General features: G+C 51.3%; 4 protein-coding genes and 1 long non-coding RNA gene across 8 annotated transcripts; 3 read left to right on the top strand and 2 right to left on the bottom strand.

Moving 5' to 3' along the window:
• The first annotated feature begins 18,779 nt into the window (after nt 1-18,779).
• On the top strand, nt 18,780-22,136 carry LOC144736528 (uncharacterized). The gene is made up of 3 exons (XR_013588770.1): nt 18,780-19,710; nt 20,582-20,669; nt 21,824-22,136. It is a non-coding gene; the product is annotated as an uncharacterized LOC144736528 (long non-coding RNA).
• Nucleotides 21,484-41,915, bottom strand: LOC144736527 (alpha-N-acetylgalactosaminide alpha-2,6-sialyltransferase 5-like). Its single transcript, XM_078619076.1, has 6 exons — nt 41,785-41,915; nt 33,006-33,218; nt 32,458-32,658; nt 31,692-31,912; nt 27,777-27,884; nt 21,484-23,208 (listed from the first exon to the last, which is right to left on the bottom strand). The coding sequence occupies exons 1-6, from the start codon at nt 41,833-41,835 to the stop codon at nt 23,019-23,021; spliced, it is 984 nt and encodes a 327-aa protein (XP_078475202.1). The 5' UTR covers nt 41,836-41,915; the 3' UTR covers nt 21,484-23,018.
• A 13,391-nt stretch (nt 41,916-55,306) lies between these two features.
• On the top strand, nt 55,307-84,526 carry WHRN (whirlin). The gene is made up of 13 exons (XM_078619099.1): nt 55,307-55,873; nt 58,103-58,220; nt 61,767-62,003; nt 64,088-64,372; nt 64,881-65,009; nt 67,308-67,517; nt 68,475-68,699; nt 70,119-70,316; nt 73,706-73,813; nt 74,935-76,114; nt 77,583-77,707; nt 80,947-81,279; nt 81,571-84,526. Exons 1-13 carry the CDS (start codon nt 55,443-55,445, stop codon nt 81,751-81,753), a joined length of 3,762 nt encoding a protein of 1,253 aa, XP_078475225.1. The 5' UTR covers nt 55,307-55,442; the 3' UTR covers nt 81,754-84,526.
• Nucleotides 84,371-96,386, bottom strand: LOC144736601 (uncharacterized). 4 transcript variants are annotated; one of them, XR_013588782.1, is made up of 6 exons: nt 95,259-96,386; nt 91,979-92,183; nt 89,059-89,609; nt 88,177-88,846; nt 87,445-87,768; nt 84,371-86,464 (listed from the first exon to the last, which is right to left on the bottom strand). XR_013588782.1 is itself a non-coding variant. In XM_078619166.1 (5 exons), the coding sequence occupies exons 2-5, from the start codon at nt 92,126-92,128 to the stop codon at nt 87,538-87,540; spliced, it is 1,602 nt and encodes a 533-aa protein (XP_078475292.1). In that variant the 5' UTR covers nt 92,129-92,183; nt 94,368-94,968; the 3' UTR covers nt 84,371-87,537. The 4 variants fall into 4 exon arrangements, 1 of the variants encoding a protein (XP_078475292.1); XR_013588781.1 differs by lacking the exon at nt 95,259-96,386 and adding an exon at nt 94,368-94,968 and having other exon boundaries at nt 87,421-87,768; XR_013588779.1 differs by lacking the exon at nt 95,259-96,386 and adding an exon at nt 94,368-94,968.
• Nucleotides 94,237-111,851, top strand: C61H9orf78 (chromosome 61 C9orf78 homolog). The gene is made up of 9 exons (XM_078619167.1): nt 94,237-95,519; nt 98,533-98,592; nt 99,810-99,861; nt 101,101-101,171; nt 101,789-101,875; nt 104,311-104,508; nt 106,312-106,448; nt 107,690-107,791; nt 108,746-111,851. Exons 1-9 carry the CDS (start codon nt 95,449-95,451, stop codon nt 108,838-108,840), a joined length of 873 nt encoding a protein of 290 aa, XP_078475293.1. The 5' UTR covers nt 94,237-95,448; the 3' UTR covers nt 108,841-111,851.
• Nucleotides 111,852-112,319: the final 468 nt, after the last annotated feature.

Here is a 112,319-nt window from a genome sequence, read left to right as displayed (position 1 = left end):
AAATAAGTATCTGGTGTTACGTGTACACGTCAGCACTGGGGAGACAAAGTCGGCCGGGCGTGGTGCTGGCCACCAACTCCCCCTTGTGCACCGTGCCGACCTTCGTAGGTGCTGCTTCTCGCTGATGTCACTTGCAACCCAATAGATTGTTGAAGGCTACACACGGAGGGGGGCAGGCGCGGGGGGCGGGTGGAGTTTTTCGTCTTTGTTCCGTGTACACAAAGACCTGCAGGGCGGGGCTTGAGTGAGAAGGGACACTCATTAAACGCATGCACGTTTGAAAGGCCTGGAATTTACCAATGTTTATTACGTGCGGGGAGCGGTGGCGCAGCGGTTAGCGCTACGCTGCGCTCCGAACTTCGGCGAACCGAGGTTCGTTTCCGGCTCACGGCCAACATCGGTGACAAGTATCCGAACCGGTCTTGGGCCTCCTCTAGGTCGACTCAGCCTCAAGTGGGTAGCTGGTGTGGTCAGTAAACATTGCCACTGGGGAGACAAAGGCGGCCGGGCGTGGTGTTGGCCACTCGTGTCTCCTGCCGGCCTTCATAGGTGCTCGCTAACAGCACTTGCGCCAATAGTCTGTTAAGGCTATACGGGGGATCTTTGTCTTTTTGGTAGTGGTGGTGGTGGTGTTGGAAATGGGTGTGGAATGGCAATGGTGCAGTGAGTGTTACCTGGTGCGGTGTGTACACCTAAAACGATGTTTTGTTTATTTTGTTTTAACCAGGTAAGGCCCACTGAGCTGTTATCTCTTCTTTATTTCAGAAGCGACCTGCCCACAAATGGTAAGCTCAACGAAGTGGCTTATCTATCATCAGCACTTGAAAATCCATAGCAGCCGAACTCTCCAAACGCGTCGCGATGTTGATTCTAAATGTGGAGGTGGGGGTAAAACCGGAGGACCCGGAGAAAAATCCACGCGACCACGGTGAGTAGAGAGAGAGAGAAACACGCAAACTCCACATATACAGCAGGCGTCAGGGTCGGGATCGAACCCACAACTTCCTGTATACCAGGCGAGGTAGTTAACATCTCCTAGCCACCGTGATGATGAGAGAGACACACATTCTATTATTTAATTTAATTTATTATTTTATCTTTAGACGTGACTTAACCGAAAGAAACAAATAATAAAAAAAACTCCACATACACAGCAGGCGTCAGGGTCGGGATCGAACCCACGACCTCCTGTATACCAGGCGAGGTAGTTAACATCTCCTAGCCACCGTGATGATGAGAGAGACACACAAACTCCACATACACAGCAGGCGTCAGGGTCGGGATCGAACCCACGACCTCCTGTATACCAGGCGAGGTAGTTAACATCTCCTAGCTACCGCGGCGCCCCTCATCGTCAGCCATAGGAAGACAAAGGCGGTCCTGGCACGAGTGATGTGGCCCAGGCCAGCCTCGTGAAGGAGGCTGGCCTGGTCTCTGGAGTTCCCCCCCCACAACCCCCCCCCTACCCCCTTCCCACCCCCATACCACCCCACAACCCCCCCCTACGCCCCCCACAACCCCCCACTACCCCCTCCCCACCCCCCACCCCCCCTACCCCGACCCCTACCGCCCCACCCCACCCACACAACCCCCCTTCCCCCCCTTCCCCCACATCCCCCCACAACCCCCTACCCCCCACAAGCCCCCCACACAACCCCCCTATCCCACCCCCCACAAGCCCCCCTACCCCCCCCCCACTACCCCCCTCCCCACCCCCCATCCCCCACCCCCCTACCCCACCCCCTTACCCCCCACTCCCATCCGCTTCAACAAATCCACCTCGAAGCCCGGCGACACGGGAACACCTTCGTCTTAGCACGTGTGCGCAGTAACAACCTTGTCCCTGAACATTCGTATATTTCGAGCATGGGCGGAGTTTACGGGGGGGGGGGCACGGGGGAGGGAACGGGGAGGGGGCATTGCCCCCTCCCCGCTCCCCCCAAAACTGGACACCTTTATTAATTTATTCCCAGTAGTTTACAAGCAAGATCTAAAATTAATTGTTTAATTCAATGTAACCCCCCCCCCCCCGATTCCTAATGTGATAGACAAAGCGAACCTCTGCCCCTCCCCCCAATATAGAAGCCAAACTCCGCGTGTGATTCCGAGTGGGATCGTTTGTAATCGTTGACCAAGGGGCCGTCCATAAATGACGTCACGCACCTAGGGGGGGGGGGTCAGACATTTGTGACGACATGTGAAGAGGGAGGAGGGGGTTTGAGAAATGTGACGTCACATCAAAATGCGCAACTTTAAATAAATATAGACAACACGTTCTACTTAATTAAATAGACTTTTTAATAAATGTTCTCTCCTACAACGTCAGAGTGCAGCGCCACATTAAATACGCACTACAATGACAATAGTTTAAAGCGATTTGAAGCATGTTTTTTTCTTGGGCGGGGGGGGGCAGAGCTTTGTGACGTCATATTTGAGGGGGGGGGGTCTGACTTTTTGTGACGCCGTGTGACGATGGGGGGGGGGGGCGGTAAAAAATCGTCCAAAATCGCGTGACGTCATTTATGGACGGCCCCCAAGGCATGGTGTCCTCTCTCTCTCTTCCCACACGTGCGTCTCTCGTGCGGAGTCATAGATCACCGTGCATACAGGAACCCCTGGGCAGGCGTTGTAGAAGTAAACCTGATTCGAAGCAGGAATTACTCTTTGGTTCGTTCGGTAAAGTCACGTGGAAAATAAATTCAATTACATAATAATAGACGTTTCGATTGCAACACAAGCAACCATCGTCAGGTACAAATGAATGAGAAAGCAAACATAGTCAACTTGGAAATATAACGCAATGGAAGAACGTCATCAACCAGGTGGGGTGTTGACTGTTGTATTGGCCGATTCTCTGTGTTGTATTGCGTTATATTTCCAAGTTTACTATGTTTGTTTTCTCATTCATTTGTACCTGATGATGGTTGCTTGTGTTGCAATCGAAACGTCGTATTCTATTATTTAATTTATTTTCTACGTGACTTTACCGAAAGAACTTTTAATCGGGGGGGGGGGTTAGATCGCGTAAATGTAGAATGTGTCGTGACACCCGCCACCACCCGACGCGACCAACCATTGAAGGTGGTGTCACGTAAATAAAACACAGCGAATTCGTTACTAGTACAGCACCACCGGTGGCGTGTTGGAGAGTAAACCCACATACACGACACTGCACACGAGTACACTACTTGAACTGTAAATGCTGTAGTGGGTTTGCTCTCCAACACACAACCGGTGGTGTGTGTTGGACTTCAATTGCTCATCTTACATCTACCAATCGAAGACGATTCATTCTCAGGAGGCGAAGAAATTCAGCCAACGTGAGTGGCAAACCGAGATTCGAGAGAATGAGTGTGTGTGTGTAATGCATCGCGCTGCATTGTGCGTTCATGAACTGGAGACCCTCAATAAACTCATGACACTTGAGAAACTGGCTGGATCAAAGCTCAGTCTGTGTGTGTCTGTGGGTGTAGGCCTGCGTCGACTCAGCCTCAAATGAGTACCTGGTGCGGTGTGTAAACATCGCCACTAGGGAGACAAAGGCGGTCGGGCGTGGTGCTGGCCACCCACCCCCTCGTGTACCGTTGCGGCCTTCATAGGTGCTCGCTAACAGCCACCTCACCTGGTATACAGGAGGTCGTGGGTTCGATCCCGACCCTGACGCCTGCTATATATTTGGAATTTGCGTGTCTCTCTCTCATCATCACGGGGGCTAGGAGATGTTAACCACCTCGCCTGGTATACAGGAGGCCGTGGGTTCGATCCCGACCCTGACGCCTGCTGCTGTGTCTCTCTTTCCCCGTGGTCGCGTGGATTTTTCTCCGGGTCCTACGGTTTTCCCCTCCACGTTAAGAATCAACATCACGCGTTTAGAGTGTTTGGCTGCCATACATTTCCCCGTGATAAGCCACTTCGTTGAGCTATCATTTGTGGCCAGGTCGCCTCTGAAACACATTCCTGCGGAGGGAGCGGGTAGGAACGTTGGGTTGCTCGGTCAATGGCCAGGGTCAACGGCGGCGTGGTGTATTCTGCAAATATGCCCGACTGTGAGGGCGGGCACAAGCCGGCGTGAGTAGGTTAAACGTTGAGTTTTATAAGGGCACCACGGGGTGACCAGCCCCTCCCCACCCAGCCCCACCCAGCTCCACCCTCCCCACCCAGCCCCTCTCCACCCTCCCCACCCAGCCCCTCCCCACCCTCCCCTCTCCACCCAGCCCCACCCTCCCCTCCCCACCCAGCCCCTCCCTCCCCACCCAGCCCCTCCCTGCAGGACGGACGGACACAATAATCCCCTGTGGGCTGGTGTAACCAGGAGTTTCCTACCAGTAAAATAATTCCATAGCTCAGTGGGCCTATCCTGGAAAAAAAAATAGTTTCTAGTTTTAAGAATATAGTTTTTTTTCGACGTCTGATTCTGCGTGTAAGTCTTATGAGTCTACGTGACTGTAGGCGTCTCTGCGCGAGACTGTATCTCTGTAAATCCATGGGCCTCGATGTAAGTCGTTGGGTACTTTTTGGTTCTTTCGGTAAAGTCACGTAGGTGAGAATATTTTATTGTTTATTTTTAGTATTTTGTTTATTATTATTTATATTTTCACATACGGGACTTTACCGAAAGAACCAAAGAGTATGAATTCTTGCAGTGACGAAAACTTCAAATCTATAATTAAGTCGTTTGGTCTCTATGCCAGTCTGTGTATGTGCGTCTCTGAATCTCTGTGTGATTCTACGGATCTCTCTGCAAGACGTTGAGCACCCAGGTTTAATCACAACTCAGTCTATGCGAGTCTACGAGTCTCTGTGCGAGTCATTGGGTGACCGGGCCTGAACGACCGTCAATCCTCACGCGCGCCTCCGATGAGCGCGGTTGGCTGCGTACGGTGCGAAAGAAGTTCAAAACAAAGACAAAGGTCCCCCGCATAGCCTCAACAGGCAAGTTCAACACGCATGCATACACGCAGTGCCCGGATTTTAATCGCGGTTGGCTGGTTAGTTGAACAGGTTGAAACTGATTTTCTAACAAAGATGCTCTCGGCAATTCTGGCATGATCTGTGACACGGCCATGATGTGCCCACCAAAGACAAAGATCCCCCGTGTAGCCTTAACATACTGTAGGGGCAAGTGTTGTTAGCACCTATGAAGGCGGGAACGGCACAAGAGTGGGTGGGTGACCAGCACCACGCCCGGCCGCCTTTGTCTCCCCAGCGGGCCATGGTTACTGCACACCGCGGCAGGTGCTGAGTTGAGGCTGAGTCGTGATGTATCCACCACGTTCCGCCCACCGCATCCACTTCACGTCGGGCTCCCCACGATGTGTGACGATAATCCCGTCGCCGCTGCTCCAGACCAGCCCCATGATTTCCAGTGTGCTCTAGTTATTGATTTATATTATTTTGTTCTTTCAGTAAAGTCACGTAGATAGGAAAATAACAATAAAAAAGTGAATTAAATAATAATAATAATAAAATAATAATAAAAACAATAAAACTACTAATGTAGACTGTAGCCTGATTCTTATTTATGTTGGGGGTAAGGGGACAATTCTTTTACGGTTCAGCACAACTGTGGTTATTAATTAACTTTTATTTTTATTTTTTTACACCGCATGTCCCCCGTGGTTTTACAGGCGTCGTACAGTGAACTGGCGCGGGTAAATACACCGAGTCGATGATTTTAGACCACCCTCGCTGCCCTTCGTGGTGCTGGGCAAGGATTTTTTTTTCCGACGGTTTTTTTTTCATTCAACGGTTTTTTTTCATTCAACGGGTTTTTTTTCATTCAACGGTTTTATTTTTTTCATTCAACGGGTTTTTTTTTCATTCAACGGGTTTTTTTTCATTCAACGGATATTTTTTCATTCAATGGTTTTTTTTTCATTCAACGGGTTTTTTTCATTCAACGGTTTTATTTATTTTATACAACTGTTTAAATATTTTCATTCAACGGGTTTTTTTTCATTCAACGGGTTTTTTTTCATTCAACGGTTTCATTTTTTTTCATTCAACGGTTTTATTTTTTTTCATTCATCGGTTTTTTCATTCAACGCTTTTATTTTGTTCAACGGTTTTATTTTTTTCAACGGTTTTATTTAACTTCACTTGTGTGAAATCTTGTAATCAAAGTTATTCAACGGTTTTATTTAACTTCGCTTGTGTTTGTCGTGATCAAATCTTGTAATCAAAAGTTAGTCTACTTCCTGTTGTCCAATCAATTCCCATGCATCAATTAATCAATGAATTGGCTCCTTTAAAGCAATTCACATTTTGTATGGGTGCCTTATTTCAGACGCGCTTCTGCCCTAGGAGTCGGAATGGGTTAAATCGCCACTCGTTGCGAGTTTGGATGAAATCCCGCAGATTTGCCTCCTACTCCTCCTGCTGTCTCCTCCTTATTCTTCTCCGGGTGATGAGACGCAGCTGCTGGAGAGTGAAGACGCTCTCCCCAAACTCGTGCGCCCGGCGACAATGAGAGTCACAAGAGAGCCGGTCTCGCGCGCACAAAGACAAAGATCCCCCGTGTAGCCTTAACAGACTGTTGGGGCAAGTGCTGTTAGCGAGCACCTATGAAGGCCGGCACGGCACACGAGGGGGCGGGTTTCCAGCACCACGCCCGGCCGCCTTTGTCTCCCCAGTGTCGATGTTTACACACCGCACCCGGTACTCATTTGAGGCTGAGTCGACCTAATGGAGGCCCAGGACCGGTTCAGATAATCGTCACCGGTGTTGGCCGTGAGCGGGAATCGAACCCGGGTCGTCAGGTTCGTAGCGCAGTGTAGCGCTAACCACTCCACTACCACTCCACACACAAAGTCAAAGGTCACTCCCCCGTATAGTCTTCACAGACTGTTGGGGCAAGTGCTGTTAGCGAGCACCTGTGAAGGCCGGTACGGCACACGAGGGGGAGGGTGGCCAGCACCACGCCCGGCCGCCTTTGTCTCCCCAGTTCTTGTATTTTTTACACAGCCCACCAGGTAAAGACACACTACCACACACACTACCGACACGCACACACACACAGACTAACAGCACCACGCGCCAACGACAGCCGACGAGCGAAGCTCACAACAACGAGCGGAGCTCCGGGGGGGCAGCTAAAACGGCAGCGCGAGGTGGCACGGGTGATGGCGCACAAATTCGGCCAGTCGTCTCAGTCAGCCAAACCAAGACATCCGCCTCTGTCCCGTGACTCAAGGCGCACCTAGCCTGGCACAAACCCCGCGGTGACGAGCTGTCATTGCCTCCGAGTGTACGAGCTCCACCGCTCCGCTGCTGTTGCTCCAATCGGAACTCTGCGCCGTGGCCAATAAAACTGACGCTTTTATTTGCGCACGCAAATAACTCATCGGGCAGGAATTTACGGCGCCGTTTGTAAAGGCGTCGTTCTATTATTTTTTTGTTTATATTATAATTAAACACCGCTTTGAGATGTGGCTCCATAAAAAAAAAGTGAAATAAAAAATATACGCGCTGCAAATGCACGCGCACGCTTTCTCGTCGGCGAAGGCGCAGCACCTGCACTTGCGTGCCCTCGCCGCTGCTGGAATAATAGAGGGGCGATGTTGGTGGCTACGACGCTGCTGTTGTTGCTGCTGCTGCTGCACGTGGCGTGGCCTCTAATCCAGCACGTGTCGAGTCAGCAGCAGCGGTCGCGAGGGTTGGTGGATGACCGCACACAGATCCCCCCTCCCTCCATGACCGTGGGCGTCGAGAAGGAGCCGTACCCACCTTCAAGTTCATGTTAATTTATTAGGTATAGCACTGTGAGCCATTCGGCTCTTGAATCGAGTGCAACAAAGAAAAAACAAAAACATGAACAAGAAAACATCTTAAAGTGACTATGCGCAAACAGAAAATCCAAGAAAAGACAGCAAAATATTGCAGAAAAAGCACCGTACACCAACACTGTGTGCAAAAATCCCAGTGGGATGCAAGTCAAACAACAACCTTGACTCGCCGGATAGAAGGCGGTACAACACACGTGTGGACTCCACCTGTTTCCATCTGCATGGGGGTGGGGGATAGAGTGTTTCACCCTCGCACGCGTGGGGGTTTTTTTCCGGGTACTCCGGTTTTCTCCGACCTCTTTGAGTTCGTTGTCCTTCCCCCTCCAACCCACAACCTCCAATTAGCACGGTTAGCTACGTACGGTGGGAAAGAAGTTCAACAGACACACATACATTCATATATATGTATAGAACCGCTGAGCTTGGATGGGAAATTTTCCGTCAAAAGGAGGAGGCGCCAGGAGGAGGAGGAACCACAGACTAAGAGCGGTAAGACAGCAGCTGCAGCAACAGCAGCAGTCGCAACAACAGCAGCAGCAGCAACAGTAGCAACAACAGCAACAGCAGCAGCAGTAGCAACAGTAGCAACAACAGCAGCAGTAGCAACAACAGCAGCTGCAGCAATAGCTGCAGCAACAGCAGCAGTAGCAACAACAACAGCAGCAGTAGCAACAACAACAGCAGCAACAGCAACAACAGCAGCAGCAACAACAACAGCAACAACAGCAGCAGCAACAGTAGCAACAAAGGCAACATCAGCAACAACATCAGCAACAGCAGCAACAGCAGCAGTAGCAGCAGCAGTAGCAGCAATAACAACAACAGCAGAAACAGCAGCAGTAGCAGCAACAACAACAACAGCAGCAACAGCAGCAACAGCAACAGTAGCAGCAATAACAACAACAGCAGCTGCAACAACAACAGCAGCAACAGCAACAGTAGCAGCAATAACAACAACAACAGCAGCAACAAACAGCAGCAGCCACGCGGCGGTGAGCAGCCGGTGCCAAATCCCCTTCTGCACCCCCCCCCCAACCCAAGCTCTGCGATCCTCTGCGTGTGAAGTTGTTCTCGAGTTTCGTCGGCTAATCTGAAATCGAGTTCGTACGTGGGCCATGAATGCCGCGTTACGTGACACTTGCGCTCCGAGGCTGTTAAAGTTGGCAACTCTTTTCAGTTTCTCTCCACGGCAGCGCACGTTTGTAATAACGACGCGAGGGAGGGATGGTTTTTGCGGTGAGTGCTTTAATTAAATCAGAAGTTAACATTGTCAAATAAATAATAACGACGACGACGATGATGATCATAGCAAGAATGCGCATGTTCCCATCGCTACGATCGCAGAGGTCCCTCAACCCTCTCCCGTCGAATCCGCAGGTCCAGGCGTGCCCTGGCAAGGCTCAAGGGGTGGCGACACACGCTGCGACTGAGCACGATCGTGAAGCGTGCGTTTACGATGGGCATCATCAGCGTGGGTGGCAGCAGCAGCAGCGGCAATGGCATCAAGCTGACGCCTTCCAGCAAGAAGGGGGTGCCCGGGTTCGAATCCCGACTCGGGGCGTCTTTCTGTGCGGAGTTTGTGTGTTCTCGCCCCGTTCTACAGTGAGTGTGAGTGTGTGAGAAAGAGTCGGTGAGAGTCGGTGAGAGTGTGTGTGAGTGTTTGTGTGTGTGTGAGTATGTGTGAATGTGTGTGAGTGAAAGAGTGAGTGTATATGTCAGTGAATCGTCTCTGGGCCTCCCCTAGGTCGACTTAGCCTCAAATGAATTCAAGGTGCGGTGTGTAAACATCGCCACTGGGGAGACAGAGGCGACCGGACGTGGTGCTGGCCACACACCCCCTCGTGTGCCCTGCCGGCCTTCATAGGTGCTCGCTAACAGCGCTTGTCCCAACAGTCTGCTAAGGCTACACGGGGGATATTTGTCCTGTGTGGAGTTTGCATGTTCTCTCTCTCTCTCTCCCCTCTTCTGCATTGAGCTTCCTCCGTGTCCTCTAATGTCCTCCAATGTGATCCCACATGTACAATCGACACACTCATCATGAATTGGCTCCAAGCATCTTAACGATAAAAACCAAATGTAGCCGCAGCAGCAGCGGCAGGACCCTCCCGAAAATTCATTGCGACGTCTCTGCGTCCGTGCCTTTCTTTGATGAACAAACAAAGTATTTTAATAATGATTATGAACAAACAAAGTATTTTAATAATGATTATGATTATCATTTTGAAAACACCGCAGGCGAAGATCACAGCGTTCCACTTCCACCACCGACGCAATCATTAAAATTCGAGCACTCCCGGCGTTGAGTTTGAATTTGTTTAGAGGCGCCAATGGAAACGTGGGTTCAACAACAACAACAGCAGCGAAAATGTGAGATTGAAAGTGGTGAAGGCGCAATCGCCCAGCAAAACTGTGGTCGCCACTGTAGCTCGGAGATGTTAACTCCCTCGCCTGGTATGCAGGAGGTCGGTGATTCCATGCCGACACTGACGACTGATTAGAGATTTGCAGTGTGTGTGCGTGTCTCGCTCTCTAAACAAATGTACAAGTCCCCCGTAGCCAAACGCTGCGGTGACCTTCAGTGGAGGTTGGCACACTGCACGTTGCCATCGGCCGTGTGGCTCCGCCGAATCTCGCCAGGGGTAACAGACTTGTGCATTTCCTGCGGTGCCAGGGAGGATCTGCCCCACGAGTACTTACGCTGCCAGCGGCTCAAACCAATGTTTCGCCTTTTGGGGGACATCTTTAGGAAACTGGGGGTGCCCTTCTACAACAGCAGCAGCTTCGTATATGGGGTGGTGCCTTGCCTGGCTAACAAGCGCCATGACCTCGCCAACTTCGCCCGTGCTCAGGCGAACATGGCGGTGTACAGAACGAGGAAAAAGATGCTGGAAGGTGACACTGACGGCTGCTCTGTGCTTCCAGTGTTCAGGGGCCTGCTCAAGGCACGGCTCCGGCTGGAGCACGCATACCACACACATGCCGGTGACGTGCACGTCTTCTTCAAACGCTGGGGGGCCGGACAAGCCCTCTGTACCAGCGTGGACGGCACCCTCGTGTTCACCTTCTGAAGCACTCGCTCGTCACCGTGGCGTGCGCGATGACCACCACAACCACGTGGCTTTTCTTTCGTGTTGTGCGCGATGCATTTAGCGCCACAGCGTGTGGATTTATAGCGTTTGTTTTATGTGTTTGCTGGTGACTTTGTGTATTTCATATCGGAATAGCCTCCAGTGCTGTTGCTGCTGGCGACAATAAAAGTCTCCGTGGTGGCGCGTTTTTTTTCTCCAGGTGTCGCCACGCGGGTTTTCATGCCGCCATATTTAGAATAAACATCGCACGCCCAGAGTTGTTTTGGCTGCCGTAAATGTCCACACGACGACGACGATGATGAACCACTTCGGTTGAGCTATCGTTTGGGTCGCTTCTGAAAAAGAGCTACTCCAAAGCTCAGCTGGGGGCCTTACACCTGGTCACATAAAATCAGTTGATCGTTGATTTTTTTTAGTTTTTAGCCTGCTCACTCTGGATCCATATTTTGTTTGTCGCAGGTATATTTGGCCTGCGCGTCCACGCCGCCTTTGAGGAGCCTCGACGCCTTTTGGAGGAGGCGTGGAGATCGATGTACCCGGCAACCTTCACTCTGCACCGCACGCGACATGACAATCAACTCCCTGCAGCGAGACACATTCACACCGCTGCTGGGAGCTCAGAGCACGTGGAGGTGGGAGGCGGGGGAGGTGGTATAAGAAACTCGCCTCCCCCTCCCAAGTGTTTCAGCTGCCGCGCCAGGAGATGGAGTCGAACCGGAGAACTCGAGGTCGCAAGTCCGGTGCCGTGTCAACCGTGACGAGGCCTCGGCAAGGTAAGGTAAAAGGTAAAAGCAACGAGCCTACCTTTACCCTACCTATTACCCTTACCCCATACAAATTACCCGATTACACATGAAAAAGGTTTATAACATGTAAATGGTAGGTAGAGCGCTTTATTAATCTAAATACATATATATAAAAGGGAAATTTGTGAATATGTGCGTCTGTTCGAAATGTTTAGCATACTTCCCAACATGCAACAAACTTGAAATTTGGCATGTGGGAAGCTTACAGACTGTACACAATGCAAAAAATATAAAAATAGACTTTGTATTTTGTGGAGGGGGGGGGGAGCACAATAATGGATATATTTTGCACGGCAAGTGAGCGGTGACGTCACATCCGTGATGTCACCCGCATGCGGCAGCGTCACGCAGTTTATCTGCTGACGTCACGCATCTCCCCCACCCTCTGCGTAGGCTGTGTATTAATCCAAAACAAGAATCCAAGTCTCGGGCGAAGCCGGGTAGTAAAGCTAGTATAGAATATTTCGATGATTCCAATTTTAAATGGAGGCCACGGACTGCGCCACGGAACTTTTAGCGAGCGGTAAACAAGGTGTTTACCTTGCCGAGGCCTAACTGTGACGCCGCTACTGTGTTGAGCAACCCACACGTTTGACACGGGAAGGCTTTCGTGACATCCGTGTTACGATTCACGATTTATTGTAAAATCCCAATTGCGCGTGCGCGCATGTGTGTGTGGTGTACACACACACACATGTAGCGTTGGTGTAGTGGTTAGCGCGCTGTACTACGAACCTGGCGACCCGGGTTCGATTCCCGCAAGCGGCCAACACCGGCGACGATTATCTGAACCGGTCCTGGGCCTCCCCTAAGTCGACTCAGCCTCAAATGAGTACCTGGTGCGGTGTGTAAACATCGCCACTGGGGAGAGAAAGGCGGTCGGCTGGCGGGGTGCTGGCAACCCCACCCACTCGCGTGCCGTGCAGGCCTTCACAGGTGCTACTCAGCTAACAGCACTTGCCCCGACAGTCTGTGAAGGCTATACGAGGGATCTTTGTCTTTGTGTGTGTCGTGCACCCCTTCCACCACCCGACGCGAACATCTCGTACAATTTCATCGCCGTCAAACCACTGGACACCATCTCTTCAGGTGTTCATTCTAAATCTACGCCTCTATGTAAGGAACGAGACAGGTGGACTTCTCCACAAATCTGGCTGTCGCCTGATGAAGCTGGTTGTAATTACTGGCGAAACGTCGTACTCAGATTGTAAATGTTGTGGCTTGGCTCTCCAACACACAACCTGTGTGTGCTGGACTAGTATACTACACTATACACTACACTACTATACACTACTATACACTGCACTATACACTATTATACACTACACTATACACTACTATACACTACTATATACTACACTACTATACACTACACGATACACTACACTACTATATAATACACTATACACTACACTACTATACACTACACTATACACTACACTATACACTACACTACTATACACTACACTACTATACACTACACTACTATACACTACACTATACACTACACTACTATATACTACACTACTATACACTACACTATACACTACACTACTATATACTACACTACTATACTATACACTACTATACACTACACTATTATACACTACACTATACACTACACTACTATACACTACACTCTACACTATACACTACACTATACACTACACTATACACTACTAAACACTACACTATACACTACACTATACACTACACTATACACTACACTATACACTAGTGCTGTACTAGTGACGAATTGGCCACGTTCTGTTACGTGACAACCCTTACTAGTTGGTTGTGTCGAGTGGTGGCGGGTTCTAACGACACATTATTATACTTACGCGATCTAACCTAAAAAAAAAAACTCTCTTATGCACTGGACACCTGATGGCAGGGAGCCGGGAGACAGGATTCGTGTAACGCTGTTAGGAAACTTTAATATCGCCACACGCGTACAGACCCACGTGGTTGAACAACCGTACGTACGGAGGCGCATACATTCAAATGCATACAAAAAGTAATCTGTATCGTAGACTATATATTTATATATCTCCATATATGACGACAACAACAACAAAAACACATTCTTCTGCCTACGTTGCTTCGTCTTCAGGGATGACATTCGAAACGCGACTGTTTAGCACGTGGCTATGGAACAGCTGAACCCATCGCGGGCCGCGAGTCCAGCGGTTTCTTAAACTTTTACTGTGACCTTGCCCCCCTCTGGTTCTGAATCATGAAAAAAATAAACATGTTACAATGGTAATTATGAAATAAACTCCTTAAAAAAAGTTGTTTTTTTAAACAACGGTTTTATTAACAACTTCTTAAATACGTAAATGACGCTGCGCGCCTGCTCCCACATCAACGCTTACTTGAATTATTGATTACTTTATGAATGAATCTTCAATGTACAACTTTTGTTTGTGTGGAGTGGGGGTGCCCGTAACTCGTTGACACGGAGCAGGCGCGTCTGAGACACGTGGGGCCTGAGACGTCACGTGGTGCCCGAGACGTCACGTGGTGCCCGAGACGTCACGTGTCGCCCGAAACGTCACGTGGTGCCAGAGGCAACACGTGGCGCCTGCTTCTTGGGCGAGGCGATTTGAGAGTTTAGGGACCGTGGCGTTTTTGACTTACCCATATCAATATTTCATTATTAAGCCGTACATACAAAATGTTAATTGCTATAAAAGAGCCAATTAATTGATTAATTGATACAGGCATGTATTGTCACCAGATCTGAGTACGTGTGCAACATTTGGAATTCGTTGGACAACGGGAAGTAGACTAAATCTTGATTACAAGATTTGACCACGACAAACATAGGAGTCAAGTTAAGTAAAACCGTTGAAATAAGAATGGGTTTAACCCTTTCTGGCAATAAAACAGGAGTTGTGTTAAGGTGTTTAAACACCAAATAGACACCTTTTGTAAACAATCAAGTTAGCGCATTAACCACACACACACGGTAGTTGTGGTGATCATGGTGTAGGACCAATCAACAATATTCTGCTTGCCTTGAAGCAATGCTGCTGAGATCACGTACTCCCAGAAGGCCGTGCGTGTGGCCAATGGGTTTCGTAAGAAAGACTCTTTTTTATACCTTATACATAGAGGGAGACTGATTATTACGTGTGAACGACGCAGGATCGTGATAGGTGGAGGGTGGGTGGCTTGTGGGTGAGGCATTCATCCAGCAGTGGATTTATCATGGCTGACGATGGTGGTGGTGGTGGTTAGTGCGCTGCGAACGGAAATAACAGCGATTGCCCCTTGAAAGTGAAGGACGGAGAGTGTCCAGCGATTTGGAGGAATTCGTAAGAGAATGAAACGGCAACAACAAAAAGTCGATGAAAACATCCAAACAAAGTCCGAATCATTCGGGTTAAGAATAATAACAGATGCAGATGAGGCTGGTTAAAACAACAAGTCGGAGAAACTCCAGGGAGATCTGGGGGGGGGGGGGGGGGTGGAATGTCAAGACAAATTTGAGAAATACGTCGCGAACGATCGAGAGATGAGAGAATTCGATTTTTAAAAATAATCCAGGGAAATATGGTGAACATTTTTTTTACAAAATCCACTTTAAATCTGGTGGAAAGTCAAGATGATCTGGGGAGAGTTGAGAAAATCCCCAAAATAAGGTGGGCGGGGCGAAAAAAATTGACGAATCTGTAAAAAAATAAGAGAAAGTGTTTTATTTTATTTTTATTTTACTTTTATTAATTTAAATTTTTTTACCTACGTGACTTTACCGAAAAAACCTAAGAATATGAATCCTTGCAGTCACGAAAGCTTCAAATTTAGAATTAATGCCCTCTACGGGGAGGAATTCCACCTATCTGTTAGAGTTTTTAACAGACAACGAGACAAGAAGTCACAGCTTCTCGAGACGCTGGCCTTCCTCAAGAGATGCCGAGATAACAAGGTAATACCCATCGCTTTCACACTCACATCTGCTGCTGTGTCCTCACCGAACTCTAACTTGGAATTTATCTTACTTGATACAGCTATCGTGCTGTGACGGTTACACCTTCAGACGGAAGCTTGTGTTGCCTCCGAAACGTCGTGATTTTTATTTTATTTTTATTAATTAAAAATGTTAGATTTTTTACCTACGTGATTTTACCGAAAAAACCAACACGGGCCCCCAACTTCACTCACGAGGGGGCGCGCAACGCCGACGGCCTCCTGGCGACGAGGCCACCCGGGAGACGCGGGCCCCGAGTGGTGGAGTGAGCAGCCTCACCGAGGCTCCCTGGAGTGAGCCACGGCTCGGCTCAACGCTTCAAGACGCCGGCTCAAGTGGAGCCGTGGCTCAACGCCGTGCGCTTAAACTTGAGCCGGCTCTGAGATCATCTCAGGGTAATCCCTTGAGCTGAGCCGAGAGCCACGCCTGAGCCGCTCACTCCTGATCAGTGGTGTAGTGACTACATTATCAGTGGCGTAGTAACTATATTATCAATGGCGTAGTAACTACATCATCAGTGGTGTAGTGACTACATTATCAGTGGTGTAGTGACGACATTATCAGTGCCGTAGTAACTATATTATCAGTGGCGTAGTGACTACATTATCAGTGGTGTAGTAACTACATTATCAGTGGTGTAGTAACTATATTATCAGTGGCGTAGTAACTACATTATCAGTGGTGTAGTGACTACATTATCAGTGGTGTAGTGACTATATTATCAGTGGTGTAGTAACTACATTATCAGTGGTGTAGTAACTACATTATCAGTGGTGTAGTAACTATATTATCAGTGGCGTAGTAACTACATTATCAGTGGTGTAGTAACTACATTATCAGTGGTGTAGTAACTACATTCTCAGTGGTGTAGTGACTATATTATTAGTGGTGTAGTAACTATATTATCAGTGGTGTAGTAACTACATTATCAGTGGTGTAGTAACTACATTATCAGTGGTGTAGTGACTACATTATCAGTGACGTAGTAACTACATTATCAGTGGTGTAGTAACTACATTATCAGTGGTGTAGTAACTACATTATCAGTGGCGTAGTAACATTATCAGTGGCGTAGTAACTACATTATCAGTGGTGTAGTAACTACATTATCAGTGTTGTAGTAACTACATTATCAGTGGTGTAGTGACTACATTATCAGTGGCGTAGTGACTACATTATCAGTGGGGCACCAGAGATCTGTTTTCAACTCGTATCTTTGGGCAACACGGGGAGCGAAGGGGGAGAGGGGTGGGGAGGCAATGCACCTCCTTGCCTGCTGATGAGTGATGATGTCTATTGACAGTGATGCTGATGAGGTCTGTTGACGGTGATGCTGATGAGTGACGAGGTCTGTTGACGGTGATGATGTTTGATGCTGATGAGTGATAAGGTCGATCGACGATGATGATTGATGGTGACTGATGGTCGATGATTGATTGATCACGATGGTTGATGATGATTACCGTTTGATAATTGATGAAGATGATTGATGACGGTGGTGGTTGACGTATCATTGATAACGGATGATAATGACAAAGTGCCATTGTTGATTGATAATTGGTGGATGATGGTGATTGATGTCAACAACAATTACTGGTTGATAATTGTGCAGATTATGATGGTGATCATCATTAATGATGGTGATGCCCATGCTCACGACCACATCCACTTCACCAACCTCACATACTCGCGTGGTGAAGTATGGTCAACACGCACCACCACCCCCCAATCACATTTATCCCCCCCCCCCCCCCGTCTATTTAAGATGGAAACAAGGAGGATTTCTCCAAAACTCCTGCAGCTGTCCCGCCTGATGATGCTGGTCGTTGCAATTACCGGTGAAACGTCATCAGGCACTCGAATTGTAAACGTTCCAGTGGGGTTTACTCTCCACCACACAACCGGTTAGCGCTGAACTAGTAACGACTCGGCCACGTGTTGTTGACGTGACAAACCCCTTACTAGTTGGATGCGTGTCGGTTGGTGGTGGTGGCGAGTTTCATGACACATTCATGTTTACGCCACCTAACCCCCTTTAAAAAATGTCTCTATTATGAACCAATCGTATTTGTGCAAATGTGCCGCGTGGTCCTGAAAAGCATCGCTGCAAATTTGCCGAGTGCATCTCCCTGTAAGCAAATTCAGTTGAACGCATCCGAGTTGCAAGCAACTGATTACAATCAACCGATCGCAACCAGTCGCGGAGGCATCCGCATACAGTGTGCAATTCGGTTGCACACAACCAATTTGTGCAGTTGCTCACAAACAATCGCAGAGGTGTCCACACGCAAGCGATACAGTTGCACGCCACCCTTTGCAGAGACGTCCACGCGTGAGACAGAGTCGGTTGCAAGCAACCAAATTGCAAGCAATTGAGAGCAACTGCTTACAGAGTCGTCCACGTACAAGCGAGTCCGTATCTTGTGTGCACGTGTGTACACGCGCGCGCGTCTGTGCTAGTTTAGTCTAAATATGCCAGATAACAGCATGCAACATTTTACGACCAAATCATCAATTGACCAGCATTTTAGCAATCCGTGCAAAGTTCTTATTGACCTTAATTAATCAATCAATTCCACACACCCCTATTCCTGCAAACTCAGACAAGCTATTGCAAACTGCTCAATACAATCTGTAATACATTCCTTCAGGAGATTAAGAGTACAAATTTCAGAGTCCATAAAACGGCATTTGGGAGATATATTATGTGTATAAAATTATATTATTATCTATTTTTTTTTATTGCCAGAGCGAGCAGCTCAAGATCGCAAGGTTGCGAGTTCAAACCCCGGTTGGGAAGCTAAATCACAGCCCATCATCCCTCGCGGGTCGATAAAGTAAGGACCACTCTGTGAGAAGTCAAACAGCGATTTGTCCCCCAGACCCATCCGCCCCCGCCATAGGAACGTGGAATGTCCCCCAACTAGCTTAGGGCTGTCGATTGTAAATAAGTGCCAATCATGCCTCGAATGCTCAATGCTCATTATGCGCGAGGCAAACTCTTCCGAGTATTAACCAGGGCAGCCGCCGGGCGGGGTTTGAACCGCGAACCTCTGCTGCTGCTGCTGCTGCTGCTTCGACAAGGAGCGGCAGAACGCGTCACCGCTCGATCCCCGCGTGACCCCATCGCGTGCAGCAGGGGGTGGTAGTGGGAGGGGGGGTGACGAAAGAAGACGTTCCCAGCGCGAAACGTCGGACGCTTCGTCCGCGGAGAGCACCACGCAAGTTGTGACGTCCTCGGCCCGTGTCCTCCCGGCTCTCTCAAAATATATCCTCTATGAAAACTACATCCGTCAGTCACTTTAAAAGGTCTGCCTCTTTAATCTCTTGTTCCAAAATACACATCTCTCTCTAGTATATATCGTATCATAATATATCTTTAGTCGTAGCAACAACAACAATAATCTTCCTGTGTTTTAATCCAAGCGAGTAGAAATAATGCACTTTCGGCGTGGGACTGTTCAGACCCGCGGTGGCAGAGTTCGTCAGCGCTGAACCATGACCCTGACCCTAACCCTGAACCTAATCCTGACCCTAACCCTGAACCTAATCCTGACCCTAACCCTATCCCTGACCCTAACCCTGACCCTGACCCTAGCCCTGACATTAACTGTAACCTCAACCCTGACCCTGACTCTAACCCCAACCCTAAACCTGACCCTAACCATGACCCTAACCCAAACCCTGACCCTGACTCTAACCCAAACCCTGACCCTAACCCTGACCCTAACTCTGACCCTGACCCTAACCCTAACCCATGCGCGATACGAACATCGCAACTCTGCACACACACCGTGCGTGGGTGCCAGGGGCTCGTCGCAAGCTAAAGCAGGCTTGAGCCTGGGTAGAAGTGCTCGCATGGGCGATGACCACACCGTGCACAAACAGCAGTCCGTGGCAGCGGCGGTGGCGGTGGTGGCTACGCTACACGTGGCTGCCTGTGATCCAGCGCTGTGGACGCAGCAGCAGCGAGGGTTGGTGGATCACGCGCAGATTTTGTGTGAAACTCCCTTCCCGTGGGGCGTCGAGGAGGAACCGCATTCACCTGGCATCACCAGGTGAACGGCGATACAGTAAAACAAAACATGTATGGGCTCCACCTGATTCAGCTGTGCGGGATAGAGTGTTTCCCCCTCGCTGCCTTAGCGTGGCTTTTCTCCGCGCACGCTCTCGGTTTCCTCCCGCACGTGAACACTCAACCATTGGCCCATGACACCTTGACACGTGGAGAATCGCAGAACTTAGGCGATCGTTGGTAGCGACGGCTCCTCACCACCGCGTGGCTGCTGCTGCCTTCCCGCTTCTCGTCTGTGATTCCTCCCCCTGGCGCCTCCTCTGAGTCGTCCTCTCTCGCTCCGAGTCGTCCCCTCTCTCTCGGAGTCGTCCCCTCTCTCTCTCTGAATCGTCCTCTCTCTCTGAGTCGTCCCCTCTCTCTCTCTCTGAATCGTCCTCTCTCTCGGAGTCGTCCCTCCTCTCTTTCTCTCTGAGTCGTCCTCTCTCTCTCTGAGTCGTCCCTCCTCTCTTTCTCTCTGAGTCGTCCCCCCTCTCTCTGAGTCGTCCCTCCTCTCTTTCACTCTGAGTCGTCCTCTCGCTCTCTGAGTCGTCCCTCCTCTCTCTCTCTCTCTCTCTGAGTCGTCCTCTCTCTCTCTGGGTTGTCCCCTCTCTCTCTCTCTCTGAGTCGTCCCCTCTCTCTCTCTTTGAGTCGTCCTCTCTCTCTGAGTCGTCCCCTCTCTCTCTGAGTCGTCCCCTTTCTCTCTTCTCTGTACGAGAGCGATGAGCTGATACCGGTGGTGGTGGTGCGGCGTTACGAGTTAACTTTTGCTCTTATTATACCGTACTTCTATGCTACCTGCGTCTGTGCTACCCGCCTTCACCAATCGGCAATGACCGGCGTGGTGAAGTATTGTTAAATAACCCCCCCCCCCCCAGACCCGCACGGCGTGGGAAGGTGTTCGTCCAGCAGTCGACTCAAGAAGGATCTGGCTGGACATGTTCACCTGCAGACCTCTCACCGATGGTTTGAACCTTGTTGCTGTACTGCACTGGACACGGCCCCCCTTGGACATCACGGAGTTACCTTGAGAGTCCCTTCCTCAAGTGACCACTTTAAGACACACTTAAGACTAAATGACAACAACAACAACATACTGTAGCAGGTAATGACAGCAGCGACCCGGCCACAAATGATAGCTCAACGAAGGGGCTCATCGTCACGTGGACACTCACAGCAGGAGCCAAATCTTGATTTGAAGCTTTCGTGACCGCAGGAATCCATACTCTTTGGTTCTTTCGGTAAAGTCACCTCGTTAGAAATAAAATATAATACAACAAATCACGACGTTTCGATCGCAACACAAGCGGTCGTCATCATTAGCCTGGCTAATCATCATCAGCCTGGCTAATGATGACGACCGCTTGTGTTGCGATCGAAACGTCGTGATTTGTTTCATTTCATTTTATTTCTAAGCACGTGACTTTACCGAAAGAACCAAAGAGTATGGAGCCAAATATTCTGAATGCACGTCGATTCTTTACTTGCGGCTGCACTGCGCTACGAGACTAGCGGGAGGACGACCCAAGTTCGATTGCCGCTCACGGCCAACATCGATGACGAATACCTGGACCGGGCCTGGGCCTCCTCTAGGTCGACTCAGTCTTTTAAAAAAAGTGTTACCTGGTGCGGTGCATAACACTGGTCAACAAAAAATATATAATTCTGGCCTGGACTTTTGCAGCTGTTTTAGACTAATTTTAGGGTGCTGATTCCAAATCTGATCTCAGATTTGCTCTATCACATCTCATTTTTATGCTATCGGCATACCCCATTTTCATTGATTTTACCCGAAATTAACTCTGTCACTTATGATTGCAAGTTGTTGCGAGTCAGTGACTGCTTTAGTGTTAAAATATGGTGCTGTATTTTTAGGATAGTCTGTTTATAATATAATTTTATGTAGATATCCACATTTATTTAATATTTTTCTTCTGCAGTTTTTATTGAAAATGCAATATTGATATCTCAAAAACCTGATGTGATAGACAAAAACTGATGCCAGATTTTGAATCAGCACCCCAAAATTACATTAAAACCGTTGGAATACCTTATGCCAGAAAAAGTGTGTTGACCAGTGTAATCTAAACTAAAAGTTTCGTTTGTTTTTGTTTTACCAGGTAAGGTCCCATTGAGCTGTCAAGCAGCGATCCGGCCACAAGCTCAACGAAGTGGCTTATCATCACGTGGACATTCATAGCAGGAGCCAAATACTTTATCAACGCAAGTTAATTCTATTTGTTTATGAAGAGAAAAATCCACGCGGCCACCACGGGGAGTGAGACACGCAAACTCCAAATATACAGGAGGCATCGTCAGGGTCGGGATCGAACCCACGACCTCCTGAAACGTCAATCACCTGGCGGTCAAACCGATATTTGTTTAGTTCTCTAAGCCGTAATTTGGCAAAATAAAGCGCAAAACCAAATTTCATTTGATGCCTTTTTTGTGCAGTCATTTGTGGCCGGTCTGAGACCATCAACTCACTCACAACGCAGTCTGTGTGAGCCTATGGGTCTCCATGTGAGTCTCTATCGTTCACTCGCGTTTGAAAAATATCATCGGTCTGAGACAATCAAACTCACTCATTTCCCTTAAGAACCCGGCGTAATCACAACTCGGTCTGTGTGAGACTATGGGTCTCCATGTGAGGCCTTATCTTTCACTGGCGTTTCAAAAATATAGTCGGTCTGAGACCATCAAACTCAGTTACTTCTCTTCAGAACCCGGCTTAATCACAACTCAGTCTGTGTGAGTCTATGGGTCTCCATGTGAGCCTCTATCTTTCACTGGCGCTTCAAAAATATCGTTGGAACTGACTGTTTTTTGGCACACTCACCGCGTGTGTGAGAGGGCGGTGACACAACGGTTAGCGTTGGTTGGTCTTGGTGGGTCCCGGTGGGTTCTTGTGGGTGCTGGTAGGTCCTGGTGGGTTCTGGGGGTTTCTGGAAGGTCCCGGTGGGTCCTGGAACGTCCTGGTGGGTTCTGGTGGGTGTTGGTGGGTTTTGGTAGGTTTTGGTGGGGCTAGGTGGGTCCACGTGGGTGTGGGTGGGTCTCGGTGGGTTCTGGTGGGGTTTCCGGTGGATTCTGGTAGGTTCTAGTGAGTCTGCGTGGGTCTTGATGGCTGTTGGTGGGTCTAGTTGGGTCCTGGTGTGTCTAGGTGGGTTCTGATGGGTTCTGGTAGGTTCTGGTGAGCTTAGCTGGGTCTTGATGGGTTTGGTGGGTCTGGGTGGGTCCTGCTGGGTCCTGGTGGGTCTAGGTGGGTCTAGGTAGGTAAAAGTGGGTCCAGAAGAGTCCTGGGTGGGTGCCCCCACGTCACTCGTGCCAGGCCGGGTGCGAGAAGGTGATGTTGTAGGCCCTGGCCCAGCGGCCGAACACCCGCTTCTCGGTGAGGAAGCGGTGGTGGCTCCCGCGGCGCCCGCGCTCATGCCAGATGTACATGGAGCACTCATCGGCGCCCGCCGGCTCGTAGTAGTGGTACGGCACGCGCCGGTGCGCGGGGGACCTGGCACCACGTGCGCAGAGAGGGCATCAGTCATCGTCATTGTCGTCATTGCCGAAGCCATCATCGTCATCGTTGTCGTCGTCATCGTCGTCATTGCCGAAGCCATCGTCGTCATCGTTGTCATCGTTGTCGTCGTCATTGTCGAAGCCATCGTCGTCATCGTTGTCGTCGTCATCGTCGTCATTGCCGAAGCCATCGTCGTCATCATTGTCATCGTCATTGTCGTCATTGCCGAAGCCATCATCGTCATCGTTGTTATCGTCATTGTCGTCATTGTCGAAGCCATCATCGTCATCGTTGTCATCGTCATCGTCGTCATTGCCGAAGAAGCCGTCATCGTTGTCGTCGTCATTGTCGTCATTGCCGAAGCCATCATCGTTGTCATCATCGTCATTGTCGACGACATCATCGTCTTTGTCATTAACATCCTCGCCGTCGTCATCATCGTAATTGTTGTTGTTGTCATCGTCATACTCTTAGGTTTTTTCGGTAAAGTCACGTGGGCAAAAAAAATGAAAATAACTCAATTAAATCACGACGTTTCGGAAGCAACGCAAGAGAGCTATTCAAGACACGTGTTTTTTTTATAGGGTGCTGGGCAGGGAGGAGTCAATGAGTCGGGAGGGGGGGAGAGATAACCATCTCGGTGCTTGTACACTGCATGTACGGTGCTTGTACACTGCATATACGGTGCTTGTACAATGCAAGTACGGTGCTTGTACTCTGCATGTTCGGTGCTTGTACACTGCAAGTATGGTGCTTGTACTCTGCATGTTCGGTGCTTGTACACTGCAAGTACGGTGCTTGTACTCTGCATGTACGGTGCTTGTACACTGCATGTACGGTGCTTGTACACTGCATGTACGGTGCTTGTACACTGCAAGTACGGTGCTTGTACTCTGCATGTTCGGTGCTTGTACACTGCATGTACGGTGCTTGTACACTGCAAGTACGGTGCTTGTACACTGCATGTACGGTGCTTGTACTCTGCATGTACGGTGTTTGTACACTGCAAGTACGGTGTTTGTACACTGCAAGTACGGTGTTTGTACACTGCATGTACGGTGCTTGTACACTGCAAGTACGGTGCTTGTACACTGCATGTTCGGTGCTTGTACACTGCAAGTACGGTGCTTGTACTCTGCATGTTCGGTGCTTGTACACTGCATGTACGGTGCTTGTACACTGCAAGTACGGTGCTTGTACTCTGCATGTTCGGTGCTTGTACACTGCATGTACGGTGCTTGTACACTGCAAGTACGGTGCTTGTACTCTGCATGTTCGGTGCTTGTACACTGCAAGTACGGTGCTTGTACACTGCATGTTCGGTGCTTGTACACTGCAAGTACGGTGCTTGTACTCTGCATGTTCGGTGCTTGTACACTGCATGTACGGTGCTTGTACACTGCAAGTACGGTGCTTGTACTCTGCATGTTCGGTGCTTGTACACTGCAAGTACGGTGCTTGTACTCTGCATGTACGGTGCTTGTACACTGCAAGTACGGTGCTTGTACACTGCAAGTACGGTGTTTGTACACTGCAAGTATGGTGCTTGTACTCTGCATGTACGGTGCTTGTACTCTGCATGTACGGTGTTTGTACACTGCAAGTACGGTGTTTGTACACTGCAAGTACGGTGTTTGTACACTGCATGTACGGTGCTTGTACACTGCAAGTACGGTGCTTGTACACTGCATGTACGGTGTTTGTACACTGCATGTACGGTGCTTGTACACTGCATGTACGGTTTTGTATACTGCATGTACGGTGTTTGTACACTGCAAGTACGGTGTTTGTACACTGCATGTACGGTTTTGTATACTGCATGTACGGTGTTTGTACACTGCATGTACGGTGCTTGTACACTGCATGTACGGTTTTGTATACTGCATGTACGGTGTTTGTACACTGCATGTACGGTTTTGTATACTGCATGTACGGTGCTTGTACACTGCATGTACGGTGTTTGTACACTGCATGTACGGTTTTGTATACTGCATGTACGGTGTTTGTACACTGCATGGACGGTGTTTGTACACTGCATGGACGGTGTTTGTACACTGCATGTACGGTGTTTGTACACTGCATGTACGGTGCTTGTACACTGCAAGTACAGTGTTTGTACACTGTAAGTACGTTGCTTGTATACTGCAAGTACGGTGCTTGTACACTGCATGTACGGTGTTTGTACACTGCATGTACGGTGCTTGTACACTGCATGTACGGTGTTTGTACACTGCATGTACGGTGCTTGTACACTGCATGTACGGTGCTTGTACACTGCATGTACGGTGTTTGTACACTGCATGTACGGTGCTTGTACACTGCATATACGGTGTTTGTACACTGCATGTACGGTGCTTGTACACTGCATATACGGTGTTTGTACACTGCATGTACGGTGCTTGTACACTGCATGTACGGTGTTTGTACACTGCATGTACGGTGCTTGTACACTGCATGTACGGTGCTTGTACACTGCATGTACGGTGTTTGTACTCTGCATGTACGGTGTTTGTACACTGCATGTACGGTGCTTGTACACTGCATGTACGGTGTTTGTACACTGCATGTACGGTGCTTGTACACTGCAAGTACGGTGCTTGTACACTGCATGTACGGTGTTTGTACACTGCATGTACGGTGTTTGTACACTGCATGTACGGTGCTTGTACACTGCATGTACGGTGCTTGTACACTGCATGTACGGTGTTTGTACACTGCATGTACGGTGTTTGTACACTGCATGTACGGTGTTTGTACACTGCATGTACGGTGCTTGTACACTGCATGTACGGTGTTTGTACACTGCATGTACGGTGTTTGTACACTGCATGTACGGTGTTTGTACACTGCATGTACGGTGCTTGTACACTGCATATACGGTGCTTGTACACTGCATGTACGATGCTTGTACAATGCATGTAAGGTGCCTGGACGCTGAATGGCGAATGGGAATGAAACACTGTTGTAAATCAGACTTTTTTCTAAGTGATGGTGGTGTATCAGGCTGGACATGACTGTAAAATTATAAGAATCAATATGGATATGATTATGAGAGTAAATATAAACTGGCTGTTTAGCACCATTGGAACCTCATTTGCCAGTAAAAAATATGATAATTGGTTTTTTTCCCTTCTATCTGGCAACAAAACTGACACCTTTTTTTTACAAGGAGTCATGTTTGCATAGACCACAATACCTGCAGCCATAATGCACAAAAGACAGCTGCCTCGGGCGTGGACCAATCAACTTCAAGGACAGTGCATATATCATCAGAGTTATGTTTTTTGTTTGCATTATGGCTGCAGGTATTGTGGTCTATGCAAACATGACTCCTTGTAAAAAAATGCGTCAGTTTTGTTGCCAGATAGAAGGGTAAAAAAACAATTATCATGGCTGTTTAGCAGTAAACTGCATGGCAGCTAAAGTTTAAACTTGGTTAATAACATCCCTCTTCAGGTGGGGACTACGAAGCGTAAGCACAACAGCTGAAGTGTGTCTAAGAGGTGGCTTTGACGAGGAGTTACATCTTTTTTACATGGTTAATAACCGTACATGCAGTGTACAAGTGTAATAGAGTTCACGACTCTTGGACGCCGGAGTTGGAGGCACACGGGTTTATTCACACAGCACAGTTGTGGCATACAACACTAGAGGGGGTGTCGGCCCCCTCACCCGGCTAGCTGGGGATACACGCGCTAGCTACTTCCTAGCCTGCCTCCTAGTCCTCCTCTAACGGGCTAGGGGAGGCTATCTGGCCCGACACAGGTAAGTCGGGCCCGGTACCCTGAGTCCCAGACCAGCGCTGACAAGAGCACCGGCTCTGGATCTCGGGACCACGCCGCTGGCTCGGTCCTGTTCGGCCCTGATAAGGACGGCGAACCAGGGGAGTCCAGGGCTCTAGCTAAGACGTCTTCAGTCTTCACTGGTTAGCTTAACAAGAACCCCGAGCCCTCCGCTACATCCCCTTTTATACCCAACCCCCCGCTGAGGGGTGGGGCCCCGGGGGATCATAACTCCGAATCAGCCCCCCCGGGGTACCTGGCGCGGACGTCGTAGAGAGCACCTCCCCGTGCACTCACGTAGCCCCGCCCACTGTGTTTGTTTGCCATAAGCTGCCATGCATAACGGGCTCTCTCTCTAACACCCCTACACAAGCACCGAGATGGTTATCTCCCCCCCCACCGACTCATTGGCTCCTCCCTGCCCAGCACCCAATATAAAAAAACACACGTGTCTTGAATAGCTTTCTTCACACGCTACAGTAATTTTACTGGAGCAGTTACACCTGCTGACGGAGGCTTGTGTTGCTTCCGAAACGTCGTGATTTAATTTAGTTATTTTCATTTATTATTATTTTATTTTATTATTATTTTTTCACCTACGTGACTTTACCGAAAAAACCTAAGAGTATGAATCCTTGCAGTCACGAAAGCTTCAAATCTAGAATCGTCATCCTCATCGGCGTCATCATCATTGGTGTATCGTGGGGGGCTGTGTTGCGTGGTGTATTGTAGGGGGGGGGCGGCTGTGTTGGGTGATGGAGTGGGGGGCCACTGGCTCACTTGCAGTAGCTGGGGGGCACCATCCCATACACGTGCAGGCGGTCGCACACGTCCAGAGAGATACCCATCGTGAACCAGCCAGTGCTCAGCCAGGACTGCGATGACTTCCTGTAGGCACAAAGACAAAGATCCCCCGTGTAGCCTTAACGGACTGTTGGGGCAAGTGCTGTTAGCGAGCACCTATGAAGGTCGGCCCGGCACACGAGGGGGTGGGTGGCCAGCACCACGCCCGGTTGCATTTGTCTCCCCAGTGACGATGTTTACACACCGCACCAGGTACTCATTTGAGGCTGAGTCGACCTAGGAGAGACCCAGGACCGGTTCAGATATTTGTCGCCGGTGTTGGCCGTGAGCGGGAATCGTACTCGGCTCACCGAGTTCATAGCGCAGCGCTCTAACCGCTACACCACCGCTCCCCACCCTGTGGGCACAAAAAGATAAAAGATAAATGTCCCCAGTGTAGCCTTAACAGACTGTTGGGGCAAGTGGCTGTTAGCGAGCAGCACCTATGTAGACCGGCAGTGCCGGATTATCCTAGTAACAAAAGTAGCTACATATGCTACGGGCCACGCACTTTGAAGGGCCCCGCGTTAAATGCTTTCAAGCTATCAATTCCGGTTCAGTGGTTCTGCACTTGCTCTATTAGTATAGTACTATACTGCCTTCAACTTTCATGAACGACTGGGTGTTTACGGTTAGCGATTTGTCGTTTTATCTGGCTGTGTAGCAAATGAAAAAATACAAATACTTTAACATGCAAGTAAAACAATTGTTGTAATATTTAAGTTTTTATTTAGGGATCCTTTAGAGCATATGCTACAGATCTCGCACTAGCTTAATCCGGCACTGCCTGTGGACACACGCACAACGCCACACGCATGTATTCACAATCGTATACGGGATGCACATGAGCCTTGTGTGTACTTGCACACACACACACACGTGTGTAGGTACACGTGTGTTTGCAAGTACATATCTGTGCATGTAGCCTTTTCACAGAGCGTTGGGGAGCTGGTGGCTGTTATCTCGTCCAGACCCACGGTTTAACCCCCTATTGCTGGTTTTTGCACACTTGTGTAGGTGACGGTAAATTGATCACTACGGCGCCTAGCGCCAAGTGCCGTTGATACAGGCGCAGAGGCTAACACACCATGCAGTACCACTCAGTGGGCCACTAGAGGCATTGTACTGGATGCTAGCAGGAGGAAAGCTGATGAGTCCTACCGACAAAGTGGCCGTCCATAAATGACGTCACGCGATTTTGGCCGATTTTTGACCCACCCCCTCCCCCCCTCGTCACACGGCGTCACAAAAAGTCAGACCCCCCTCAAATATGACGTCATAAAACTCTGCCCCCCCCCCCCAAAACCATACATCGATTTTGAAAATAAAACATGCTTCAAATCACTTTCAACTATTGTCATTGTAGTGCGTATTTAATGTGGCGCTGCACTCTGATGCTGTAGGAGAAAACATTTATTAAAAAGTAGGCGTTGGAAAGCTGAAATTTAGCAGAAATTCACTTGAAAATATTCAACGTCTAACTAAAACTGCAGATGTTCACAATATTATATTGAAATTCTCTTATAATTACAAAATATTAAATGTAATTATAACTATAAAAAAATACTTTAAACTTTGTAGTAAAACGAAGCAAAATGGAGAGTACAATTATAACAATCACAAATTCATTCCACAGAATGACAAGCCCTGCTAGAATCATTAGAATCAAAATGTTTAATAACAAAAAATGTTTAATAACAATCTTTTAAAACCTTTACAAAATGTATGCTTCTCCATTCTCGCATGGAGAAGCAAAATGCTCCTTCATGGAATAAATAAAAGGTGACCTTAGTAAATTTAAATAATCAAATAGTTCATAATGAAAATGTATAAAAATTTGTGTTGTTATAACAATTCTATTTAATTATTATTTATTTAAAGTTGCGCATTTTGATGTGACGTCACATTTCTCAAACTCCCCCTCCCCCCCTCGTCACACATCGTCACAAATGTCTGACCCCCTCCCCCCCCCCCCCCCCCTAGGTGCGTGACGTCATTTATGGACGGCCCCAAAGTAGGGGATTGCAGCGTCCACCAACGCCGCAGGGTATCACCACAGAGTGCGCCACTGGGAGAGTGCGATAGGGGGGCGGCTGGTGCTAGGGGTCATGTGAGGACGAGTCACCCCGACACCGGGATAAGCACGTGATGGTCCGGGGTGAGTAATGTGGGCCAAAAGTGAACGAGGGGGCACGGGGGGAGTAGCTGAGAAAGTCTAGAGACTTCCCGAAAGAGGCGTGGTTATGGGCGGAGCCAGAAAAGAAACAGGTGCGGTGTAGCCTGGAACCATCGGGAATATTCTGGACGTAGGGCGCGGCCGAGGGTGGAGCCAGGCCGCGCCGAGAGAGATAAAAGGGAAGCCCCGATCACAGATCCGGGCTGTCTGCAGGTGAAGTGGAACCCAAGTGCTAAGTCTTCGTCCCTGTCTTCGACATCGTGGGTCAGGCGGCCCGATTATAGTTATCCCGTATGAAAGAGAAATATGTGTCTTGTGGTCCTATGCGTAACAAGAGTGAGAATGGATGTATTTAGTCACGTGTGTAACGATGTTGCATGAAGTGTAGAATAAACGTTGTTGCCTCCTAAATAGTGTCTCTGAATGACTCACTAAAATTGCACCAGAAATTAATTTAAATCAGAATCAGAATATTGATTAATACTGAAGTAATCCGATGAGCTTTACAACTCTTTTTTTAACAGATCTCCAGTAAGAACGTTACAACAACAAACACAATGCAGTTTAAGACGTAGGCTTTTGCAACCAATATCATCCATAATAGAGGTTTTTGGATTAGATCGCGTAAATATATGTGTCGGTAAAACCCGACGCAACATTGTTGTGGCTTGACTCTCCAACACACAACCAGTGTGTGCTGTACTAGTGACGAATTGGCTACGTTCTGTTTACGTGACAACCCTTACTGGTTGGCTGTGTCGGGTGGTGGCGGGTTTTAATGACACATTTATATATTAATGCGATCTAACCCAAAAACCTGTATTATAAACACATAGCAAAACCACGATAGGAGTGCAAAGTAGAATAAAGGTAACTATATCACCAAAACACATACACATTAAACTAAACCATCCCCATCCTACCAGGCAAAGCCCCCTGAGGTATTCACTTATTTGTCAAAAGTGACCTGGCCACAAATGATAGCTCAACAACAAAGTGGGCATGTATAGCAGCAAAATTACCTGAATGGTTTCAACGCATGTTTCTAAATGTCGAAAGGATCCAGAGAAAAAATCCACACGACCATGGGGAGAGCATGCGTACAGCAGGTGTCAGGGTCGGGGGGTAGGGGCGGGGTTAGTGGGGGTAGCGGTTCGGTGGCTTCACCCCGAAGACCAGAATCTGTGTAGGCTCTCTCCGTCCCTTCTTCTTCAGAGGCGGCCTCGCTCTGTTGAGGCCCCACCACTGACACGGGGTGGGGCTGCTGTGGCTCTGGGTGGGCTTCGTGGTAAGGGGGGGGGGAGGAAGTGGGGGGGATGGGGGATGAGGTGGGTGGGAGAAGGTGCGGGGGGAGAGAAGGTGGGGGTGGGGAGGTGTGGAGGAGGAGACGGTGGGGGGGAGGTGGGTAGGGAGGATGTGGGAGGGAGGAGGTGGGGGGGTTGGGGGTGGGGAGGAGGAGGTGGTGGGGGAGGAGGAGGTGGGGGGTGAGGAGGAGGGGGAGGTGGGGGGAGCGATCATGCGTAGCAGTGGGTGGGGGTGTATATAGAAGTTTGAGGCGACTGCAAAAACCCGAATCCCTCCTTTAGAGTGACAATATGATAACCACAACAACAACAAGACCACCACCAACAACCACCAACCAACCAATCATCATCATCAGACCGTCGCCCGCTCACCTGTCCTTGCCCGTCTCGTGCCTGAAGAGCTCGTCGAAGGTGCGCATCTTGCGGGGCGTCACGATGTGGGCCCGCAGGCGAGGCACGGCCCTGGCGAGCCGCCGCAGGAGGCCGAACGTGGGGCCCTTGCCGCCGGGTCGCATGCGGTCCGAGGGGCCCCAGAAAACCACCACGGCGCCGGGGTGCGTCGCGTTGCCGGGCCAGAGCAAGTGGCCGTGGTGCTGCCGTGGGGGGGGGGGGGTGGGTGGCGGGGGGGGGGGGGTAGTGGTAATAATAGTAAGAATAGTAGTAATAGTAGTAGTAGTAAAATAATAGTAGTAATAGTAGTAGCAAAATAATAGTAGTAATAGTAAAATAATAGTAGTAATAATAGTAGTAATAGTAAAATAATAGTAGTAATAGTAGTAGTAAAATAATAGTAGTAATAGTAGTAGTAATAGTAAAATAATAGTAGTAATAGTAGTAGTAGTAAAATAATAGTAGTAATAGTAGTAATAGTAGTAGTAATAGTAATAGTAAAATAATGTAGTAATAGTAAATTAATAGTAATAGTAGTAGTAATAGTAATAGTAAAATAATAGTAGTAATAGTAAAATAATAGTAATAGTAGTAGTAATAGTAGTAGTAATAGTAAATTAATAGTAGTAATAGTAGTAGTGGGGGTACGCGAGACCGCTCCCCGTGACAGCACGTGGACGAGATGACCTCCACGTCACAAACCCCAGCCCCTCCCCAGCCCCTCCCCCTCCCCACCCCGCCCACCCACCTTGACGAGGTGAGCCACGCTGGAGTGAGCCACCACGCGCAGGGTGGTGCGCGAGCCGACGTCGCCCTCGTAGCCGCGCGTGGGGGCGTCGTTCATGCGGATGACGCACTCGGTGCTGTCCACCGCAGGGCCCAGGCCCGCCCCCAGGAGGTGGCCCGAGCTCGTGATGAGGGCGCAGTCGCCACAGCGCATGCGCAGCGGCTGTGATAGGCGAGCGGCGGGGGTGGGTTGGGTTGCGGGGGGTGGGTTGGGGGGGTTGTGGGGGTTGGGGGTGGGTTGGTTTGGGGGGGGGGGGGTTGGGGGGGGAATTGGTAGGGGGCCAACGAGTTCCGAGGTCGATGGCATCATCATCAGCATCGTCAGCAGCAGCATAAATATCATCAGCATCATCGCAATCAATATCATCAGCAGCAGCATCAGCAGCCTCGTCATCATCATCAGCAGCAATATCCGCAGCCTCATCAGCAGCAGTATCAGCAGCCTCGTCATCGTCATCATCGGACAAAAAAACAACCTCACAACCCATGGTAACGTGGAGTGGGCCGCACCTGCTGCCCGTGGATGGAGGCGTACCCCGGCAGGATGTAGACTCCGCGGGGGTCCATGCCCCTCTCCCCGTGGGGGGACGCCGGGCGGGAGAGGGGACCCGCGGGGTGGCCCCCCACGGTCATCAAGTCCTCCTGGAGGAGCAGGGAGCCGTAGAGGAGCAGGGCCGCCACCATCCCGCAAGCAGCCACGCACAGCAGCAGCGGCACCCCCGTCTGTGTGTGGGGGGGGTAGAAGGGCATTCATTCATTCGTTCATTCGTTGTTCGTCGTTCAATTCGTGGGTTAGGCCACGTGGCGTCCCCGTTCGAGGTTTGTGTCGTCAAGGCCACCACATGGCGCGGTCCGGGCGTAAATGAAATGGAATCGCCACGTGGTCAAAGGCACCACGCAAGCGACGTTCGACGCGTCGATTGTGCGTGGGTCGGTGGGTGGGGTGAGTGGGAGTGTGGGGTAGGAGAGTGAGTGAATCCGTGGGTGAGAGAGTGAGTGTTGTGGTAGGATGGTGAGTGGGTGGTTAGGTGAGCGGGAGCGTGTAGTAGGAGGGTGGATGTGCGGGTGAGTGTCGTTGTAGGCTGGTGAGTGGGTGGATGAGTGGAAGGGCGACTATTGCGGTCAATCGGTAAGTTGCAGGATGAGTGGTGTGGTCGGAGGGAGAGTGGGAGGGTGAGTGAGTGGGTGGGAAGGTGAGTGGGTAGGTCAATGAGTGAGTGAGTGTCGCGGTGGGAGGGTGAGTGAGTGAGTGGGAAAGCGAGTGGGTAGGTGAATGCGAGGGTGAGTTTGTGGTTGTGGGTTTGAGTGGAAGAGTGAGTGTGTGAATGGGAAGGCGAGTGGGTAAGTGAATGAGTTGAGTGAATGTAAAAAAACACTGCCCGTTGACGGCAAATGCCCAATCCAACAGCGAGGGGGCTGTGGAAAAGAGTGGTATAGAAAAACACCCAACGGATGACAGAGCTCACGCGAGACGGCAGTGGACCCCGCTCCAACTCCGGCTACTGCCACGGAGACTGAGCCTCAGCCAGCCACCCAGCCGTCATTGACAGCCGGACCTCTAAAGAGAAAATTTACGGAGGAGACAGCTTCATTATCTCCAGAGTCAAGTGGGGATGAGCTCAATCCTTTTAAAGATCACCCAGAGTTGGAGTCGGACATCGCACCCACGCCTGGGGGGGAGATGCGGAGAGCACTGGTGGCAAAGTCGGGGATCTTCGCCATCTCAGATGCCCCTAGAGGTGGGACACGCACAGAGAAGAAGCCCCCGTGCAGGAACCAAGACCAGGCGCAGGACGCCTGCAGAAAATCAGGAGCTTGAAACAGAAGCGGGGGGAAACGCAATCTGTGGAGTGGCAAAGGAAACAGGTGAAGAGGGTCGCACTTCAGACCTCGACGACGCGCCCAGTGAAGTGGCCGACGGCTCCCAGGAAACGCGAGCAGCCGAGAACACGGAGGGGCCCAAACAGGACCCCACTGTATTTCGATGTAAAGCTTTCGTGACTGCAGGGATTCATATTCTTGATTCTTTCGGTAAAGTCACGTAGAAGGGAAATAATACAATAATAAAAATAAAACATAAAATAAAAATTATCACGCTGTCAGGACGCTGTCATTACGACAGCTCTGTTCATCACCTGAGGACGGCTGATTGTATTGTGGCCGAAACGTCGTGAGAATTTTATTTTACTATGTTTTATTATTTTATTATTTCCCTTCTACGTATAGGACCCCACTGACCAAACTACGGTGGGTGACCTGGGCGAGGACAATGGAAGGCCGTCCATGGAGGAGCCAGCGGCATCACCCAATGAAGCAAACGACAGAGGATAGCACAATGACAGAGAATCCTCAAAGCCTCGGGGCTGAGGAGGGAAGCTAAAGAAGAGGAGATGGAAGAAGACCTCGGCACAGGACGTGGGGTGAGCCTGACATCTGCTGAGCTGACTGAAGTGGCACCAATATTCTCACAGTCGGAGCTATGGAACTATTTAGATGCAGTTGCATGGCTCGGAAGAAAGAGTGACTGCAGCTCTGTCAAGGTGGCAAAATGTGGAGGCATTTATAGCCTCCCTACTCCATGTTGAACAGGGCTTCGAGAGACAGGGAAAATAATCATCTGGAAAAGAAAGGAAAAGGATCAGGTACTTCCTGACCCAAACAACTGCTTGGAAAGTGAACATACCTGGCAACAAGACCTCTAAAAGCTTTTGGTTTTGGGACTAGCTCCATAGGATTAATTAGGTTGCTCTACAACATGGCCCAGTGTCTAGTCAAAGTTATTGGTGGACTAATTGCTCCTATAGACTTCAGAAGAGGTATCAGGCAAGGCTGTCCTATGTCAGGACAGCTCTACACCCTCGTCGTGGAGACTTTTCTGCGTCTACTTCGACGCCGACTCACCGGATTGACTCTAAAGGAGCCCAGTATGAGAGCGACTCTCACAGCGTATGCCGATGACATTCTCCTCTTTTTACGAATCTTTGATGACATCGAACGGCTGCACGAGTGCCAAGATGTCTTCTCCCGTGTGTCCTCCTCCATGATGAACTGGGAAGTTGGACGAAGCTCAGTTCCCTGAGTTGACCAAAACAATAACGTGGAGCAAAGAGTTTCTTCATCACCTCGGCGTGCTCCTGGGACCTGGAGATAAACCGTTGCAGAATATCTTGATTTGAAGCTTTCGTCACTGCAGGAATCCATACTCTTTGGTTCTTTCGGTAGGTAGAAAAAAAATATATATATTATTTTTTATACCTACATGACTTTACCGAAAGAACCAAAGAGTACGTTGCAGAATAATTGGGATTTCTTGGAATAGAAGGTGAGGAAACGACTGGAGCCTTGGGGTCACCTGTGCAAATCTCTCACGTTCAGAGGAAAAACCCCTGGTGGTCAACCAGTTGATTGCATCCACCTTGTAGCACCGCTTCTTTTCCCTCACTCCACCCGCATACCTGATAGCCAAACTTCAGAGAATGATAGCTGCCTTCTTCTGGTCACATAGGAAGCACCGTGTGGCTGCTGGTATCTTGGGCCTTACCACTGCGGGAGGGTGGGCAAGGTCCGGTGTGTGTACGGGGCCAGCTCTCTACATTTCGTCTACAAGCCGTACAGAGGTTTCTCTACACGGCCCCATCACCCATGTGGTGTTCCACATGATCTCCTTTTTTCTAAATAACCTGGGGGCCTTCAGTGCAGCAAGCAGCTCTTCTTCATGGGCATTACGGGTATTCCACTCATGCAGATTCCCCACTTCTACAGGAGTATCCTTCCTACATACCTGGGGTTTCCTTGTCACTGCTCGACTGAATAAACCTCGGTCAGCATCAGAATTAGCCACTGTTGCGGAACCCCAACATGGCACTCCCCTCTCTTGTGGGCCCTCCCATGGAGAAACACGCGGTAAACGCACGTCTCACGAGGGTGGGCGAATTGGTGAAACCAGGCACGGAGGGACAGTGGCTTCTCCCTACCGAGATAGCTGCAATGGCCGGAATGCACTCCGTGAGACTTGCTGCAAAGCTTGTGAAGTGCGAAGGTCTTTCTCAACAACAGTGTGGAGAGCGTCTGCTGTGAGTGCTGGTGACGAGTCAGCCGGCAGTGGCCCAGTGCCACCAAAACTGAATGTCGACCTAGCAAGGAAGCACACTCAACTCTCTTCTTCACAGCAGCACTGGGGGCACACCTCCGGGAATGACCAGGATGGGTGCTTCTCAAATATAGACCGGGTGGAAGCTGTATGCCCAAATGGTCAAATTCCACCATCAACAAATAATAATGTCATGCAAAGCCTACGCTTGGAGGGAGATGATGCCGTGCAGTGATCGCGTGAGGCCTCATTCGGAGCTGTTTTACTCCAATCCATCGTACACACGCCAAGGTGATCTGAGCTGGAGCATTGCCCTTGGGATTGTGACCACACAAACACATTTCTGGCCCTTTTCACAGAGACAAATCCAAAACGCGTAATTTGCGGTGAGCTCGAAACAGTGGCGGATCAATACGTGCACTGCAAAAGCCTAAGCCGCTACGAAATATTCTACTGAAATTCAATCTTAATTTCTCCCCTACAATTCTTATTTTTGGATATAGGGGGAACGAGGGTACCATTGATATAGAGGGGTTGACAAACTTCATCACGAACAACGCCAAACTGGCCATCTATAGGGACAGAAAATGCGCAACTGAAGTAAGTGGCTTCCCCAGCCACTGCCGCATCTTCAAGGCCCTCTTTCTGCCAAAATTTGGCTGGAATTTCCTTACGCTCAGTTGACGGAGGGTGTCGCATCTTTATCGATGCGTTGGACTACCGAGGGTGCTTTGTGTAATGTGACGAATGCAGTGGATCTGGTAATGGGTTTTTTGAGGGTGAGTTTGTATTGTTGGTGTCTATGAACACAGTAACATACAATGGGACTTATGTTACACGGGAAACCCGCGTTATATCTTTGATTTAAAAAAGGGGGCACATAAGCAAACAAAAAAAATACAAAAAAACGACATGATGAACGAAGCAAAGTGCCGAAAAACCGAGCATCTTTCTATTCTGATCGTTAAAAAAAGGAGGGAGGGAGATGATGGGGTAGTGAGAGGGAGCGAGAGTGACTCTGTGATGTGGTCAGGCTGTCTGGGAAGAGAGGGATATTGGAAAAGCTTTTAAAATTAATTAATTACTCTCTTCCCCCGAGAGAAGACCCCACGCACTCCTCGGTCCCCATAGGATCCATTAATAGTCCGTGAGCCACGTGGTCTGTTGGTCCAACTTAGGGTGGCAAAACGCTTCTCATATCCACCTTGGGCCGCGTCCACCATGGGCATTGTCCAACTGTAGTAGCTACATATGTAGCAGCTACATATGTAGCAGCTACATATGTAGTAGCTACATATGTCGCAGCTACGGGCCCCGCACTTTCAAGGGCCCCACGCGAAATGCTTCCGAGCTATAAATTCCGATTCAGTCTGGTTGTTATTCGACATTGTCCATCACTCGACAGTACCCTTCTTTGATGAGAATAGTTTTTTCCACTTTTTTCTGGCAACAAAACTGAAACCTTTTTACGAGGAATCATGTCTGCATTAACCACACAATTGAATGCATTCAGAATGCATTCTGACCACAAGTATTGTGGTGAATGCAGACATGATCCCTCGTAAAAAGGTTTCAGTTTTGTTGCCAGAAAAAAGGGGAAAACTCTATTCTTATATTTTGGTACTGGCAAATGGAGGTCTCATGAAGTACCCTTCTTTGATAACAATAAAAACAAGATTCTCGTCACAAGCAGCCACCACGCAGATCTTTTGCTGTCACGGAGATTTTGCGAGGTCGTGATACGACGCTTCCATAAAGGCGTCGGTAGAATTTGCTCACCCCCAAGGGGAAGAGGAGGAGGAGAGGGGAGGGTTACCGATAATCCACCTTTTGGCCAATGACTCAAGGAATATTGTGGCCGGTTGGTGATCAGGAGGTGGAAAATGGGGGGCCCTGGGGGGCGTGAGGGGATGAGAGGGGGAGAGGGGTCGTGCCCTGTGAACGATAAGCGATGCGCAATCTTGTTTTTAATCAACGTAAAAAAATACTCAAAAAGAGCTCACCACGTGCGTTGATGCCGATACATGAGGTACGTACGCACGTCAAATTTCTTTCGCACCGCACGTTCAAGTTTCATTTATTAGGTGTAGCCCTGTGAGCCATGCGGCTCTTGAGTCGGGTGCAACCGCAACAAACGAAATATGAACAGAGAACATCTTAAAGCGATGGAGCGCAACAGAAACATCCTGGATAAACCAGCAAATCTTCCAGAAAAAAACCCACCGTATTACAACGCTGTGTGCAAAAATCCCAGTGCTATGCAAGTCAAACAACAACAACCATGAGACAATTTAGATTCAAGCTATCAGGCCAACTCCGCACTTCCGCAAGAAACATGGCTTAACCATATGTTTTCGAAATCACCAAAATAAAGCTATAAAATATAATGTAACAACAGTAATCATAGGAATTACTCTTTGGTTATTTCGGTAAAGTCACGTATAAAGAGGAAATAATATTTTCTCTTTATACGTGAAAATAATATTTTCTCTTTATACGTGACTTTATCGAAAGAACCAAAGAGTAATTCCTGCAGTCACGAAAGCTCCAATTTAAGTTTAATCATAGGAACTTTGATTCAAATTTGACAATAAACGATACACACAACATGTACGATCAAACCAGCAGCCATATCCGGCAGCCAACCGTAGCCAATCGGAGGCTAACCCACATATCTCGCAGGCGACGTTTCGGGCAAGGGCCCTTCTTCAGAGCACGTTGAGCGACGTGGCCACCACTATGCAGCAGGCTCCTGCCCTCCCTGTCGAGGTATCCGATGCCATCCGACACCAGCCCGGCACCTGCCGACGTGCCAACTGCTATGCGTGTGGATTATTCACCATCTCTCTCTCACTTTCCCAAAAAAGGAATTCCGATCGGGCTACATTGCATCCTGACTTGCGTTGAGACCCATAGACAAATACTAATAATAATGCAATTTGTTACGCGCGCAAATTTGCGGACGGAATTGCCGCAACTCAGAAACGCGGAGCCAAGCTCAGAGTCACTCGAAAGGCAGGTGGTAGAGGTTCTAGAGGTGAGCTTTTAAGTGTCTCTTGAAGGAGACGATGGAAGCGATGCTGCAAATGTGCAGAGGGATGGCGTTCCAGACGCGGACCCATAGATTAACGCACATACCTAGAGACTCGCGTAAGAAAAAATAACCACTTACCTACTGAGCGAACCACAGGCTAACACAGGCCATAGACTTCAATCGAAGGCCATCGACTAACACAGGCCATAGATTTAGAGACCCATGGACAAACACACAGACCCATCGACTAACGCAGAAACCTACAGACTCACGTCAATTTTTTTTATTTTTAAACCTACTTAGCGAATCATAGACTAACAGAGGCCATAGACTTCCATCGAAAGCTATAGACTAGCACAGGACATAGATTAAGAGATCCGTGGACTAACACAGAGACCCATAAACTAATTTTTAAAAACTATATTTCTACGTAGCAACCCATATACTAACATAGGGGCCATAGACGACTACACAGACGCATAGACTGACTAGTAACCCATAGAATAACACAGAGGCCCATCAGCTAATACAGAGCACCATATATTCACGTAAAACCCCATACACAAACACAGAGGCCATGGAATTACATAGAGACTCATAGACCCACATACAGACCCATGGACTCACACGGAAACCCATAGACTAATATAGAGACCCATAGACGCACAGACGGACTTAAATACTTACATAGAAACCCATAGACTCAACACAGAGACGGATCGACTAACATAGAGACCCATAGACTCACACGGAGACGCATAGACTCACATAGAGACCCATAGACTCACATGGAGCCCCATAGACTCACACATGGGTCCCATAGACTCAAATAGACACCCATAGACTCACAGAGGGACCCATAGACTCACATAGAGATCCATAGACTATTACGGAGATGCATGGACTCATATAGATACCCATAGACTCATATAGAGACTCACACAGATACCCATAGACTCACATAAAACCCATATACTTACTCATTAACAAATCGGCGTATGTACACAGACACATGTATATATATACACACACATACGCAGAGTTAGATACGCACACACACTGACAACTAGCTAGTCAAATAGACACTTACACAGGCATAAACACAATCACATACACAGCTAAACATATATACACAGCCACACATATTATGCCTATATAGGAACACACATGAACACACATTGTTATCTATGCAAGCACAGACATACACACATATAGGCATATATACACAATAAAACACATACACAGTCACATACATGTACATAGCCATATGATGTACATAATTACACAAACAAAAACAAATATCCCCCGTGTAGCCTTAACAGACTGTTGGGGCAAGTGCTGTTAGCGAGCAGCGCCTATGAAGGCCGGCACGGCACACGAGACGGTTGGTGGCCAGCACCGCCCCCGACCGCCTTTGTCTCCCCTCTGGCGAAGTTTAAAAACGACACAATTTACTCATTTGAGGCTGAGTCTACCTAGGGGAAGCCCAGGACGGGTTAAGATAATCGCTCTCACTAGTGGTGCCCGTGAGCATACGTAAAGCCATAAACTGTACGTAACTACATACATATATACACATACATACACAGACACACACACACGCATTGATACATTGATATAAAAGACAAAGACACACATAGAGAGGCATATACACAATGACACAAAGACAAAGATCCCCTGTATAGCCTGAACAGACTGTAGGGGCAAGTGCTGTTAGCGAGCACCTATGAAGGCCGGCACGGCACACGAGGGGTGGGTGGCCAACACCACGCCCGACCGCCTTTGTCTCCCCAGTGGCGATGTTTACACATCGCACCAGGTACTCATTTGAGGCTGAGTCGACCTAGGGGAGGCCCAGGACCGGTTCAGATAATCGTCACCGGTGTTGGCCGTGAGCGGGAATCGAACCCGGGTCGCCAGGCTTACACAGCCACACATACACAAATACACAATGACAGACACACAGTCACTCAAACATAAGGGCATATACACAAACACACACATACAGGCACACATGCATTGTAGGCATATACACACTCGCATTGACACAGCCACACAGTATATGCAAAGGCACAATGAAACACACGCACACATTGGCACGGGAACGTCACACATTGAACACGACTCGCGACACGACAGCAGAGGCAATGGAAATAGCCGCTCACCAAATTCATGGCTCCACTTTGTCTACCGAAATCAAGCGTCTCCGATTGCATCGATGTGATGATATCTGTGTATTTAATTAATAATTAATAAACGATGTGATTTCCATAATCCTTAACATGAATTGCTAATGCAATAGGCCGAAATAATCCAGCGTGTATTTTCTTTGAAACGACTGATGATGATGATGATCGTTGTTCCGATGATGAAGATGATGATGACGGTGGTGGAGGTTACGTGATCATACGATCAGCTGCTGCGGGATTTCCTCTCGATTGTGCCTTGCACACAGGCACCACCACCATCATCATCATCCTCACAGAATTCCCCCCCCCTCTCTCTCTCAGAGCTCACAATGGTACAGCCTGACGGCCTTAATGCACGCGCGCGCAGATGTCCACGTACACCCCAATCAAAGGCAAAGGTCCCCCGTATAGCCTTCAAAGGACTGTTTGGGGCAAGTGCTGCTTGCGAGCAACTACGAAGGCCGGTACGGTGCACGAGGTGGTAGTGTGGCGAGGGCAAGGCGCGGCCGTGTTTGTCTCCCCAGTGGCGATGTTTTGCACGTGAACGCACACGCGCTTGTGTGAGCGAATAGACAGACAGACATACGCACAAATGTGTGCAGACACATGCCCTATCGTGTATACACACAAAACACGCGTACCACACATGTACGCATAACATGTATGTGATCTTGAGATGCATATATACACACGGACAGACAAACAGACACACGTGCACAAAGACAAAGATACTCTGTATAGCCTTTAACAGACTGTTGAGGCAAGTGCTGTTTGCGAGCACCTATTAAGGCCGAAACGACACACGAGGGTGTAGCCAGCGCCACGCCCGGCCGCCTTTGTCTCCCTAGTGGCGATGTTCACACACCACACCAGGTACTCATTTAAGGTTGAGTCGACCTAGGGGAGGCCCAGGACCGGTTCGGATTTTCGTCACTGATGTTGGCCGTGAGCGAGAATAGAACTCCGAGTCGCCGGGTTCGTAGCGCAGCGCGCTAATCACTGCGCCACCGCTCCCACACAGTGCCGGATTATCCTAATAGCACAAGTAGCTACATATGTAGCAGCTACATGTGTAGCAGCTACATGTGTAGCAGCTACATGTGTAGCAGCTACATGTATACCAGCTACATGTGTAGCAGCTACATGTGTTTACGAGTCTTTACCGAAAGACCCAAAGAATAAGAACGTGGACAATTCGTTACCAGTGTAGTGGCATAGTATAGTAGCATAGCGCTGGCTGCTGGCAGGAAAGGGGATCTGTGGCGTACGGCAGCCCTGACGTCAGCAGGCCACGTGACACACCAGAGGGGGATCTAGGGGAAAGGTCACAGAAGGGGCACACCAAGAACCCGCTGGTAGGTTCCAGAAAGGGGGCGTGGCCTGAGGCGGAGCGAGGCCACGTGACAGTATAAGAGGGGCCCCTGTAGGGGACCTCGGGGCTGTCGTTGGAGTGGGATCCCAGTCGTGCTGCTGAAGTCCATCATCGTCATTCTTCTCGTCGTCTTCACCGTCCTTCTCCTCGTCCTCTTCATATTCACCATCTCAGGCTCCACCAATCAGGCAGCCTACCAACTGTCCTGACTGAGTAGCGTCACCGACAATAGACGGACTAATTGTTAAGAGTGTTAAACCCGATGGTGCTTGTTAATAAACAAGTGCCTCCAAGTTTTATCGTCTCCGAGGTAGGCACTGCACTAGTACAGCACACCGGTGTGTTGGAGAGCAAATCCACAACATTTACAATCTGAGTACGACGGTTCGCCAGAAATTACAACTAGCTTCATCAGGCGATAGCCAGATTTGTGGCTCAGATTTGTAAATGTTGTGGATTTGCTCTCCAACGCACAACCGGTGTGTGCTGTATCAGTGTAACGACTCGACGACAAGCTATATGAAGAACCACTTTTATTTGAAGACTTCCACAATAAGGGACCCGAGGCTTCGTGACTGTCGTCGAGTTTGTATCTTCCTCTGAACCTCCCCACTCCTCGTGCTCTCCCCTTATATCTCCCTCAGCCTCCCCCTTTCTCGAACGTTCCCTCACCCCTCATTTCCCTCAGCCAATCGCTGTCCTTGCCCTCTAACGGATCCAAACCGCCGCCTCTGGGTTTTCTCCTTCAAAACTTTCCCGCCAATCCACTTCAAAAGCCCCGCCTCCTGACCAATCCCTGTGGAGGCCTCTTTCCTCCAATCGGTTTATTTATTTTTTGAATAGCCGTTAGGCTGCATATTGTTTTGGGGTAATTTCCGGCGATTACACAAGTAACGAATTGGCCACATTCTGTTTACGTGACAAACCTTACAAATTGGCTGTGTCGGGTGGTGGCGGGTTTAACGACACATTTATATTTACGCGATCTGACCCAACCCCCAATGCCGTTACATTATTATTGAGCTGAATCTGCCCCATGACTTCCAATCACCCGGTGCCAGCGTTACGACGCATTCGGGCATTGAATGTCACCCAGTGAGGTGACGACTCCAATCCTCGAAGGTGGTGGCACTTTCGCCAACGCCAAGGACAGTAGGCCAGTAGCAGGTAACTGGCTCATCGGCCTTGGCCCCTGCATCCATCACTGCATAGAGGTTCATCTTCAGCAGTGGCCATAGGTGACCCCCACACCAACAACCATCACCGCCGCCATGATTGCCCTCGCCTGCTGTTGATTGGGCAAGCGAGCAAACGAGAGGGTGGGACTCACCACCACTCAGTCATCACCTCACACTCACCACCACCTCTCACTCACCACCTCTCCTCACCACCCCTCCTCACCACCTCTCCTCACCACCTCTCCTCACCACCCCTCCTCACCACCTCTCACTCACCACCCCTCCTCACCACCCCTCCTCACCACCTCTCACACTCACCACCTCTCCTCACCACCTCTCACCACCTCTCCTCACCACCTCTCCTCACCATTTCTCCTCACCACCCCTCCTCACCACCCCTCCTCACCACCTCTCACTCACCACTTCTCCTCACCACCTTTCCTCACCACCCCTCCTCACCACCTCTCCTCACCACCTCTCCTCACCACCTCTCCTCACCACCTCTCCTCACCACCTCCCCTCACCACATCTCCTCACCACCTCTCCTCACCACCCCTCCTCACCATTTCTCCTCACCACCCCTCCTCACCACCTCTCCTCACCACCCCTCCTCACCACCTCTCCTCACCACCTCTCCTCACCACGTCTCCTCACCACCTCTCCTCACCACCTCTCACCACCACCTCTCCTCACCACCTCTGCTCACCACTTCTCCTCACCACACCTCCTCACCACCTCTCCTCAGCACCTCTCCTCACCACCCCTCCTCACCACCTCTCACTCACCACTTCTCCTCACCACCTTTCCTCACCACCCCTCCTCACCACCTCTGCTCACCACCTCTCCTCACCACCTCTCCTCACCACCTCTCCTCACCACCCCTCCTCACCACCTCTCCTCACCACCTCTCCTCACCACCTCTCCTCACCACATCTCCTCACCACCTATCTTCACCATCTCTCACCACCACCTCTCCTCACCACCTCTCCTCACCACCTCTCCTCACCACCTTTCCTCACCACCCCTCCTCACCACCCCTCCTCACCACCCCTCCTCACCACCTCTTCTCACCACCCCTCCTCCCACCTCTCCTCACCACCCCTCCTCACCACCCCTCCTCACCACCTCTCCTCACCACCTCTCACCACCACCTCTCACCACCACCTCTCACCACCACCTCTCACCACCGCACACCCTGCATGTATTGTGAAGGGCCACACTCTCTGCCGTTGGCCACAGACAAAGGCAAAGCCTGCCCCTGTAGCCTCACAGGGATGCTGGGCAATGTGCTGCGAGCAAACACCGATTCACACCGGCACGGTGTGTGGGGGAGGTTCTGCGTCGGGGCACCACACCCAGCCACCTTTGTCTCCCCGAAGCATTGCTGTTGTTGTTGTTAACACCGCACCATTACAGGTGCTCATCTTCGGGCTGAATCGATCTATTGACAGAGGCTCTTGACCTTGACTGCAGCCTTGCACCCCTCTGCTTCTCAATCGCTAAAAACACGAAGACTGTGAACACATACGTAGGGCTTGATGAAGCAAAGTAAGTTGTAACTTCATGTGCCCGTCCTTAATTTGTGATTTCGATTATTGATCTTTAAAAAAAAATCTGGCCGTGTCTCGCACCTCCCCCAGAAAGGGCATCTCATTGCACTACCGCTCCCCACACGCACACAAAAACAAAGACAAATATCCCCCGTGTAGCCTGTAGCAGACTGTAGGGGCAAGTGCTGTTAGCGAGCACCTATAAAGGCCGGCACGGCACACGTGGGGGTGGGTGGCTAGCACCATGCCCGGCCGCCTTTGTCTCCCTAGTGGCAATGTTTAGACACCGCACCAGGTACTCATTTGAGGCTGAGTCAACCTAGGGGAGGCCCAGGAACGGTTCAGATAATCGTCACTGGGTGTTGGCCGTGAGCGGAAATTGAACTCGGGTCGCCAGGTTCGTAGCGCAGCGCGCTAACCGTTACACCACCGCTCCCCACTTTACACACAAACACACACACATATATAGACACACATAATGCCTTCACACACACACACAGTGACACACATCATCGCAGCAAATCGATTTTCGCAATTAAATTACCGTCATATGAAATAATGGATCATTGTGTGCATATGCAGGGCACCCCCAGGGGATGCAGCGTGCATCTCCCAGGTTAACAACCACTGATCCAGGGGAAGCCCAGGACCGGGTCAGATCATTGCGACTGATGTGGGTCGTGAGCTTGGAGGAATCAAACTCGGTTCGCCGGGTTCACAGCGCAATGTGGCTTTAAACGCCACAACACATCCTCAACAATCAAAGACAAAGCAAAAATCCCTAGTATAGCCTGAGCAGATTTTTGGGGCAGTGCCATTAGCGAGCACCTATATAAGTCGAGCACGGACACGAAGAGGTGGGTGGCCAGCACCACGCCCGGCCGCCTTTGTCTCCCTAGTGTCAATGTTTTAGACACTGCACTAGGTACTAATTTGAGGCTGAGTCGACCTAGGGGAGGTCCCATGACCAGTTCAGATAATCGTCACTGGTATTGGTGGCGTGAGCGGGAATCGAACTCGGGACAGCGCGGGTTCGTAGTGCAGCGTAGCGCTAACCACTGCACCACCGCCCCCCACCCCCCACCCCCGCCACACACACAACACTATCAAGACAAAGGTCCCCCGTATAGACTGTTGGGGCAAGTGCTATTAGCGAGCACCTATGAAGGCCGGCACGGCCCACAAGGGGGTGGGTGGTCAGCACCACGCCCGGCCGCCTTTGTCTCCCCAGTGACGATGTTTACACACCGTACCAGGTATTCATTTGAGGCTGAGTCGACCTAGGGGAGGCACCAGATCGGTTCAGATAATCGTCACCGGTGTTGGCCGTGAGCGGGAACCGATCTCGGGTCGCCGGGTTCGTAGCGCAGCGCGCTAACGCTACACTACCGCTCCCCACGACACACGCACACACACATATATATAGACACACATAATGCATTTACACACACACACAGAGACACACATCATCCCAGCAAATCGATTTTCGCAATTAAATTACCGTCAGATGAAATAATGGATCATTTTGTGCATTTGCGTTAAGCGGATATTTGGTAGCTCAATTCGATCCCAACAACAAAAAAATGTTTTCCGAACCACGTACGAACCACGTACGAATCACGTACGAACCACACACGCTGTTGAGGTGCAAGCCCCCAAGCTGGGCTGCACACTACCGGCAGCACGGCTACAGATTGGTAAATCTATCTGTGCGGGGCTTCGCCTTTTATCCGTTCATCGTGTGCGAGGCGGGGTTGTATCTGGACTCTCCGCTCTCCCTTCCGACGTGAAGTTCAAACGAACGCCTTCAACATCACGGGACCTCCCTTGCCAGTATCAAAATAAAAGAAAATGGTTTTAACCTTTCTGGCAATAAAACATGTATACGGCCATGGCATGTGTTTTTGTTTGCCTGTTCACCACAAGTATGTGTGGTTCATGCGGATATGATTCCTTGCAAAAGGTTTCAGTTTGGTGTTTTAACATCTGAACACCGCCTGTTTTATTTCCAGAAAGGGTTAAAACGGCTTCTTGTATTTTGATGCTGTCAAGGGAGGGCCCATGATGTAGCTGCTCACCCCGAGCTCTCAATGTCCCGACAGTGGCATTATCTTTGTGCTGTTCGCCTTGTGGCGTCCTCTGGTCTGACACTGTTTGAGACCGGGCTCTAAAGAAAGCTGTCTCTGCTGTGGACCAATCAGTTTCAAAGACAATGCATCATCATACACTACCAGAGCGTGTTTTTGTTTGCATGTTCACCACCAACATGTGTGGTTAATGCAGACATGATGCCTTGCAAAAAAGTTCCTGTCTGGTATTTGAACATCTTAACACCTCCTGTTGTCATCATTAGACCTCCTTTTCCAGTACTATAATATAATAGGGTTTTTCCCCTTTTTCTGGCAACAAAACTGAAACCTTTTTACAAGGATTCATGTCTTCATTAACCACAATACTTGCAGTCAAAATGCAAACAGAAACACACTATGATAATATATAATGTATTGTCCTTGAAACTGCAAGTATTGTGGTTAATGCAGACATGAATCCTTGTAAAAAGGTTTCAGTTTTGTTGCCAGAAAAAGGGGGAAAACCCTATTATTATATTTTTGTACTGGCAAAGGAGGTCTAATGATGTAGATGCTCACCCCGAGCCCTCATTACTTTGATAGTGCATTGTCTTTGAGCTGTACGCCTTTTGGCGTCCTCTGGTCGAGCACCAATTGGGTCGAGGCTCAAAAGAAAGCCGTCCCTTGGTGTGGACCAATCAGTTTCAAGGCCAATGCATATATTATCAGAGTGTTTTTTGTTTGCATTTTGACTCCAAGTGTTGTGGTTAATGCAGACATGAATCCTTGTAAAAAGGTTTCAATTTTGTTGCCAGAAAAAAGGGGAAACCCCCTATTATTACCTCCTTTTGTATTGCCAGAAATGGTAAAACCCGATTCTTAAACGCCTTCCACCGTGCAAATTTCACGGCCGAAATACCCCTCAGAATGTAGCAACATGCAGGGGGGGGGGGGGACGTACGAGTCTTGGGGACTCGGTGAAGCTTTCCGAGATGAGCCAGAAAAATGTGTTACTCAACACAACGCGTTCTTCAATAACACCGTGACCTACAAAGGTCGCGCAAATTATCATCGGTGGCATTTCAGGCAAACGGGGCCCATCCTCGTCCCACTTCTACAAGTGCGGACTCCGCACGCACAGCCGCCTTTGTCTCCCCGAGTGGCGATGTTCACTACACACCGCACCAGGTACTCATTTGAGGCCGAGTCGACCTAGGGGTGAGGGGGACCGGTTCAGATCATCGTCACTGGGTGTTGGTGGCCGTGAGCGGGAGTCGAACTCGGGTCGCCGGGTTTACGTAGCGCAGTGCAGCACTACCTGCCACTCCACTGCTCCCCCCTCCCCACGCACACACAAAGACAAAGATCCCCCGTATAACCTTAACAGACTGTAGGGGCAAGTGTTGTTAGCAAGTAGCATTTATGGAGGCCAGCACGGCACACGAGGGGGTGGGTGGCCAGCACCACGCTCGGCCGCCTTTGTCTCCCCCAGTGGCGAAGTTCACTACACACCGCACCATGTGTCATTTGGCGCCGAGTCGACCTAGGGGAGGCCCACGACACGGTTCAGATAATCGTCACTGATGTTGGTGGCCGTGAGCGAGAATCTAACCCGGGTCTCCAGGTTCGGAGCGCAATGTAGCGCTAACCGCTGCGCCACCGCTCCCCACGTGTACACGCTGCCCACACACAGATACAAAGGCAAAGATCACCCAAATAGCCTGTAACGGACTTTTGGGGCAAGTGCTGTTAGCGAGCACCTATGAAGGCCAGCACTGTGGCACACGAGGACGTGGGTGGCCAGCAACCACGCCCGGCCGCCTTTGTCTCCCTAAGTGGCGATGTTTTACACACCGCACCAGGTTACCCGTTTGAGGCTGAGTCAACCTAGGGGAGGTCCAGCACCGGTTCGGATTTTCGTCAATTCATGTTGGCCGTGAGCGAGAATCTAAACCGGGTCTCCGGGTTACTAGGGCAGTGCAGCGCTAATCGCTGCACCACCACTCCCCCGCATGTACACACTCCCCCACAGACACACACACAGAGACACACCCGGAGACACACACGAGAGAAATGAGGATTCACTCAGAGCAGCAGAGTGTAGAGACGGAAACGAGGGAATGTTGCGGTCTTGAGTTGAGGAAAATGTGCAGTTCCTTTGATGTTCGTTAGGGGCCGATCTTCGATTCACTCCGTGCGTTCGATAGCCCGGGATGGTGAGGACTCAAGCGAGCCAGGATAGAGCCTTTAACATTGAATTCTATGGGAGTCTTTAATATTGAAGCCTATGGGAGCCTTTAACATTGAATTCTATGGGAGTCTTTAACATTGAAGCCTATGGGAGCCTTTAACATTGAAGGGGAGCCTTTAACATTGAAGTCTATGGGATACTTTAACATTGGAGTCTATGTGAGACTTTAACATTGGAGTCTATGGGAGTCGTTAACATTGAAGTCTATGGGAGCCTTTAACATTGAAGTCTATGGGAGCCTTTAACATTGAAGTCTATGGGCGACTTTAACATTGAAGTCTATGGGAGCCTTTAACATTGAAGTCTATGGGAGCCTTTAACATTGAAGTCTATGGGAGCCTTTAACATTGAAGTCTATGGGAGCCTTCAACGTTGAAGTCTATGGGAGCCTTTAACATTGAAGTCTATGGGAGCCGTTAACGTTGAAGTCTATGGGAGCCTTTAACATTGAAGTCTATGGGAGGCTTTGTCATTGAAGTCTATGGGAGCCTTTAGCATGGAAGTCTATGGGAGTCTTTAACATTGAAGTCTATGGGAACCTTTAACATTGAAGTCTATGGGAGCCTTTAACATTGAAGTCTATGGGAGCCTTCAACATTGAAGTCTATGGGAGGCTGTGTCATTGAAGTCTATGGGAGCCTTTAACATTGAAGTCTATGGGAGCCTTTAACATTAAAGTCTATGGGAGCCTTTAACATTGACGTCTATGGGAGGCTTTGTCATTGAAGTCTATGGGAGCCTTTAGCATGGAAGTCTATGGGAGTTTTTAACATTGAAGTCTATGGGAACCTTTAACATTGAAGTCTATGGGAGCCTTTAACATTGAAGTCTATGGGAGCCTTCAACATTGAAGTCTATGGGAGGCTGTGTCATTGAAGTCTATGGGAGCCTTTAACATTGAAGTCTATGGGAGCCTTTAACATTAAAGTCTATGGGAGCCTTTAACATTGACGTCTATGGGAGGCTTTGTCATTGAAGTCTATGGGAGCCTTTAGCATGGAAGTCTATGGGAGTCTTTAACATTGAAGTCTATGGGAACCTTTAACATTGAAGTCTATGGGAGCCTTTAACATTGAAGTCTATGGGAGCCTTCAACATTGAAGTCTATGGGAGGCTGTGTCATTGAAGTCTATGGGAGCCTTTAACATTGCAGTCTATGGGAGCCTTTAACATTAAAGTCTATGGCAGTCATCTTCTTGGTTCTTTCGGTAAAGTCACGTCGAAGGGAAGTAATAAAATAATAAAAATAAAACGTAATAAAATAATTCTCACGACGTTTCGGCCACAATGCAAGCAGCCGTCCTCAGGTGAAAACCAGGTCTGTCGGGGAGACAGCGTCTGGTTTTCACCTGAGGACGGCTGCTTGTGTTGTGGCCGAAACGTCGTGAGAATTATTTTATTATGTTTTATTTTTATTATTTTATTACTTCCCTTCTCCGTGACTTTACCGAAAGAACCAAGAAGATGAATCCCTGCAGTCACGAAAGCTTTAAATCGAAATCTATGAGAGTGTTAAACATAAAATCTATGGGAGCCTTAACATTGAAGTCTATGGGAGGCTTTATTGAAGTCTATGGGAGCCTTTAACATAGACTTTTATTTTATTTTTATGATATTTTTTTATTTTTTACATATTTTGTTTTATTTATTTTTATTATTTTATTATTTCTCTTCTACGTGTCTTTACCGAAAGAACCAATAATATGAATCCCTGCAGTCATGAAAGCTTTAAATCGAAATCTATGGGAGCCTTTAACATTCAAATATATGGGAGGGATTGTAAGCGGGACCCCTGGGAGGGATTGTAAGTGGGACCCCTGGGAGGGATTGCAAGTGAGACCCCTGGGAGGGATTGTAAGTGAGACCCCTGGGAGGGATTGCAAGTGAGACCCCTGGGAGGGATTGTAAGTGAGACCCCTGGGAGGGATTGTAAGTGGGACCCCTGGGAGGGATTGCAAGTGAGACCCCTGGGAGGGATTGCAAGTGAGACCCCTGGGAGGGATTGTAAGTGAGACCCCTGGGAGGGATTGCAAGTGAGACCCCTGGGAGGGATTGTAAGCGGGACCCTGGGAGGGATTGTAAGTGGGACCCCTGGGAGGGATTGTAAGTGGCACCGTTGGGAGGGATTGTAAGTGGGACCCCTGGGAGGGATTGCAAGTGGGACCCCTGGGAGGGATTGTAAGTGGGACCCCTGGGAGGGATTGTAAGTGAGACCCCTGGGAGGGATTGCAAGTGAGACCCCTGAGAGGGATTGTAAGTGAGACCCCTGGGAGGGATTGTAAGTGGGACCCCTGGGAGGGATTGCAAGTGAGACCCCTGGGAGGGATTGCAAGTGAGACCCCTGGGAGGGATTGTAAGTGAGACCCCTGGGAGGGATTGCAAGTGAGACCCCTGGGAGGGATTGTAAGCAGGACCCTGGGAGGGATTGTAAGTGGGACCCCTGGGAGGGATTGTAAGTGGCACCGTTGGGAGGGATTGTAAGTGGGACCCCTGGGATGGATTGCAAGTGGGACCCCTGGGAGGGATTGTAAGTGGCACCGTTGGGAGGGATTGTAAGTGGGACCCGTGGGAGGGATTGTAAGTGGGACCCCTGGGAGGGATTGTAAGTGGGATTCCTTGGGAGGGATTGTAAGTGGGACCCCTGGGAGGGATTGTAAGTGGGATTCCTTGGGAGGGATTGTAAGTGGGACCCCTGGGAGGGATTGTAAGTGGGACCCCTTGGGAGGGATTGTAAGTGGGATTCCTTGGGAGGGATTGTAAGTGGGACCCCTTGGGAGGGATTGTAAGTGGGACCCCTGGGAGGGATTGTAAGTTGGGCCCCTGGGAGGGATTGTAAGTGGGGCCCCTGGGAGGGATTGTAAGTGGGGCCCCTGGGAGGGATTGTAAGTGGGACCCCTGGGAGGGATTGTAAGTGGGACCCCTTGGGAGGGATTGTAAGTGGGACCCCTTGGGAGGGATTGTAAGTGGGACCCCAGGGAGGGATTGTAAGTGGGACCCCTGGGAGGGATTGTAAGTGGGACCCCTTGGGAGGGATTGTAAGTGGGACCCCTTGGGAGGGATTGTAAGTGGGACCCCTTGGGAGGGATTGTAAGTGGGACCCCTGGGAGGGATTGTAAGTGGGGCCCCTTGGGAGGGATTGTAAGTGGGGCCCCTGGGAGGGATTGTAAGTGGGACCCCTTGGTAGCGATTGTAAGTGGGGCCCCTGGGAGGGATTGCAAGTGGGGCCCCTTGGTAGGGATTGTAAGTGGCACCGTTGGGAGGGATTGTAAGTGGGACCCCTGGAGGGATTGCAAGTGGGACCCCTGGGAGGGATTGTAAGTGGCACCGTTGGGAGGGATTGTAAGTGGGACCCCTGGGAGGGATTGTAAGTGGGACCCGTGGGAGGGATTGTAAGTGGGACCCCTGGGAGGGATTGTAAGTGGGATTCCTTGGGAGGGATTGTAAGTGGGACCCCTGGGAGGGATTGTAAGTGGGATACCAGAGAGGGATTGTAAGTGGGACCCCTGGGAGGGATTGTAAGTGGGGCCCCTGGGAGGGATTGTAAGTGGGACCCCTGGGAGGGATTGTAAGTGGGATTCCTTGGTAGGGATTGTAAGTGGGACCCCTGGGAGGGATTGTAAGTGGGATTCCTTGGGAGGGATTGTAAGTGGGACCCCAGGGAGGGATTGTAAGTGGGACCCCTGGGAGGGATTGTAAGTGGGACCCTGGAGTGGGATTGCAAGTGACCCTCCCCCTCCGCGTCATTCAGCCCTCCCACCCAACCCCGACCTCCTTGCCTTGATCTCCTCCTTCCCCCACCCCCTCTTCCCCGATGCCCCTCCCCTCCATCCCACCCCTCCCCGTTGTCAAGAGACTCCACCACTGCAGCCGCTGGCGGCGCTGTCCCTGGTGCTGAATTTGAGCGGCGCGCGCGCTGGCAGGGTGGGGGCAGGGTGGGTGCAGGGTGGGTACAGGGTGGGTACAGGGTGGGTGCAGGGTGGGTGCCGGGTGGGTGCAGGGTGGGGTAGGGTGGGTGCAGGGTGGGTGCAGGGTGGGGGCAGGGTGGGTGCAGGGTGGGGGCAGGGTGGGGGCAGAGTGGGGGCAGGGTGGGTGCAGGGTGGGGGCAGGGTGGGTGCAGGGTGGGGGCAGGGTGGGGGCAGAGTGGGGGCAGGGTGGGTGCAGAGTGGGGGCAGGGTGGGTGCAGGGTGGGTGCAGAGTGGGGGCAGGGTGGGTGAAGGGTGGGTGCAGAGTGGGTGCAGGGTGGGGGCAGGGTGGGGGCAGAGTGGGGGCAGGGTGGGTGCAGGGTGGGGGCAGGTTGGGTGCAGGGTGGGTGCAGGGTGTCGGCAGGGTGGGTGCAGGGTGGGGGCAGGGTGGGTGCAGGGTGGGTGCAGAGTGGGGGCAGGGTGGGTGCAGGGTGTCGGCAGGGTGGGTGCAGGGTGGGGGCAGGGTGGGTGCAGGGTGGGTGCAGGTTGGGTGTAGGGTGGGGGCAGGGTGGGGGCAGGGTGGGTGCAGGTTGGGTGCAGGGTGGGTGCAGGCTGGATGCAGGGTGGGTGCAGGGTGGGGGCAGGGTTGGGTGCAGGGTGGGTGCAGGGTGGGTGCAGGGTGGGGGGAGGAGTAGGAGGATCAAGAAGGAAGAGGGGCATCGGCGAGGCAGGGGTGGGTGGGTGGGTGGTGGGAGCAGCAGGGAGGGGTACGGGGCCCGTGGCCGAGGCTTCTAGAGGCTCTCCGCGCTCGGCAGCAACAAGTGGCGATGCGGCGGTGAGCACGGGGGGGGGGGGTGGGGAGGCGACGAAGGGAGGGAGAGACGGAGCGAGAGAGAGACAGCAAACATCGAACCCGATGCCTCTCTCTCTCGGCCGTCAGAGGGCTCAGTCGTCCTCCGACGACTAACAACGACTAACAACAACGACGACTAACAACGGCCGCCATTCGTCAATTAGTCGGCGGGCGACGCGAGCACGCCGCTGGTGCCAGGCTAGGTTCACTCGCTTCGACAGGGCGGCAATAATAACACGAGACAGCGCGAGTCGTGCTTGGCGTGCGGGGGACGGAGGGGGTGGTGGAGGTGGTGAAGTTGGGGGTGAAGGGGAGAAGGGGAGGAGGAGGAGGGCGTCACATACATAATTGAAACCCGCGATAAATGTTGTAGCAAGAAGTTCGCGTCGCGTCTCCGATGTCCGAGTCTCCGCGTTGACCCTTCCCGCAGCCGAACCATCCGAACCACCGCCGCCGCCGATGTCCGCGGTTCCTCCGCCGCGTCTCTCGGGCCCCTCCTTCGCCGTGGGGGGCCCGGGGCGACCCGCCGTGGGACGACCTCTGTCCGCCAACGTCCGCAAGCTGCACGGGGCCCTGGGCTCGCTGCTCAGCGATTCGGAGCGCATGGCGCTGCTCGGCCGACTGCGCGAGTATCAGGCGCGGCGCAATGTTCGCGACCTCGTCACCGCCCTCCGTGACCTTCGCCTCGACTGCCCGCCCAGGCGCCACCTGCTGCCCCTGCTCCGGCAGGTGCTGCCCGCGGCCGACCAGCTGCTCTTCGACACCTACACGTCGCGGGGTTCCTGCCTGGGGCAGCAGCAAGGAGCTGCTGCTGCTGCTGCTCGTGACGGTGGAGGTGGTGGTGGCGCCACAGCCACCCTGCCCATCAGAGTGTCGTACAACCTTCCCAGGTAGCGAGGAGGAGGGTGGTTGGTTGGTTGGTGGTGGTGATTGCAATCGTGTAGGTGGTGGGTGTAGTGGTGGTGGTGGTACAGGTGGTGGGTGTAGTAGTGGTGGTGGTGCAGGTGGTGGGTGTAGTAGTGGTGGTGGGTGTAGTATTGGTGGTGGTGCAGGTGGTGGGTGTAGTAGTGGTGGTGGTGCAGGTGGTGGGTGTAGTAGTGGTGGTGGTGGTAGTGGGTGTAGTAGTGGTGGTGGTGGGTGTAGTATTGGTGGTGGTACAGGTGGTGGGTGTAGTAGTGGTAGTGGTGCAGGTGGTGGGTGTAGTAGTAGTGGTGGTGGTGGTGGGTGTAGTATTGGTGGTGGTACAGGTGGTGGGTGTAGTATTGGTGGTGATGCAGGTGGTGGGTGTAGTAGTGGTGGTGGTGCAGGTGGTGGGTGTAGTAGTGGTGGTGCAGGTGGTGGGTGTAGTAGTGGTGGTGGTGCAGGTGGTGGGTGTAGTAGTGGTGGTGGTGCAGGTGGTGGGTGTAGTAGTGGTGGTGGTGCAGGTGGTGGGTGTAGTAGTGGTGGTAGTGCAGGTGGTGGGTGTAGTAGTGGTGGTAGTGCAGGTGGTGGGTGTAGTAGTGGTGGTAGTGCAGGTGGTGGGTGTAGTAGTGGTGGTGGTGCAGGTGGTGGGTGTAGTAGTGGTGGTAGTGCAGGTGGTGGGTGTAGTAGTGGTGGTGGTGCAGATGGTGGGTGTAGTAGTGGTGGTGGTGCAGGTGGTGGGTGTAGTAGTGGTGGTGGTGCAGGTGGTGGGTGTAGTAGTGGTGGTGGTGCAGGTGGTGGGTGTAGTAGTGGTGGTGGTGCAGGTGGTGGGTGTAGTAGTAGGGGTGGTGCAGGTGGTGGGTGTAGTAGTGGTGGTGGTACAGGTGGTGGGTGTAGTAGTGGTGGTGGTGCAGGTGGTGGGTGTAGTAGTGGTGGTGGTGCAGGTGGTGGGTGTAGTAGTGGTGGTGGTGCAGGTGGTGGGTGTAGTCGTGGTGGTGGTGCAGGTGGTGGGTGTAGTAGTGGTGGTAGTGCAGGTGGTGGGTGTAGTAGTGGTGGTGGTGCAGGTGGTGGGTGTAGTCGTGGTGGTAGTGTAGGTGGTGGGTGTAGTGGTGGTGCAAGTGGTGGGTGTAGTAGTGGTGGTAGTGCAGGTGGTGGGTGTAGTAGTGGTGGTGGTGCAGGTGGTGGGTGTAGTCGTGGTGGTAGTGTAGGTGGTGGGTGTAGTGGTGGTGCAAGTGGTGTGGGTGTAGTAGTGGTGGTGGTAGTGCAGGTGATGGGTGTAGTAGTGGTGGTAGTGCAGGTGATGGGTGTAGTATTGGTGGTAGTACTTTTAAACTTACGCGATCTAACCCAAACACATTGATTATTAGTCATGTAGAATATTTTAATCGTTCCTGGGCCTTCTCTAGGGCGAATCAGCCTGAATGAGTAACCCGTGTGCCACTGGGGAGACAAAGGCGGCCGGGCAGGCGTGGTGCTGGCCACCCACCCCCTCGTGTGCTGTAGCGGCCTTCATAGGTGCTACTCGCCCTAACAGTCTGTTAAGGCTATACAGGGGATCTTTGTCTTTGACGTAGGTATGGCGATATGGTGATGGTGGTGATGGTGGTGGTGATGGCAGTGATGGTTGTGATGAATGTGTTAATGCTGATGGTGTTGATGTGGTGGTAGTGATTGTGTAAATGCTGATGATATGATGTGGTGGTGATTGTGTGAAGGTTGATGGTGGTGATGTGTTGGTGGTGGTGATTATGTGAATGCTGATGGTGGTGATTGTGTTAATGCTGATGATGTGATGTGGTGAATGTGTGAATGCTGATGGTGGTGATGTGGTGGTGGTGGTGATTGTGTTAATGCTGATTATGTGATGTGGTGATTGTGTTATTGCTGATGGTGGTGATGTGGTGGTTATTAAATGAATGCTGATGGTAGAGATGTAATGTGGTGGAGGGGATTGTGTTATTACTGATGGTGGTGACGTGGTGGTGGTGATTGGGTTAATGTTGATGGTGGTGATGTGCTGGTGGTTATGTTAGTGATAGTAGTGGTGATTTTGGTTGTATTGGTGGTGGTCATGTTCATAATGTGGTCATTTTGATGGTGATGGGGTTGGTGGTGTTGATAATGGTGGTGGCGGTATATATAGTCGTGGTGGAAGCGATGAGGCATGCAAGCGTGGTGGTGGTGGTGTTCATGTCTCTCTGACTCCACCTCCTTAATAGCTCCACACACGCCTCCTTCAGCTCCATCAGCTGCGCTTCTTGCGGGAGATCAACAGAGGCGGAAATCAGACCTCACCAACCCACCCAGACGACAAACGGACCTCACCAACCCACTCAGGTTGGCTACGTACCGTGTGGAAGAAGTTCAACATTTATACACGTGACATGCAGTTGACATACGGGCTTAATTGTGCCATCCAGAGCCTGACTGTGCCACCCAGGTGACGTACGGGCCTCAGTTTGTTAGCCAGGTGACATGATGGGCCCAATCAACCCCGCCCTGGTGACAACATCTCGACCACGTAACGAGCTGGCCAAATGTTTGGCATGAAACAGTCCCCCTGAATTAACATGATATTCCCATCCTGCTGCAGCCATGTATATTCATGAGTAGCTATCATGAATAATGCATGTGATGGTAACCAATGACCCAGATGAATTAGAATTCAATTAGAATGCATTCATGTGCCATGGTTAATGTCTATGCTTAGATTTGATTGGTTTTTCCTGTGTTGTCATGACGCCTGTTTAAGAAACGAGGCAAGGCTTATTTCTGCCTTCCTTGGTTAGGGGCCGTCCATAAATGACGTCACGCACCTAGGGGGGGGGTGGTCAGACATTTGTGACGATGTGTGACGAGGGGGGGGGGTTGATAAATGTGACGTCACATCAAAATGCGCAACTTTAAGTAAAAATAGAATTGTTATAACAACACTAATTGCTATAACAACACTCCTACAACATCAGAGTGCAGCGCCACATTAAATACGCACTACAATGACAATAGTTTAAAGCTATTTGAAGCGTGTTTTATTTTCAAAATGGAAATATGGTTTTGGGGGGGGGCGGGAGACAGAGCTTTGTGACGTCATATTTGAGGGGGGGGGGTCTGACTTTTTGTGACGCCGTGTAACGAGGGGGGGGGGTCAAAATCATCCAAAATCGCGTGACGTCATTTATGGACGGCCCCTTATGACTCGAGGGTGCCTGATGCAGTTAGCAAAGCTTTGTTTTATATAAACGGCTGCTAAATCTGGCCGTGAGAATTGTGCTCCTAACGGCTCACTGGCGAGTTGAGCTGAAACCAAAATTCAATATTATTACAATCAAATGCCTGTCAACACCTTATCAGTGCCCTACCTTATTATAGACAAATTCAGACCTTATTGGTCACCCCGTGCCCTTACACAAAGTCCCATCACAAGTGAGAAACACAGACAAATAGACACGGTTTTTTTCTTTGCCCGTATGGAAACGGCTGTTTGGACCTGAAACTCACTTTCCCTGTACAATACTATGGGTTAACCGTATGGGTTGACAGGTATGCAATTTGGCGCGTTGTTCACACACTTCTGCACGTGACGATTGGACATTTGGCTGCGTCGGGTGTGGAGGGTTTTTAAACGACACATTTGATCTTCTCCTTACGTTGACTAACCCAAAAAAATAACTTGTGAATCACAATATTTATCAATAACACAGTTTTTTGGGGTTAGATCGCGTAAATATTTAAATGTGTCGTTAAACCCGCCACCACCCGACACAGCCAATTTAATAAGGTTCGTCACGTATATGTACGCGATTTAACCCAATAAAAAACCTGTATTGTGGATGATATTGGTCGTGAAAGCCTACGTGTTATGATCAGGGTTACAATAGCTATCTTGAAAAAAGGGTTTTCACATAAATGTAATTTCATCCTCTCTCCTTGCGTGAGGCAATATGGCCCCGGGGTCAAAGGCCAGCGTCGATATCTGCCAGCCACAATAATAACAATAGTAGACTTTTGCCCTCTTCTGGCAAATAAAACAGGTGTTAAGATGTTCAAACACCAAATAAGACGCATTTTGCAAGGAATCAAGTCTATATTAAGCACACGTACTTGTAGCAAAACATGAAAACATGCTCTGATAATATGTGCATTGTTTTTTTGCATGTTTTTCCACAAGTACCTGTGGTCGATGTAGACTCCATTCCTTGCTAAAGGTGTCTTTATATTCTTATTTTTCATACTTTCATATTGGCAATTATAGACGACCAGGGAGAATTTATCAAAGGATTGGCCAAAATTACGAGAGAAAAAATCATTCTTTATTACATGGGCCTTTGTGACGTCAAACACTTTGAATGATGATGAGTGACTGGGTCTACCCCAGTATCTCTGTCCGATTCCCTTGCCCGGGCAGATGCGAGCACCTGGGTAGGGATACTGGGTGAGGAAGGCATGGTCATGGGTAGCACACTAGGCCTCAAAAGTGTTTAATGTTCAAAATCAATCAATTGTCAACGAGGTGACTTTAACACGTGTACGTCATGTGATGTCATCTTTTTTAATGTCATCGTATTTATTGTATACGCAGTTGAGGCCTAGTGTCCGCGGGAACAGGCCTGCATCGCCTGGTTTCCCTGCCCTGGTCCTCCTTGCCTCCCCAGGCAGAGGAATTGGGAGGAGACTGAGGACAGGCCTAAGTCACCTCCACGTGTGCCCACTGTGTCCACCTTCACCCCTATATGTGACCCCCGTGTCTCCCGCGTTGTCCCCGTGTCATTCACCCCCCATGTGTTTCCCCCAGGGCAAGAACTCGAGAGATTAGGAAAATTTCATTTGCAAGAGTAACTCTGGGTCACCAAAGTGACAAAAACGATGAAATCATTTAAAGCGGATCGAGGAAGTGAATAGAAGTCAGGACAAAAGCAACAACGTGTGACACCCACGTTCCTGTGTGTTGGGTCGCGCGTGTGATGCCGTGGTGTGGGGGGACGGTAGTGTAGGGGTTGGCGCACGGCGCTACAAACCTGGTGACCCGGGCCGAGTTCATACCTGTCAACCTTTTCACAGTGCCTACCATATTACAGACCAATTAAGACCTTATTGGTCACCCCGTGCCCCTTATAAATCTCAACGTTCATCCTACAAAATCCCACCACAAGGAAGAAACACAAACAAATAGACACAAATAAATGTTGCCCATGTGGACCTGAAAATTCAAGTTCCGTGTACAAGAATACGAGGTAAACTGAAGGGGTTGACAGGTATGCGAGTTTGATTCCCGCTCACGACCGACACCAGCGACGATTATCTTAACCATCCCTGGGCCTCCACTAGGTCGACTCAGTCTCAATTGAGTACCTGGTGCGGTGTGTGTAAAACATCGCTTCCAGGGAGACAAAGGCGGCCGGGCGTGGTGCTGGCCACTACCCCCCTTTCCCTCGTGTGGCGTGCCAGCCTTCATAGGCTCTGCTACTCGCTAACAGCACTTGTCTCCAACAGTCTGTTAAAGGCTATACATTGGAGGACCTTTGTCTTTGTGTCACCTTGCCCATGCTACCCCCCCCCCCCCCAGAGGTCGCAACCGGGTACCCGATACCCGTACCCTACCCGATACCCGGCTCCCGTACCCGGCCGGGTACGGGGTACGGGTAGCCGTTTGCGACCCTGGTGCGGCCGGGTACGGGTACGGGTAGGCCGTGAGTCACTGGTGAGTAGCCGTTTGTCACTCATTTCGGGTAGGGTACGGGTACGGGTAGGGAACGGGTACCCGTACCCGGCCGGGTACGGGTACGGGTACCCATTTGCGACCCTGGTGCGGCCGGGTACGGGTAAGGAATCAAAACTCGTTTGCGACCTCTGCCTCCCCCCCTTCTCCCCCCGCAATCCCGCCAGGCCGTGCCTACCCAGGCCTCCGTGCGTCGCGTGCTGCTGGAGAGGGGGTCCCGGGGTGCCCCGGCGCCGCTGGGGCTGAGCGTGCGGGGTGGCGCCGAGCACGGACTGCCCGTGGCGGTGGGCCACGTGGTGCCCGGCTCGCTCGCCTGGCGGTGCGGCCTGCGACCCGGTGACCTCGTCCTGAGGGCCAACGGCGTCGTCCTGCACGACGGTGTGACGCACCAGGACGCCGTGCGGGTGGGTGCAATGAACGGGGTGGCGCAACTATGGGGGGTGGGTTTGGTGTTGGGGGGGTATGCATACCGTGTCAACCCATATTGTTTTCCCCGTATTCTTGTGCTGGGAAATTCGAATTTTCAAGTCCGTACGGCGTACAGCCGTTTCAATGTGGGCAAATGAAAAAAACTCTCTTTGTTTGTGTTTCTCCCTTGTGATGGGACTTTGTCGGATGAATGTTGAGATTTATAAGGGGCACGGGGTGACCAATAAGGTCTGTAATCAGGTAGGGCACTGATAAGGGGTTGACAGGTATGTCAGATAGGGATAGTGATAGAGCTAGGGATAGTGATAGGGATAGTGATTGGGATAGCATACCTATCAACCCATATGGTTTACCCCGTGTTCTTGTACAGAGAAATTGAGGTTTCAATGCGGGCAAATATAATAGTTGATTTGTTTGTGTTTCTCCCTTGTGATGGGACTTTATAGGATGAACGTTGATATTTATAATGGAACGGGGTGACCAATAAGGTCTGAATTGGTCTGTAAGAAGGTAAGGGGCACTGATGATAAGCGGTTGACAGGTATGGTCATTGTGCCCCTGGTCGCAAAAACGAAGGCGTAGGATCCGCCGACCGTGGTAGGCTTTAACTGACGAGGCAACTACTGCTGGGCGAGTAGGTACCGTGGAACCTCCCAGTTTCCAACGTTCCAACGCCGCCAGCGGTCGACCGTCGACCAACTCGGGACCGGGACATCAGGTTGGCCGATGCCGGCCACCTGACGCCACGAATGGCGCGTCGGAAGATTCGGCAGCCTGCGAGCAGTGCGGCCACGAATCGCGAACCTTCGACCGCACCGTGAACAGTCGGCCACTGCTGTCTTCACCCCCGTTAAAGGAGGAATGGGACGAGATCCGCTCTGCATCTGAACAGACAATTGAGTGGACGACACATCTAATCATCTCTTTAATCTTCCGTTGTGAATCTACACTAAAGAGGAAGACCTACGAAGGGTGGCACTGCGTGCGACGGGGGGGGGGAGGGGGGGGGGGTGATCAGCACCACGCTATGCTGCCCATGTCTCCCCAGTGGTGATGTTCACGCACCATGGGAAGGTCACTCAACTATGGCTGGGTCAATCTCGAGGAGGCCCAAGACCGGCTCAAATTATTTTTGTCACCGGTGTTGGCTATGAGCGGGAAATGAATGCGGGGTCGCCGGATTCGTCGCACAGTATGCAAACCAATACACGACCATTAACTGCCAGGGTGTGTACACAGCAAAAGACAAAGATTCCCTGTATAGCCTGAACAGACTGTTGGGGAAAGTGCTGTTCGCAAGCCGGAATGGCACACGAGGGGGTCGGTGGCCAACACCACGCCTGGCCGCCTTTGTCTCATCAGTGGTGATGTTTGCACCCCACACCAGGTACTAATTTGAGGCTGAGTCGACCAAGGGGAGGCCCATTACCGATTAAGATAATCGTCGCTGGTGTTGGCTGAGGAAGAAATGAACGCAGGTTGCCGGGTTTGTAGCGCAGTGCGCAAACCAATACACTACCACGAATCGCCAGGGTGGGTACAAACACACGCACACACGCGGTGTGATGCACCACCACGTCACAGCACCACTGTGACGTTGGGCACACCCAGGAACGGGGCCGTGATGGGGATGACCATGCCGGTGATGTTGGTGGTGATGACTGGCACAGCAGGGGCTACGACCGTTGCATCTACCTGTCATCTCAGTCAGCCAACCCATGACACCTGCTGGGTCTGTCAGCGAACCTTCGGCAGATCACGTCGCCTCAAAGTGCACCTGGCCTGGCACAGACGCCGTGGTGACGTGACCGTCACTTAGTGGCGAATGGCGGCCGTCGGTATTGGTGGTGGTGGCGACGATGACCGTGACGGGGCTACGGATGCCAGCGTGCCGGTAACGATCTCGCGAGAGAGCGGCGGCGATGCCCACGGCAGCGCTGAGGGCCGCGGCGTCGTGGTCAGCGCACCGGCCGGGCCACCATCTTCTTCGCCGTGGCTGGGCTCGCCGGCGCAATTCTCCGCTCGCGTGACCATCCCACCCCCTCGCTCGCCCGCCCAGGTGCTGTGCTCGGGCCGCAGGCTGGACCTCACCGTGCTGTCCGTCCCCCCGGCCGCCAAGCCCACCACCGCGGGCGCTGCTGCACCACCACCACCACCCCACCACCGCCACCGCACGTGGGGGGACGAGTGGTGGGGCCACGTGGCCGAGGCGGGGGGAGGGGGCGGGCCCCCTCTCGATCGCCCGGGCGGGGGAGTAGACGCGGCGGAGGCGGCGACGTTGTCGGCGCCCAGCGCGGAGGAGCGCGGCGGCCTCCGGCTGCTGAGCAACGGCGACGAGAGGAAGGTGGGGGCACGCAGAGTGGTGGAGAGTGTGTTGGGGGGGGGGGGTCGGTGAAGATTAATCCGGTCCACAGGGCCGCCTGCCCTCCAAGACGACTATTATTGTCAATGTCGTGGTAGCGGGGCCCAGTGGAACCTCGTCTTGGCCTCAAGGAGCCACCCACTCACCCACTGACCCACCAACCCACCCACTGATACACCCACCCATTGACCCACCTACTCACTCACTAACCAGCCCACTCACCTACTGACCCACCCACCCAGTCACCCACTTACCAACCTACTCACTCACTGACCCACCCACTGGCGCAAGTCACCCAGTTACCGACCCACTCACCCACTAACCCACCGACTCACCTACTGACCCACCCACCCATCCACTCACTCGTGCAATCTAGACTCCTATTGTGACCGCTTGACCTCTCTGCCCGAGTTCAACATGATCAGGTGAGCGTGTTTCCGTGGTGCAAGTGAGCGTGTTGTTCCCATGTTCCTGTGTTCGCATGGTACAGGTGAGCGTGTTCCCGGCCTCCGGCCGCGCCCCGCTGGGGCTCGTGGTTCGAGGCGGCTGCGACTTCGGCCTCGGCATCTTCGTGTCCGGCCTCGACCCGGGCGGCGCTGCCGAGAGCGCGGGCCTCCAGGTAAAGCCCGTTTTGAGGCCGAGTCGACCTAGAGGGGAACGGCGGCGGCAGGGACGACGCCGGCGGAACGAGGGAGACAAAACCCCTGGCTGCGCCGCGGCGCGAGTTGACATCGGCATTTAAAAATAAAAAGTGTATTAACACAGTCCGTTCTCGTATAGCGCGTAGTTTTCGCAACCCGATGAATGCGTCAGGGGTGTTGCAAGCAACCGAAGCAAATAGCATTAGATAGCAGAGCTACTGCACCCGTGGACAGGGGCCGGGGACCCATCAGAGGGAGGAGAGGAGGCGAGAAGGGATGATTTGAGAGGAGGGGCAGGGAGAGAACGAGGAGGAGGAGGACAAAATTATGGCCAAGCCTGGTAGATCCACGTGTGCATAAAGCGAGGGCCCTTCTCCGTATGTTGAGCCTCTGTGTTCCTACTTACGAATGTACCGAGGAACACATTTTTTTTAATAACGTGTAGGCGAATCGGATATATAGTAACGCGATCGGGCAAACGGAACTACGTCACAGAGCGAGTAGGAATTCAGCGGTCGTACAGCTGTGTGTCGCACACAAGGTGTCGGGATACTGCTGGATGCTTCTCGATGCTACCCACACGCGCCTCGGTCTTTGTCTGGCCTGTGTATCCATGTCACGCGTTATCGCAGACTGTGCTTTACCCTTACTGTATCATATATTGTAACGCGATTTTTGTTCTTCAGGAACGCAACTACTACCGCCACGTTATAGGAGAACAGACTGTGTATATATGTAATGACGTCTTAACACAATCCTCTTGAGATGGCACTTTATTGAAGACATGTTCACTTGATATCCGGCGGAGACCCCCACTGCAACAGTCCCGAGTCTCCCGCGCATCTCCCGTATATATCAACAGGAGGCCACGCCCCTCTTCTCGAACCTTCTCACTGACTCCACCGTCCTCTTCCTTCACCTGACTACGCTCCCTTCTAGATCATTCCCATAGCCACCAGTTCCTTCGCACTCTCAGCTGACTCCCCTGTCATTACCTCCTGTGGCCACTAATCCCTTCGCTCTCAGAGCTAACTCCCCTGTCATTACCTCCCGTGGCCACCAGTCCCTTCACACTCACAACTGACTCCCCTGGCATTACCTCCCATGGCCACCAGTCCCTTTGCACTCACAGCTGACTCCCCTGTCATTACCTCCCGTGGCCACCAGTCCCTTCACACTCACAACTGACTCCCCTGGCATTACCTCCCATGGCCACCAGTCCCTTTGCACTCACAGCTGACTCCCCTGTCATTACCTCCCGTGGCCACCAGTCTCTTCGCACTCACAGCTGACCCCCCTGTCATTACTTGCCGTGGCCACCAGTCCCTTCACACTCACAGCTGACTCCCCTGTCATTACCTCCCGTGGCCACTAGTTCTTTCGCACTCACAGCTGACTCCCCTGGCATTACCTCCCGTGGCCACTAGTCCACTCACACCGCATGTAGACTGTATTGACATTACACATACGGTTTACCCGTATTCTTGAACAGGGAAATTTATTTTAAAAACCGTCTATTTATTTGTGTTTCTCCCTTGTGATGGGACTTTGTAGGATGAACGTTGAGATTTATAAGGGCACGGGGTGACCAATAAGGTCTGAATTGGTCTGTAATTAGATAGGCACTGATAAAGGGTTGACAGGTATTATATGACAATTCACTTTTTTATTGTTTTTCAAGAGCCAAAGATATTACGGGAACGCCAAAAGGAGGGCGAGACAGCACGTTGACAAAACGTGCGACTTGTGCTTAAGAAATGGACGAGAACACCCAGGCTCACCGCCCTGCCATGGCGGGGGCAAAGATTGGGTACAAAGCCTTTAAAGGGGGAGGGAAGGAAAGTCATTATCGTCATCATCATCATTATTTTTAAACTAATACTCTTTTTATTGTACCAGGCAATGCCCACTGAGCTATATACAGGGTGCTTAAAAAAATGTTAACACTTACATGGGACTTTCGTTTTTAATGGAAAAATAATGGATACTACACTCTAACATGATAACAAATAGCTTCCAAAAGTCAAAGAGTCTCACCACTTGTTCGCCATCATTGTCAGCGCGTGCCTGGAATCTACTCCAGGTGGTCTCCAGAGCCCAGAGGTGCATTTCTTGTGGTCTTGTTGCAAATCCTCCAAAGCGTTCACATTTTTTTGAAGCACCCTGCATAGCTCTTTTTCAGAAGGGACCTGCCAATCACAAGACAAAGCGGCCTCATCAACATCACGTGGCAATGCACGGCAGCTAAACACTCCGAATGACGCCTCCCGTTGCAGGTCGGCGACCAGATCGTGGAGGTGAACGGGCGGAGCCTCCGCTCGGCGAGCCACGCGGAGGCGGTGGCGGCGCTGGGCGCAAGCGCGCACCTCATGCTCACCGTGCGCGACGTGGGCCGCCTCCCCAGGGCTCCCGCGGTGCCACCGCACCGCTCCGCGCAGCCGCCGCGCCGGCGAACGGCGGCGGACGACGATGCGGAGCCGGCTCCGGTGAGAGGCGCCGGATGGATTCCCGCACGCTCGCCTACACGTCTACCCGTGTGGTCACCTAACCGCCCAATCGCCTGGCCCCTCTGCTCGTGTACCATCCACTCCCGTGCTCACCTATCCGTCCACTCGCCTACCCATCCGCTCGCACCCTCGCCAATCCGTCCACTCGCCTACCCATCCACTCGCCTACCCATCCACTCGCCTACCCATCCACTCGCCTACCCGTCCACTCACCTACCCATCCGCTCGCACCCTCGACAATCCGTCCACTCGCCTACCCATCCACTCGCCTACCCATCCACTCGCCTACCCATCCGCTCACACCCTCGCCAATCCGTCCACTGGCCTACCCATCTACTCGCCTACCCATCCGCTCGCACCCTCGCCTACCCGTCCACTCGCCTACCCATCCGCTCACACCCTCGCCTACCCGTCCACTCGCCTACCCATCCGCTCACACCCTCGCCAATCCGTCCACTCGCCTACCCATCCACTCGCCAATCCGTCCACTCGCCTACCCATCCACTCGCACCCTCGCCTACCCGTCCACTCGCCTACCCATCCGCTCACACCCTCGCCTACCCGTCCACTCGCCTACCCATCCGCTCACACCCTCGCCAATCCGTCCACTCGCCTACCCATCCACTCGCCAATCCGTCCACTCGCCAATCCATCCACTCGCCTACCCATCCACTCGCCTATCCATCCGCTCGCACCCTTGCCAATCCATCCACTCGCCTACCCATCCACTCGCCTACCCATCCACTCGCCTACCCATCCACTCGCCTATCCATCCGCTCGCCTACCCATCCACTCGCCTACCCATCCGCTCGCACCCTCGCCAATCCGTCCACTCGCCTACCCGTCCACTCGCCTACCCATCCACTCGCCTACCCATCCACTCGCTTATCCATCCGCTCGCACCCCCTGTAACACCCCCACTCTTCCCCCCCCCAGGTGGTGCTGTGCCGCGGTGTGTGGGGCACCGGCGTGACCCCCAGCGCGCTTTGCGAGCAGCCGCGGCGCGCCCTGGGGGAGCGAGCGGCGCTCGTCCTGGGGGGCCCCGCGGGCCGCGGTGGGGGGGCCCGGCTGGAGGGGCTGGTGGACGAGTACCGGGCGGGGGGGCTCACCGTGCCCGCGCTGCTCGCCCGGCTGGACGCGCTGCTGCACACGCCGCAGCAGGTAGGGGACGGTGCCTTCTCTCTCTCTCTGTCGGTGTCTCTCGCTCGGCATTCACACCGCCACTATCACTGCCACCATCATCATCAACACATTATCATCACGACTGTCACCAAGCACCACCACATCACCACCATCGGCATTCACACATTCACCATCACGACCACATCATCACCACCATCAGCATTCGCACAATCACCACCACCATCACAACCACCACATCACCACCACATTACCACAATCAGCATTAACACAATCACCATCACCACCACCACGTTACCATCATCAGCATTAACACAATTACCACCACCATCACTATATCACCAATCCCTGCGTCAAAGACAAAGATCCCCCATGTAGCCTTAACAGAGTGTTGGGGCAAGTGCTGTTAGCGATTAGCAGCACGGCACACGAGGGGGTGGGTGAACAGCACCACGCCCGGCCGCCTTTGTCTCCCCGAGTTGCGATGTTTACTACACACCGCACCGGACACCATTTTGAGGCTGACACGACCCAGGGGAGGCCCAGGACTGCTTCGGGTAATCGCCGCTTGGTGTTGGCCGTGAGTGGGAATCGAAGTCGGGCTACCGGGTTCGCAGCGCAGCGCGCTGACCGCTACTACACCACCGCTATCCACCACTTACACCCATCACTCACGATTCCGTTCCTCCCTGCACCACGCCTCCCTGCATTTCCATTCACGTATAGCAGCGCCTCCCTGCGCTATAACACACAAGACACCCCCCCCCTACACGCGTGCGTGCCGATGGGATTGCTGATTTTGTACGACTGCTGCTGCTATTGCTGCTACTGCTACTACTGCTACTACTACTACGGCTGCCACTGCTACTATTACTACCACTGTTACTACTACTACCACTACTGCCACTTCTACTACTGCCACTACTACTGCCACTACTACAACTACTGCCACTGCAACCACTGCTACCACTACTTCTGCTGCCACTGCTGCTGCCACTGCAACTACCACTAAAACTACTACCACTACTACTGCTGCCACTACTACTACTGACACTGCTACCACTACTACTGCTGCCACTGCTGCTGCCACTGCTACTACCACTACTACTACTACCACTACTACCACTGCTACCACTACTACTACCACTACTACCACTGCTGCCACTACTGCTACTACCACTACTACTACTACCACTACTACTGTTGCCACTACTACTACTACCACTACTACCACTGCTACCACTACTACTACCACTACTACCACTGCTGCCACTACTACTACCACTACTACTACTGCTGCCACTACTGCTACTACCACTGCTACTACTACCACTGCTGCCACTACTGCTACTACCACTGCTACCACTGCTACCACTACTACTACTACTACCACTGCTGCCACTACTGCTACTACCACTGCTACTGCTGCGACTGCTGCAGCGCTCGCTGCTGCAGGACGTGCGTGCGCTGGTGAGCGCGCGCGACCTGGACGAGTTCGACTCCCTGCTGCCCCGCATCGGGGCAGCGCCGTGCGGGGCAGCCCGGGGGTGGGGGCCACTTGGGGGGGCGCTCCGGTGGGGGGAGGGCGCCGCCGGGAGCCACGGGGAGGGGGCTCGTGACCCCTGGGCAAGGCTGCAGGTGAGGGCGGTGGGGGGGGGGAGCGGTGGCGCTGTGGTTGGCGCGGCGCTGTGAAACCGGTGTGTGGGTGGGTGGGTGGATGTGTGGGTGCTTGAGTGGGTGATTGAGTGTGTTGGTGGGTGGGTATGTGTGTGGGTGGATGAGTGTGTGGGTGGGTGTGTAGGTGGGTGAGTGTATGGGTGGGTGTGTGGACGTGTGGATGTGTGGGTGGGTGGTTGTGTGGGTGAGTGGGTGGGTCGGTGGGTGGTTGTGTGGGTGAGTGGGTGTGTGGGTGAGTGGGTGGGTGTGTGGGTGAGTGGGTGGGTGAGTGGGTGGGTGAGTGGGTGGGTGGGTGAGTGGGTGGGTGGGTGTGTGAGTGGGTGAGTGGATGTGCGGGTGGGTGGGTGGTTGTGTGAGTGAGTGGGTGGATGTGTGGGTCAGTGGGTGGGTGGATGTGTGAGCGGGTGGGTGGATGTGTGGGTGCGTTGGTGGGTGGGTGGGTGAGTGGGTGGGTGGGTGAGTGGGTGGGTCGGTGGGTGGTTGTGTGGGTGAGTGGGTGTGTGGGTGAGTGGGTGGGTGGTTGTGTGGGTGAGTGGGTGGGTGAGTGGGTGGGTGAGTGGGTGGGTGGGTGGGTGAGTGGGTGGGTGGGTGGGTGTGTGAGTGGGTGAGTGGATGTGCGGGTGGGTGGGTGGTTGTGTGAGTGAGTGGGTGGATGTGTGGGTCAGTGGGTGGGTGGATGTGTGAGCGGGTGGGTGGATGTGTGGGTGCGTGGGTGGGTGGGTGGGTGAGTGGGTGGGTGGGTGAGTGGGTGTGTGGGTGGGTGTGTGAGTGGGTGGATGTATGAGTGGGTGAGTGGATGTGTGGGTGAGTGGGTGGATGTGTGGGTAAATGGGTGGTTGTATGGATGACTGGGTGGGTGGTTGTGTGGGTGAGTGGTTGTGTGGGTGAGTGGGTGGGTGGGTGTGTGGGTGGGTGGATGTCCTGGGCCTCCTCTGAGTCGATTTAGCCTCAAATGAGTATCTGGTGTGATGTGCAAACATCGCCACTGGGGAGACAAAGGCGGCCGGGCGTGGTGCTGGTCACCCACCCGCCCGTGTGCCATGCCGGCCTTTATAGCTGTTGCTCAGTAACAGCACTTGCCTCCGCAGTCTTTTAAGGCTGCACGGGGGACCTTTGTCTTTGTCAGCTTTGGTTGTGGGCAGTGTGGTCATGATCCCAAGCGCGGTACTGACACAGACAATACGTCTCTATGGGTCTTTGTGTAGTACTATGGGTCTCTGTGTAGGACTATGGGTCTCTGTGTAGGACTATGGGTCTCTGTGTAGGACTATGGGTCTCTGTGTAGCTTTATGGGTCTCTGTGTAGGACTATGGGTTTCTGTGTAGGACTATGAGTCTCTGTGTAGGACTATGGGTCTCTGTGTAGGACTATCGGTCTCTGTGTAGGACTATGGGTCTCTGTGTAGGACTATCAGTCTCTGTGTAGGACTATGGGTCTCTGTGTAGGTTTATGGGTCTCTGTGTAGGACTATGGCAGGAACTCCCCATGAACGTTCCACCTCGCGACTGCTGTTTGTTGCTGGGCGGTGGGGAAGGTGGGGGTTCACACGGCTCCCATGCACACGGCTCCCATGCACACGGCTCCCATGCACACGGCTCCCATGCTCTATTGTGGCCGCTCCGTCTCCACGGTGACCACCCGGGCGAGCTGCGGGGTTGCCGTGGCGACGGGACCCTCACGCTCACTCTCGAGTGGCGGGTACCATCTCTCTCCCGCTCGCGGCCCGCTAATGTTGGGGACCGTGTCCAAGTCTCTCGCGGATCTGCGAGCTCCTCGCACCGTGGTCCAGCCTGGTGAAACCCGATCTTAGGCAAGAATGGGCACAGGAAAAATTGGCACAGGTAAAACAAGCACAGGAAAAAAATGGCACAGGTAAAATAAAAATGGCACAGGAAAATTTGGCACGGGTAAGGAAAAGCACAGAAAAAAAACTGGCACGGGTAAAAATGGCACAGGAAAAATGGCACGGGAAAAATGGCACAGGTAAATTGGCACAGGTAAAAATGGCATAAAAATGGCACAGATAAAAATGGCACAGGTAAAATGGCACGCTTAAAAATGGCACAGGTAAAATTGTCACAGGTATAAAAAGCAAAGGAAAAAATGGCACACGTAAGAATGGCACAGGCAAAATTGTCACAGGTATAAAAAGCACGGGGGAAAATGGGACAGGAAAAAATGGTTTGGGTAAAATTAAAACAGGTCAAATTGGCACCGGTAAAAATGGGCCGGTTCAGATCTTCGTCACTAGTATTGATGGCCATGAACGAAAATCAAAACTCACCGGGTTCATAGCACAGCTTTCCCCACAGCTCAAACACAAAGATCCCCCATGCAGCCTTTAACAGACCGCTGGGGCAAGTGCTGTTAGCGAGCACCCATTGAGGGGACCACGGCGATACCGGGGTATCTTTGTCTTCGACATTCAATGTCTCATCAGCAGCAGAGTCAGTCTCACTTAACTCTGCTTCTGATGGGGCGCCATGGTGGTGAGATGTTAACTACCTCGCTTAGTATTGAGAAGGCCATGGATTTGATCCTGACCCTATACTTGGCGTTCCCTTGTCGCTCTCCCCGTGGTCGCGTGGATTTTTCTCCGGGTCCTCCGATTTTCCCCTCCACGTTTAGAATCAATGCGCGTTTAGAGTATTTGGCTGCTAGAAATTTCCACGTAATAAGCCACTTCGTTGGGCTGTCATGTGTGGCCACGTGGCTTCTGAAAAAGAGCAACATGGCTCAGTGGGCCTTAACTGACAAAATAACAAAATTGTTTAGTTGAGTTTCAGTTTACTTGAACCAATGCTGGTGAACTGGCCGATGTGGGCAAGGGCCTGTTTCGCCATTCAGAGTCCCATCATCAGCAGCCAGGCACGCTTGAAGCAATGCTGGTACATTGCCCAATGTTATGGGGAAGGTCCCTCTCTATCAGAAATGGGTCCCTAGTTTCGATTGAAAGCTTTCGTGAGTGCAGGGATTCATCTTCTTGGTTCTTTCGGTAAAGTCACGTAGAAGGGAAGTAATAAAATAATAAAAATAAAATAGAATAAAATAATTCTTACGACGTTTCGGCTGCTTGCGTTGTGGCCGAAACGTCGTGAGAATTATTTTATTATGTTTTATTCTTATTATTTTATTACTTCCCTTCTACGTGACTTTACCGAAAGAACCAAGAAGACGGGTCCCTAGTTCTATTCAACACACAACGATGCAATCCGCCCACAGAAAAACGAGATTTTAGAATGGTGGGATGAGGGGGGGTCTTGGGGGGTGGGGGAGGGTTAGTAGGCTGCCCCCCCCCCCTCTTTTATCCCCCAACGCTGCTGCGTTGACGCTGCGCGGGTTGCCTGCAGGCTGGGGCGGCCCCCTCTCTCATGGAGGAAGAGGCGGAGGAGGTGGGAGACCTCGTCCCGGAGACGAACCTGGACTGGGACCCGAGGACACAGGACGACGTGGACACGGTGAGGCCCCGCGTGGGTCCCGCGTGGGGCCACGTGTGAGCACGTGGGACTGTGTGACACCACGTGACAGTATGTGTGACCCCTACCTGGTACCATGCGACAGCACGTGACGCCACATGACACCGCTTCGGTATCGCGTGGTACCACGTGACACCACGTGACACCGGGTGACACCACGTGACACCAACTGACCCCATGTAATACCACGTGACACTGTGTCACACCAGGCGACACCACGTGACACCACGTGATACTAAGTAACACGACGTGACACACGTGAAGCCACGTGACACCAGCTGACACCACGTGATACCACGAATGGAAATTGTTGTTAATGTTCAACGTTGTTGGAGCTGTTATGTTGTTCAAGGTAGATATATTTTGACTAGCTTGTTTGCCGTCCTAGGACGGAAGCTGTAATATTTACGACATTTTTTAGTGTAATTGTATCTTGTGTAAATTTAATGGCAGTGAATCTTGCACAAAATTATGTCATCAAACACTTCACTGAATTTCACTGCAGCACTGTATTAATGGCAGTGAATCTGGCACAAAACGAAGTCATAAAACACTTCACTGCAGTTCACTGTAGCACTGTATCCATGGCAGTGATTCTTGCACAAAACTGCGTCATAAAACACCTCACTTCATGTCACTGTAGCACTGTATATAACTAACCTTCAATTTGTTCAAATTCACTGCTCTGATACTTTATTCTCTTCTGCTTTCGGTTGCTGGGGTTGAAATAAACTGGAATTCGATAGAATATCTGGACAATCACCGAGAAATGTCTATTTTACCAGAATGTAGAAGCATAAATTAGACTTAACTTTTGCCTGAAGTGCTGAAGAATAAATAAAGACACCAAATCCAATTTGTTGCTGCGTAGAAGTATTAATTATATTCACTTTCAATAAAGAAACGTCAAACTTAAAGGGAATATTTCCGCTCGACCTTCTGCGTGAGTGTAAAAATCCACCTGCTCATGAATATTCATTATGGGGGGGGGGGGGGGGGTGCGGCATGTGGAGTGACGTCACGCGTGTTGCACACAAACAGACATTCTTGGCTCATTATAGTAGTAATGTCGCTGTGTCGATGCCATCCTTCTTGTCGTGCAGCCTGTGCTTTCAGAGCGGCCTCCATACCTCCACCCACCGCCCCCATCCCCATCATCACCACGTCACCAGCAGCACCAGCAGCAGCACCAGCAGGAGCAGCACCACCACCAGCACCATCAGCATCAGCAGGAAGATTTTTATTCTATGGACCCTGCTCCTCCCAGCATGCCTTGCTGCACCTGTGTCGCCACCCCTCCTCCTCCACCGCCCCTGTCAGCCCCAGGGGCTTCTGGGAGTCGGCCGCCATCCAGGGCTCAGTCTCAAGAGCGGCGGCGCTCAACCCACAACAACGACGGTGACGTCAACAACAACGTCAACAAGAACGGCCACCACGGCGAGCATCGAGAGGAGACGAGGCCCCCGAGGAGGGAGGGTCCAACACCGGAGCCCAATCTCTTGGTCGACGAGGAGAGGGAGGGGCCCGAGGCGGAGGGCCCCCGGGCCCCAGGCGTCGCCGGACTGCGCAAGATCCTGGAGGCCTCCCTGTCCCGGCATGGCGGGGCCGGCTGGGCCGGAGGGGGGGGAGGGGCCGGAGGAGGGGCCGAGCTGCTGGCCCACGCCGGCCGGCGCCCGCCCGTGCCCTTCCCGGTGGACGTGGCGTCCGTCGCGTTGTCATCGTCGCCGTCTTCGGTCGCCTCGTCGCTGGCAAAGAGGGGCTCGGTCCCGGGGGGCTCCGTGTCCTCCTCGGGGGCCTCCTCGGTCATCCCCCTCGCCATGGCGGTGGCCGCGGCGTCATCGTCGCCGTCGTCGGCGCGACCATCCGACCCGGGCTACTCGAGCGCGTCACGCGGCCGCGGGTCGCCCCTCCGCCGCCGCTCCTCTTCCTCGTCGCCCTCCTCGTCGTCCTCCTCCTCGTCGTCGCCGCCGGCATCGCCGTCGTCCCGGCGCTCGGGGAAGGCGCCCAACGGAGGGGCGGCTCGCCCGCGGACGCTTGTCCTGCCCAGGGCCACCTCACCCACCGTGCCGCCGCACGGCACCGGCTCCCTGCCGCCCGCGGGCCCGGGGGAGCCGGGGAGCCGGAGCCCGGTGGGGCCCGCTGGGCTCAAGGGTTCCACAACGCCCGGCGTGGCGGTGGCGGGGAGGGAGGAGCGGAGGAACGTGCGCTTCGTGACGGTGGAGGTTCACCGCCCCAACGCGGAGCCGGACGTCAACGAAGCGACGGCACTGCCACGCAGCCGAGGTGCGGGCCGGGCAGGCCGGCGAGGGGGAGGGGTGCCTCCAGACGCAATAGAGATCCCCTGGAACCCCCAATGGGACCCCCTATAGGATCCCGTTGGGCCCCTATTGGACAACACCCAACCCCATGAGATCAGTCCCCAGAGATCTCCCCTCCTTGTAATCCCCGGGTGCATTGTGTTGTGTGGGCACGGTTCTGTGTGTATCCGTGTATGTGGCACAGTAGGGGGCACAGGTGGTGCATCGGCCAGTCATCTCAGTCAGTCGACCCATGGCACCTGGGTCTGCCCCGTGACCACCAGCCAGCAGGTGTTCGACACTTCACGTGGCCTTAACGTGCACCTAGCCTGGCACAAGCGACGTGGTGACATCACCGCCACTTAGTGGCGAATAGCGGTTGTTGTATGTATACGGTGCTGGCCACCCCCTCCCTCATGTGCCATGCTGGCCTTCATAGGTGCTACTCGCTACCAGTACTTGCCCAAACATCCTGTTATAGGCTATATGCGGTATCTTTGTTCTTGTATATGGATGTTACTTCTTTCGCATTGTACATCGACAACCACGCTAATCAGAGGTGCGGGGGAAGGACAACAAACTAAACACAAAAAGCAGTTCTATAGAAATACGTTTGTCAATCTCGATGATTTAAAAGCATATAGCTCAAGTGGCTTTCTAAAATCGGAAGGGAGAGCATTCAAGACGGGAGCAGAAGCGCATCTGAAAACGCCACGCGATGCGGTGACCACCGTCTGTGTTCGACGGTAAGCCAAAAGCTGCTGCTGCTGCTACGAGGGTGACCGGAGTGTCGCGTGATGATGGTTCAAGCTCCTTGACGAGATCTGCGGCGAGGTGTTGTGGCTCATTTGTGGCAAGCGCTTTGTGTGTGCAATGAGTGCAACCTTAAAGTTTTTCAGGGGTTCACACAATGATGGAAAATTAACAGGCTTCTACCCTTTCTGGGAACGAATACAGGAGGTGTTAAGATGTTCGGACATCGAGTCTGCATTAAACGATCAAACATGCGAACAAACGTGCTTTAATAATAATGGACGCATTGTCCATAGCTGTCAACCCATGCGGTTTACCCCGTATTCTTGTACCGGGAAATTGAGTTTTCAGGTTCATATGGCGTACAGTCGTTTCAATACGGGCAACACAAATGATTTTCAATTTGTTTGTGTTTCTCCCTTGTGATGGGACTTTGTGGGATGAACGTTGAGCTTTGTAAGGGGCACGGGGTGACCAATAAGGTCTGAATTGGTCTTTAATAAGGGAGGCACTGGCTAGGGTTTGACATGTACGATTGTCCTTGACACTGATTATGTGGCCTTGTCTCGCCAGTATTGTGGATGTTGTGAATGTTGCTGCTGATGCTGTGGACGTAATTGAAGTTGATGTTGTGGGTGTTGTAGATGTTGCTATAGATGTTGTTGTGAACGTGTACACGATCTCTCTGCCCCCACCCCCAGACCCACTACCGCTCTCCACTGAGCCTGCCCGGACCCTGGTGGGGGCAGCGGGGTCCGAGGCCACGCGGAACGGGGCCCAAGGGGCCCACGAGAGTGGCGGGGACAGCGGTGGGCCCACAAGGCCGGTGAGGAGCGCACAGGGAGAGGCCACGTTCGGCAAACGTTCATCATCATCGTTAGTTTAACACGTGGGCTTTCGCGACCAATATTATTCATAATAAAGGTTTTTGGGTGAAATCGCGTAAGTATAAATGTCTCGAACCCCTCCTACCTGACACAGCCAATCAGTAAGGGATTTGTCAGGTAAGCAAAACGCCAAATAGTTACTAGTATAGTGTATAGTAGTGTAGTGTATAGTGTAGTGTATAGTAGTGTAGTGTATAGTAGTGTAGTGTATAGTGTAGTGTATAGTAGTGTAGTGTATAGTGTAGTGTATAGTAGTGTAGTGTATAGTGTAGTGTGTAATGTAGTGTATAGTGTAGTGTCTAGTGTAGTGTATAGTGTAGTGTATAATGTAGTGCATAGTGTAGTGTATAGTAATGTAGTGTATAGTAGTGTAGTGTATAGTAGTGTAGTGTATAGTAGTGTAGTGTATAGTGTAGTGTATAGTAGTGTAGTGTATAGTAGTGTAGTGTATAGTGTAGTGTATAATGTAGTGCATAGTGTAGTGTATAGTAATGTAGTGTATAGTAGTGTAGTGTATAGTAGTGTAGTGTATAGTAGTGTAGTGTATAGTGTAGTGTATAGTAGTGTAGTGTATAGTGTAGTGTATAGTAGTGTAGTGTATAGTAGTGTAGTGTATAATGTAGTGTATAGTAGTGTAGTGTATAGTGTAGTGTGTAATGTAGTGTATAGTGTAGTGTCTAGTGTAGTGTATAGTAGTGTAGTGTATAGTAGTGTCGTGTATAGTAGTGTAGTGTATAGTGTAGTGTATAATGTAGTGCATAGTGTAGTGTATAGTAATGTAGTGTATCGGGTAGTGTAGTGTATAGGGTAGTGTATATTAGTGTAGTGTATAGGGTAGTGTATAGTAGTGTGGTGTATAGTGTAATGTACTACTTCAGCCCACCGGTGTGTTGGAGAGTAAATCCACAACATTTACAATTTCAGTACCGTGACGTTTCGCTGGTAATTACATCATCCAGCATCGTCGGGCGATTTGCCAGAAGAGTGAAGCCATCCACCTACTTCCGGTCTTAAATAAAGCAGTAGGACGACGTCATCACCTGAATCCAATCAGGTGTAGAGATCAGAGGCAGAGGGGGGGGTATTGTAATTATATAATAGATTAGTAATCAGTTAATTCGTATGTTTCCTCTATAAGGAATTGCAATTGTAATATGTATTACTTAATAACTGAACCCATTCACGGAACCCAACCAGGTGCAGAGATCAGAGATCAGAGACGGAGAGGGGGGTATTGTAATTATATAATAGATTAGTAATCAGTTAATTAGTATGTTTCCTCTATAAGGAATTGTAATATGTGTAGTGAGTCCAACTGAGTCGCAGACGTTATTCTTCAGAGGCAACACATTTATTGTAACACGTATATACAAAGGGGTAACTGCCCCTTTACCAGGGGTGGTGACCACCCAGCTAACTATACGTTACATAGGGGTTACAGCTACGAAGGGTCGGACCCTCACTCGGGTCCCCGGCTAAGTGTTGATGCCTCGTAGGACGTAGAGCTTCCAGCTTGTAGACGGTGAGCTTCCAGCTTGTAGACGTGGAGCTTCCAGCTTGTAGACGTGGAGCTTCCAGCTTGTAGACGGTGAGCTTCCAGCTTGTAGACGGTGAGCTTCCAGCTTGTAGACGTGGAGCTTCCAGCTTGTAGACGGTGAGCTTCCAGCTTGTAGACGTGGAGCTTCCAGCTTGTAGACGTGGAGCTTCCAGCTTGTAGACGTGGAGCTTCCAGCTTGTAGACGTGGAGCTTCCAGCTTGTAGACGGTGAGCTTCCAGCTTGTAGACATGGAGCTTCCAGCTTGTAGACGTGGAGCTTCCAGCTTGTAGACGTGGAGCTTCCAGCTTGTAGACGTGGAGCTTCCAGCTTGTAGACGTGGAGCTTCCAGCTTGTAGACGTGGAGCTTCCAGCTTGTAGACGTGGAGCTTCCAGCTTGTAGACGTGGAGCTTCCAGCTTGTAGACGGTGAGCTTCCAGCTTGTAGACATAGAGCTTCCAGCTTGTAGACGTGGAGCTTCCAGCTTGTAGACGGTGAGCTTCCAGCTTGTAGACGTGGAGCTTCCAGCTTGTAGACGTGGAGCTTCCAGCTTGTAGACGGTGAGCTTCCAGCTTGTAGACGTAGAGCTTCCAGCTTGTAGACGTAGAGCTTCCAGCTTGTAGACGTGGAGCTTCCAGCTTGTAGACGTGGAGCTTCCAGCTTGTAGACGTGGAGCTTCCAGCTTGTAGACGTAGAGCTTCCAGCTTGTAGACGTGGGCTTTCCAGCTTGTAGACGTGGAGCTTCCAGATTGTAGACGTGGGCTTTCCAGCTTGTAGACGTGGAGCTTCCAGCTTGTAGACGTGGGCTTTCCAGCTTGTAGACGTGGAGCTTCCAGCTTGTAGACGTGGAGCTTCCAGCTTGTAGAACGAAGCGACCGCGGTCCCTCTCAGGGACCCACCTTTTATCCTCCCGGGTTGGGGCTGGCTCCGCCCTCGGCCCCGCCCACCTTCTCGAGCGTTCCAGCTCCCTCTCAATCCCCCTCAAGAGCTCTCCCTGGACACGTGATCACCCCCTTACCTGCGGCCTTCTCTGTGGACACTCCAGATCACGTCAACCAGAGTGCCACGGCCCAGGGCAACCCTGTCCCTGGGCTGATACTCTCCCGCTCCCCGTTGTGGGAGCCGTGCCGCATGCTATGTGTGGTGCCCGCGTTATCCCAGCGCTCACCAAGCTCTGCTATGGCTGGTACTACACCCATCTACGGGGTGTACGCGATGACGGTGCATCGCACGCCGTACTACGCTGAAGCTGGCCTCACACAGCAACCCACCCAGTGATGTCCGCGACGTAAGAACATCACACGCCACGGCCATCCCGGGCCGGCACCCTACAGTGACATCCCCGATGTCACTACATCTGTATTACTTAATAACTTAACCCAAAATCACTGAAGCCAATCAGGTGCAAAGATCAGAAGTGAAGGGGGGGGTATCGACACATACTTACGTGATCTAACCCAAAAACCTTTATGAATATCATCGTCTTCGTCGTCATGGACCATCATCATCACCTCGTCGTACAACCATTTAAAAATGCGCTTTTGAATTTGTACGTAGGTGTACGAGTGTGCACACACTCCGTGTCCCCGTGTGTCTCCCCCATGTACTCCGTGTCCCCACGTGTACCTGTATCCCCCCCCCCCCCCCGTGTCCCTGTGTATCCCCGTGTCGCTCCGTGTCCGTGTATCCCTACGTGTCCCCCCCCTCTCCCCGCGTCTCCGTGTCTGTGTCTCTGCCGTGTTCTCGCGCGTGTCTCCATGTTCTCATGCGTGTCCCCGCGTCTTTGTGTTCTCACATGTCCCCGTGTGCCCCTGCGTGTCCCCGTGTTCTCACGCATGTCCACGCGTGCCCCAGCCTGGCATGAGGGACGGGACAACGCGCCGCGTCCGCGTGCCCAAGTGCGCCCCCACGCTGGGCATCGCCATCGAGGGCGGTGCCCACACCCGCCAGCCGCTGCCTCGCATCGTCACCGTGCAGGCGAGAGGGAGACCGCTCTTTTTTTTACGATCAGTGGAAACAAGAAGATGCTCGGTGTATTTGGCACTTTGCTTCGTTCATCATTTCGTAATTTCTTTTTTTTTAAATAACTTTGCTTTATGTAAACCCCCACCTCTCGCTCACTCTCTCGCTCACTCTCTCGCTCACTCTCTCACTCGCTCACACCGTGACCTCGTCACGCCACGACCCCGCGTGTGCCCCCATTTAACCCCATGTCCCCGTGGCCTGATCTGACCCCGTGACACCCCCCACCCCGTCGCGCGCAACCAGGAGGGCGGATCGGCGCACGCGAGCGGTCTGCTGCGCGTGGGCCAGCTGCTGCTGGAGGTGGACGGCACGAGCCTGCGTGGGCTACAGCACCACGACGCCGCGCGCGCCATCGCCCTGGCGTTCCGCGAGCCCAGCACGTCGCACATCAGCTTCCTCGTCGCCGACTACTCCATCGCTCCCTGAGGGGGGGGGGGCGCCGACTCCCACACGCAGACCGCTCCATCGCTCCCTGGGGGGTTGGGGGGCACCCCCACATGCAGACCACTCCAGGATTGGGGGAGGGGACAGTGACCTGGTTTGAAACATTGATGTCGTCACAAGCAATTCACAATAATACAGGATAAGCGGCGTTCATGTTGCATCGTGGAACACGGGGGCAGAGCAACGAGTGCTCTGTGGAAGACACCGCGGCATGGGGGTCAGGCGTGACGGAACAGAGTGGAGCTTGATTCGAAGCTTTCATGACTGCAGGGATTCATACTCTTTGGTTCTTTCGGTAAAGTCACGTGGGTAGAAAATAAACCCGTGTATAACCTCTGGTTGCGGTAGCTCTCTCGCAACATTTCCTCCTGCCTCAGCAGTCCGCCTGCTGTATTGCTTCACCTGAAGACGATGGCTTGTGTCGCTATCGAAACGTCGCGATCTATGAAATGTTTTTTTTCTATCCACGTGACTTTACCGAAAGAACCAAAGAGTAGGAACATAAACCAACCAACGCGACCTGGAGCACGCTGGAAGGAACAAGGGGTGGGACACGCGTGCACGAGATCGAAGACGCAATAACGTGGCATGGGCCACGCTGCACGGAACACGGAGCGGAGGACACGTGGCCTCCCGTGTACGGCACTCGCCCAACGACGGCTGAGCATTTTGTTTTGGCCATCGTTAACGAGGGGCACCGGTCGGATATCCACCCGCGCATAAAAATCACGGACGCGAGGCCGCGTGGCATCAGCATCCACATCTTCACAGCAGGAATAGCCACTGTGACAGCAGCAGAAGCAGCGATTAGCGCTGCCCCCATTTCCACTGCAGACCCAAACTCGGACATGACCTCGTTCAGCCTCGGTCTGTCATCATAAACCATGCAGTCCCACCGCATGCAGGGCTCAACACACGTTGCCACCGCCAGACCTCGGCACCGGATACACACGCTGACTCCGCCGATTCGAGGACTGTACCGGGTCGCACCTTCGGGACGACAACTCGTAGCAGCAGCAGCAGCACCTGCAGCTGACCGCAGCGAAGTGAACAGCGGGAACTTCGTGCAGTCACACGGCGACCAGCCGCCCCCATGACGCGGAAACCCCAGCAGCGGTGCGCATTCGCCGCTTCTAGATGTTGGCGGTTCGAATACAGCGGCCGCCCTGGTTATCACTGCTGCGGTGTACGTTTTGACCAAAGTAATGTACGGCTAAACGCCGTCTCCTGTCTCCCGGTGGATGTTTAAAGATCCCGTGATGTCATTCGCAAGAGCAGGCCCCACTGTGCGTGCCGGGCGTTGCGGTCCAAATTTGCCAAATTAGAAAAATGACACCGCAAGTTACTCGAATTGGGATCGCACGCAGCAATCATTGCCCCGCCCCTCCCCCTACCGGCCAAATAATATCCCAGGGCACTCTGGGAAATGAGACTCATCCTCCTGGCCTCTTGACTTATCACCTGGTTCAACAGAACGACACTTGAACTGGACAAACAGGAACATTGTCCCACCCCACATTGAAATATACACACACGCGAGTGATATACACTATACGCTAAGTCCTCGCTTAACGCGCGGTGTTTTCACACTAAAACGCGTTTCCGCTATAAAGCGGTTCTTCCATTCGGGAACACTTTTCACGCAACGCAGAATTCGCACCGTTATGACGTTAATTTCTGAGCGGTCAACGACAAACTACTTTCTTGAGCCGCGCAGCTGAGCGGAGTGATACATTAACGCGGCGGGGTGCCCTCAGTAGTGTCCCGCCATCTCACTGTGTGGTGGGCGTAGTAGTAGCAGCACATCGTGTCTCCAACGTTATTGTTACATCATTTATGAGGAAACTGTTTTTTGCTTTACGCATTTTTCACTTAACGCGCACTTTTCAAGAATGCATTGATCACGTTAGATGAGGACTTACTGTATACGCGCACACACACTCGTGGAATTTAAACAGTACGCATTTATTTTAATACGTAGTAGGCTTTCATGACCAATATGATCCACAAGAGGTTTTATGGGTTAGATCGTGTACATATAAATGCCATTAAACCTGCCACCACCCGACACAGCCAATTAGTAAGGGTTGTCACGTAAACAGAACGTGCCAATTAGTTACTAGTTCAACACACCGGTGTGTTGGAGAGTAAACCCACAATTAAAATTCGAGTACGACGTTTCGCCAGTAATTACAACCAGCATCAGCCAGGTTTATGGCTGTCGCCTGATGTTGTGGCTGTGGCCTGATGATGCTAGTTGTAATTACTTTCTGGCTGCTGCCTGATGATGCAAGTTGTAATTAATGGTGAAACGTCATACTAGTAACGAATTGGCATGTTGTTTATGTAATAAACCTTACTAATTGGCTGTGTCGGGTAGTTGCAGGTTTATCGACGTTAATATTTACGCGATGTAACCCAAAAAAACATATAATGGATAGTATGCATCGATACGATTGTATATATATATTTAAAAATATATATACAGTGCAACCACGCGTCAAAGTCATCATCGAAGAAAGATGGCTTCCCTCACCCCGACAGCCCCACCCCCAGGCCCCTCCTGCCACCCCAGCCAATCAGAACGCTGGAAACAAACTGTCAAACCCCTCAGTATCGTTTAATATTGTGCCCCGTGTCAATAAAGCTTCACAGACACATCCGATCACACAACGAACCTACAACTTTTGGCTTTTAAAATACAGGGAACAAGTAGGTGTCTTGTAATGTCGACAATAAATCCGTTTGGAAAAACCGTTGACATTTCCCTCCATTTTGTTTCCCGGCCCGCCTTTACCGGTGTCAGGTCACGGGGTCAAGCCGATGGAAACGTCACGGCAGCGGGACACCCTGTGCGTGCTCAGGACCAGCAGCGTTGGGAGACTCTTCATGGAACCGCGTTTTTGTTAAATGTGATATTTTTCTGTTAAGTAATTCAAGTTGTTTTACCATGTTTAGGTTGTAAAACTAAACGATGAAACTATTTGTAATTTACCAGGTATGGCCTTACGAGGTATATAATAATTTTTCAGAAAGTGACCTGGCCACAAATGACAACTCAAAGAAGTGGCTTATTATCATATGGAAGTTTATAGAAGCAGCCAAATACCCTGAACGCGTGATGTTGATTTAAAACGTGGAGGGAAAAATCAGACGATCGGGAGAAAAATTCAAACTCAAAATTCACAACAGGCATCAGGGTCGGGATCAAACCCATGCCCTCCTGCGTACCAGGCGAGGTAGTTAACATCCCAAACTGCCTCCTCCACCCCATCTCAATTGAGATGCTCCATCCCGAGGGACAATCCGGGTACAAGGTTTCAGGAGCCTTGCGTCTTTGATTCCTTCTTGCGCGCGTAGTCGGCGCCATTGTGGCGTGTCTTCTGCCGCGCGATCACTGGCGCCCGGATCCGTCCGCTCCGTGCCAATCCACGCAGCGGCAATCTCTCACTCACCGACAGGGCAACGACGGCGATGACAATATGTACGTACGTAGTCTGTTCTCCTATAACGCGGTAGTAGTTGCGTTCCTGAAGAACACCGCGTTATGGAAAAATCGTGTTATAAAAAATAATACAGGGTGAAGCACAGTCCGCGATAACACGTGGGATGCTTACGCAGGCTGAACGAAGACTGAGGTGTGTGGGCAGCATCTTGAAGCATCCAGCATCCCAATGCGTTTTGTTATGCTACACGGAGGCAGCAGTACGACCGCTTATTTCTACTAGTGCGATGTAGTTCCATTCACTCTATCGCGTTCTATACAATTCGCATTTCTCACTTTAAAATATTCATTGCGTCCTATCGAATTCGAGTGATGAAAACACACGGCGTGACAGGAGAACTTCTTTCGCACCATACGTAGCCAACCGTGCTCATCGAGGTACAGAGAAAGGGCAACAAACTAAACACAAAAAACTGTTCTGAAGAAGTGAGTTTTCAATCTATACCAAGCGACTACAAGCGGTTAACGAGACGGTAAAAAAGTTAAACTTTAATCAACGGCTCGAGTGAGACGAGCAAAAGGCAGAGCAGGCAATAAAAAATAATTTAGACCGAGGTCTGTAAAACGAGCATCGTCCTCATTTCAAATAAAACAGAGCCGATGGCAACTGGATGAGGAGTCATTGGTGGTCTTGTCAGTTTACCGAGTCCTTGGCATAGGAACGTGGAGTTTCATCCACCGGCTCGTGACCACCCACTTGCATTGGCGTGCGCAGGAACATTCTTTGTGGACGGTGCGAGTTCAGAGTGGAGACGGGTGGTCTTGTCATTTACCAAGTCCTTGGCATAGGAACGTGGAGTTTTATCCAACGGCTCGTGACCACCCACTGCGTTGGCGTGCGCAGGAACATTCTTTGCGGACGCTGCAAGTTCAGAGTGGAGATGGCGACTCCTTGTATGTGTGTTGAACTTATTTTGCATCGTTCGTAGCCAACCGTGCGAATCGGAGGTGTGGGGGAAAGACAACAAACTAAACACAAAAAGCAGTTTTTAAGAAGTGAGTTTGCAAATCTAGATGATTTAAAAGTGCATGGCTCCAGTGGCATCCGAATATCGGAAGAGCGTTCACAACGGCCGCAGAAGCGCATCTGAAAGCGCCGCGCGATGCAGCGACCATCTTTGTTCAACGGCTTGGCCAGAAGCCGCTGGCCCAGGCCCCGTTTCAGTCCTCACAGCGCCAATCTTTGCTCTACGGTGGGACGGAGAGACGGACGGGCGAGACAAATGACTAAGGACAGGGTCGAGACACGCGAGATAGGCGAGCGTGGGAAAAAAACGGAAAGCGACAGGACACGTGACACGAGCGACGGGACGGAGGAGAGTTGACGCGGGCGAGAGAGACGCGAAACGAGGCACGTAACACGGGAGGTCGGCGAGGCAGGGCGGACGGCTGACAAGAGCCCACAGACATGAAAGTCCACAGCCGCGTTGCTCTGCCTCTTCCCCCAGCGGTCGGCATAAGGCCCTGGCGCCCATTATAATTACTTCAACCATTTCTCTTCTTTTACCAGGTAATTGCCCACTGAGCTACACGGCTCTTTTTCACAGAAGCGACCTTGCTATCAATGGTGGAGCCAGGATTTTGAGGTAGGGGGGGGCGATGGCGCAGCTATCGATCGAGGGTCGAATTCGAACCGCGTTGTATGATCGGCATCGCGCTCGCTGAAGGTGAATGCCTTCAGGGAAATCGTGTACTGTCTACGCAACTGCGCACAATTCTGAGTCACTTATAACTGCTTTGCCGTTACTCATTACCAATTATGGACTCAGACTATTGTCCTATCATCTCATAGAGTCCCTGGCACGTGATAACATGCTACACAGTGGCAGGGGGGGGTCGCAAAATGCCGATTTATTACTAATAAACCCCAATGATCCGATCGAAATTAGGGATTTCGATCGGATCATTGGGGGCGGTAGGTGCCACCCCACCCCGCCCCATTGGCTCCGCCAGTGCTTGCTATCGCGCGATGATAGCTTGACAAAGTGGCTCATCATCACGTGGAAATTTATAGTGGCCAAATGCTCTGAACGCGTGTGGATTCTAAATGTGCAGGGAAAACCGGTGATCATGGGGGCAGAGACACGCAAACTCCAAATATACAGGCATCATGGTCGGGCTCCAACCGACGAGCTCCTGCATACCAGGCGAGGTAGTTAGCATCTCACCACCGCGGCACGCTATCCTGCCCTTGGCTGGCGCCCGGGTCCTTCGGGTCCATGGGGGCCCAGCGGCGTCTTGCCGGCCTGCGCGTGCCCCGCTCACGGCGTCCCTTCGAGGCCGCCGTCGCGGAGGTGCCGCTCCGATGCCCCGTCGGAAGGCGCCGGCAACGGCGGCGGCACCACACAGTGAGCCCTGTGGGCGTCGCGCCAGTCGGCCCGCTGGCACGCCACGGAGCAGTAGCGCAGCAGCCGGCAGCGGCCACACACGCGGTAGCGCAGCAGCCTGGCAGCACGGGAGCCGCACGACGCCCGGCCGCACCAGACCACCTCCTGCACGCGTCGACGGGAGGCCGCACGCACCCCGGTGGGACACAGCAGCCGGAGAGACGGGGCTCCCATCAGCAAGCGCTCGTGGGCCAGGATATAAACTATAAACTCAATTATATAATGTTTTACCTTGCCAGGTAAAGCCCACTCTTTTTGAGCTATTAGCACTTTTTTAAAAGTGACCTGGCCACAAATGATAGCTCAAATACTCCACACGCATGTTAGTTCGAGATGTGGACGGAAACACCGAAGGACCCGGAGAGAACATCCAAACTCCAAATATACAGAAGTCAGGGTCGGGATCGAACCCACGACCGCCTGTATACCAGGTGAGGCAGTTAACATCTCGCGACCACAGCCGTGCCATTTCCACACGTGTGCGTTTTTGCAGTGATTTACACCCAGTTATACCGGCTCCGGCAGCGCCGGCTCGCGGTAGCGCAGCCCCAGGTCGGCGCCGGGCGTCCCGAGCACCGGCGCGGGCAGCGTGAGGAATCCAGCGAGGCGTCCCACGCTGCGGTTCTCCACGTAGAGCCGCAGGTACCCGCGCTCCTCCTCCTCCTCCTCCCCCGCCAACACCGCCAGCCGGGCGGCGCGCCTTGCCGACATCGCCGCCACCGCCTCCCTCGCCCGCTCCAGCGACGCCTGAGTTCGCCCCAGCTGGCGCCGGCCGTCGTCGCTGCCGGCAGCGCTGGGGGAGCCGTGGGTCTTGGCGGGGCCCCACGCCGCCAGGTCGTGCACCAGCAGGATGAGTTTGAGCGCCGCGATGAGCAGGGCCGGGCGCTCCGAGGCGAGGGCCGATGAGGCGTGGGGCAGAGCGCCGGCCGACAGGAGCCACGCCACCCGCTCGTCCCCTCCTGACGGCGCCAGCGGCTCCGGCTCCTCCTCCGTCTTCTTCTTCTCCTCCTCCTCCTCTTCCACCTCTTCCGGCTTCTCGTCCGGCTTCTTCCGTCGCCCGGACGGGACATCGGAAGCGGCGGGGGCGCCAGGAGGGAGACGGCTCCGTGGCGCCGCCGCGTCTCCCGCGCATACGTTCAGCAGGCACTCGGCCGCCATGGAGGCGGCGATCGCGCCCCAGTCGCTGCGGAGGCAAACGAGCGTTCGCAACAACGTTCGCAGCGTCCGTGAGGCGTCGTCGAACCAGACCCGCGAAGATGGGAAACGTTTTTGTGTATATAATGTATGAGCACACTTGTTTGGGGAATTACAAATGAGAAACAATACAAACTTCTTAAATAATTCCATCGGATCACCCGGGTGCGAGGGATGGCGGTGAAACGGTCAGATGCCTACCAGTCGCCCTCCTCGTCCGTCTCTCCCGCGCTCTCTCCTTCGCTCTCTCCACCTCCATTCAGCAACCCCTCCACGCCCCCACCATCTCCTCCGCTCGTCCCTTCTCCCCCGTCGGCCGCCTTCTCGTTCCCCTCCGTCGCTCCCCGCGTGCCGCCCTCGCCCACCACCTCCAGCAGGGCCCGCAGGACCCGCTCCCTGCCGCCCCACAAGTGCCGCGCCACGGGCCGGGAGAGCGAGCAGGCGGCCAGGAGGCAGGCGGAGCAGGCCAGCTGACGCCGGGGAACGGACCGCCATGACCGCAGGGGCTCCAGCGCCTCTCGCAGGGAGCGAGCGCCCAGCAGCTGCAGGAAGAGCCACCCCCTCCCGGCCACCGCCGGGAGGCCCCGGGGGTCACCAGCGCCCGCCGCCCCGGTCCCGAGGCCGCCGACCCCAAGGCCCCCTTCCCTGATGACCCCGACCCCGGCCTCGATGGCTGCACGCAGCCCCACGGGGTCCCCTAGCCGCAGGCTCCGTGTCGCCTCCTCCAGCCAGCGAGTCACGTCACCCTCCACCTGCCGGGTCAGGCGGACGCGTCCACACGTGGAGCTCACTGTCATGGCTCCGTCACAGCCCTGAGCCAGCGGCTTTTGGCTTGCCCTCGAACAAAGACGGTCACCGCATCGCGCGGCGCTACCAGATGCGCTTATGCGGCCGTCTGGAACGATCTTCCTTCCAATATAATAAAGAAGCCACTGGAGCTACGCACTTTTAAATCATCTAGATTGAAAACTCATTTCTTTAAAACTGTCTTTTTGTGTTTAGTTTGTTGTCCTTACCCCACACCTACGATTAGCACGGTTGACTACGTACAGTGCGAAAGAAGTTCAGCATACATACATACATACAAGAAGCTCCCATCAGGCGGAACACGTGGAGCACGTAGAGTGACCATCAGTAACGGGCGTGAAAATGTAGCGGAGAGCTACAGGAAACTACTCTCTACTGAAGATCTCCACCCACTCACCCAAGTCGCTTGGACTGCACTACTCTACACTACACTACTTTTACACTATTACACTATTAGAGTACATTAAAAACTAATTTCTTTAGAACTGCTATTTGTGTTTCGTTTGTTGTCCTACCCCCACACCTCCGATTAGCACGGTTGACTATGTACGGTGCAAAAGAAGTTAAACGTACATACACACATACCTTGGCCATGCACGATACCCCTAACCCGGGGAAAAAAAACCCCTCACTATTTCAAGAGCTGCAATGCACCGTGTGGTGAACACGAGACTGTGGTCCTGAATAAATAACGTCACGAAGCGGTCCTTGAAGAGCCGTGCAGGTTGCCGACCCCTGCCCTTTACTGGACATCTGTGAAAGGGGGCTTTAATGGCTCATGGGATTCCTCCAATATTAATTGTTATTCTGATTCTAATCCCTTACCTCCATGCCCATACTGCATATTCTCTCAAGCCACAACCTGAAAACCCAATGTCTCACCCCCGTGCCCCGAACCGAATACCCCGTACTTCTTATAAGTACCCCCATGCCGCTGACCATCCAGGTATGCCCCAAGCCCCATACCTGTGCCCATGTAACCCATACCCCGAAATTAATATACCCTACCCCTCTAGCCCCTACCGCATGCCCAATGTTCTCTGGCTGTAACCTCAGGCTCTATACCAGGGGTGGCCAAACAGCAGCTCACGGGGCAGTCCAACCTGGGCTCGACGACAGAGCGACGCAGCCAATTTGTGACGATTCAAATCCAGCAAATTTTGTAACGCTTTGCTCGAAATGGGAGAAAATGTCTAGATTTGAAGCTTTCGTGACTGCAAGGAATCATCTTCTTAGGTTTTTTCGGTAAAGTCACGTAGGTAAAACATCAAAATGAATGAAAATAAAATAAAATAAAAAATCACGACGTTTCTGCATCAAGTGAGACTTGATGCAGCTAATCTGGCTGTGACGGTCCCACCTGATGACGGAGACTTTTGTTGCCTCCGAAACGTCGTGATTTTTTATTTTATTTTATTTTCATTCATTTTGATGTTTTACCTACGTGACTTTACCGAAAAAACATAAGAAGGGAGAAAATGTGTTGAAGCGGAAGAGCGGTCTGGGGCCATTCGACCGTGGCAGCGGAGTCAGACACGAGTACTCCTGTGGCCATGCAACCCAAACGAAAGACCGTGGAGTAAAACCACTGTATTCTGCGCTCCTGCAAAGGAGGAGGAACAGCAAAACGACACTCTCTCTCTCTGCTGAAGCCCTCTTGTTGTGGCCAGCAGCAGGACATTCTGGATTAAAATCTAATTTCTTTATTTTAATTATGTAAACTAATTTTATTTTGCCAGGTAAGGCCGACTGAGCTGTGTAGCTCTTTTTCAGATGCGACCTGGCTACAGGTGATAGCTCAACTTACAGGCTTAGCATCATGTGGAAATCTATAGCAGACAAATATACTCTAAACGCACGTTTATAAATGTGGTGGGATAAAACCGGAGGACCCGGATAAAAATCCATGTGACCACGGGCAGAGAGACAAGCGAACTCCGAATATACAGCAGGCATCAAGGTGGGGATTGTACCCACAACCTCCTGTATACCAGGTGAGGTAGTTAACATCTCCTAGCCACCGTGGTGCTCTTTTAGATTGAAAACTAATTTCTTTATAACTACTTTTTGTTTTAAGTTTGTCGTTTTCCCCCCGCACCTCCGATTAGCATGGTTGGCTACGCACTTTTCCAAATAAGTTCCACATATACCATACATTCACATTGGCATCTGACTCGTAAGCATCTTGCAATCACGCCCAAGAACAGAATACCCCCTCATCTCCTTACTCCCTTACCCCTCGACCATACGCCCCCACCTCGGCCTCGCCACGGACCACGCGCTGGTCCTCGCCCCCCCCCCTCCGTGCACCGACCTCTGCGCCGGCCCTCGCCGCCGCTTCCCGGACCCTTGGCGAGAAGAGGAATGTGTGGGGCGCCACGTCTGTGCGGTCGCGCGCGGAGAAGTCCAGTCCCAGGAGTTGGCCCAGCTCGCTGAAGGCGCGGCCCGCCTCGGACATCGCCATGCCCTCTCCTCGCCTCTCACTCTCCTCCTCCAGGTCCTGCAGCCCTAGAGGGGTCCTAGAGAAGACACAGGGAGGGCGCCGCGCAAAACGCAGACGCGCAACGCGAGGTTACCGCTGTGCACCGAGCAAAACTGTGGCCACCGAGCGCGTAGGTTACCGCGGTTGTGCCGTACAGCGCCCCCGGAGTGTTTCCCGGTCGTTACCGCGAGTTGTTCGGCACCATATCTGTCCGGTTTCTTACCTTGCCGATCTCGTCAGGGAACATAAACCACCACGTGGACTCCGGTCACCCTCGCAGCAGCAGCGGCTTTTGGCTAGCCATCGAAGAAAGACGGTCGCCGCATCGCGCGCTTTTGGATGTGCTTCTGCGGCCGTCTGGAACGCTCGTCCTTCCGAAATTAGGAAGCCACTGGAGCTATGCGCTTTTAAATAATTTAGATTGACAAACTAATTTATTTAAAACTGCTTTCTGTGTTCAGTTTGTTGCCATTCCCCCGTGCCTCCGATTAGCACGGTTGACTATGTACGGTGTAAAAGAAGTTTAACATACATACTTACGGGTTAGGGGTTAAGATTTAGAGTAAGGGGTTATGGAAAATATTATGGGTTCAGGTTTTGGGTTGAAGTTATGGTATGGGGTTCGGGCTTAGGGTTAGAGTGAGGGCCAGGGGTTAGAATTATCAGTGGGGTCACAGTTTATGATTTTATTTAGGGCTTAGGTTTATCGGTTTGGCAATAGGGTTCGAGTTTCCGATTCTGGTTTGGGTTCAAGGGTTACAGATAGGGGTTGGGCTCGGGCTCAGTGCGGTTTTTGGGTCAGGTTCTATTTTTGCTTGCCACAAATGAACCACAATACCTCGCTGATCTAGTGAAGGAGCATAAACCATCACGCGAACTACGCTCATCCTTGCAGCGGCGGATTTCGGCTCGACCATCGGACAAAGTCGGTGGTCACCGCATCGCGCGGCGCTATCAGATGCGCTTCTGCGGCCGTCTGGAACGCTCTTCCTTCCAATATAATAAAGAAGCCACTGGAGCTGTGCACTTTTAAATAATTTGGATTGAAAACGAATTTCTTTAGAACTGCTTTTTGTGTTTAGTTTGTTTATCCGATTAGCACGGTTGGCTACGTACGGTGCGGAAGAAGTTCAACATACATACATTTGGGGTTAGGGATAGTACCTCATAAGTAATATAAAAAAGTTTTTAAAAACACGCTTTAATGAAATGTACCCTCCTAGTAATGGCAGAACTCCACGCGGCCCCGAAGCTTGCCATAACGTAAGGGACCGTGGTCAATTACAGCCAACGTCAGTTGAGCGTGGACAATTAGACCCAAGCCGAAACATAACTTGTAAAAAATAATGATTAAAAATGTTTTTTTTTATGATAGAATATAGTAGTGTCATCAGTATGCCATAAGTATACCAAGTTTGCAGTTGATACCACATTGGGAAGTGGGTTAAAATGCGTTACAAGATTTGAGGATACAACAACAGAGTGAGTTAATAGAAAGCGTGTAAAAAGAATGTTTAAAATAATAGATATTTTATTTTTAATGATAGAATATAGTATTGTCATCAGTATGACATAAGTATACCAAGTTTGCAGTTGATACCACATTGGGAAATGGGTTAAAATTGAGTTACAAGATTTGAGGATACGACAACAACAGAGTGAGTTAATAGAAAGCGTGTAAAAATGTTTTAAAATATATACATTTTTTAAAATGATAGAATATAGTATTGTCATCAGTATGACATAAGTCTACCACATTCAGTGTTAAGGAGGATTAGGCTTGACACATTGTTCGAAGGGATAGTGGTGGTGGTGATGATGACGGTGGTGGTGGTGATGATGATGATGGTAGTGATGGTTATGGTGATGAAATTGATGGAGGTGATGATGGTGATGGTGGTGATGATGAAAGTGGTGATGATGAAAGTGGTGATGCATATGGTGGTGAAGTTGATGGGAGGTGGTGATGATTATGATTAATGAAGGTGGTGATGATTGCGGTGATGGTGGTTTATGCTTGCAGTGACTGTAGTGATAATAGCGGTAACTATGAAGCTAATTGCGTGATAATAGCAGCAGCGATAATGGGTGAAGATGATGGCGATTACTCTTATGAAGATTATTGTGATGATGATCATAATCATTGTGATGACTGTAGTGACAGCTCTACGATTGTAATGATGGAGGTGATGACTTAACGTGCCGACAATGATAGACAAACCTCCTTCACGCATGGCGATAACAAGATGCCTTCATCCAGGGATGACTATACCGTGGCTAATGCTGATGATGACATGAAGACAGGCCTTGTTAACTTAGCAGTGGATAGATCATGATCGATTATGATGGTGGTGGCGACTTTAGGATTTGAACGACTGCCTTAACGACGAGCCAATGGGTGCTCTGAGGAGACGGAATATTGTTAAAATGTACATAAATAACTCTTAAAATGTAATACAGTTAACTGAAAATAAAGAAGTATAACTATTACCCCTACGGCGATAAGTTAATGGGGTTTAGTGTCTCGTTTATACTGTGGTGAGGTACAATTCGGCGTTGTTTTGTGGCGATGGGAAGGCTTGGGAGGGGGTTAGGCCGGAACTGGCGTTATTAACGGAGAACTCTTTACATTTAGAGGCGATTTACCTCAGAAAGTTAACTACTAAAAGTTGTCAATACAGTCAGAGAGTTCATTATGTTGGCTTGTTACATTTTATTTTGCTCGCTGCTAGAATTTAAATTTAATTTTTAATAATTAGCGGAGCGTAAGGCGGAGCCAACACCGGAACCTCTTTGATCTGCCCCCTCGTGTGGGTCACCGTGTTAAAGACGTCGCTGACACCCTCTATTAAACACAAAATATATAACAAATATAGATAGAATATACGTGACACGGACGGTAACGATTACGAAAGTTTACTTAATGAGTTAATTTCCGTTGCCCTTAGCGACAAGGCAGCTTAATCCGTCTCGGCTTCAATACTCTATTACATCATTACTCGTAATCCTATTATTTTAACACGTTACATCTTATCAACAGTGTTCCGCTACTGTTTATAGATTTGTTTGTGTTTAATATTTAACAGCTACAGTATCTTTATTTTTAACTTACTTTTGCCACGCGTTGTGCCGAGGGCCTGTGGTGCTAGCGGCTTGGCCGGCTGAGACGCCACCTCGGCGGTTGGCGCTTGTAGGCCGCACCGCTCCAACAGCCGATCTCTCGCTCACGCAAACTCCCTCGTACACCTGTTGTTTACATTTCTACGACTTCATTTATCCGTACGCACGACAAAGAGGCCACGATGTCGGCCTCCAAACAATTCAGACGGCGGCGGGACGACGACGAGGAGGACGAGACGCCGGAGGAGATGCGGTGAGAGACGGAAACTGAGGATGGAGGAGGAGGAGGCCCTCTCGTTCTTTTAACGCCGTAGTCTAAGCAAGTTGCAGCCGCGGGCTTTAGCGACAAATATTAAACATTATAAAGTGTGTGGGGAGTGTGGAGGGTTTGTTGTGGTGGGTTAGATCGCGTAAGTACGAATGTGTCGTGAAACCCACCACCACCCGACACAGCCAATTAGTAAGGTTTGTGGCGTAAACGGAACGTGCCAAATTACATGTCAACATACTCTTAGGTTTTTTTCGGTAAAGTCACGTAGGTAAAAATGAAAATAAATAATAAAAATAATAGAAATAATACTAATAGACATAAAATAAATCACGACGTTTCGGAGGCAACACAAGTCTCCGTCATCAGGTGGGACTGTCACATCTAAATTTACTGTATCAATTTACAGTCACAGCTAAATTTTCTGTATCAAGATGCCAACAACCCCTTATCAGTAGTGCCTGCCTTATTACAGACCAATTCAGAACCTTATTGGCCACCCCGTGCCCTTATAAATCTCAACGTTCACCCAACAAAGTCCCATCGCAAGAGAGAAACGCAAACAAATAGACAAAAATTATGTTACTAAGCAAAAGCTGTTATGTTTACATTTTGATAATTGGTGTCAATGATGTTACTTATCATGCTACTGTCTGTGATCTTGCATGCTGATCCTGTTGCTTGCTTGATACGTGGATCCACACACTCACATACCTTGATATGAATCCACTCACATACCTGTCAACCCCTTATCAGTGCCCAACCTTATTACAGACAAATTCAGACCTCATTGGTCACCCCGTGCCCTTATAAATTTAAAAGTTCATCCTACCAGTGCCGGATTATCCTAGGAGCAAAAGTAGCTACATATGCTACGGTTAAATCTTGACTTAAAGCTTTCGTGACTGCAGGAATACATATTCTGTGGGTCTTTCGGTAAAGCCACATAGATAGAAAAATAATACAAATATCACGACGTTTCGCCTGAAGACGATTGCTTGTGTTGCGATCGAAACTTCGTGATAATTTGTTACTATTTTTCTATCTACGTGGCTTTACCGAAAGACCCATAGAATAGGTGCCACGCACTTTCAAGGGCCCCCGCCCTAAATGCTTGCAAGCTATCAATTCCGGTTCAGTGATTCTGCACTTGCTCTATTGCTATAGTACTATACCGCCTTCAACTTTTACGAATGACCGGATGTTTAGGTTAGCGATTTGTCGTATTATCTGGTTGTATAGCAAATGAAAAAATATAATTACTTTACTATGCAAGTACATTTTTTTTAAATATTCATGTGGTTTTTATTTTATTTAGGGCCCCTTTATAACGTATGCTACAGGTCCCGCACTAGCTTCATCCGGCACTGCATCCTACATAGTCCCATCACAAGGGAGAAAACACAAACAAATAGACAATCACCATTACTACACTCACCACCAGTACACTCACCACTACAATCACCACAACATCCACCACAACATCATACCTGTCAACCCCTTATCAGTGCCCTACCTTATTACGGACCAATTCAGACCTTATTGTTCACCCCGTGCCCTTATAAATCTCAACGTTCATCCTACAAAGTCCCATCACAAGGGAGAAACACAAACAAATAGACATTTGCCCGTATTGAAACGGCTATACGCCATACGGACCTGAAAACTCAATTTCCCTGTACAAGAATACGGTTAAACTGTTAACAGGTATGCAATTAGTTACGAGTTCAGCACACTGGTGAGTTGGAGAGTAACTCCACAACGGCATTTACGATTCGAGTTGACGGCATTACTATGTTCCTTAAAGACCGAAACGGGAAGATTTCTTTCACAATTCTCGCCGAATGGAGCTGGTTGCTGTAATCAGCAGCGAAACGTCGCATCACTCGAATCATAAACGTTGTGGGTTTACTCTCCCAACACACCGGGTGTGCTGAAGCAGTAACTAATTGGCCGCTTCGGGTTTAATGACATTTTAAATTTACGCGATCTAACCCAAGGCAAAATCAACTTCGTTATGGAGGCCTCTATGCAGCTGTGGATAGATCATGGCTGTTGATGACAATAGGGATTGTGTAGTGGACTTGTCCCGGCCGCGAGACTGGAATTTTCCACCACTTTTTTTGTTCCACACAAAACTCGACACATTTGTCAATGACACTGCGTGCGGCCTTTCAAATATATAATATGCGACGTTTCAGCCCATGGTCCTTCATAACACATCAAAAATAGGTATTTATACTGGAGGAATCTGATGGGCTCTAAAGCTCTTTTGCACAGATATCCAGTCAGGGAGCAGGTTAGAACGTCACAACAACCATAAAAAGCACGAAAGGAGTGCAAAGTAGAGGGACGGTAAGCAAATCACAAAAATACAAAGAAGCAACCTGGCCAGAATTAGAAATGATAGCTCAATTAAGTGACTTTTCATGTGGAAATTTATAGCAGCAAACTCCAAATACAGTAAAACCTTGAATTGCAAGTAACTTGGTCTGCGAGTGTTTTGCAAGATGAGCAAAAACATGTAAGAAAGATTAGTTTGATACACGAGCGAGGTCTTGCAATACGAGTAGTCCGTGTATACGCTTTGTCTGCCGAGCGTCGCATGATCACAACTGATATACGAGTGCTTTGGATTACAAAAACGTTTCCGGAACGAATTATGCTCGCAATCCAAGGTTTTACTGTACTCTAAACGAATGTTGATTCTAAATGGGGAGAGAAAAACCCGAGGACTCGGAGAAAAAATCCACAGGACCACGGGATCGAACCTACGACCTCCTGCATAGCAGGCGAGGAAGTTAACATTTCGCCACCACAGTGCCCCAGGGTCCGTTCCGTGACCCGCCAGCAGCGAGCCTTTGACACTTCATGTGGGCCTCAAAAGTGCACCTAGCATGGCACAAGCGCCGTGGTGACGTCACCGCCACCTAGCGGCGAACAGCGGATCTTGTTGATTTGGCTCTGTAACTAAATCTGGCGTTTCGCTTGTTTGCAGGGAGAAGCTGGAGGAGATGAGAGAAATGCAGAAGATTCGTCAGCGGCCACACGGTGTCAGGTAAGGAAGAGGTTGCTTGTACGGGGGGGGGGGGGCTGTCGTTCTGCTGGTGCTGCTGCTCGGGTCTTGGGCTCGCCACCTTTTCCCACTGTAGCCCAGACCCGGATATATTCAGAGGTCAGCCTCGCGCTATGACAACTATGCGGCTCGCTGCTGTGGTTTAAAAAAAGTTCAACACAGCAAAACACCGGTACCAGATGTTTGGTACAAATCAATTCCTGCTAACCGAACGCAGATGCCGATTCCCGAGTGTTTGCGTCAAACTGTGGTCAAACCGGAGTCAAACAGGTGGCAACCATTTAATGTTCGTATCGTGTGTGAGTGAGAGTGTGTGGCTCATAGTCTTATCACTCAGATTTATCCGCTTCTGGGATGTGGGGCTGGTAAATCTCCCTGATTGAGACCCCCTGGGGCTGTTGGGCCTTGGATGCAGTGCCCAGTGGACTGTGTCTCTCACAAGGATGTACCTTCCCACAATGCAATGTGCCTGCAACACTTTATAGTTTGATTGAAGTGCTCACAGCACTTGCCCCAACAGTCTATTGAAGGCTTTATGGGGGATCTTTGTCTTTGTTTGTCACACATGCGCTGCGGGGTGTACGTGTGGGGTGTGTGTAACCCAATGCCCTACTCATTGGGCATAATAGTACCAGCCAAAAAAAACCAAGAAGAACAATTGTGCACATGCATGGATTATCAAATATTCCAATATCGGAGGTAGAGTTATCCTTAGCGATGATAGTGTTCGCTTTGTCAAATAAATAAACACCCCGTCATTTATGTATTTTGTCGGTAAAATAATGTAGTCGTGATTTGTATATTATACTATTTAATATCTCTGGGACCTTTTTGCCAGTATCAAAAGTACGAAAAATAAGATTAGGTTTTACCCTTTCATGTACGTCATCGGAATGGGAAACGGTTAATGAAGAACGTCACGAAGCAGTCCTTACAGAGCTGCCTGCTGCCCTGGTGCTGCAGGTTGCTGACCCCCTGCGCAAAGTCAGAGCCTTTTTGTGAGATCAATGAAAACTGATAATGCTACTCCGCCACTATCCCAGGGCTTCTTTGGAGATCAGGGCACCACATTGACAAGGGCTGTTGAAGTTGAATATGCTTTTAGCGCTGGGAGTTTTTAAAATTTATTTTTCATCGCAATGTTGCGGGCAACCCTTCGGTCAACTCGTTGCCGTGTCTGCGCGCGTTGCGGTGAGCAGCGCTGTGGCACTGTCGGTGGGGAAGAAGCTCACCAACGAGGAGGAGACCATGGTGAGTCACTCACGCACCACCAAATGCACCCCAAATGACACTAAAATACACCCCACGTGATACCAAATAAACCCCAGTGACCAGGAGTGGTCGCAGGCTTTGAGCCAGCACCGTTGAGGGCCTGGGTTCCAATCCAGGTTTCAGCTGCCCACTTAGTTGATGGTCTCAGCCTGGTCACTAATACCCAACGTAGAGACCCATAAATTTGAACAGAGACCCATAGACTCACATGGAGACCCATAGACTCACACAGACTGAGTTGTGATTAAACCGGGTTGTCAAGTGCAGTGAGTTAATGGTCTCAGTCTGCTCTTGCGTAGAGACCCATAGACTTGCATAACATCACAGAAATCCACAATTGCAGATGGGAAAAACAAACAAGCCTAATGTATGCACGTATGTTGAACTTATTTCGCGCCGTATGTAGCCAACCGTGCTAATTGGAGGTACGGGGTAATGACAACAAACGAAACACAAAAAAGTATTCTAAAGAAATTCATTTTAAATTTAGATTTAAAAGTGCGTAGCCCCAGTAGAATATCTTCTTGCAAGGCTTCCATACCACGCCTTTACTTCTGGCTTGGCTTGGCAAATGGGCAGTGGAAAACCACCCTTTTCCTTGCCCGCACTTCCGAGTAGATCAATTGGCCACGTACGGTGTGAAAGTAGTTCAACATACTTACATACACACTACTATAACACTACACACTACAGACTAGACAACTATACACTACGCTACTATGCAGTACACTACACTATACACTACAATATTATACACGACACTATTATACACTGCTATACACTACACCACTATAGTACATTGAAAACTAATTTCTCTAAAACTGCTATATGTGTTTAAATTTGGTGTCCTTACCCCCACACCTCTGATTAGCACGTTTGGCTAGAAACGCTGCTGCGAAAGAAGTTCAACATACATAAACACCTACACAGCGTCTCACACACACACACACAGTGTATCACATGCAGAGCATTACACAGCGTCACACACGTCGCAAGCACACAGAAGCATCACACACATACGCAGCGTCACACTCACGATGTCACAAACAGCGTCACACATAGCATTAATTTTATATATGAGACTTAGGGGTACATACTTACACACATACACACATGCCTGTGCTAAGGGCTGGCTTGGCTCACATGCGCCAGTGGAAAAAATATATATTTTTTACCGATATATTTTTTACCGACTCTGTGTGTCTGGTGGCGGTGCAGAGCGACCCGTTCAAGATGGACACAGGCGGCATGGTGGACATGAAACGGATCAAGGATCGCAATCGCGACCGGTGAAATGCTCAGCCATGGCGTCTTGCTTCGCGTGAATCCCAACCAGTCCCACCACTGTACCCCAACCGCTCCCACCACTGTACCCCAACCAGTCCCACCACTTTACCCCAACCGCTCCCACCACTGTACCCCAACCAGTCCCACCACTGTACCCCTACCGCTCCCACCACTGTACCCCTACCGCTCCCACCACTGTAACCCCTACACAATGCTATGTTTGTGCGACGCTGTTTTTGACGTGTGTATGATGTTCTGTGTGCGCGTGACACCGTGTGTGACGCTGTGTGTGACGCTGTGTGTGACGCTGTGTGTGACGCTGTGTGTGACGCTGTGTGTGACGCTGTGTGTGACGCTGTGTGTGACGCTGTGTGTGACGCTGTGTGTGACGCTGTGTGTGACGCTGTGTGTGACGCTGTGTGTGACGCTGTGTGTGACGCTGTGTGTGACGCTGTGTGTGTGACCCTGTGATGCCTGTGACACTGTGTGTGATGCTGTGTGTGACGCTGTGTGTGTGACCCTGTGATGCGTGTGACACGGTGTGTGATGCTGCGTATGTCACGCTACGCGTGTGTGATACGCTGTTCGTGTGGCGCCATGTATGATGCACCGTGCGCAGGAGCGGTGAGGATGAGGATAAAGACCTCACCAACCTCGGAACGGCCTTCTCGGCTGAGACGAACCGGCGCGACGAGGACGCAGACATGTGAGTGGTGTCCGTGTGTCCCATCTGTCCGTGCGTCCGTCCGTCCATGTGTGTGTGCGTCTGGAGGCAGACACGGTAACTCGGGGGCGCTGCTTCGTTCGCCGTTTGTTGTTGCGGACGTTTGCCGTTCGAATCTGGCGGCCGCCCCGGTTAATACCCGTGGTGGCGGTGGTATCAACCTTATTAATGGTAATAGTAACAATGTTACGTGCCGTCCGCTTCACCTACAGTGGACTGAAGATCCCGTGACGTCGTTCGCAGGAGCAGGCCAGCGTGTGCCGCGTCAGGGTCCTTTTTTTTTTTTTGAAAGTTTGAAAATGACAACGCAGGTTATTCAACCGGGATCCCCTGCACAGCAGCGATCATCACTCCCCCTCCTTAATACAGTAAATTCAGCTGTGACGGTCCCACCTGATGACGGAGACTTGTGTTGCCTCCGAAACGTCGTGATTTATTATTTTATTTCTATTATTATTTCTATTATTTATTAAATTTTTTACCTACTTGACTTTACCGAAAAAACCTAACAGTATACTCCCCCTCCTGGCAGCAGATTAAAGCCAGCTGCGTATCGGGCGCTGTGCGAAACTCGATTTGTCATTATGTACGTTGAACTTCTTTCGCGCCGTACGTAGCCAACCGCGCTAATCGGAGATGCAGGGGGAAGGACAACGAACTAAACGCATAAAGCAGGTTTAAAGAATCGACTTTTCAATCGAGATTTCACATTGCATAGCTCCAGTGGGTTCCGAATATCGGAAGGAAGAGCGCTCCAGACGTCTGCATCCGAAAGCGCGCGTTACATTGTGATGCTGCTAGAGACTCGGCAGGTCAGGAAAGCCCAGCCACGTTTGCCACGGCGCTGCCCAGAAAACACGGGGAGAGACGGACCTGAGAAAAATGATGCTGATCAGCCAAACTCCAACCGCAGTCTGCCCAGACGACTGGCCCGGCAAGCCTCCGTGTTGCGGAATAAACCGTCCCGAAGACGCACCGCTTGTTGAAGAATTATTCCATAATCCATTCTTACAGTCCAGTGGATATCTGATCCAGTCCCAAGCGTGGATAAGGAGGGTCGGGCGAAAGGGTACCGACACTTCGGCCGTGAAGAAAAAAAAAGACTCAAGTATTCCGATGCATGTGATGACCAAATCACGAAATGTGGGGTGGACAGCTACGGGCTATCTGCCTATGGATCGTGATGATGATGATGATGATTCTTACGTGTGATTTTTCTCTGAAGTTGTTTATACAGATAGTCCCCGAGTTACGATGGTCCAACTTACGATATTTCGATTTTACGATGGCGATAGCGATACAAAATTGTAAGTTATTAAAAATTTCGCGCAGCAGGCAAACACAGCAGCGTACGAGGTACGATGCTGTACGTTGGGACGCTGCTAGGATGTACGCATCTCCCGCCTTGTGTGATGCAGATAGGATTGTTTCCTGAAAAAATCTTTCTATTAAATTGCAGTTCATATAGATAGGTTAAGAATTTACCTTGTTTTTTTACTTTACATTTTACTGTGCAATACAGTATTGTAATGAATAATACAGTATATAGTTTATACAGTACGGTACTGTAAATTGCTCTGTTTTGCTAAATTATCACCATTCTTTAAGACTCCTGGGTAGGCTAGGCCATCTTCGACTTTTTGACTTACGATGGGGTCGTCGTAACGCATCTCCATCGTAAGCAGAGGACTACCTGTATGTAGCCAACCGTTTACCACGGTTTTCTACGTACGGTGCGAAATAAGTTCAACATATATACGTACGTACACGTACGTGCATGTAGCAGCGGGCGGTGGTGTAGCGGTTAGCGCACTTCCACTACAAACCCAGTGACCCGATTTCAATTCCCAGTGATGACCAGCGGCGAATATTTGAACCGGTCCTGGGATTCCCCTCGGACGACTCAACGTTGAATGAGTACCTTGTGCAGTGTCTAGTAAACATCAGCGCTGAGCAGACAAAGGCGGCCTCGCGTCCCGTACCGGCATTGACAGGCGCTCGCTCACGAGACTCGTCCCAGCAGTCTGTGCAGCCTACACGAGGGATCTTTGGTTTTGTGTGTGTATATGGAGATTTCATTCCAAGCTAATCACACGGAGAACTCGACCAGTCCCATGCTGACCCCTCTCTCCCCTCGCCTCCCCCTCCATCAACGTCTCTGAGAAGGAGTGGTTCTTAAAGGCAAGAGCCAACTCCGTGTGTGACGATCGCAGTGGCCTAGCCAGCGATTCTGTAGGGGGGGGGGGGGTTGCCTACGGGCCGCAAGGGGCTCAGGTGCCCGTTCCATTGAGACCGGCGGTGGTGGAGGGTCATTCGTTTAATCGCTTGCCACCAGAGCCCATGCCGACCACGCTGCACCGCCGCTTGGGGCGACGCTAATTGTGCTGCTGCCTTGGGTGTGCGGCGGGCGCCGGTAGGATGAAGTACATCGAGACGGAGCTTCGCAAGCGCAAGGGCGTGGAGGAGAGCGAGGAGATGGCGGCGCGGCAGCGGAGCGCGGAGGATGCCCTCTACGAGCTGCCCGAGAACCTGCGCGTCAACTCGGCCAAACGCACCGAGGAGATGCTCTCCAACCAGATGCTGAGCGGCATCCCGGAGGTGGACCTGGGCATCGAGTGAGCGCGCACGGCACGCATGCGACATGCGTGCGACACGCGGACAACGACACGCATGCAGACACGCGCGGACACACGCAGACTAAGGCACCTCGCAGGCATGCGCAGAAAGGAACACGAGCGGACGTGCATGCAAACGACGACCCGCACGCAGGCGCACAGACCAGCGCACACACGCCAATAACCGAACTGGTACTCGCACTGATGCACACTTACCCACCTGCCCACCACTACCCCCACTGACCCTGCCCCCCACTGTCCCCGCCCACCACTACCCGTACTGACCCCCGCCCACCACTACGCCTCCTGACCCCTGCCGACCACTATGCCCATTGACCCATGCCCACCACTACCTACCACTACCCCCACTGACTCCCACCCACCACTACCCCCACTGACCCCCCGCCCACCGCTACCCAAACCACCCCATCCGCGTGTCTGGGCAAGGGGGCAGGGCCTACATAGAAAGAGGCGGGGCTTCAAGGAGTAGGGGCCGATTTCTAAAAAGGAAAGGCGCAGAGCCCAAAGAGGAAGAAGAGGTAATGGGCGGGGCCTAAGCAGCAAGGGGGCGTGGCCTGCTCAGCAAGTGGGCGGGGCTTAAACAGCAAGGGGGGGCCTGTGCAGCAAGGGGGCGGGGCTTAAACAATAAGGGGCGTGGTCTAAGCAGCAAGGGGTGGGCTTGATCAGTAAGTGGGCGGGGCTTAAACAGCGAGGGGCGGGGCCTAAGCAGCAAGGGGCGTGGTCTGTACGGCAAGGGGGCGGGGCTTAAACAATAATGGGCGGGGCCTAAGCAACCAGGGGCGTGGCCTGATCAGTAAGTGGGCGGGGCTAAACAGGAAAGGGCAGGGCCTACAGAGGATAAACTCCCCTACCAAGTTAACTACCAAGTTCAATTTCGATTTAAAGCTTTCGTGACTGCAGGGATTCATCTTCTTGGTTCTTTCGGTAAAGTCACGTAGAATGGAAATAAGAAACATATTTATTATGTTTTCTTTTTTATTATTTACATTCTACGTGACTTTACGGAAAGAACCAAGAAGATGAATACCAAGTTCAACTTTAGCTGCCTTGCAGTCTACTGCAGTTTACTGCAAGGCAGCTAGTTTATATTCATATCCATGTTCCCAGTCTTTCACTCCCAGCCTTACACACTACCATCACTAAGACATTTGACTCCAAGCCCTGCTTACTACCATCACTTGGAAATTTGCCGCGCGTTGTTTCGAGCGTGCAAGCTTAGCTCCCTAGCAACTCTCGTTTACTCCGCTGCAGCATAACAAATGGTGTCATTAATCGGCTTAATTTAGCTTTCTTATCAACCAGTTCAACTTCCGCCCCCTGCATCACATGCGCACCTCCCAGCCCACACCTCGCCCCCACACTCACCCTGGCCCCCCCCCCCCCTCTACTCCCCCCTCCCCTGCAGCTATATATTCCCTCGTCACAGCCATCTCTTAGGCACACTTAAGCGGTTGTTCTTTCGCTGTGTCTGTCCCCACCTGAAGACGGACTCTTGTGTTTCGCCCGAAACGTCGTGATTCAATTCAGTTGTTTTCATTTTAATTCATTGAGTTTTTTACCTACGTGACTTTACCGGAAAAAAATGCAAAAAGTATAAACTCCCGGTTCAAGTTAAGGCAATAGCAGCAGCGTAGATTGCAACATGAAAGGCAGAAGCAGCAACGTCACGGCCACAGCGACGGAGACGCAGCCACAGAATGCCGATGGTCGATCACGGAACCAGTCGTGGAACCGTCTCTCGTGCGTCATCGCCTCATCTCTCCCCCCCCCCTCTTCTGCCAGCGCTAAGATCCGCAACATCGAGATGACGGAGGAGGCGAAGCAGCTGCTGCTGGCCGAGCGGCGCCGCCACCGCCAACAGAACAACACCTCCTTCGTGCCCACCAACATGGCCGTCAACTACGTGCAGCACAACCGATGTGCGTGCACGCGTGACATGCGCGCGCGCGTACGTGTGTTGCGCGTGTATCGTGTTCGTGCGTTTACGGGTGGGCGTGTGTACGTCAATGTGTGTGGGTGGGTGGACGCGTGCTGGCCACCCACCCCCTCGTGTGCCGTGCGCCAGCCTTCATTGGCAATTGCCCCAACAGTCTATTGAGGCTATACCAGGGATCTTTGTATTCGTTTGTACGTACATGTGTGTATGTGTTCGTGCTTGTACAGATGTGTGTGTGCCCGTGTCTGTAGTTGAGTGTGTGTGTGTGGGGAGCGGTAGTGTAGTGGTTAGCGCTCAGCACTACGAACCCGGCGATGCAAGTTCGATTCCCACTCACGCAGTGACTATTATCTGAATCGATCCTAGGCCTCCTCTTCTAGGTCGACTCAGCCTCAAATGAGTACTTGGTGCGGTGTGTAAACATCGCCACCCACCCACCCCCTCATGTGCTGTGCCATCCTTCATAGGTGCTCTCTTAACAGCTTTTGCCCCAACAGTCTAATAAGGCTATATGGGGATCTTTGTATTTGTACACAAGTGTGTGGGTGTGCGCGTATGTATGTCTGTTTTTGAGTGTGTGTGTGTGGGAAGCGGTGGTTTAGCGGTTAGCGTGGTGCACTACGAACCCGATGACCCGAGTTCGATTCCCATTCACGATTATCCGAACTGGTCCTGGGCCTCTCCCAGGTCTATTCCGTCTCAAATGAGTACCTGGTGTGGTGTGTAAATGTCGCCACTGGAGAGACCAAGGCTGTTTCGCTCGTTTCCCGCATGCGTCCTAGAGAGATTTTCACTTCGCCTGGTATACAGGAGTTCGTGGGTTCGATCCCGACCCTGACGCTTGCTGTATATTTGGAGTTTGCATGTTTCTCGCCCCGTAGCTCTGGATTTTTCTCCGGGTCCTGCGGTTTTTCCCTGCGTATTTAGAATCAACATCACGCGTTTAGAGTATTTGTCTGCTATACATTTCCACGTGATAAGCCACTTCGTTGAGCTATTTAGCTCAGTAGGCCTTACCTTGTAAAATAAAAAAATTAGGTTAGTTTTAATTAGTTTATAGCAGGACGGCTCGGCTTGCGCGTTGGAAAAAGAACGCGGTCGCTCCTGAGCTGGGCCGTGCCGAGTCGGCTTGGCTCAGTTGTGGTAAAGGAGAAGTCGTGGGTCACGTTGAGTCTGTGTTGATGTGAGTCCCTGTCGCGTCTCCTCCCCGCCCTCCCCGTGCAGTCTCCCACGAGCAGCTGGGCCACGGCTCTCGACGGGGCTATCACCGCGAGGAGAGCAAACCTCGTGCCAGCAAGGCCCAGCAGCACCCCGACAAGAAGGAGGGTGCGTGGTCACGCTCGCCACTACGCTCATACACACACGGCCGCCCCTATAACCGTCACCACCTTCATAACCGCCACTACGCTCATACACACACGGTCGCCCCTATAGCTGTCACCACCTTCATAACCGCCACTACGCTCATACACACACGCCCGCCCCTATAGCCGTCACCACCTTCATAACCGCCACTACGCTCATACGCACATGGCCGCCCCTATAACCGTCACCACCTTCATAATCGCCACTACGCTCATACACACATGGCCACCCCTATAACCGTCACCACCTTCATAACCGCCACTACGCTCATACACACACGGCCACCCCTATAACCGTCACCACCTTCATAACCGCCACTACGCTCATACACACACGGCCGCCCCTATAACTGTCACCAGCTTCATAACCGCCACTACGCTCATACACACACGGTCGCCCCTATAGCCGTCACCACCTTCATAACCGCCACTACGCTCATACACACGCGCCCGCCCCTATAACCGTCACCACCTTCATAACCGCCACTACGCTCATACACACACGGCCACCCCTATAACCGTCGCCACCTTCATAACCGCCACTACGCTCATACACACACGGCCGCCCCTATATCCGTCACCACCTTCATAACCGCCACTACGCTCATACACACACGGCCGCCCCTATAACCGTCACCACCTTCATAACCGCCACTACGCTCATACACACACAGCCACCCCTATAACCGTCACCACCTTCCTAACCGCCACGATGCTCGTACACACACGGCCACCCCTATAACCATCACCATTTTTATAACCGCCACCATGCACGTACACACAGACACCTTTATCACCACCTTGATAACCGCCACTACGCTCATACACACACAGCTGCCCCTATAACCGTTACCACCTTCATAACCGCCGTGTACTCCCGTGTTTCCCCGCGCGCCCCCGTGTATCCCCACTACAGGTGACCACCGACCTGGGTTCAAGCGACCCAATGCCGACAAAGCGACGGACGACTTCCACTACGAGAAGTTCCGCAAGATGAATCGGCGCTACTGAGGGGGGGGCAGGGTCACCGGAGGGATCACGACCCGCCCCCCCCCACCCCACGCCAGCCGGGGGGGCCCAGCGTGGCGTGACGATCGTTTTCCGAAGGAGGGACGGCGCCCAACAGACGATCGGTGGCCGTTGGAGCCGCAGGACGTTTATAATCGTAGTCATCCGTGAGCCGTGATCAACCCACTGGTGGACGAAGGCCTCGAAGGCCCCCCCCCCCCCCAAGCCACCGCCCCTCGCCCCTCGTGTTCCCGTGATTGTGATCATCTGCCTTGGAACCTGCTGCGCAGAACCAGTTTCGTCGCTCCGTCTCCCGGACGAGCCGTCCTCTCTCTTGGGCCCGGTTTTGACATTTGCTCCCGATCCACCACCAGGGGGGGGGGGGGGGGTCCACGGCCCCCGTCCGGTGACGAGTGCTGCCCCCCAAGCGCGCTCGCTTTGCCCCAACGCAATTGATCGGATGCCGTACGATAACGTTCCTGATATTACACCACTCTTGATGGACTCAAAGTTGTGTGTGTGTGCGTGTGTCCCCGTCGTAGTGGGGAGCGGTAGAGTAGCGGTGAGCACGCTGCCCTACCAACCCGGTGACTCGAGTTCGATTCCCGCTCACGGCCAACACCCAGTGACGATTATCTGAATCGGTCATGGGCCTTCCCTAGGTCGACTCAGCCTCAAATGAGTACCTGGTGTGGTGGTGTGTACACATCGCCACTGGAGAGACAAAGGCGGCCGGGCGTGGTGTTGGCCACCCACTCCCTCATCTGCCGTGCCGGCCTTCATCGGTGCTCGCTAACAGCACTTGCCCCAACAGTCTGTTCAGGCTACACGGGGGATCTTTGTTTTTGCCCCCGTCCCGGTGGCGCATGAGATGTTACCTCCCTAGCCTGGCGCGCAGGAGCGAGTGGGTTCGATCCCGAACCCTGATAATGCCAATGCATTTGGAGTCTGCGTGTCCCCCCCTACCCCCCTATTCTGCAGTGTGAGTGTGTGAAAGTGAGTAAGTGTGTGTGTGTTAGTCTGTGTAAGTGAGCAAGTACGGATGTTGAACTTCTTTTGCAATGTACGTAGCCAAGCATGCTAATAGGAGGTGTGTAAGTGTGTTGGTCTATGTGAGTGTTATTCTGAGTGTCAGTGTGTTAGTCTATGTGAGTGAGTGAAAGTGTTGTACTTATGTATGTTGAACTTATTTGGCACCGTACGTAGCCAACTGTGCCAATCGGAAGTGCGGGGGAAGGGCAACAAAACTATACACAATGACAGTTCTAAATAAATGAGTTATAGATTTAAAAGTGCGTAGCGCCAGTGGCTGACCATACTTCACCACGCTGGTCCGGATGGGTCACTGGGCTCGCAGCACCACGTGCTGCTAACGAAACCAGCCCGCTGCCCTGTACTTAATCGGCACACCATGTGCTCTTGCCATCGTTGAATTGGGACGGAGACTCTCAAGGTTTTAAAACCAAAAAAGTAATATTTTAGGGCCCTTTGGTTTTTTCGGTAAAGTCACGTAGGTAAAAAATAAAATAAATTAAATGAAAACAACTAAATAAAATCACGCGATTTAATTTAATATAGTTTTATTTTATTTTTTACCTACGTGACTTTACCGAAAAAACCAAAGAGTATGAATCCTTGCAGTCACGAAAGCTTCAAATCTATAATTAATATTTTAGGTGGCCTGGTGGACTGCACCCTCGTCTGGCCTGGTGGGCGAGAGAACTCCCCCATAATGCACCCCTCTCGTCGTGGCCAGCAGACCTCGACGTTGGCATACGGCTCACGAACAACCACCTGTATCGTAGTGTAGTGTGTAGTGTAGTGTATAGTAGTGTAGTGTAAAGTGACGTGAGGCTGTAACAGTTGGAGACCTTGGTGTCCGAAGCAGACTTTGTGTGACGCTGCTGCATAGGCTTCTTGACCATGAACTTCCTTGCAGCGCATTGTGCAAAATGGAATAGAACGTCGTCTGTCCGGGTGATGGGAGGGAGGTGGTCGCCTGTGCATTGCTGGCAGGGGTGTTCAGGAAGTAGTCTTTCTCCTGTAACGACGTGTGTTTTCATCATGCGTATTTTTTTTTAGAACGCGGATGCGAATTGGATATAAGGGGCCGTCCATAAATGACGTAACGCGATTTTGGACGATTTTTTACCCCCTCCCCCCTTGTCACACGGCGTCACAAAAAGTCAGACCCCTCCCCCCTCAAATATGACATCACAAAGCTCTGCCCCCCCCCCCCCCCCAAAACAATATTTCTATTTTGAAAATAAAACATGCTTAACATCACTTTAAACTATTGTCATTGTAGTGCGTATTTAATGTGGCGCTGCACTCTGATGTTGTAGGAGTGTTATACCAATTAGTGTTATAACAATTCTATATTTAAAGTTGTGCATTTTGATGTGACGTCACATTTCTCAACCCACCCCCCCGCCCTCGTCACACATCGTCACAAAGATCTGACCCCCCCAGGTGCGTGACGTCATTTATGGATGGCCCCTAACGTGATCGAGTTAACATAAACTGCGTCGCGCGAGTTTGAATCAGCGGTCTTACAGCTGCCTTGGCGGAGCATCGCATAAGGCGGGATGCTGCTGGATGCTTCTACTAGATACGACCAACACGCCTCGGTCTGTTCAGCCTGCATACACATGTCATGTGTTATGGCGGACTGTGATTTACCCTTTATATTATATATGATTTCTTTTACGCGATATTTCCATAACGCGGTGTTTTTCAGGAACTCTGTTACGGTGTTATAGGAGAACAGACTGTATGAGAATAGTATGTCATCGTTTCCACCCCGCTGCAACTCCGATTAGCACGTTTGGCGATGTACGGTGTGACACAAGTATAGCATGCATGCATATCCCGTACGAATCAAGTGCGGCGATGATCTTGCTTTGCAAAATTTCGTCGCATCGTGATTATCTTGGCCCTGTTTAAATGTTTGTTGCATTATATGCTGACGGAAGATTTGTGAAACAACAGTTTTAAATAAATGAGTAAAAGTCCTACAGATCACCATTACCCATTCCTACAAACGAGTGCTTAGCCAATCACCAATTGTCGATTTTGCGAGCTCACGTCCATCCGTCGTATTCTGGCAAGTGTGCACGTTGCCGGCATTGCTGAGTGGAATTATTTCTCCGGGTCCTCCATTTTTTCCCCTCCACATTTTTAGAATCGACCTGTGTTTCGAGAATTCGGCTGCTACAAATGTCTACGCGATAAGCCACTGTTGAGCTATAATTTAATTTGTGGGCAGGTCGCTTCTGAAAAAAAGCTATGTAGCTCAGTGGGCCTTGGTAAAATAAAATTGCAATTGTTTTGTAGTTTTTTAATAGATGTTCAGTCGTCGGGATTGATGGTGGCGTTAGTCGTGATTTCTCTCTTTCAGTAGAATGGGCCATGTGTATGCTGTTGCTGCGATCTTCACCAACTGGCTACCGTTAGTCCCTTAAAACAACCCCCATCTCGTA

This window comes from Lampetra planeri, chromosome 61 (assembly GCF_965212315.1).
Source record: "Lampetra planeri chromosome 61, kcLamPlan1.2.h2, whole genome shotgun sequence".
NCBI classification, from domain to species: Eukaryota; Metazoa; Chordata; class Hyperoartia; order Petromyzontiformes; family Petromyzontidae; genus Lampetra; species Lampetra planeri.
This window is presented reverse-complemented; position numbering and strand designations above follow the sequence as displayed.

Bases quoted from the DNA above. Each gene is read 5' to 3' on its own strand.
- LOC144736527 (XM_078619076.1), bottom strand. From the start codon at position 41,835: ATGCAATCGGAGACGCTTGATTTCGGTAGACAAAGTGGAGCCATGAAT. The intron at 32,659-33,005 runs GTGCGGCCCACT...CGCCTATCACAG, and splicing joins CCTCCATCCACGGGCAGCAG to CCGCTGCGCATGCGCTGTGG. The intron at 27,885-31,691 runs GTGAGCGGGCGA...TTGTGCCTACAG, and splicing joins CACGAGACGGGCAAGGACAG to GAAGTCATCGCAGTCCTGGC.
- LOC144736601 (XM_078619166.1), bottom strand. From the start codon at position 92,128: ATGGCGATGTCCGAGGCGGGCCGCGCCTTCAGCGAGCTGGGCCAACTC. The intron at 88,847-89,058 runs GTAGGCATCTGA...TTGCCTCCGCAG, and splicing joins ACGGACGAGGAGGGCGACTG to CGACTGGGGCGCGATCGCCG. The intron at 87,769-88,176 runs GTATAACTGGGT...CGACGCGTGCAG, and splicing joins AGCCGGCGCTGCCGGAGCCG to GAGGTGGTCTGGTGCGGCCG.
- WHRN (XM_078619099.1), top strand. From the start codon at position 55,443: ATGTCCGCGGTTCCTCCGCCGCGTCTCTCGGGCCCCTCCTTCGCCGTG. The intron at 55,874-58,102 runs GTAGCGAGGAGG...CCTCCTTAATAG, and splicing joins GTGTCGTACAACCTTCCCAG to CTCCACACACGCCTCCTTCA. The intron at 64,373-64,880 runs GTGGGGGCACGC...CGCATGGTACAG, and splicing joins GCAACGGCGACGAGAGGAAG to GTGAGCGTGTTCCCGGCCTC.
- C61H9orf78 (XM_078619167.1), top strand. From the start codon at position 95,449: ATGTCGGCCTCCAAACAATTCAGACGGCGGCGGGACGACGACGAGGAG. The intron at 95,520-98,532 runs GTGAGAGACGGA...GCTTGTTTGCAG, and splicing joins GAGACGCCGGAGGAGATGCG to GGAGAAGCTGGAGGAGATGA. The intron at 101,876-104,310 runs GTGAGTGGTGTC...GGGCGCCGGTAG, and splicing joins CGCGACGAGGACGCAGACAT to GATGAAGTACATCGAGACGG.